Source organism: Pseudonaja textilis, chromosome 16 (assembly GCF_049901715.1).
Source record: "Pseudonaja textilis isolate UNSWEBS1 chromosome 16, rPseTex1.2, whole genome shotgun sequence".
Taxonomy (NCBI): domain Eukaryota; kingdom Metazoa; phylum Chordata; class Lepidosauria; order Squamata; family Elapidae; genus Pseudonaja; species Pseudonaja textilis.
Window position 1 is genome coordinate 7,717,585 of NC_142005.1, and position 118,008 is coordinate 7,835,592.

The 118,008-nt window shown below is 49.4% G+C and overlaps 4 protein-coding genes across 18 annotated transcripts; 2 read left to right on the forward strand and 2 right to left on the reverse strand.

The window, feature by feature from the left end:
• Positions 1-334: 334 nt before the first annotated feature.
• On the forward strand, positions 335-34,790 carry LOC113453084 (GON-4-like protein). The gene is made up of 32 exons (XM_087914055.1): positions 335-444; positions 1,311-1,443; positions 2,837-2,959; positions 3,216-3,430; positions 3,786-3,860; positions 4,835-4,885; positions 5,398-5,448; positions 6,776-6,871; positions 8,746-8,862; positions 9,605-9,781; positions 10,789-10,981; positions 11,191-11,292; positions 12,584-12,624; positions 12,768-12,871; positions 15,857-16,055; positions 16,202-16,288; positions 17,320-17,491; positions 18,355-18,499; positions 19,383-19,533; positions 20,683-20,799; positions 21,904-23,559; positions 24,361-24,619; positions 25,728-25,909; positions 26,807-27,004; positions 27,923-28,066; positions 29,072-29,215; positions 29,390-29,509; positions 30,885-30,998; positions 31,175-31,403; positions 32,339-33,029; positions 33,629-33,731; positions 34,357-34,790. Exons 2-32 carry the CDS (start codon positions 1,338-1,340, stop codon positions 34,513-34,515), a joined length of 6,321 nt encoding a protein of 2,106 aa, XP_087770181.1. The 5' UTR covers positions 335-444; positions 1,311-1,337; the 3' UTR covers positions 34,516-34,790.
• A 419-nt stretch (positions 34,791-35,209) lies between these two features.
• MSTO1 (misato mitochondrial distribution and morphology regulator 1) lies at positions 35,210-45,106 on the reverse strand. Of its 2 annotated transcripts, XM_087914056.1 has the most exons (14): positions 44,749-45,106; positions 44,011-44,146; positions 43,728-43,797; positions 42,427-42,502; positions 41,624-41,672; positions 40,850-40,973; positions 40,632-40,749; positions 39,778-39,909; positions 38,857-39,012; positions 37,790-37,921; positions 37,188-37,372; positions 36,634-36,738; positions 36,395-36,510; positions 35,210-35,521 (listed from the first exon to the last, which is right to left on the reverse strand). In XM_087914056.1, the coding sequence occupies exons 1-14, from the start codon at positions 44,830-44,832 to the stop codon at positions 35,289-35,291; spliced, it is 1,716 nt and encodes a 571-aa protein (XP_087770182.1). In that variant the 5' UTR covers positions 44,833-45,106; the 3' UTR covers positions 35,210-35,288. The 2 variants fall into 2 exon arrangements, with proteins under 2 accessions (XP_087770182.1, XP_087770183.1); XM_087914057.1 differs by lacking the exon at positions 38,857-39,012.
• Positions 45,107-45,734: 628 nt separating this feature from the next.
• Positions 45,735-57,501, reverse strand: DAP3 (death associated protein 3). 14 transcript variants are annotated; one of them, XM_087914061.1, is made up of 14 exons: positions 57,308-57,501; positions 56,556-56,658; positions 55,341-55,390; positions 54,927-55,043; positions 52,472-52,573; positions 52,220-52,328; positions 51,570-51,662; positions 50,262-50,392; positions 49,739-49,819; positions 48,863-49,018; positions 47,969-48,028; positions 47,746-47,835; positions 46,751-46,868; positions 45,735-45,892 (listed from the first exon to the last, which is right to left on the reverse strand). In XM_087914061.1, exons 3-14 carry the CDS (start codon positions 55,380-55,382, stop codon positions 45,807-45,809), a joined length of 1,185 nt encoding a protein of 394 aa, XP_087770187.1. In that variant the 5' UTR covers positions 55,383-55,390; positions 56,556-56,658; positions 57,308-57,501; the 3' UTR covers positions 45,735-45,806. The 14 variants fall into 14 exon arrangements, with proteins under 14 accessions (XP_087770187.1, XP_087770194.1, XP_087770185.1 ...); XM_087914068.1 differs by having other exon boundaries at positions 45,735-45,888; positions 46,747-46,868; XM_087914059.1 differs by having other exon boundaries at positions 57,055-57,332.
• Positions 57,502-57,546: 45 nt separating this feature from the next.
• Positions 57,547-117,805, forward strand: ASH1L (ASH1 like histone lysine methyltransferase). Its single transcript, XM_087914054.1, is given in 29 exon segments — positions 57,547-57,791; positions 61,498-62,013; positions 74,744-79,562; positions 85,256-85,357; positions 87,978-88,692; positions 89,393-89,480; positions 89,482-89,612; positions 92,607-92,701; positions 97,273-97,346; positions 98,723-98,768; positions 99,044-99,152; positions 100,271-100,477; positions 101,269-101,415; positions 102,129-102,237; positions 102,875-103,036; positions 104,184-104,278; positions 105,403-105,560; positions 107,237-107,389; positions 108,296-108,350; positions 108,479-108,611; positions 109,640-109,888; positions 110,571-110,657; positions 111,094-111,184; positions 111,750-111,888; positions 112,921-113,097; positions 113,278-113,440; positions 114,581-114,621; positions 116,199-116,500; positions 117,617-117,805. Coding segments are annotated over 28 exon segments (9,171 nt in total). The 5' UTR covers positions 57,547-57,791; positions 61,498-61,596; the 3' UTR covers positions 117,724-117,805.
• The last annotated feature ends 203 nt before the right edge of the window (positions 117,806-118,008 follow it).

The following is a 118,008-nucleotide window of genomic DNA, read 5'->3' on the forward strand; positions in this document are numbered from 1 at the left end:
CTTGGGTCACGTGGCCTTTCAAGGTCGGGAAAAACAATCCGCAAAAACCGGCCTTGCCAACAACCAACATGGCGGCCTTCGCTTCCTCCAGAAAGGCCCTTTCCACTTTAAAAAAACAAAAATCTCGCCCTTTTTAAATCCTGAAGGGGATTTCGCAAGACGGCGCCGACCGTTTTTAACTCTTCCCCGCTGCCCAACCCTCCTCGAACCCTCCGACAGCGTGAAATTTCCGCCGACCGCTCAGTTTCCCGCGGCCCGCACAAAACATGGCGGAATCGGAAGGCCCCCCCGCTCGGCGGCGCATGCGCGAGAGCGCCTTGTCGCCTTTGACTGACGTCACTTCTGCTTCTGGACGGATAAACGGAGGATGCCGCTCCGGATTGAGGGGGGAAATGGCTGCAATGAGCCGCTGCAACCGTGGGGGATCCCCGGGGAAGATGCTCGGTTAGTTTTTGTGGGGGGGGTGTCCGGTGGAGGTGGGGCCCGATATGGAAGGTCCAGAAGGCCTCGCCAGGCCCGGAACTCGCCTCCCGCATTTCGGGGTCACCCAACAAGCGATAACCACGACTCCCATCATCCCCAGCTCCAGCTTTGGCTGGGGTTTATGGGGGTCCCTTTCGTCTTTTTGCCAGCCCAGCGTCCTCTAATAGTGCAGGACTACAAAGCCCATCCTTAGGGGTCATGCCTCCCTCCCCGTTAGAGGAAACCTCCCCTAATCTGCTCCCCGTGGAGGGGGGCAAGACCCATAATCCCCAGCCACGCAAATCTGAGGGTGGTCAAGCCCCTCCACCATTTTTTTGTTTTAGGAGTTCAGGGTCACCTATATCCTCTTGCATTGATAAATAGTGTAATACGGGTAGCCCTCAGATTGCAACATTCCATTTAGTGACCGTTGGAAAGAAAGTGATTTATCGGCACATTTCACCCTTACGACGGCAACGACCATTGGGATTTACATTAGGACGCTTGGCAACTGACTTGTGTTTATGACGGCCCTGGGAGGGTCATGTGATTTCCTTTCCCCCCCCTTTTTTGCGACCTATCAAAGCCAACGGGGAAGCCGAATTCACTTAACAACCGTGTTGCCGACGTAACCACATGCCACGATTCACTTAACAACCGAGTCACTTAACTAAACCAGGAAAGGTTGTCAAAGGGGGGCAAAACTCACTTAATGGATAACCACAACGGGGAGCAGAATTTCTGTCGGTATCCAAGGCGGGTGGGAGGTGAGTCGCGACCGATTTTATGACTTTCTTTTTTTCCTGTGGTGGTTGAAATTCTCTGTCTTTTTTGGGTGGTCTTTCCAGCGCTCCGTCGAGAAGCCTTTAGCTGCCATGTCCTTCTCCCCCACCATGTTGCCATGCAAGAAGCGGAAAACCACCCGGATGGATTCCTTCTCCGAAGCCGAGGCGCTTCCGACAGAGGCGTCGTCGCCTTCAGGTGGGATCGACCAGCTTGGTGGTCACAAAGAGATTGACCCTCCTTTGACTGAAAGGGAGGAATCGATCATGTTATATTTGTGGACGGGCCTTTTTCTACCATCCTCGATTCTCTGGCGTCTGTAAGATCAGCCCTTTCCTCCAATGGAGACCACCTCAAATTTATTTACTGGCTAGATACCTTTGCTTCACTACAAAACTATTTGGTCGGGCTTAGTTTTTGTGGAGGAAAATAACGGGGGAATTCTGCCTCTGCCTACCAGCATCCATCGGTATTCATCTAGCGAGTGTCCTGTCGGTGTGTGTGAGAGAGTTGAGGGCTGTTTGGAAACTGAAGCAGTATTTACTGTGTGAGCAAGAAGGAGGCAGCAAGGAGCTTGGGCGTGGCTTAGCTCAACTGTTCTGTACTAAAGCTACTGAAACTGAAACTCCTCTGCTTGTGTTTTGCATTTGGAAGAGATTTCTTTCCAGGTGGGGAGGGGGAGTAGAACTCCTTAGCATTAGAGCGTGTTAATAATAATAGTATAGAAAATATTAATGCTCTGAGGGTCATTTGGAAAAATCCTTTCTTAGTGAGCCCCTAGAAGCCAAGAGGAACCTACGTGTCAAGTTTCTAGGCTTTACGGTTCTGGAGATTTTGTGATAATGTGTGTAGAGTCACTCATCTTGCAAAAAACAACGTTGGACAGCGGGCAGTAAATCGAATAAAACAGCAGCTGTAAAAATCCACCTTAAAAGATTTATTTATCGTGAAATTTCTTTGCCGCCCATTTTGTTTCAACAGCTGTAGAAAACCACATTAAAAGATTGATTGATTTTTCATGAAATTTCTTTGCTCCCTGTCTCATTTCAAAACAAGTCCGGGCAGGCTACAACGTAAAAACATTAAAATAGTCCAATATAAATATACCCAATAAAATCACAATATAAACAGAATAAAATCATTGATCCAAGATGAAGAAATGAGCAACCAGATGTATGAGGCAGGTACGTGGTGTTAGTTGTTAGGTAAGTAATAGAAGTTATAAAATTGTTATAAGGAGATAAATATTAGAAAACCAAATAAGAAACTCAAGGCAGAGAAGATAAGAATGGCCACCTTAGCAATTGAGCCACCTAAACATTTCTCTGGTTTCCCAGGAGTTCCAGGCCTGATAACATAAATAGACCTTGTGTTTATTTAGTATCTTTTTCCAATTTTACTTTTTAAAAATAATCAGATTAACGGGGTAGGAAAGTAGAGAAGCTTGGAAAATAACTTTGCGTTGGCTCAAAAATGCAAATTTCTCCTTCTGAAACACGAGTCAGTTCCTCCTTAGTTTAGGATGCAAAGTTTGACTTGCGACTCTTCTGAATAAAATAAAATAAATGGTATTTTCGCTGTTTTTTCCCAGAGATGGAACAGGAAGAAGGAGAAGTTTCCCCAACTGTGAAATCCCTAGGGGACACGCAAAGGATCGAGCCCCTTCAAGAAGCGAAGGAGGAAGCTGAGGAAACGAGACTTTTTATTTCAGTGGGTGAGTAACAAACAGGCCAAATACCCCAATATTTTTGTAACTGGAGTAGATTTATATATATGGAATGCACTTTCGATTTCCAAGCTGCTGCACTGCTCCTTCCCCCCTCCCTTTCTGTTGGTAACTCTAAAAATACCATAGAAATATTTCCATAGAAATGGAAGGCAGGTTAGCAGCCATTATTTTTCCTGACCACAGTTGTGCTTAACGTTTCTGTTGCTAAATGAGTTTGCCATCTTTTTCCCCTTGTTTTCAGACGAACGAGAAGGAGGGAAGAAGCCCAGGCGGAAGGGAGTTAAAAGGCAGTGGGAAGGGAAGTCACCTGAGGAAGACGAAGGAGGAGAAGGAGGAGGAGGAGGAGGAAGGAAGTTAGCTTGTGACCTCAAATTGGACGAAACCTTGGACCGCACGCTGGAAGACGGGGCGAAGCAGCACAATTTAACAGCCGTCAACGTACGCAACATCCTTCATGTAAGTATGGAACACAGCCGACGGGACGGGTCAGTCCATAAACAGACAGTCCTCGACTTAATGATTCGTTTAGGGACCGAAGTTAGAACAGCCCCGGGGGGCGGTGAAGGAGTTAATACAGGTAGTCCTCAGCTTACAACAGTTCGTTCAAAGTTACAACTGAAAAACGACCGTTGTTTTTTTTCACGCTTCACGGCCGTTGCATCTTGGCGTGATCAAAATTCAGACGCTTGTCAGCTGACTCACATTTACGACGGTCGCAGCGTTCCCCGGGGTGTGTGTGTGTGTGTGCGTGTCACGCGATTCCTTTTTTGTGACCTCCTGACGAGCAAAGAACATTCTTTCCTCCCGCTAGGAAGTCATCACCAACGAGCACGTGGTGGCTATGATGAAAGCAGCCATCAGCGAGACGGAAGACGCCCCGGTCTTTGTGAGTCTGGTGAAGAGAAGGAAGGAGGGAGGGAGGGAGGGGGCAGTTTTTGAGATGGACCCTGCTGTGGATCCGGCAGGGGAAAATAGATCTGGCAGGTTTAATCTTAATTAAATTTTAAACAAAATTCTCCCCATCTCTTTCTGTCTCTCTTCTGCCTTTCTCTTTGTCTCTTTTTCTCTCTTTCCCTCCCTTTTTCTTCTCCGTTTTTCTCTTTCTCTTTTTCTCTCTCATTCTTTCTCTTTTTCTTTCTCTCCCTCTTCTTTCTCTTTTTCTCTCTCTATTTCTCTTTTTTCCCTTGTTCTTTCTCTTTTTCTTTCTCTTTTCTCTCCCTCTGTCTCTTTCGCTCTTTCTCTATTTTTCTCTCTCTCTTACTCTCTTTTTCTCTCTCTCTCTTTCTCCCTTTCTCTTTTTGACCTCCCTCTTTCTCTATTTCTCTCTCTCTCTTACTCTTCCCCTTTCTCTCCCACTTCTCCTTTCTCTCTTTTTTCTCTCTTTCTCTTTTTTCTCTTGTTCTTTCTCTTTTTCTCTTTCTCTTTTCTTTCCCCCGTCTCTTTCGCTCTTTCTCCATTTCTCTCTCTCTCTCTTTGTTATTCTTTCTCCCTCTTTTCTCTCTCTCTCTCACTCCTTTTCTATTTCTCACTGTCTCTCTCTTACTCTCTTTCCCCCTTTCTCTTTCTCTCACACTTCTCCTTTCTCTCTTTTTTCTCTATTTCTCTTTTTTCTCTCGTTCTTTATCTTTTTCTCTTTCTCTTTTCTTTCCCCCGTCTCTTTCGCTCTTTCTCCATTTCTCTCTCTCTCTTTCTGTTATTCTTTCTCTCTCGCTTTCTCCCTCTTTTTTCTCCCCCCCCCCTCTCTCCTCTCTTTCTCTCTGTCTCTCTCTTTCTCCCTTGCTCTTTCTCTCACTCTTTTTCCGTCTTTCTCTCTGTGTCTCTCTCTTTCCTTCCCCCTCTCTCTCTTTTCCCCCAATTCAGGAGCCCAAAATGACACGATCCAAGCTGAAAGAAGTCGTAGAGAAAGGTGTGGTAAGTAAAACTTAATAGTAGTACAGCTCATTCGTTCGTACCTGTCCCTAAATTGTGGGGTTTTAAAATATTGATTTCTAATCCCGCTTGTATTATTTTTATAAACAATTCAAAGTGGTGAACACAAACAATATCCCTTCCTCCTCCTTATTTTCCCTCATGACAGCAACCCTGTGAGTTGTGTTGGGCTGAGAGAGGGGAATTGGCCCAAAGTTACTCAGCCGGCTTTCATGACTAAGGCAGAACTAGAACTCACCGCCTCTCCTTTTCTAGCCTGGTGCCTGCACCAAAGTGGCTTATTTTTATTTTATTTATGGGTATTATTTATTTATGAATATTCCCCCTGTTTGCTGAAACAGCATGGGTCAACGTAGGGCTGTTTTCAGAAAGTTCTAATTATAAACAAATGCAAGCATGCAGGTATGAATGAATGAATGGGTAGAATTCATGTCCTTCCCAATTTTTTTTCTATTTGATGGCAGAGGTGCCAATCTTTCTTGTTTTCTCCTCAGGTAATTCCAACCTGGAACATTTCTCCCATCAAGAAAGCCAATGAACTCAAGGTCAGTCCTCTTGGGATTTTGATAATATGCTCTGGCAAGACTTTCGTTGTTCTTTTATGTTGGGAATTAGAGGCCCATCAAAATCTGAAATATACACACTTTTGCTGCGCTTGGGAGGGATTGGTTAGCAAATTTCTTTATCTGTGGAGTCCTTGGTGCTCTCCGAGCTCGGTGGTTTTCTTGCAGACGTTTCATGACCCAGCTATGTCACATCATCAGTGCCAGAGGAGAGTTGGGTTTGGGGAAGGAGAGAGGAAAAGGTGAGGAGGGCTGTGACGTCCTTGGTGCTCTCTGAGCTCGGTGGTTTTATTCCAGACATTTCACCACCCAGCTAGGTAACCTCATCAGCGCTAGAAGGAAGGGGGTTTTGCAGAGTGGAGGAGAATAACAAGGGGAGGAGTCGAACCACCATCCTTGGTGCCCTCCTGAGCTGGATTGCTTTCCTTGCAGACCTCTCACGACCCAGCTAGGAAACGTCACCAGTGCTAGAAAAAACCACCCAGCTCGGAGATCACCAAGGAGCCCTAAGCTACCAAGAGCCTCTTCCATAAACTCAAAAAGTTTAAGTTTTGCAGGATGGAAAACTTGAAAGATTAAATTAAATTCTCCCTCTGTGATGACCCGGAGTGTAACACAAATGTAACAAAATGGAAAACGTAAATAAATGTCCTTTAATGCCTTCAACTTGGCCCTCGCTGTTCAGTAATTCTCAGTTGGAGATAAAACTTACTTAAAAACAGTCTTCAGAAGAAAGCAATACAGTCTAAACTTAATGAGCAGGTAGAGGTGAAAAAAAAAAAAGAAACTACAATGAAGGAATTTCCACAACGGACGAGGATAGGTAGTTACCAACTTCAAGGAGATAACAAGGAGTAGTCTTTTGGAAGGGCACCAACCAAGATAACCTCGGCCCAAAATAAAACACGCTTTGCTTCTGGCAACGATGTGTTTTAACCGTCTCTCTTATATACTAGTCTCCCCAGCTGCAACCAATGAGGGGGATCATGGCCGCTTCCTCTCCCGTAAGCCAGCTTGCTCCCTTCTCCGTTCCTCCCTGTGTGTCCTAGGATGGAGAGGGGGTGGCCCTGGTTCTTCCTCTTGACTACCCAGCCGGCCTCTGCCCTTCCCCAACCTCCGAAGCCACTGTGGCTCTCAAGAGTCCAACTCTACCAAGGGCATGACGCCCTTTCCGGCTTGCCTTGGTTCAACCAATCCATGGAAGCTCCTTTCCCGCTCATTTTCTCTCTCTCTCTCTCGCTGAAAACTCACTTGTCTGCCCTTGTTCCTTTTCCTTGCCCTCCCACCCCCCACTTTCCCGTCACTGCAGCCACCTCAGTTCGTGGATATCCCTCTTGAAGAGGACGATTCTTCCGATGAGGAGTACCAGCCGGAAGAGGACGAGGAAGACGAAACGGCGGAGGAGGTAACACTTTGCAAGCGGGAAGCAGAAAAAATAAAATAAAAAAAACCTCCTTCCATGCAGATGTCTAGCATGTCAGGGAATAGAACTAGATTTCTGCTGGAGGGGATTGGGTTTTTTTTAAAAAAAAAAATAGTGGGATTTTTTTTTTCTAATCTGTAATCAAAATATACCGTATGTATTGCATGGAGAAGCCCATCGGTTGGATGAGCTAAACCATGCCATCTTTCCATTGAAAGCACCATGAAAAATATGGTCTCCCGCCAGGAAGCTGACGCCCGAGAGTTTTCAGGCTTTTGACTTTTCAGAAACGGGCGAAATCCGCGTGATATTTGGATTAAAATTTTGATGGCCTGTTTATCCAGAGAGGGGTTCCTTTGCACGTATTCCCTGCTGACTGCCGACTGCCTGCAATTTGGCAGTTCGAATCTCACCGGGCTCCAGGTCGACTCAGCCTCCCGTCCTTCCGAGGTCGCTAAAATGAGGACCCAGATTGTTGGGGGCTGGAGGCTGACTCTGTCAACCGCTTTGAGGGGGCTGGAAAGCACTGGAAAGCGGTATATAAGTCTAAGTACTACTGCTTAGATTCCTTCCTTCCTTCCTTCCTTCCTTCCTTCTCCATCACTGGAGGTTTTTAAGAAGAGACTGGACAGCCAGTTCTCTTGAAATAGGATAGGGTTTGCTGCTGGAGCAGAGGGTTGGACTAGAAGACCTCAGATATCCCTTCCAACTGTTATTATGTCTCTCTCTGTCTCTCTCTCTCTTTCTCTCTCTCTCTCTTTTTCTCTCTATGTCTTTGTCTCTCTCTTTCTCTCCCTCTTTTTCTCTCCCTGTGTCTTTCTCTCTCTGTCTCTCTTGTCTCTTTCTCTCTCTTTCTCTTTCTCTCTCTCTCTCTGTGTTCCTTTCTCTTTGTCTCTCTCTCTCTCTCTCTCTTTCTCTGTCTTTCTCTTTTTCTCTCTGTCTCTTTCTCTCTTTTTCTCTCTCTGTCTCTTTCTCTCCCTCTTTTTCTCTCCCTGTGTCTTTCTCTCTCTGTCTCTCTTGTCTCTTTCTCTCTCGTCTCTTTCTCTCTCTTTCTCTTTCTCTCTCTCTCTCTCTGTGTTCCTTTCTCTTTGTCTCTGTCTCTCTCTCTCTCTCTCTCTGTCTTTCTCTTTTTCTCTCTCTCTCTTTCTCTCTCTCTTTTTCTCTCTCTGTCTCTTTCTCTCTCTCTTTTTCTCTCCCTGTGTCTTTCTCTCTCTGTCTCTCTTGTCTCTTTCTCTCTCTCTTTCTCTTTTTCTCTCTGTCTCTTTCTCTCTCTCTTTTTCGCTCTCTGTCTCTTTCTCTCTCTCTTTTTCTCTCTCTGTCTCTTTCTCTCCCTCTTTTTCTCTCCCTGTGTCTTTCTCTCTCTGTCTCTCTTGTCTCTTTCTCTCTCGTCTCTTTCTCTTTCTCTCTCTCTCTCTGTGTTCCTTTCTCTTTGTCTCTGTCTCTGTCTCTCTCTTTCTCTGTCTTTCTCTTTTTCTCTCTGTCTCTTTCTCTCTCTCTCTCTTTTTCTCTCTCTGTCTCTTTCTCTCTCTCTTTTTCTCTCCCTGTGTCTTTCTCTCTCTGTCTCTCTTGTCTCTTTCTCTCTCTCTTTCTCTTTTTCTCTCTGTCTCTCTCTCTTTCTCTCTCTCTCTTTTTCTCTCTGTCTCTCTCTTTCTCTCCCTCTTTTTCTCTCCCTGTGTCTTTCTCTCTCTGTCTCTCTTGTCTCTTTCTCTCTCTCTTTCTCTTTCTCTCTCTCTCTGTGTTCCTTTCTCTTTGTCTCTGTCTCTGTCTCTCTCTGTCTCTGTCTCTCTCTCACACACACACACACACACACACTCCGTGTGATTTCCTTTCCTGGTGCTTCTTCCGCCCCCACCCAGAGTTTATTGGAAAGCGATGTGGAAAGCAACACCTCCTCCCCTTGGGGGACCAAGCGCTCCCTTTCCCGACAGTCGGATATGGTGGAGACGGACGAGGAAGGAGTGGCCCCCTTGGAGGTAAGAGGGGAGGGGGGGGGTATCTCTGCTTCCTCAACCCCCCCCGCTTTCCTCCCAACATGCTTGCTCTGGCGGTTTGGCTAATCCATTCCATCGTTAAGTGAATCAGGCAGTCCTTAAGTGAACGCAAGCTCCCCCCCCTCCTCCAATCGGCTGGAAAAGTCGTAAATGGCGATCACGTGAGCCCCCGGGGATGCGGCCACCGTTGTCAGTGCGAAACGCGGCCGCGAAATCGTTTTTTTTCTCCAGCGCCGTTGTAACCTTGAGCGGTCCGTAAGGGAACCCCTTGTAAGTCGCGGAGTACGTCATAGAATACGCAGCTGGTCCTTGACTTCATTTAGCGACCGTTCAAAGTTACAACGATGGCCCTGGGGACAAAAAGCGACTTAACGGCTGCGTTTCACACACAGACACCGGCGGCCACATCCCAGTGATTCCCCCCCACACACACACACACTTTTTGCGACATTCGGACAAGCCGAGTCAAGGGGACGGAACCAGATTCACTTAACCGCCGTGTTTCTAATTGAAGCGATTCCCTTAACGCAATGGGTCGAGAACAGCCGTAAAATGGGGACAGGCTCCCTTCAACGAACATCTCTTGAATCAACTTAAATTTCACACACACCCCAAATTGCGGTCGTAAGCCAAGGACTCCCCCGTAAGGAATTAGCCGAAACCTTGGAAGGACTCGGGAGGTGGTTCTCGGTGCTGAAGCCGTCCCGGTTTTCCCTCCTCCCAGGCCGAGAAGGGTTCAAGCCCTCCTGCCCCGCGACACGTCCGTGCCGAGGTCATCCCCATGGGCCCGCCACCACCGCCCCCCAAGCTGAAGCAAAACAAGGACAGCGTGTTCATGGAGAAGCTCCACGCTGTGGACGAGGAACTGGCCTCCAGCCCCGTCTGCATGGACGCCTATCAGGTTTGTGGCGGTCGTTAGTTGCGAAGTTGGCGTCCAACCCCATCGCGACCTCACGGGTCACGTTCGTCCGGGCCTTCCTTGACCTCTGCCAAAGGGATAGGTGATGTAATTGGCGGAAAAGCAAAGCGCCAACCCCAGAAGATAATAAAAAAGCCATCTCTACAGCTTAACCTTCTGGTGTGCTCTGCTCTGGTCATGCCCACCTCGGACACCATTTTGTGAGGGTGCCCACAACAGGCGTTGAACATTCCTGGGGGGGCTCCCCAATATTTTTGTGATCCACCTGGCCGTATCCACATTGAGGGCACAAACAATGTGTCATGCCCCTGTTGGAGACTGACTCCGAGGGAGAGGAGGAATAGCCAACGGGGAGTGGAAGTGTGGCTCCGCAGGTTGTGGAGGAGGCTGGGGAAGGGCAGAGGCCGGCTGGGCAGTCAGTGGAAGACCCAGGGCCACCCCCTCTTCCTCCTAGGACACAGAGGAACAGAGGAGGGAACAACCTGGCTTATGGGAGAGGAAGCGGCCATGATCATCCTCATGGGTTGCAGCTGGGGAGACTAGTATATAAAAGAGATGATTACACCACAGCGTTGCTAGAAGCAAAGCGTGTGTTATTTCTGGCTGAGGTTCTTCTTGATTGGCGTTCCTCCAAAGGGCTGTGCCTTCTTGAAATTTGTAATTTAATTATCCTGGTAGGATTAGAACTCCCCATCTCCTGGTGATCGGCCTAAAATTACTCAGCCAGTTTTTACAGCTAAGGTGGGACTAGAACTCCCAGCCTCTTGATGATTGTCCAAAAGGTCAACCGTCTGTCTTCCCTACCTAAAGCGGCTTTAGAACTCCAGATCCTTTGGTGGCTATTCGCTGCGAATGGGAAACGCTTCCGTTGCCAGGAATTCTGGTCACCGCATCTTTTTTTTTCACCGCGATAAATCTCGTTAAAGAAGACCGCGGGATTCTTCTCGCGAGAACCTCTTCCAACGTGAGACCCTCCCTTTCCTTCCCAGCCTTTGGAAGACAGCTTAATTGCCTTACGCACCCGTTCCAAGAGACCCCTGAAGGACGTGCCCCTCGGTCAGCTGGAGGCCGAGCTTCGGGCTCCGGACATCACTCCGGACATGTACGACCCCAACACGGCGGACGACGAAGAGTGGAAGCGATGGCTGAGCGGCCTGATGAACGACGACGTGGAAAACGAAGGCAAGCAACCCGAAAGGGTTGATTTTGGGGGGGGGGTTTACTGATTAGGCTGGCTTGTTTTAACAGGAATGGCTAGTTTTGCATGATTCTGGAAAAAGTAAAAAGTTAAGATTCAACGTCTGTAGAGCTTCTCCGTCATCCAAGCCTCACGGTAGGTCAAAGGTGCTTTTGTTTAGGAGGCAACTGACTTTATTTTCCCCCTCTTCCAGACGAAGCTGATGATGACGATGACCCCGAATATAATTTTTTGGAAGATCTGGATGAACCGGACACGGAAGACTTCAGGAACGACCGTGCCGTGAGAATCACAAGTATGTTCCCCCTGGTCTACGGCTAGTCCTCGAGGTACGACTGCAGCAGACTGGAGTGGCAGTAAGCCATTGCAGTCATATGTCGAGACACCACATGACCAGCAGGCAACAGAATTAATGTGTGCTAGTGTGGCCACATTAAAAGATGACAACATGTCTGTCTATCTCTTCTATTTCTTCTATCTGTTTATCACTTTTGTCTATCTATCTCTTCTATCTATCTGTCTCTCTATCTCTTGTATCTATTTATCTATCTCTTCTATCTGTTAGTCTCTATCTATCTATCTATTTCTACATCATCCATATCTGTATCTATCTTTTTGTCATTCTATATCTCTATTTCTACATCATCCTTATGTATATCATTCTATCAATCATCTATCTATCATCTCTGTCTCTCATTCAATTATATATCTGTCATCTTCCCTCCTTCCCATCTTCCATCTATCTGTCTCTCTGTCTCTCTCTCTCTCTCTCTCTCTCTCTCTCTCTCTCTCCATCATATTCTATCAGTTATCTTCTATCATGTCTATCTGTCTCTATCATCTGTCATTTTCCTCCCTCCCATCTTCCATCTATCTATTTATCTATCTATCCCTTCTGTCTGTCTGTCTATCATCTCTCTCTCTCTCTCTCTCTCTATCTTTCTAATCTATCTATCTAATCAATCTATCTATCTATCTAATCCATCTATATCTATCTATCTGTCTGTCTGTCTGTCTATCATGTCTGTCTATCTATCTATCTATCTATCTATCTATCTATCTATCTATCTATCTATCTATCTATCTATCTATCTGTCTGTCTGTCAGTCTGTCTATCTATCTATCTATCTATCTATCTATCTATCTATCTATCTATCTATCTATCTATCTATCTTTCTAAGCTATCTATCTATCTCTATCTATCTATCTATCTATCTATCTATCTATCTATCTATCTATCTTTCTAATCTATCTATCTATCTATCTATCTATCTATCTTTCCATCTATCTATCTATCTATCTATCTATCTATCTATCTGTCGGTCAGTCTGTCTATCATCTATCTATCTATCTATCTATCTATCTATCTATCTATATCTATCTTTCTAAGCTATCTATCTATCTCTATCTATCTATCTATCTATCTATCTATCTATCTATCTTTCTAATCAATCTATCTATCTATCTATCTATCTATCTATCTATCTATCTATCTATCTATCTATAACTTTTCAGACGTTTTTAAGACATAGAAGCCCGAAGGCTGGGGATTTCCCTGACTCGCCTCTCTCTTTTCTGTCCCACAGAGAAAGAAGTGAACGAACTGATGGAGGAGCTGTTCGAAACGGTAAGTCCTTCCGTATGGAGCGAAATCCAGGGAAGCCCCCGGTCCTCAAGGAGGCCATCCCTTCTTCCCGTCTTGTAGAAAACCTCGGCCTCTTTGAACTCTGCAAGCTGCCTGCTTGTAAACTCAGATTATCCCCAAATCAGTTTCAGGATGAAATCGGCTTCCCCAGCCTGGAGGATGACGGGCTGGAGGACGAAGAGGGCGCTGCTGAGGCCCGGCCGAATTTTAATACCCCTCAGGTGCTCAGGTAAGGACAGCATCACCTGCCCTCTTATATTCATCCTGGTTTTAACAGACAGGTGTCCGTCAAACAGGATAAGGGGGGGGGGCGTTTCTCCTTTCGTTCCTTGCTTCCTTTGCAGGCGGCCCTCGATTTACGTTCCCAAATAGCAGAATTTCTGTCGCTAAGCAAGACCATTGTCAAGTGATTTGCTCTCAGTTTTAGGATTAGGAATATTCCTTATTAGCTGGATATCTGGTGCTTTGCTACGAAAGCATGTGATGGGGCTTAGTTTTTGGGGGGAGGAAAACGAGGAAAGGAAAATTCTGCCTCTGCCTACCAGCATCCAATTCATCTGGCTAGCGTCTAGTCAGCGTGTGAGAGAGTTGAGGGCCGTTTGGAAACTAAAACAGTTTTTGATGGGTGAGCAAGAAGGAGACAGCAAGGAGCCTTGGGCGTGGCTTAGCTTAACTGTTCTGGACTAAAGCTGCTTGGTGCTGTGAAACTGAAACTCCTCTGCATATGTTTTGCATTTGGAAGAAATTTCTTCTCAGGTGGGGAGTGAGAGAGTTGAGGGTTGTTTGGAAACTGAAAGAGTATTTGCTGTGTGAGCAAGGAGGAGACAGCTAGGAGCCTGGGTGTGGCTTAGCTCAACTGTTCTGTACTGAAGCTGGTGGCTGCTATGAAACTAAAACTGAAACTCCTCTGCTTGGGTTTTGCATTTGGAAGAGATTTCTTTCCGGGTGGGGAGGGGGAGTAGAACTCCTTAGCATCAGAGAATAATAATAATAATAATAATAATAATAATAATAATATAGGGGATATTAATGCTCTGAGGGTCATTTGGAAAAATCCTTTCTTAGCGAGCCCCTAGAAGCCAAGAGGAACCTACGCGCCCAATTTCAAGTTTGTAGGCTTTACGGTTCTGGAGATTTTGTGATGATGCGTATATAGCGGTATTTCGCTTTCATAGATATAGATTAGCCCTTGTGTTCGGTCGGTCGGTGGGCAATCCATAGCCTTCCCCCCTTTCACTGAACTTCCAACTCCCAGAATGCCTCGCTGTTCGCAAGGCACGCTGGGAGTTGAAGTTCCACACCGCTTTCCTCCCTCTGTGCTGATAGGATGTGGGGAGGGGCTGAGGTCTCCCTGTCTGTGGGGCAGGGGGCCTAAAAGGAACGGCACCCCTGTTTGGGAAGGGAGACAGAGTAACACCGGCTGGGCCTTGCCACCCCTTCTGAACCGAGCAGTATCAGAAGCGGAGGGCAAGATCACCTCTGCCTAGCTAACAATCGGAGAACCGGGCGCAAAGCAATACACAATTCCTCAGCTTGCGAGCCCTCCCCAATTTCCGCTGCTAAGCGAGACAAGCCGTTCAGAAAGTTTCACCCCGCCGCATGCGCAAGAGAAGCCTTTTGAGGCGCCGTCCTTCCTGACACACAACCCCCCCAATCCTATGTGTTATGTCTCACCTTTCCAAGGAAGATGAGAAGTCCAAACTCTGACCAAATCCAAGCAGGCAAAAAGATTCGGTATTTACAGAGTTAATTCCCTTAAGCAGGCAACGCTCTTGGCAGTATCGCACACGCTGCCAAGTCCAATGAGATAAACAGAAACAATTAATCACGAAAGCTTTCCAGAAACAAGATACACCGAAGCTCGACAGAAAATTCACACTTTTGTCCCGTACGGAGTTCCCAGAGCAAACACACCCACTTTTATTCCCTGTGGGGTTGTGTCAATAACTCAGTCTCTGATTCGTCCACGTCTCCTGCGTTGCAGCTCACACTTTTTCCTGCGACGCTGCCTAGCATCAAACCAGCATTCGTCTACCTTGATTCTCTCTGTCAAAGGCTGCTCCGATATGCCCTCCTCATTAGCCTCAGGGTCTCCCTCTCGGTTATCGGCCGAAACCTGAGGCATAACCAGGGAGGACGGCATTGCCGAAGAGGAAGGTCCTGGGGAGGAAGGCATTCCCAATTCCACCTCCTCCTCAATATCCGAGTCCTCTTCCTCTTAACAACGCAGACTCAGGGCCACAACGCATATGTGTTATGTCTCCCCCTTAATTGCAGGAGGGCAAAACGAAACAGGCTGTTCACAAACCAAAAAGCAAACTTTCCCAAAAGGACCGTGGAAGGGTTTCCAGTCCTCAGCAATAAATCCAAACTCTGTCCGGCAAACCTGACGTGGCTAATAATCCCAAAGCCGCAAAGAGTTCTCTCCGTGTGTTCACTCCCATAAATCACTTTGCTTCTGGCGAAGCTCGCCAGCCAAGCCATTTCCGTATATCCCCTATGAGGGCGTGTTAATCTCCTTAATTAGTCACTGGCTTGACGCCTCCTTCCTAATTGAGATTGACGCCTCAACTTACGTCTATTATGCACATCTAGCCAGGTTCTTTCCAAAGACTCCTCCCCACTAGAAAAGTCTCGCAAGCGTTCCCGGTTAGCTATTCCCGGCTGTTGCTCAGCCAGAGGAGAAGGATCAGAGGAGGTCGAAGGTCCTGACAGCTCTATGAAATCAGGTTTGTCCCTCCTAGTTACATCCATTTCCTCATCCTGACTGCTATCCAAATCACTCGACAGAGCCGGCTCATAATTTACCGCCATTTCCTCTTCGCTTGAGAGCCCATCTGCCAACGGAAGAGATTCCAACTCCGGAGTCACAACGCACATGTATACGATTAATTCGAAATATCTGAAAACGTAGGAACGCAGCTGAGTTTTTCGCACGGTCCAGGAAGGACGGTGAATCGTACACATTTTATTTTTGTGATAGGTCTATTTGTATTTTCACATTTTAAACCTCAATGAAGGTGTTTGTTTTTTTTAATTTGAAAAGAAGAAACAAAAGAAAAAGGAACGATTTACAAGTTGACACCCTGCCCTAAAAGGACCCCGGTTCTCCAAGGAGGGCGACGAACGCCGGGCAGGTGGGAGGGGGGTTCCCCCGAACCTAGTACACCCACCCACCCACACACACACACACATTTTCACCTCCTTGGTGCAGGTTTGAAGAACCCCTGGCCAACCTGCTGAATGAGCAGCATCGGACGGTGAAGGAACAACTGGAGCAGCTGCGGGTGAAGAAGTCCGCCGTCAAGCTGCCCCAGGAGATGGAGAGGTCCAAGCTGCGGACCGAGAAGGCGGCTCAGACCCTGGCGCTGGACGCCGGGCAGAGGAAGAGGCTGGAGCACCAGATGCAACAGGTCAGATGCCCCGCTGCCTTGGGCCTGGCTCTCCTGGGCCTCTCTTAAGCCCTCCAACCCCAGGCGGGTTGGGTGGTTTTTTTGGGGGGGGGAAACGGGACGGGCGGGTTGCTGACCACTGACCTTCTCCGCCCAACCGTTTCCAGCACGTGCAGCTTCTGACCCAGGTTCACCTGCTGTCCAGTTGCAACCCGAGCCTGAGCACCGAGGCCAGCACTTCCCGGCTCTTCCTGGTAATTTCTCTCTCTCTCTTTATCCTTGACTTCGCCATCCCGCTCTCTCTCCTCCACCTTCCCCTTCTCCGCCTCTCCTCCTCTTTCTCCTCCTTTTCCACCTTCTCTTCTTCTCCATCTCCTCCTCCTGTCCTCCTGGTCTCTTTTCCCCTCCATCATCTTCTCATCCTCCTCATGTAGTTCCGTTTCCTCCATCTTCTTATCTTTCATCTCCTCCTTCACCTTCTTCTCCTCTTCTTCTCCTTGTCCTCCATCTTCTCATCCTCCTCATCTAGTTCTGTTTCCTCCATCTTTTCCTTCTCCTCCATCTTTCCCTTCTCCTCCCATCTTTCCCTTCTCCATCTTTCTCCTCCTTCTCTGTCTTCCCCTTCTCCGTCTGCTCCTCTTTCTCCTCCTTTTCCACCTTCTCTTCTTCTCCATCTTCTCCTCCTGTCCTCCTCGTCCGTCTTTCCCTCCATCTTCTCATCCTCCTCATCTAGTTCCATGTCCTCTATCTTCTTATCCTTCATCTCCTCCTTCACCATCTTCTCCTCTTCTCCTTCGTCTTCTCTTCTCCTTGCCCTCCATCTCCTCCTCTTCCTCCTCCTCCTTCATCTTCTCCTTGCCCTCCATCTTCTTACCCTCCTCCTCTATTTCCGTGTCCTCCATCTTCTTATCCTTCTCCATCTTTTTCTCCTTCTCCAACTTTCCCTTCTCCATGTCCCCTTTCTCCTCCTCCTCCATCTCCTCCATCTCCTCCTCCTCTATTTCCATATCCTCCGTCTCCTCCAACCTCCTCATCTTTCTTCTCCTTCCACATCTCCTCCTCCTCCTCTCTTCGTCTTCCCTTCCTCCTTGTCTGTCTCTTCCTTCTGCTCTTCTTCAGTCTTCTCCTCCTCTTTGCCCTTCCCTGTCTTCCTTTTCCGCGTCTATCTCCTCCTTATCTTTCTTCTCCTCCTCCTCCATCTTGTCCTCCGTCCTCAGGCTGGACTGAAGTCCCATCCGCCGTGATTTTTCAGCTGTCTTTTTTCCCCTCTTTCTGTTCCCCGCAGAATGAGTTGGAGAGCTTCGCCCAGAGCTCCCTCGCCCTCAGCCAGCCTTCCAACCCGGCCTTCCAGACCTCTTTCCAGCCTCTCAACCTGAAGGAGTCCCTGCAGCTGATCAGGGACTTCCACGCTCACGTCAAGGTCGAGTGGAGCCCCCGGAAAGTCGTCAAAAAGAACAGTGAGTCCCGTCCTGTCCCGCCCTTCAATGCAAATAAGATTTGGGAGGGTAATTTATTATCTACAGTTCCATTAAAATCTCCCATCATAATTATATTGACATGGTCCGGGCGAGGCTTTTCCGCACGTCGTGCCTTTTTAAAAAACAAAACAAAAAAACCCGGGCCCAAAAATCCACAGAGGGTCCTCGACTTAGGACTCATCGTTTCTGTCGCTAAGCGGGCCGTATCTGTTCGGTGCGTTTGTCCCGGTTTTGAAGACCTTCCTTGCCCCCGTCGTTAAGTGAAATCGACTAGGAAAACGGTTGTTAAATGAATCTGGCTTCCTCCCTGGGTTTGGCTTGTGGGGAGAAATCACGCAATCCCTGGGGGGATGGGATGGGGGGGAAGCACTGCGGCCGTCATAAGTACGAGTCAGTTGCAAGGAAGGAATTAAAAATCGATTTCTTCTACTCCTCTTCCTCCTCCTCCTCCTCCTTCTCCTCCTTCTCTTCCTCCTTGTCGTCTTCTTCTTCTTCTTCTTCTTCTTCTTCTTCTTCCTCCTCCTCTTCCTCTTCTCCTCCTCCTCCTTCCCCCTCCTCCTCCTTCTCCTCCTCTTCTTCTTCTTCCTCCTCCTCCTTCCCCCCTCCTCCTTCTCCTCCTCTTCTTCTTCTCTCTCCTCCTCTTCTCCTCCTCCTCCTCCTCCTCCTCCTCCTCCTCCTCTTCTTCTTCTTCTTCTTCTTCTTCTTCCTCTTCCTCTTCTTCTTCTTCCTCTTCCTCCTCTTCTTCTTCTCCTCCTCCTCCTCCTCCTCTTCTTTTTCTTTTCTTCCTCCTCCTCCTCCTCTTGCTCCTTCTCCTCCTTCTCTCTCTCTCTCTCTTCTTTTAGTGAACGACTTTTCTTGCTTGCCGAAGCAAGTGGCCTGGATCCTGGCCACGCGGAGAGTTTTCCTCTACCCAGAGCTGCTCCCCACCTGCTCCTTCAAAGCCAAAACACCCAGGGACAAGGTGGTCTTCACCAAAGGAGAAGACAAGTAGGTGCATCCGCCTCTTACGGGCCCATCCTGTATCGTTTCCCTTCCCGAGGGCGGGATTCAGGCTGGTTCAGCCCGGTTTAGGCGAACTGTCTGTTTACACCCGGTTCAACCGAACCAGGAGTTGAACCTCACCGGCTTGGCCCCACCCACCCGCCTGACCACTCCCAGGAGTCTCCAGGTGGCCCCGTTTTGGATACAGGTAAGCGCGGGATCTGCGCGGAGGTCTCTGGGAAGGCGGGAAATGGGCCTCCTGTGTCCAGAGTGTTTGGCAGCGTGACTATGAGACAACCCAGGAGCGACACATAGCACCCGGCGATGTCGACATTAACCGTGGTTAATGCACAACAGGCAAGCACAAGACAATATACACGTGGTGGCAAAATACCTTTACAAGCAAGCTTGTCTTCTTCTTAACACACGCGGAGAACTTGGGCACTGAATCCGGGTCACAAGGAAAAAAGAACCGCTCCCCTCTAATGGCTGCCATTTATATACATCCCTCTTAAAGGGAACTTTACTCTCCAGCCTTAAAGGGAAATGCCCCCACTCTGCTGAATCACTCTCGTTAACATCAGCCAGACTTCACATCAGCTTCACAGCATTGTGTAGCTACTCACTGCTGGTCAGTTTCTAAACCTTAATACCTTTAACGTTCCGGAAGTCTGGAAACAGGCCTGTTTCCAGCTTCCGGAGCCCGGGGGAGGCTGTTTTCGCCCTCCCCAGACTCCTGAGGAAAGCCTCCGGACTGTGGGGAAGGCAAAACAAAATGGGCACCCTGGCCGTGCCCACCCACCAACCGGGCAGAGAACCAGTTGCTGGGATTTTGGACTTCCCACCCCCGTCCCTTCCTAACTCTCCTGACCCCCTTCCCTTGTTTCAGCTTGTTGGCCCTGGGTCTCAAGCACTTCGAAGGCACCGACTTCCCCAAGCCCCTCATCAGTAAGTACCTTCTGACCACCAAGACGGCCCACCAGCTGACGGGACGGATCAAGAACCGAAATATGAACCGGGTCCCCGACAACATCATCCGGGTGAGTTTCCACCCAAATCTTCCGTCCCCGGAGAAGCTTCATTAAATTCAACCGTGGTCTCTTGACGGCGGGGGGCTGGCTTTCTGGAGAATCTCCATCTTCCACGTCGTTTGGGTTGTCCCAAAGATGGTTTTTTTGTTGTTGTTCAAGAGGCCATTGGACCTTTCTTGGTTTTTCTTTTGAAGAAGTTTTGCTTCTCATCCAAGGAGCTTCTTCTGCTCTGGCTGGACGGTGGGGAACGGAAGGTTTGATCCTCGTTGTAAGCAGCTGGTCGTTTGCATCCTTTTTAGAGAGGCGTTGAGGCTACTCGGAGGTTTATCTGAGTCCTCAGGGTCACTTGAGCCTTCTCCACACCCGTTTGCACTACTCAAGGTGACCCTGAGAAGACACAGATAAACCCCCAAGTGGCCTCAGGGACTCTCTAAAATGGATGCAAATGACCAAGTTGCCTGCAAGGAGTATAAATCCTTCTCAGTCCTCCAGGTCACAGTTGTCCCAAAGGTGTTTTTTTTTTTTTTTTCAGAAGGCAACCGGACTTCCTTGTTTTTTTTCTTCTTCTGAAGACGTTTCGCTTCTCATCCAAGGAGCTTCTTCCGCTCTGACCGGATGATGGGGAACGGAAGGATTGATCCTCCTTGCGGACAGCTGGTCATTTGTATCGTTTTTAGAGGGTCGTTGAGGCCACTCGGAGGTTTATCTGTGTCCTCAGGGTCACTTGAGCCTTCTCCACACCCATTTGCGCTACTCAAGGTGACCCTGAGAAGACACCGATAAACCTCCAAGTGGCCTCAATGACTCTCTAAAAAGGATGCAAAGGACCAGTCAGAAGCTGAAGAAGCTCCGTGGATGAGAAGCGAAACTTCTTTGAAGCAAAAAAGAAGAATATCGTGAAAAAAAAAGCGCACCTTTGGTGAAATCATGATCTTGGACAACGGAGGATCTCTATAGACTTTTAACCGCAGCGATCCACTTAACAACGGCGGCCAGAAACGTCGTACCCTGAGGCAAAACCTCACTCGACCGATGTCTCGCTTAGCTGCGCAGCCATCCGGGGCTCCGTTGCGGTCGTAATTTGAGGACTTGCCCCTCTGTGGATCATCAGGCAAGGTCAGAAGCCTGAGGGATCGTTTCTTGTTATCTGTTCTTTAGTATTATAAAACCACGAAGCAGCTTCCGGTTTTGCCCCGTCTTTGCGAGGAAATTCAACCCGGCGATTGGAAACCGCCTGCGGAGCAGGAAGAGCAGCGCTTGCCCTTCTGGTTAAAGGTAAACTTTGCGGGGATTGCAGGGGGGGGGGAAGTGTGCGTGGGTCACATGTGAGGCTTTGCTTCACAATTGTGTTGTGTCGCAGTGTATTTTCCTGCTCCACGTACGGTTGTAAGTCAAGGACAGCCTGTTGTTGTCAGACAGGCGTTAAAAATCCTTTAGGGAAATCTCAAATTCTGGCTTTCTTGTGCTCCCTCTCTCTCTCTCTCCATATATGCCTCTCTCTCCCTCTCTCTATCTCTCCATCTTTCTCTCCATCTCTCTTTCTCTCCATCTCTCTTTCCATCTATCCCTCTCTCTCTCCCCATCTCTTATCTCCCTCTCCATCTCTCTCCATCTATCCATCTCTCTCTCCATCTCTCTCTCTCTCTCCATCTCTCTCCATCTATCCATTTCTCTCTCTCCATCTCTTATCTCCCTTTCCATCTCTCTCCATCGATCCATCTCTCTCTCTCCATCTCTCTCTCTCTCCATCTCTCTCTCCATCTCTCTCTCCATCTCTCTCTCCATCTCTCTCTCTCCATCTCTCTCTCCATCTCTCTCTCTCTCCATCTCTCTCTCCATCTCTCTCCATCTATCCATTTCTCTCTCTCCATCTCTTATCTCCCTTTCCATCTCTCTCCATCTATCCATTTCTCTCTCTCCATCTCTATCCCTCTCTCCATCTCTTTCTCCATCTATCCATCTCTCTCTGTCTCTTTCCAGAGAGAAAGGTGATCCAATTAGGAAATAAATTTAACTTTAACTTATAGAATCCATCCCACCTGGACGCTGGGGGGAAAAAACAAGAGGGGGCGGGGAGAAAGAACAGCTTCCCTGGTCTTTTTTTATTTTAACTATATTTTATTTTACCATAAAAAGGTAAAATGCAAAACAAAGCAGCGCTAAGAACAACGACCCCAAAATGAGCGTAAAAACAAAAAAGGAAAATAAATGTATAGCGAATAAATGTAACTTTTAACGTACTTGAAAGTTCACTCTCTCACGCTCAACACAAACCCAAGGTGTTTTTTTTTCAATTCCCCGCTTCTCTTTAACACAACCCACACATAAACACCTATTTCACACACACACCCCGCCTTCTGTTTCTCCTCTTTCTCCCAGGCCAGCTTGCCCTCCATCCAAGAGGCCATAGAGCAGCAGCGTGCTAGAGTGGCCTCCCAGGACCCCGACACGGATACCAAGGCCGGGAGCGAGCCGGCCGATCCCGCCAACCCCGAGTGCCCTCTGCGCATGCCCGAGGGCCTCCAGCTCATCCTGAGACCCCTAAACAGCCGCTTCTGCCGCCGAATGTGGCGGTGGCAGCGTCCGGCCGTCGCCAAACCCTTCCTGGTCCAACCGTGTTTGACCCCGGCCGGGACAGGCAGCTACCTGAAAATGAGCGCCAAGCAACCCTTGTCCGCCGCAGCAGCGGCCCCGGGCAAATTGGCTCATGTCTCCCCCTTGCCGCAACCCTCCTCATTGGTCCAGCCGTTGTCGGCCGTGCCCCACCTGAACCTACCCACCTCCGCCCTGGGCCACGGCCCCCCTTTCACGCTGCGAGGCGTCCTCTCCGCTCGGCCGGCAGGACCCCGTCCGTGTTTGGCCCCCGCGGTGCCCCCCAACGTGGTCTCTTCCCTGCCGGTCGCTTTCCAGCCCAAAATGATCCTCCCGGCTCTCCCCGCCAGCCGCGTCCGGAAGGTTCCTGTCCCCAGGGGGTCCCAGAAAAAGAAGAGCCCCAAAGCGGCTCCGTTGCTGAAGGCCGCCCCAGTGCTTCATCCAGCCCCGGTCATCTTCACCGTTCCCGCTGGGACAGTCAAAGTCTTGGGCCTCGCCAACGGCTGCAACGTGCTCCAGCCGCTTTCGGCCACAGCCCAGGCGGTCTCGGCACCCCAGTCTATCCCCATCACCACCCTGCTGGTAAACCCCACGCCTTTCCCCTGCCCGCTCAACCAGCCAGTGGCAACTTCTCCTCCCTCTGCCCTTCCCTTGGTGGTCACCTCCAGTTCAGGCCCTCCCCCGGCGTCCGCGATGACCAAAGACGCGGAGAGGTGTACTCCGCCGGCCAGCAAAATAGCGCCCGGTGGGGATATTCCAGACCCTGACCAGTCCAGCCCTCAAAAGGTCCCAGGAGAAGCCGGCGGCCCGTGGTCCTCCGAGCTTCCCTCTGGGGTCCAGGCAGAACTTCCTATCCAGGGTTACATGGAGGGGGGAGATGTTTTGGGCCCTTCTCCGTTCTCCCCCATGGCGGAGTTAGGAGACTTGGTCAAGGTGGACTCGGACACCGCGAAGGAAATAATACCCTCTCCGGAAGCCACCCCTATCCCGCCAAATCCATCTTCGGAAGGCTCCCCGATGGAAGGCGAGCTGGTTTTGGGCCTCGGGCAGGGCCTGGAGGTTGAGACGGCCTCAGGAGTCCGGAAGGCGCTGAAGGAAGGGCAGAGCCAAGCGGGCTCCCAGGAGGAGGAGCAGGAGGAGGAAGACGAGGAGCAGGAGGCCACCAACTCAACCGGGCCACAAGCGGCCGAAGGAGGAAGTCGTCATGCTTCCCCTGCCGACGCTGTCGGCAGCGCCGTGGCGGATCCCGTCAGCTCCTCGGGAAAGGGGGAGGAAGTGGGGAACCGCCCCGAAGGGACGGCGTCATCTGGCCAGGAGGGAGGAGGCGAGAAAGACGGTCTGGAGGAAGAGGAAGAGGAGGATTTTGACGATTATATCCAGGATGAGGAAGACGAGATGTCTTCGGCTTCGGAGGAATCAGTGCTCTCGGTGCCAGAACTTCAGGTAAGACCAGGCTAGGATCCCTGAATTATCTTGACCCCAATCTTACGTCTTTTGGAAGAGACTGGACAGCCACTGAAATGGGATAGGGTCTCCTGCTCGAGCAGAGGGCTGGACTAGAAGACCTCTGAGGTCCCTTCCAACTCTGTTATTCTGCTATCCTTCCTTTTCTTTTTCCTTCCTTTTCCCTTTCCCTTCCTTCCTTTTCCTTTTCCTTTCCTTTCCTCCTTTCCTTTCCTTTTTCCTTTCCTTTCCTTTTTCCTTTCCTTTCCTTTTTTGTTTCCTTTCCTTTTCTCTTTCCTTTCCTTTCCCCTTTCCTTTCCTTTCCTTTCCTCTTTCCTTTCCTTCTTTCCTTTCCTTTCCTTTCCTTTCCTTTCCTTTTTCCTTTCCTTCTTTCCTTTCCTTTCCTTTCCTTTCCTTTTTCGTTTCCTTTCCTTTCCTCTTTCCTTTCCTCTTTCCTTTCCTTTCCTTTCCTTTCCTTTCCTTTCCTTTCCTTTCCTTTCCTTTCCTTTCCTCTTTCCTTTCCTTCTTTCCTTTCCTTTCCTTTCCTTTCCTCTTTCCTTTCCTTTCCTTACTTTTCCTTTTCTTTTCCTTTCCTTTCTTTCCTTTCCTTTCTTTTCTCTCCTCTCCTCTCATTTCATCGCAAGATGTTCTCTAGGGAAAAGGCCGAGTTTCACTTGTAATTGTTTTCCTTTGGAGGAACGAGTAAGGGGGGGGTGCAGGGCAAAGTGGGGCGAGGGTCTGTGTCTTGGATCGTCCCCCGACCCCGCAATGATTTGGCTGTGCTCTTGGGGGTGTCTTCAGGAAACCATGGAAAAGCTGACCTGGTTGGCCTCCGAGAGGCGGCTGAGCCAGGAAGGAGATTCGGAGGAGGAGAACTCGCAGGAAGAGAACTCGGAGCCGGAAGAGGAAGAGGAGGAGGAAGAAGAAGGGGAACCTCTGGAGACCCAACAGAAGGAGGACGAAATGGCCAACGAGGTGGCGGGCCCAGGAGACGGGCCAGCCGCCTCTCTCGCCTCAACCTGCACCCCGCCGACCGTGGAGGCCAGCAACAGCCCTCCAGGTGGGCTTCCTTAAAAAAAAATTGTGTTTTTTTTCCCTGTCTCGAAAGGAAGACGAGGCATAAATTACCCCCCCAAAATGAACAAGACTGATATTTGGAAAGGTAGAGATATGGCCCCCATTTACTCACTGATTAGAACAGAGTGGCGCGGTGGCCTAGAGGTAGCAATCTTGCCTCACAGTCAGCAGGCTGTAGGTTCAATCCTAGATAGAAGCAGATATTTCTCTCTCTCCGAGCACCGTGAGAATGTATCCTCTGCTGAACAAAACTCCTCATTGGTGACGGGAAGGGCAGTGGGCCAGTCATTAAGTTGCCCATACTCCACCCATCGTTAAAAGAGGATGATGATAGAAGACCTGATGAGAGAGAGGGAGAGGGAGAGAGAGACAGTGAGTTTGCATTAGATCGATGTTTCTCAACCCGTGGTGTAACTTGAAGATTGTGGACTTCCAACTGGTTTGTGGCCAGCTTTCCTCCGAAGTCCAGTAGGACAACCAACCATGGTTAATAGTTGACCAACTATTTGTAGCTCAGGGTTGAAATGAGGGCTCCTTGGTGCTCTCTGAGTTCGGTGGTTTCCTTGCAAACGTTTCATGACGCAACTAGGTAACGTCGTCAGTGCTAGAACGGAAGTGGGGTTTGTGAAGACGAGGAAGACTGTGGGGTCCATGTGACTCTCTGAATTTGGTGGTTTCCTTGCCGATGTTTCGTGACCCAACTAGGTAACGTCGTCAGTGCTAGAAGGAGGTAGTGTTTGCAAAGAGGAGGAGGAAGAGGAAGATTGTAGGGTCCTGGGTCTCTCTAAGCTTGGTGGTTTTCTTGCAGACATTTTGTCGTGCCCCTGTTCGAATCTGATTCCAAGCGGGAAGTCAAGAAGCAGACGGAATGTGGCTCCGTTGGCTGTGGAGGAAACTGGGGAAGGGCAAAATCCGGATGGGCAGAGCAGGGGAGAGGGAGAACAAGGGAGAAGGAGTTCAGAGGAAGACCCAGGTCCACCCCCTCGTCATCCTAGGGCACGCAGGGAGGAACGGAGAAGGGAGCAACGTGGGTTGCATGGCTTACGGGGAAGGAAAGGGCCCTGATTCCCTCCGGCTTGCCTTGTCCTTAGGAGAGAACCCCAAGGCCACCACCAAGAGCCGGGCCTCCCAGCGAGCCCGGGCCAAGAGGGGGCGGGGCCGCACCAGCAAAGACACCTCCAAGCTCCTCCTCCTTTACGATGACGACATCCTGGAGAGAGACCCGCTGCGCGAGCAGAAGGACTTCGCTTTCGCCCAGGCTTACCTGAACAGGGTAAGGAAAACCATGGCTTAAGCGGTTGGAAGGCTGGGGCAAGGAGGTGAGGAAGACCACGTTTGAGAGCTGCTGCGGGGCAGGGTGGGCCTCTCGTCCTTCGCTCCAGCTCCTGCCGGGCACAGGAAAGGAGCCCTCATGGTGATGTTACTGGCTAATTCTTTCAACCCAGGAGTGCTTCTGTGCTTCTGACATGAATAAAATAGAATAGAATAGAATAGAATAGAATAGAATAGAATAGAATAGAATAGAATAGAATAGAATAGAATAGAATAGAATAGGAATGAATAGAGTAGAGAATGGAATGGGATGGAATAAGAATAGCATAGCATAGAATGAGGAAGAAGAATGGAATGGAATAGAATGGAATATATTTTTTAGAAAATAGAATAGAATATTGGAATAAAGAATAGAATAGAAATAGAATAGAATAGAAGGATAGAATATAGGGGATAGAAATAGAAGAATAGAATATAGGGGATAGAAATAGAATAGAATAAAATTAGGAAAGGATAGGATGGGATAGGATAGAATAGAGAATATAGGATAGAAATAGAATATAGAGGATAGAAATAGAATAGAATAAAATTAGGAAAGGATAGGATGGGATGGGATAGGATAGAATAGAAGAGAATATAGAATAAAATAGAATATAGGGGATAGAAATAGAATATTGAATAGAATATAGAACAGACTGTAGAATAAAATAGAATATAGAATAGAATATAGAATAGAATAGAATATAGAATAAAGTAGAATATAGAACAGAATAGAATTTTTGCTCCTGCTTGCCGTCGTAAGTCAAGGACCTCATGTACCCATTGCTGGAAACCCCAATAGGGATCTTGGCGACTCCACCCGCGCCTACTGGCGCTAATTCTTGGCTTTCCCCCAAAGGTACGCGAAGCCCTGCGCCTCGTTCCAGGCAAATACGAAGAATTTCTCCGCAACATCTACGAGTTTGAGAACAACCTGCAGAAGCAGACGGCCGTCGATCTCTACGCCCGGCTCCGGATCCTCCTCCAGGACTGGCCTCAACTCTTGACCGACTTCGCGGCCTTTCTGCTGCCCGAGCAAGCGCTGGAGTGCGGATTGGTGGGTCAGCTGGAGGAAGCGTGGGCAGCTCAGCTTGGCAAGGCGGGGTGTGTGTGTTGAGGCTGGGGAGGGGAGAGAGAGAGAGAATGTCTGGGATCCACACCCGGGCTCCGTCTACTTCAGGTAGCCCTAGACTTAACAACAGTTCGTTCCAAGTTACAACAGATTTGGGACCGTTTTTCACACTAATGACCGTTGTAGCATCCCCCGTGGTCCTCTGGTCAAAATTCAGACCCTTGGCAACTGTGATGACCCAAAGGGGCGTGGCACAAAGGCAACACGGTCAGATCATCAGTAGGAGTCCCTTTATTAGCGCCAACTTCGCCCCCAATGTCCTGGTTACCTTCTGGGCTGGAGAAAATCTCTCCCAGGAACAGCCTTTGGCTGCAGAGAATCAAGTCCAAAACATGGTCAACAAAAACTGTAACTTAAAAGTCCAAACAAGGCAAAATGAGGTAATGAGTCCCGCAGGGCAGGTGAACGAATTCCAGATGTGAAGGTGCGGCAATAACTCAACCCGGTTGGGAAGACGCCAGGAACGCAGATAAGCAAAGTCAACACAAGATGAACTCACATTTGTTCCCAGCAGCTGCCGCACTCGGCTTGCATCTCTTTTAAACTCTCATTCCCAGGCTGTGGCTAATGAAGGGAATCAGGGCCCTTTCCTCCCCCGTAAGCCATGCAAACCACGTTGCTCCCTTCTCCATTCTTCCCTGCGTGCCCTAGGATGAAGAGGGGGTGGGATCTTCCTCTGAACTCGCTCTCCCTTGTTCTCCCTCTCCCCTGCTCTGCCCATCTGGACTTTGCCCTCCCCCAGTTTCCTCCACAGCCGACGGCGTTGTTCCCAGCAGACGGGCGCACTCTGCTTGCATCTCTTTCTAAACTTTTTTTTTCCCTTCTTCTTTTCCCTTCCACCAGTTTGAGGAACAGCAGGCCTTTGAGAAGAGCCGGACGTTCCTTCGGCGGTTGGAGATCTGCTTCGCTGAGAACCCATCCCACCACCAGAAGATCATCAAGGTGCTGCAGAACTGCACGGACTCCGTACCCCAAGAGATCATGGAAGTGAGCCGCTTTCTGTCCCGTCCTTCGTCCCCTTTTATCCCCTCCGGCACGGATGAGGTTCCCTAGTTTGGCAGGGAAACGCCCACAAGGAAACCACCCAGCTCAGGGAGTGCCAAGGATCTCACAGCCTTCCTCCTCCTCCTCCTCCTCTCTGCAGACCCCTGCTCCCTTCTAGCCCTGATGATGTTCCCTAGTTGGGTCATGAGATGTCTGCAAGGTAACCCCCAAGCTCAGAGGGCACCAAGGACTTTCACAGTCCTCCTCTTCCTCTTTCTCTTCCCCCTCTTCCATCATCATTCATCTTGGTCTTTCTCCTTCTCCTTATTCTTCCTCCTCCTCCTCTCCACAAACCCCACCTCCTCCTAGTACTGACGATGTTCCCTAGTTGGGTCATGAGATGTCTGCAAGGTAACCCCCAAGCTCAGAGGGCACCAAGGACTTTCACAGTCCTCCTCTTCCTCTTTCTTCTCTTCCTCCTCCTCTTCCTCCTCCTCCTCCTCTTCCATCATCATTATCTTCATCTTCATCATCTCTTCTCCTCCTCCTTATTCTTCCTCCTCCTCTCCACACACCCCACCTCCTCCTAGCACTGATGATGTTCCCTAGCTGGGTCATGAAATGTCTGCAAGGTAACCACCAAGCTCAGAGGGCACCAAGGACTTTCACAGTCCTCCTCTTCCTCTTTCTCTTCCTCCTCCTCCTCCTCTTCCATCATCATCTTCATCTTCTTCATCATCTCTTCTCCTCCTCCTTATTCTTCCTCCTCCTCTCCACACACCCCACCTCCTCCCAGCACTGACGATGTTCCCTAGCTGGGTCATGAGACGACTGCAAGAATATGCAGGCAAAACCAATAAAGTCATTTATTTTATTTTTTTTCGCACTTGGTGACTTCCAAGCCATTTTCTCCCCACCCAAGCAAATATCTTCTCCCCCCGTAGTTTGATGCCGTAGTTTGCTTGCTGTTTTTTCGTTTTAACCCCTTTTTTGAACCCCTGGATTTAGCTGAAGACCCAGATGTGGCAGCTGCTGAAAGGGCACGAGCACCTCCAGGACGAATTCTCCATCTTCTTCGATCACCTGCGTCCCTCGGCCAGCCGCCTGGGGGACTTCGAGGAAATCCATTGGACGGAGGAGAAAGACTATGAGGTGGGGGGGTCTCCCCTCCCCTCTTCTGGTTCTCCTTTCCGGGAAGGGGAAGCGATCGGGACAGGTGTGGAGGTCCGGCTCCTCCCCCACACCTGGTGGGAACACACCTGGGCCTACGGGTGGGGGTGGGGGGGGTGTTTAACCTGCCACCTTTGCCCCTCTCTCCCCTTCCAGTTTGATGGGTTCGAGGAAGTCTCGCTGCCCGACATGGAGGAGGAGGAGGAGCCCCCAAAAATCCACGCTGCCTCGAAGAACAAGAGACGGAAGGAGATGGGGAGCCAGAATGCTGAGAAGGTGAAAATCCAGCCCCCCCTTTTTTTTTTTTCAAAGCCCCCACCTAGCCAGGAACGTTGCTTAGATGCCTTCACAGGTGGGAGTCCACATCGCCCTAGCTTTGAACCCTGGGTGTGGTGAAGGTTTTAGGTCTTGAGGGGTCCGTAGGTCTTTGGTGGGCCAGCTGGGCTGGATATGGCCCTGAGCACCTGATCATTTACAGCCACACAGCCTCACTGGCTGCGGAAGGCTGAGGGTAGGGAGAGAGAGAGAGAGAGAGAGAGAAATAGGCAGATAGGTGAGAGAGAGAGAGAGAGATGAGAGATCAATAGATAGAGAGAGAGAGATAGGAGAGAGAGAAAAAGATAGATAGATTAGAGAGATGATAGAGAGTAGAGAGAGTTAAACGGGCAGATAGATGAGAGATGAGAGAGAGAGAGAAACATACACAGACGAGAGAGATGAGAGAGTAGGAGGGAGACAGACAGCTGAGAGAGATAATAGAGGGAGAGGGAGGGAGATAGATAAAGAGATGATATAGGGAGTAGGGAGAGAGATAAAAAGACGGACAGATGAGAGAGATAATAAATAGAGGGAGGGAGGGAGATAAATAGATAGATGAGAGATGATAGAGAATAGAGAGAGAGAAACAGATGGACAGATAGACAGAGAAGATAGATAGATAGATAGATAGATAGATAGATAGATAGATAGATAGATAGATAGATAGATAGATAGATAGATAGAATGAGAATAGAGAGAAACAGATGGACAGATAGACAGATTAGAGAGATGATAGATAGATTAGATAGATGGATGGATGGATGGATGGATGGATGGATACATAGATAAATAGATAGATAGATAGATGATAGATAGATAGATAGATAGATAGATTAGATGGACAGATAGATAGATAGATTAGATGGATGGATGGATGGATGGATAGATGATAGATAGATAGATAGATAGATAGATAGATAGATAGATAGATAGATAGATAGATAGATAGATATTAGAGAGAAACAGATGGACAGATAGACAGATTAGAGAGATGATAGATGGATGGATGGATGGATGGATAGATAGATAGATAGATAGATAGATAGATAGATAGATAGATAGATAGATAGATAGATAGATAGATAGATAGATATTAGAGAGAAACAGATGGACAGATAGACAGATTAGAGAGATGATAGATGGATGGATAGATAGATAGACAGACAGACAGACAGACAGTCCCACTTGGGGTTGTTAAGCGGGGACGACGACGTGTAGACGCTTTTCACTGGAGTGGAGCCAGCTCTTAGGGGTCAAACCCCCCCTTTCCCATCCCCAGATATGGTGGCTTGAGGGACTCATTTTGGACTGGGGTGGGGGGTTCCCATTTCAGGAGTCGGAGTGGCCGGAGGGGCAGAAGGACTGGTGCAGCTCCTGCCATGAGCACAGCGGAGACCTCCGGCTGAAGCGGAGCAAGCGACGGAGCTGCGCCCACTGTAGCAGCAAGGTGAGGAGGGGCTCTGGGGCCTCGGGGAAGGGGGGAGGCAGAAACCCCCAGCCCCTCTGGAGGGTCCCCGAACCGGCCAAGTGAGAGAATTGGGGAAGGGCGTGGCCAGCTGCGCCCCACCCCTCATCCCCAGGAAAAGATTGACGGGTGTCGCTCGGCCTTTCCCCCCACCACAGGTGGGAGACCCCAAAGGCTCCAGGAACAAAGAGCCGGGCGAGTGTTTGGCGGAAGGCCGGGCCCAGCGGGAGCCCAGCCCTCAGCCGGAAGGGAAGGAGACCCCCGAAGGCCCCACGGAGAGGAGAGACGACGGGGAAGCCGTCCCTGGCGGCCGGATCAGAGCCGCCCCCGGCCGGAAGGGCAGCGACTCTGCCGGAGGAGGAGGAGGAGGAGGAGGAGGAGGAGGAGGTGCGTCGGGGAGGGGAGGAGGAAGAAGAAGAGGCGGTGGGATGATGGAAGGGGGTCTGCAGGATGAGAGGCTGGATTGGGTGGGGGAGAGGGGGAAGCTGTCCCACCAGACGCAAAGGGTCCCTTTGGAGGAAGGAAAGTTCCCCTTCCCCTTCCTTCTATCTCCTTTCCCTTCCCTTTCCTTTTTCCTTTCTTTTCCTTCTTTTTCGATCTTCCTTCTTTATCCCGTCCCCCCTCTTCCCCTTCCCTTCCCTTTTTCTTTTTTTCTTTTCTATCCTTCCCTTCTTTTACATTCCTTTCCCCCTGTCCTTTCTCCCTATTTCTTCATTTCTTCCTCCCCGCTCTTCCTCCTTCCTTCCCTCCCTCCCTATTTCTTCCTTCCCACCCTCCCACCTTCTTTCCATCCCAACCCTCCTCTCTCCTTCCCTATTTCTTCCTTCCCTCCCTCCCTCCTCCTTTCCATCTCACTCCTCTCCTCCCTTCCTTCTTCTTTCCCTCCCTCCCTGTTCCTTCTTTCCCAGCCTCCTTCTTTCTTTCCATCTCCTCTTCCTTCCCTCACTGTTTCTTCGTTCCTTCTTTTCCAGCCTCCTTCCTCCCACCCTCCCCTAGCTCAGGAATTAGAAAACAGATTGGGAAAATCACCTCCTGGGCCCAGGTGGATTCACCCTCCTCCCTCTCCCATCTCTCTCTTCTTTCTTTCTTTCTTTCTTTCTTTCTTTTTCTTTCTTTCTTTCTTTCTTTCTTTCTTTCTTTCTTTCTTTTTCTTTCTTTCTTTCTTTCTTTCTTTTTCTTTCTTTCCTTCCTTCCTTCCTTCCTTCCTTCCTTCTTTCTTTCCTTCTTTCCTTCCTTCCTTCTTTCTTTCTTTCTTTCTTTCTTTCTTTCTTTCTTTCTTTCTTTCTTTCTTTTTTCTTTCTTTCTTTCTTTCTTTCACCCAGGTGCTCGTCCGGAAGGGAAGCTGCTTCTGTCCAGAGATCCACCTCCTGAGGGGCTTCCCCCGCCTGCTGGCAAAACCACCGCGGAGCCCTCTCCTCCCCCTGCCCCTCCCTGCCCTCCCAACGGGGCCGATCCTGCCAGGAACCCCGCTGCGGCTCCCCTGCCGCCCTCGAAGGGGGCCCCCCTCCCCAAACCACATCCCCTCAAAAGCAGCCTCTGCCCCGTGGAGAGGAAGAGAGAAGTGGAACTGGGCCCCAGGAGTGGGGGAGACGCCCCTCCTGCCCTCAACCGCAACAGTTCGGGGAGCAAAGCCAGGCCGGATCCTAATTCCCCTCCATCCTTACTTGGGACCTTTCTGGCTTCTCGGCCGAGTCTCCAGGAGCCGGGCGGCCAGTCCCCCTCGGAGACTACAAAACCCAAAGACAGGGAGATGTCGCCCGCGCCCTCCAAAGGCCTCCCTCCTAAGACTTCGGGGGCAAGTCTGCAGGCCGGCCATCCAACAGGAAAAGGAGCCAAGCGAGGGGACGCCTGTTCACCCACGGAAGAAGAGGAGTCGGCCCCCGTCATAGCCGGGGCGGATCGCAGTGGCCCCGTGGCGGGAGAAGACCTGCAGCCCAGGACCATCGAAGCCACGGTCTGCGCCAAGAACATCAAGCTCAGCTCTACGGGGGAGAAGGTTGTCTTATGGACCAGGTGGGTCTCCTCCTCCTTTTCCTGGCGCTTGCCTTCGCAGAGGGTCCTTTGGGGGGAGCAGAGAGAGGGGGCTGGATTCAAACCCCCCACCCCTTGGTTTGCTGTGCCCAGCGTGCGTGTGCGCAGAGCTGCCAGAAGGCAAGAGCAACTCAGGAGTAAGGCTGGGAGGTGATTGTCCCTCCCATAAGGTCTAAAGGACAGGCAAAGGTGAAGAAACCTTTGCAGGAAGCAAGGTCGTTCACTCTCTTCGGATTAATCCTTGAAGCTCGGTGTGGACTTTGTACTTCGGTTGGTTTGTTTTTTTTAATAGTTCATTTGGCACTTTAGTTGTTGGCAGCCATTCAAAGGAGAGAAAGGTGGGTGCTTATCTCGAGGGACTGTTTGAGACTCATTACCGGCTGGGAATGCCCATAATTCCCAGCGTTGAACTAAAACAAGCGTGGTTTTAACTGAGCGTGTGCTTAATGACGGTCTTGGAAACCTGGGTCAGAACATAAAGGTTGTCCGAATTCAGACCGGATGAAGGGAAAGCAACGGGTTTTTTTTGTGGGCGGATGAGATCCGTCTAAATGGCCTCCCTCCGTCCTTCCTCTTCTCAGGGAGGCTGACCGCGTAATCCTGACTTCCTGCCAGGAGCGAGGGGCCGATCCGCAGACCTTCAGCGCTGTCTCCAAACAGCTGGGCAACAAGACCCCAGAGGAGGTGGGCCTTCCTTCTCCCGGGGCTCTCGGGACCTCCACCCTCACGTGGCTCACCTGCGTCTTCTGGGCGGGTCGAAGGGGCTCTCCAAACTTGGCAACATTTAAGACTCGTGGACTTCAGTTCCCAGAAGGCACGGCTCACTCCGTGTGTGTTTAGAGCAGCGTGGAGCATTTCTCCAGAGGGGGCAGAGACTGGCCTGGGGGATTCTGGGAGTTAAGGTCCATACATGCCGTTGGGGATTTCTGGGAGTCCTTAAATTCTTCGCTGAGGCAGATTCTGGGAGTTGAAGTCTTGACAAGCCAAGCCAGGTAATTCTGGCGGGAATGAAGCTCCTGGTGGGGGATTCTGGGAGTTGAAGTTTCCACAAGCTGGCTGGGGGATTCTGGGAGTTAAGGTCCATGCATGCCATTGGGGAATTCTGGGACTCAAAAAACATCCCTACGTGCAATTGGGGAATTCTGGGAGTCGAAGTCCCTATATTGTGGCTGAGGCATTCTGGGAATTGAAGTCTGCACCAGCCAAGCTGGGGAATTCTGGGTAGCCGAAGCCGCCCCCCCCGCAGACCCCCCCCCCATCTTCCCAATGGCGGAGAACCACTCTCATAACGGCTGCTCTCCCCACTCAGGTGGCTCACCGTTTCCGCGAGCTGATGACCCTCTTCCACACGGCCTGCGACGTCAGTTCGGATGACGACGAAGACGGGATGAGCTCCAGCCACGCCGACCAGCTTTCGGACAAAGACCCCATCCTCTCGGAGGACGAGCGGGAAGAAACGGGGTTTTAAAAAGGCTGCCGGGAAAACTTTTGGGGGTTTGGGGTGTATGTTTGACCCCCTCCCCCTGAGACTCCCCCCCTGGCAGGACACCGGAGATTGGGTGGTTTTCTAATTCCCCTGCACTAGGTGGGCGGCTTGGAGCCTGCCGTCTCTCTTGGATCTGTAAATATATCTTTTTTTTTTTTTGGAACTAAGAAATGTATAAATTAATGGCTGGGTGGGGAGCCGAATATTTATTGAGTGATGGTATCTTAAAAAGAATTAAAGCAGGACGTTGAAATGGAGTTGTCAGGGCTCCAATGTGCACCCTCATTCAAATTGTAAGTCTCTAGCCGCATCTCTCAAGAGTAAAAAAGATTGATTTATTAGGAGTGACCATGTCAGCATTAACTGGGTGCAGCCGACTTACGACACATCCTTCATTTCCCCCTTAACCCTGGTCTTCTCCCTCACCCCACCCCCTGGATGTATATCCTCCAATGGGAGACATCCATAGCCAAGAGTCACCAATCATGCTCTCCGGTAATAATCTTGCGCGCCAACAGCTTCGGCTGCCTAGCGATTATCTGAAACATTTAAGGAATGCGCTGCTTTCCCCATCTCTTTCTGCTGGCAACAAAAAGGACCAAAGGAGTATTCCTTCATCCGCCCTTTTAAAACCAAAATCTCCCTCCATCCCTCAAAAAAACACGCCAAGGAGGAGAGGCGTCCTCGGCAAATTTTATTTCTCTGGTTTCAAACGGGCGCCGAGAAGGGTCCGCGGCCTCTCGGAAAAACCCGGCTCAGTCCGTATCGTCGTCCGAGTTTTCGTCCAGGCTGCTTTTCCGGTAGCAAAGGGACAGTGTCCGCAGCTCCTCCAGCGCCTCTCGGAAGTCGTCCATCTCCACCCCAGCGGAGAAGAAACTCGCCCAGCGTCTCAAGTCCGCTCCGCGCAACTCTCGGTAAAAGTCATCCAGGGTCTGGTATAAGCCCGCCGAGGACTGGAAGGCCGCCAAGACGGGGATGCTTTCGACCTCTGTGGAGGAGAGGAAGAAAAAAAAATCGCCGAGTGGTGGGATTTCCAGGTTGAGCTGAATTAGTAAATGACAGGCCGTGGTCGTTGCAGGATGCAGTGCCGCCGATTGACCGTGCCTTTGTTCCCGCAACCTGGTTGATCATCATTGTAAAGGCTTTGTGCTTCTCAAAGTTGGCAGATGCTTGGACTTCGATACCCAGAATTCCCCAACCAGCGAGAGGCCCAACTCCTCTTAAAAAGGAGACTGCCTGGGGAATTTTGGGTATTGAAGTCCAAGTATCTTTAAAGCATTCCGGCTGGGGAATTCTGGGAGTTGAAGCCCATCCATATTAAAAGCATGTTGGCTGGGGATGCTCCGAGTCAAAGCTCACCCCTCTTAAAGCATGCAGTCTGAGGAATTCTGGGACTCGCAATACACCCCTCTTAAAGCATCCTGGCTGGGGGATTCTGGGAGTGGAAGTCCACCCCTCTTAAAGCATCCTGGCTGGGGGATTCTGGGCGTTGAAGCCCACCCCTCTTAAAGCATCCTGGCTGGGGGATTCTGGGAGTTGAAGTCCACCCCTCTTAAAGCATCCTGGCTGGGGGATTCTGGGCGTTGAAGTCCACCCCTCTTAAAGCATCCTGGCTGGGGCATTCTGGGAGTTGAAGTCCAGCTATCTTAAACCAAGCTGGATGGGGGATTCTGGGAGTTGAAGTCCACCCTTCTTAAATTACGCCGGCTGGGGGATTCTGGGAGGTGAAATCCACCTCTTTTTTAAAAAAAATTGCCACGGTTAAAAACATTGCTCCCGGTGAAACCAATTTGGTGCGCAAACAACTGCTCTTAAGCCACACACTGTGTGTTCGTGTGTGTGTGTGTGTGTGTGTCCTTACTTGCTGGGCTGTACAATGGCTTCTCCGACAGAAATCCGTGCTTGTTCAGGAAAGGCGAGAAAAATTGGGGGTACGGAGCCAAAAGCTTGCAGGGTCTTTGCAGCAAAAGAGAAGTGCTGTTGGGGGAAAAAAAAGGACGGTTTTTTTTTTTTTTTAAGGGGAACGTGCCCCCCCCCCATCATCACCCCCTTCCTCCTCCTCCTCCTCTTCCTCTCGCCCAGGCTGCCTGGAGCACCAACCTCAGAGTCCGAGGAGAGACGGTGTGTAAGTAACGGGCCAGCACTTCCTGGCCGGTCTCGCACATGTGAAGGATGGACTTGGGTTCGGTTCCTGGAGGGGCGTTGCTGGAAAGGGAAATCAGGAGGGAGTTACCCTCAATTTATAAGTAAGGGACCGCGGTGGCTCAGGGGCTAAAGACGCTGAGCTTGTCGATCAGAAAAGGTCAGCAGTTTGGCGGTTCGAAACCCCAGCGCTGCGTCACAGAGCGAGCTCCCGTTCCTCGTCCCAGCTTCTGCCAACCGATCGTCTCGCTTAGCGGCAGGAATCCGGGGACTCAATTGTAAGCCGAGTCCTGTCTGTGTTTGTGCATCGGTCCTTGTTAAGATTTTATAAAAAGTAGTAGAAATAAGGCTCAGAAACGGCAGTGAGGAAGCTGTGGTCAACTCACTTACAAATCAAGAGAAATATAAACACAAACACAGAGATGCACAAAAACACACAAACGTCCAAGCAACGCACGTACAGACCCTGTAAGAGCGGGGATGCGAACCACCGAAAGACCCAACAGACTCACCTCACTTGTTGCCGTTTGCCGATCCCTCGCAACACAACCGACTGCGCGAAGCAGCCGGCATCGCTTCGGTTGCCGCAAGACGACAACGGACACCAGGCCGCGCTCGGTTGTTGGTCGTACAACGCGTCGGGAAGGGACTGGTCTTCCATCACGGAGAAGGGCAGGGCGGCCGAGGCCTCTGCGACCTGGGGAAGAGAAATGGGTGTGTGTGTGTGCGTGCGGATGTCTCTTTTCGGGGAGTCCGTTGTGGTTAGTTTGAGACCACGGCGGATCCCTAAAAAACCACGATTTATCTAGGTTACAACCATGGGTGGGATTCAGCCGCTTTGGACTGGTTCAGGCGAACCGGACGGTGAAATTGACATCCCCGCAAACAGACTCGTATTTACGACTGCGTCCCGGGGTCCCTTTTTGCGACTTTCTGGCGCCCGGCAAAGTGAATGAGGGAAGCCCAGATTCAATTAATGACTGGGTGGCTCACTTAACAACTGGAACGGTTCACTTAATGAGGGCGAGAAGGATCGTCAAACGGAGGCGAAACTCACTGAACCCGACGTCGCTCACTTCGCAACGTGAACCTTGGGTTCGAGGACTAACCGTACCTTCCTTCCGGAGAAATTCAGGGTTTCGGTCAGGTTGGTCATGGTGATGTCCGAGTTCTGGAGCCGGTAGGGGACGGTTAGCGTGTCCAGGGCGGTGGCAAGAATGGCGCTCGTGTGATAATCCAGAGACGGCTGGAGGGAATTTGTACAAATTATTACAAGTTTCTGCTCTTTTACAGAGATGTTTTAAAAGCAAAGTTTATTCGGGAATGGTTTTAAGTATAGATGTTAACTCGTAAAATATTTGGAGCTGGCAATAGAAAGGGAAGGAGGAGCAGTGCGGCAGCTTGCAAATCGAAACTGCATTCCATAAATGTTTTCAAAGATAGTAACTAGATGACTGAAGTTTCTGCCTTGCAAATATCTAACTGGAGAGCCTGATTGATGACTCTGGGCTATGGAGGTGTCCCATTGGAGAATATGAATTATGATACACCCAGGGGGCGGGGGGGGAAAACCAGGGTCAAGGGTGACAATGAATGATGTGTCTCAGAGTCGGCTACACCCAGGCAGTGCCGGCATGTTTACTCTCAATAAATCATTTGAAGTTTTGGAAGTTTGGCGATGCCGGCTGCTTCAGTCGGTTATGTTGTGAGGGACCGGCAAACGAAGGGGGAAAGGAAAAGGGAGGAGAGGAGAGAAGGAAAGAGGAAGGAGAGGGAATTGGAGAAGAGGGGAGAGGAGGAAAGGAAAAGGAGGAGAGGGGAGGAGAGGGGAGAAGAAGGAAAGAGGGAGGAGAAGGAATTAGAGAAGAGGGGAGAGGAGGAAAGGAAAAGGAGGAGAGGGGAGGAGAAGGAAAGGGGGAAGGAGAGGGAAGTGGAGAAGAGAGGGGGAGAGGAAAAGGGAAGAGAGGGAAGGAGAGGGGAGAGGAGAAGGAGAGAGGGAAGCGGAGGGGAGAAGGGAAGGGAGGAAAGGAGAAAGAAAAAGACGGAATGTCGATGTAACGTTGAAAACATGATGTGTTAGAAAGGAAAATGCATCATAAAAACATCTTTAAAACTCCCACTCCGCCCTCCTTCGGCAGCTCCAAAGGGGGGGAAGCGGGGTCGCCTTTTTCGAACGCCCACCTCGTACTGGAGGTTCGGCAGGGCCACGGGGCTGCCCGGTCGGAGCCCCAGGCTTCCGTTCAGCGACAGCGGGCAGAAGAGGGAACTCTGGCCGGAAAGACGGACGATGCCCAGCGCCGTGTTCATCAGCCGGTAGAAGTTCCGGTGGGGGGGGAGCTGCCGGGAATGGAGAAAAGGCCCATCAGGTCCCCCAAGGCGCGTTTTGCGGGGGCGCATGAACCTCCAGAGGTGGATTCCGCCCCTGGTGCTTTGCGCCCCCGCAAACACACACACACACAAACACGCACACACAAAAAACCGAGACTCATAAGGGAACAATGGCAGGAGCTGTCCGACCACAGGAGTCCCGCTTCCGGCCTCCTAAACTTTGCGTTCTGTCCTGCGCATGGTGCTAGTCCTCAGTGAGCCCTGGGAAATATGTTTCGTCATCTTCGGGGCCACGGATGAGAAGAGAAGAGGGCCGGTTTGGTGTAGCGGTGCAGGTACAAAACTAGGAGATGTTGAGTTCTAGTTCTGTCTCGGGCCTGAGAGCTCACTGGGTGACTTTGGGCCAATCACCAGGAGACGGGGAGTTCTAGTCCCGCCTCAGGCATGAAAGCCAACCATGTGACTTTGGGCCAATCACCAGGAGACGGGGAGTTCTAGTCCCGCCTCAGATATGAAAGCCAACCATGTGACTTTGGGCCAATCACCAGGAGACTGGGAGTTCTAGTCCCGCCTTAGGCATGAAAGCCAGATGGGGGATTTTGAGCCAGCCAGTCCCTCCCTCTTAGCCCAACCAACCTCACAGGGTTGTTGTCGTGGGCAAACCAGGAGGAGGAAGGCGCATTAGGTACGTCTACCGCCTTGAGTTATTTGTGAAAATAATCAAAGGCAGGAGAAAAGTCTCAAAATGCACGGACGTTCCAGCGTCCCACTCACACTGGACGGAAGCACCGGCGTCAGCCCACAAGTCAGGATGCCTTTTCCCGCGTATTCATCCTGCAGCAGCTCCACTGCCTTGGACCCGACCCCCGAAAAGCCGTTGTGGAGGTCGCACAGCAGCTGAAAGCCCTGGGGGAGAAGACAAGATTGAGAAAATAGGGACAAAAAAGCCAAAATTGGCACCAGGGAGGAAGGAGGAACAGCTGAGGGGGAGGGTGTCTTTTGAGGATTGCTGAACTACAACTCCCAGCATGCCTTGCTGGTAGCACCTGGTGGGAACTGGACTTTAGAAGCCCCAGGAACGTTGCAACGCCTTGTAGGAAGGATCCCCAAACTTGGCGACTTCTGGACTTAAGACTCCCAGAATTCCCCAACCAGCCGCGCCAAAGTCACCCGGTTGGCTTTCCCGCTTAAGGCGGGACTAGAACTCCCAGCCTCCTGGGGATTGGCCCAAAGTCACCCGGTTGGCTTTCCCGCTTAAGGCAGGATTAGAACTCCCAGCCTCCTGGGGATTGGCCCAAAGTCACCCAGCCGGCTTTCGTGCCTAAGTCAGGACTAGAACTCCCAGTCTCCTGGTGATTGGCCCAAAGTCACCCGGTTGGCTTTCCCGCTTAAGGCAGGATTAGAACTCCCAGCCTCCTGGGGATTGGCCCAAAGTCACCCAGCCGGCTTTCGTGCCTAAGTCAGGACTAGAACTCCCAGTCTCCTGGTGGTGATCGGCCTAAAATCACGCCCGCTGGGGAATTCTGGGAGTTGAAGTCCGCAAGTCTTTAAAGTTGCCAAGGTTGGACATCCCTGCTTTGCAGCCACGGGGGGGGGGGACAAGATCCCATGCTGGGTGGATTACTCACCTGCAGGTAATCACACTCCTCCACGTAGAAGTGCAGCCGATCTTCCAGCTCCTCCAGGTACCGGCTGGCCTGCAGGAGTTTTTCTCCTTGTCCGAAGGCCTCCAGCCGGCTGGACTCCCTGCAACGGATAGGAAGCTGAATTTGGGCAGGAGAAATAGGATCCCCACCACCACCAAATTGGGAGAAGAGCCTCCCCCCCTCCCCCCTCTCCCACTCACTCCTCGCGGTTGTATTCATGGATGGTCAGGATGGTACGCGGGTGGAGTTTGGTACGGAGGAAGTCTGACCAAGCGGGCGCCAGGCTCTCCGTCGCAAGCGGCTTGGCAAGCTGCGGCGGCTTTCCTGAGAAAAGACACCACCAGGAGATGTGCGGGGTTAGGTTTCCCCTGGCGGCAAAGGTCTTCGAATCGCGGGCCGAGCCCTCCAAGTTTGGGGGGGCTATTGCTAGCACGCCAGATTTCTCCTCGGCCCAGTCCAAAGCCCCCCTTCTCAAAAAAGAAGCTCCTAAACTCATGCAAAATCTAACGTAGGAGTCTCCAGGCTCGGCCATTTGGAGCCTGTTGGACTTCAACTCCCAGAGTTCTGCTGGCTGGGGAATTCTGGGAGCTGAAGTCCCACCAGCCCCTGATCCAACAGGAGGGAGATGACTATCCAGTCAAACAAGTCACCCTGGTTTGACCTACCATTGTTAGCCAGCCAGAATTAGAGGTAAGATGGCAACCAATAAATTTTAACATAGCATAGCATAACATAAACAACATAAAATAATAAAAGCAAAATTAAACAAAATTTAAATTATTAAACCAAATTAAAATCCATTAAAATTAAAATGCAGTAACAAAACATATAATAATTAAACTAAGTTCAATTCAAATAAAAATGCAGTAAAATTAAAATAAAACTGACATGCTCCATCACAGTTAAACTCTAACTGAGCACTGGACGCACCAAACACACGCACAAAAAACACAAACACAAACACACAGCTTTACCACCAGGGAGGCTCTTTGAGGCACCATCGCCATTGGAAAACCTGTCGTTCTGAAATGAGAGAAAAAAAAAAAATAAGGAAGAGCCGGGATGTGAGAAAAAAAATAAAAATAAACCAGGTCTCTCTGATCCCAGTTCCCAAGGCCAAGGTGACGTCCCTCAGGGGGAAAAAAAAGGAAAATTTGTCCCAGGGCTTGTACGCTTTTGCTCCATATAAATATATGTGTCAGGGTTCCGGCGATTGCCCTCATTAAATCATGAGCCTCCAGCCAAGCTTCAAAAGAATCCAAAAGATTTCTTAGCAGCAACATGCTGGCATTAACCTAAATGAAGCCAACTCTGGCATAGGTAATTGACAGTCCCCTGTGACCCTGTTTTTCCCCTCCCCCCTGGGTGTGTCATAAATCAGATTCTCCAACGAAGCGCCTGGGCTGAGTGTCATCAATCACATTCTCCAATGAAGGATGTTCATGGGCAGAAGATCTGGTAGCCCAGCTACAATCTTTGTAAGATAAGTGTTGGAATGTACTTCTGGTTTTAAACTGTCGTACTGCGCCTTCAGATTTCGTCCCTCGTCCCTTGTTTATGGCAACTCAAAAGCAGGCTTAGGAATGCTTTACGAGTTGTCTGTCTGTCTGTCTCTCTCTCTCTATCATCTATCTATCTATCTATCTATCATCTATCTCTATCTATCTATCTATCTATCTATCTATCTATCTATCTTTCTTTCTTTCTTTCTTTCTTTCTATCTATGAGGGGGGGAACCCAATTTTTAGAAATTAAAGGGAGAAAGAGAGAGTTTCACCTCAGGCTGTTCAAGCCCTTCCAAAACGGGACTGGGAGGCACTGGGTCTTGCTGGTGCGTCGTGAGGTTCCCCTTCCTGGAAGGAGAAGATCCGTTCTTATGAACCGGGACGGGAAATACAGATTGTGCTCGGCTTACAACCACCATCAGGACTAGACTTTCCGTTGCTACAGGAAACGGTCGTTAAATGAGTCAAGCCTGGTTTTAACGCCCTCCTTTGCCTCAAGTTTGGTCAAGCAGACGCAGCAGTCGTCAAATGAATCATGCAGTCTTTGTTAAGCAAATCGGGGTTTTGCATTGGTTTGGCTTGTTGGAAACTGGCCGGGAAATTCACAAAGGATTATATATGACTACGATGGTTATAAAATGAGGACGATTTTGAAAAGGAGCTCTCCTTTCCCACAAAGACTGCCAGGGTACCAGGCCTAGCAAACCCTACTTAACCCAAGAGAGAGTTTTCAAATCGAGAAATGTCAGTGGCTTCTGTTTTTAATTAAGCCTTGCTTAACGACCCACATTCATCTTGGTTCTGCAAGCCACACGCCCTGCGAGACGCAAGCTTGTTTTTATGATTTTCATTTTTTATTTCAAAGTTAAATTCATTTATTTCAAACTTAAAATACACAAAGCAAAGGAAACTAACTTGCAAACATCCAGCAACAATGAGTTCCATGTTTAACAAATAAGAGATAATAATAATATTATACTTCGTTCCATGTTTAATGAATAAGATAATAGTAATACTGAGTTCCATGTTTAATGAATAAGGGATAATAAGATACTTTTCCATGTTTAATGAATAAGATAATACTTCGTTCCATGTTTAATAAATAGGAGATGATAATAGATAATATACTGAGTTTCATATTTAATGAATAAGATAATACGGAGTTTCATGTTTAATGAATAAAATAATAATGATGATGAAAACTGCGCTACTCAGAACATCATACATTTTAAGAAGATACTTCATTTATACCTAGGATGCTGGCAGCAATCCGTATCAACCATCAGTGTTAGTCAATACTAATTACGATACATTTTTATATGTTCAGTTGACATAGTTTCAAGTTTAATGAATAAAAGAGTAATAACAATAATAAAAACAAGCATACGAAAAAACAACAACAAAGAAAAGTAACAAATATAGCCCAGTTCAATTAAACAGCAAAATTCAGTTTTGTGTTCCAAATATTTTTATGATTGTAGAGGTTGGCGGGAAATAAATGTAAGCAATAAATAAATAACAAAGAAAGCAAGTAACTGCCCTTGGTTAAAAAAATATATATATACCCACTCACCAAGCTATGGGGATGTTTTTTTTGGGGTCCTCATACAGGTATCCCTCCTGTTTCAAAGTGGCGAGACTTTCTGCCCAGAAATAAAAACAGGTTTATAATTTTAGAGAGCCCCCTGGGCTGAGAAGACATCGAGAGGCACATGGGCTGCAACTTAACCGCGAGCAAAATTGACGGCATTAAGCGAGAGGTAGTCCTTAAGCGAGCCGATTCGACCACCTTCCCATCTCCCGAAGGGCGGGCGTTGTGTGCTTCTCAAACAGAACTGACAAGGCTGAGCCCTCACCTTTGAGGTCCATCAGGATGAGACGGGGGGTAAACGTCTCGCGTCCCTGCATCGTCCTCCCTGTTCGGAACAGCACATCGTGCTGAATTGCTTCGTCCGCGTCGGAAGCCGGGGAATTGGATGAGAACAGCGCTTCCTGGAAGGCAGAAATGAAAAGGTCATAGATAACAGATCGTCAAGAGTCGGAAGGGACCTTGTAGGTCATCTAGTCCAACCCCCTGCCCAAGCAGGAGACCCTGCTACACCATTTCTGACAGGTGGGAGTTCAATCTCTTCTTGAAAGTCTCAAGTGATGGAGAAGGGAGGAAAGAAGGAAGAATAGCAGAAAAACAGAGTGTAAGGTCATCTAGTCCTGGCCCAGCCCAGGGTGGCCTACCTTGCAGGGCCGTTATGGGGATAAAAGCGTGGTGGGCTGGGGGAAAAAAAAAAAAGCAAAGCCATGCATGCAACTTTAAATGAATTGACAGGAGATAGATTTTCATGCACGTGCGGGTGCAAATATGCACGCGGGCGTGCAAGCACGTGTGAGTGTAAACACCAGTCTCCCACGTGCACGTCTGCTGAGTTTTAACTTGGAAATAGACAAGCCCCGCCCACCCTGCGGGCTCCGGTCCAATCGCGCGTTTCCCCTGGAATGACGTCATCAACCGAGTTTCTCCCGGGGGCCCTGTCGGCGCATGCGCGTTCCGTCCCGCGCTTTCCCTCCGCCACCCCTGCCCCCCCCCCGCTTCGGCCTACCTGAAGGCCCCACCAGTGAGCGCCCACGCTTCCCGCGTAGTGGCCCAGCTGGAGCGTCACCACCTCGCGGACCCCCGACGACATTTCCCTCCGTTCTCGCGTCGGACTCCAGTTACGAAAAGGGCGACATAGGTAAACCGGCCGTTAAAGAAGATTGGGGGGCGGGGAGGAGTGGGGGGAGGAAAGGTGAGGAAGGGTTTTAAAAAATAAAAATAAAATTTCAGTCTGCGCAGGCGCGAGTGCCGTCCGTCGCGCGCGAGTTGAAGGGGACGTGGGGGGAGGGAAGCCAACGCCGTCTTTTCATTGGCGGCCACCAATCAGCAGGGAGCCGCCCACGGTTTCCTTCCTCTAATTCCCCTCAGTATAGACTGCAACCTCATTGGTTAGGTGGATGGGAATGGGGTGGGACCTAAGAGTCACTCACTTCCGGTGAGCGCCCGTCTTGCCTTTTGACCGCTCCCGTTTCTTATCAATGCAGAGCCGCTCTGCCTCCTAGCATCTCTATGATGGATCTCCAGGAACTAATGCGACGTATTGGATGATAACAGATGTGAGCAGGTTTTGTTTTCGTGGAGCGTATTGTAAATTGAACAATGGAAGTTTTATTCCATTATTTACTCAAAAATCCACTCTGTTCAGTGACCAATCAGCAAGCCTGCAATCTAAAACCAAGAAGAAACACCAGGAAAGGAAAACTCAACTCTCCAATATTAAATATTACATATAAATTATATTAAATATTACATAGAACGAGCAGCTAGACTTGAAATTAATTAGTCCAAAGCCTGAGAGAGCCATCATCTTTATACCATCTGCTGTAATAAAGTGGAATTGAATTTTTTTTCACCCAAGTAGACCTTTAGTCAGTACCTCATCTCTATTTTTTATTGGTATCTCTGGGATTTTGCCTGGTTTTAGAAGGTTAATTTCTTTCACTGCCGATAAAATCCAAGGGAAGAGCGTACAAACAGCACATGGCAAAGGGGAAGCTTTTAAAACATTTATTACAAGGGGATTTCTTCAGCCATGATGTGTGTGGGGGTGGTGGAGATCCTTGGCTACAAGAAAGCACTGATTCGTTCAAACAGTCCGGGGTTGCGTCCAGAGAGAAAACGGAGCTCCATTCTCCCCTCCTTGGTGCTGGCTATTTCAGCATGTAAAGAATTTCATATTCATATATAAAAAAGGAAAAAAGGATCAGGTTAGGAACTGGCTCCAGAATCAACACATACAACAATCGTCTTACAAGCAAGTTTCATTCATTTATTTTATTGGTTAACATTTTTTTAAAAAAAATCCTGCCTTTATTATTTAAAATACTGCCTTTATTATTATTCAAGGTGATGAACGTTCCTAATAACGTTGCTTTCCTCCTATTTCTTCCACCACCACCGTCAGGTGGGCTGTTGGCTTGCATGCCCAAGGCGGGACTAGAACTCACCGTCTCCCGGTGACTGGCACAAAACCATCCAATTGGCTTTCATGCCCAAGGTGGACTAGAACTCACCGTCTCCTGGTGACTGGCACAAAAGCATCCAATTGGCTTTCATGCCCAAGGCGGGACTAGAACTCACCGTCTCCTGGTGACTGGCACAAAAGCATCCAATTGGCTTTCATGCCCAAGGTGGACTAGAACTCACCGTCTCCTGGTGACTGGCACAAAAGCATCCAATTGGCTTTCATGCCCAAGGCGGGACTAGAACTCACCGTCTCCTGGTTCATTAGCACCAAGTCAACCAATCAGCTTTCATGCCTAAGGCAGGACTAGAATTCAGAGTCTCCCGGTGACTGGCACAAAACCATCCAACTGGCTTTCATGCCTAAGGCGGGACTAGAATTCAGAATCTCCTTGTTCATTGGCACCAACTCAACCAATCCGCTTTCATGCCTAAGGCAGGACTAGAACTCGCCATCGCCTGGTTTTTAGCCTTGGGGCCTCCAACTTTTACCACTTTGCCCTTTTAAGCCGGCCAGGAAACTGACTGAAAACAGCTAAACTTGCCTTTTTCATGCTGCAGCCACTTGCGTTCCAGGTAATATTGGTAGCAGCGCTCAAACTCCGCATTTGTGTAGTTGCAAACCTCGATGGGAACGAAAGGATCGAGGGCGGCGAAACCGTCCTGGAGTTTGGAAAATAAGGGGAGGTGCAGTGGGGTGGGGTGGGGTGGAAATGGAAAATGAATACAAGGAGATTCTTTCCGCTTGCCCAGGAAGAGGAGAGCAATTAACTTGGAATGTGGACCCTTCCATCCTCCAGGCCTCCATCCTCCTTTCGAATAGAATATTGGCAGCTCTGGGCTGAAACTGTGGATTCCTTGCTGCGGTCAGAGAATGGTGGTTTTCTTGCAGACGTTTCATGACCCAGCTAGGGAACGTTATCAGTCCCAGAAAGAGGATTTATAGCTCCCCTCTAGCACTGATGATGTTCCCTAGTTGGGTCATGAAACGTCTGCAAGAGCCAAGCTCGGAGACCACCAAGGACCCCACAGTCGTCCTCCTCCTTTTCCTTCTCCTCTTCCTCCCCCCTCCTTCTCCCCCTGTCCACAACCCCCCATTTTCTTCTAGCACTGATGATGTTACCTAGTTGGGTCATGAAACGTCTGCAAGAAAACCACCACGCTCAGAGAGCACTAAGGACCCCACAATGCTTTGCCTCCTCCTTCTCCTCTCTCTCTCCCTCTGCAAACCACTCTTTCTTCTAGCACTGATGATGTTACCTAGTGGGGTCATGAAACGTCTGCCAGAAAACAACCGAGGACCCCACGGTCGTCCTCCTCTCAAACCACCCTCCCTTCTAGCACCGATGATGTGAGCTAATTACCTCCGCCTCCGCCTCCTCCTCCTCTCCCTCCTAGCACTGATGACGTTGCTTAGTTTGTGAATGAGAACCAGGAAGGTCAGGCAGCCTATCAAGGTCCTTCTGAACAGGCTAATTGGGGTGACAAGAGTTGGACTCCTACGAAGGGCCGGTTTCCCTCAAACTGGCTCCCCACTCACCCGTCCCAGCAGCTCATGCGGCAAATAAAGCGGTCGAGGCGTGAAGGGCGCTCCTGTCTGGCTGAGCGTGGCCACGATGGCCCCTCCTGCCTGAGAACAGACAAGAAACCACACGGTCAGAGCCGCAACCCGCTATCCGTGGTCGGCCTCCTAGAAGCCGCCGGCCTCTCGCTTGGCTCTGAAGGGGTCTTAAGTTTCCCGGGAGGGAAGGGGCTGTCCTCACCCAGTCGTTGTCCACCATCTTCCTGAGATTGTGTATCAGCGTCAGCTCCTCCACAGAAACCTGGAGAGGAAGAGAGAAAGAAAGAAATCCTACGTTTTTAGCAAGATTGGGAAAAAAAAGACGTTACGTCACCCTCCTTGAGGACGGTTAGAACACTGAATAATAGTGTCAGAAGGGACTTTGGAGGTCTTCTATTCCACCCACTCAAGCAGGAGAGCCTATCTCATTTCAGATTGGTTGTCCGATCTCTTCTTAAAAGCCTCCAGTGATGAAGTGCCCACAACCTCTAGTGGGAAGTAGTTCCACTGGCTTCATTGTCCTCGCTGTCAGGAAGTTTTCTCCTTAGTTCTAAGGTTGCTTCTCCCCTTGGTTAGTTTCCATCCACTACAGGACAAATGGCCTTGAGTCAAGAGCCGCTGTGAGGCGCTAAGCCTCGTGTCGGCGTTCTAAGGAAACTCCCCATTTCATTCAGCACTCGGAAACAAAGTCCATTCAAGTAAGAATTTATTAAATAAGTCCTACTGGCATATCTGGGAAAACTCGAATCGGGGAATTCTTGGGGTTTTCTTTTCCCAATTGAAAATTCAACAACCCCACCCGCTGCACCCACCAAGTCCACCCCATGGCCCAATCAACCACCATCCCAAACTGGACACGTTCCTTTGCAGGTAGAGAGCGACTTGTCCTTGACTTTTAACGAAAAGAATGTTGTTACGTCTATAATCTTCCACCTCTCCATGAAATTCCCCCTTTCCCAAATCCCTAGGTACTAAGATGTGGCAGCTTAGAAGCTGCTGAGTAAAAATACGTCTTCCAAAGCCGACGCACCAAAGCTTAAAACCGAGTGTCGCTTAAGTGTGACCCCCCCAAGGCAGGTCGGACGAGGGAACCTACGTTCTGCTTGTTGTGTTTCAACGCTGTCTTCCCCCAGAGGGAGTTGATCCCGTCCACCGCCACCAGCAGTCGGAAGGACCCCTGGCCAGATTGCTGCTTCAGCTCTTTCAAGATCACCCCGACAGCATCGCTGGCGTACGTCACCCAAGCCAAGCCCTGAGCCAAGGAACGAAGAAGAAAGATGAGCGGGGCGCGTTGCCATCCAGCGCAATAACCGGGCTACAAGCTCCATGCTTTGCAGGGTGGCGATGCAACCCCAAATTTCTTTCCAAGAATTTGAGGTGGCTTCCATAACGTTCCCAACTCTTGTATCCCCCCAAAACCATGACCCTGTTGAGGTGGGTCGGGCTGAGAGGAAGGGACTAGGCCAAAGTTAGCTTTCAGGCCTAAGGCAGGACTAGAACTCTCCACCTCCTGGTGGTTGTCCCAGAATGAACCAGCCCATGCTTAAGATGGTACTAGAATTCACATCCCTTGGTGATTGACCTAAAGTCACCCAGCTGGCTTTCATGCCTAAGTCAGAACTAGAATTCACTGTCTCCAAGTGATTGTCCCTGAATCATCTAGCCAGCTTTCATGCCTAAGGTAGGACTAGAACTCCCCGTTTCCTGGTGATTGGGCCAAAGTCACCCAGCCGGTTTTCATACTTAAGGTGGGACTAGAATTCCCCACCTCCCATTTTCTAATCTAGCCCCTGAACCACCACAACAAACCGGCTCCCGTTTAACATGCTAGGGAAATCCATAAAGCTCCTCAGAGACCTTCATTATTCACGAAACAGCCATGAATAATGATCACCCGAGTTGGCAATAAACTACCCCACGGGCGGTTGGTGTGATTCAACAACCATTCGTCCACTTTTAACACATGCCTCACCTTCTCAGCCAAGTCGCTCAGCGAACAGCCTTCTTCAGTGACGTCTCTCTTGCCCCATATGTACTTCTGTTTGGTTTTGATCTGCAGAGGAGAAGGAGCATTTAAAAAAAAAAAATCCACTAAATGAGAAGTCAAATTGCGACATATTATCACGGTAGAACTGCAAGAAAGCCCAAACATATTGGCAGAAAATTCAGAAATGGATAGAAGAGATGTGGAAAAATTAAAATAGAATTCAGACCCGAAATTTTTTCTATTGGGAACGAATGGGGGAAAATTTGGCTACGGCTGTTAAGCATATCACTGGCGCTTTTTAAGTGAATCACAGGGTTGTTATACTCCCCCATGGATGCTGCAACGGTTGTAAACGGTCGTCAGTCTCTTTTTCTCAGTGCTGTTGTGACTTTGAATGTTCACGAAGCAAACAGTTGTAAATCAAAGATGACCCACAATCAAGTCCATGGTTGTTGTTTTTTTTTTAATTTCTCTCCCTCCCCAAAGCTTAAAGAGAGATTCTGCCAACCTGGGCTAAAAGCTTTCCGTTGGTGGTTCTGAAATTCTTCAGCCAGTTTGCTGCCTCCAAGGGCTGGTCTAACCGCTCGTTATTGTAAGAAGATGGAACCAGTTCTTTGCAGTTCTTCACCCAGAGGTGAGCTGCAAGAGGGAGAGAAAGAATACACCAAATGTCTCATTTTAAACATCAGATGTCCAGCATCTGCCATGCATCGGCCGAAAATGCAGCCATCCTGTCAAACATCACCAAATGAAATGGCCTCCTTCTGCAAAAAAAATATAAATGTATATACATATATACATATATGTTATGACTCACCAACACATATATACATATACATACATACATACATATATATATATATAATATACACACATACACACACACACACACACACACACACACACATTTTCTTGATCTTGTAAGCATTCTGCTGTCAAGAATATTGCCCCCAATTTTTAAAGAACAGGTGTTTGGAATAACCTTTTTTAAAAAACAAATACAGACAAAAGAGTTGACATTAGCTGCCCAAGGATTTTTTTCTATGTTAATGACCAGAAAAAAAAAACCTCAAAAACAGAGAGATTGATAGAAAAAGTTGGAAGGGAATATAAAAATGCGGAATGCTTTTAATGGGTCGTTACATTACGGCTTCTGCGGGGAAACCACGATCTCTGGCCAACATGGATGGCGCATTGTTCAGAAGAGCCCCTGGTGATTAGACTGCTGTATTATTGCAGGCTAACTCTGCCGACAGTCTGGAGGTTTGATCCAGGCTGTGGGCAGAAGGACTAGGGACGACATGATAGCGGGGTTCCAATGTTTGAGGGGCTGCCCCAAAGAAGAGGGGGGGGGGGTGTCAGTCTATTCTCCAAAGCACCCAGAAGGCAGGACAAGAAGCAACAGGTGGAAACTAATCAAGGAGAGAAGCAACTTAGAACGAAGGAGGAATTTCCTGACAGTGGGAACTATTCACCAGTGGAACAACTTGCCTCCAGAAGTTGTGAATGCCCCAACCCTGGAAGTTTTTAAAAAGATGTTGGATAACCATTTGTCTGAAGTGGTGTGTAGGGTTTCCTGCCTAGGCAGGGGGTTGGACTAGAAGACCTCATAGGTCCCTTCCAACTCTGTTATTCTGATCTTGACGGGGTTCGTGGTTGATTCGGCCTTCCATTTTTCCGAGGACAGTAAAACGAAGACCAAGATTGTTGCGGGCAATGTGTAAATAATGCTCCTACGTTGTAAATTGTCCCAAGAGTGCTGTAAAGCACGATGGGGCCGTATACAAGCCTTAAGTGCTATCGCTGTTGTTCTTACCGTCTGGAATGTGAACGATGACCCAATTCTGCCTTGCACAATAATGCACGGCGTGGCAGAGAACCATGGTTTTTCCCGTACTCTTCTCTCCATCTTCAAGACTGTTTAAGGAAGCCACAGCCCATACCCGTCATCTGTACTGTGGAAGAATGTGTGTGTGTGCCTGCATGCAGGGACAGCTACTCCTGGAGTTATGGCTACTTGTTTTATCAGCCATTCCAAGTTACAACGGCACTGAACATCGGGGTCACGTCACTGCAGGATACTCTAAATTTGAGCTGGGTGCCAAGCTTTCAGAATTGCCATCGCGTGACCGGACGTGTGTCACTAAGCAAGGACTACACAGGGGATCCTGCAGATGGCCGAGTGCGGCCCTGTTCTTATTCTGTAACTATTTTAGCACCATCATCATCGTCTTGGAATCTGGCCAGCCGAATGGAGCTGAGTGTTTTACTGGCCGGATGCCCTTCCTGTCGCCAATGCAGAGTTTTTGTTCAGCAGATAATATTCTCATCGTGCCCAGAGAGAGGGAAATACCCGCCTCCATCTAGGATCGAACCCCCAGCCTCCTCTGTTAACTCCATTTAGCGTGAGGACCAGAAACTTGCCCGGTCTCGTTCAGTGGAAAGAACAGCAACCAGAAAGGATACAGAGGAGATATCGGACGGCTGGATGAGACAAGTTGGTGTGTTTTAAGTAGGTGATGAGTTCCACCGCCGGCTGTCGAACCATGACGCAAGCCTCATTGAAGGTTTTCATCTGCCGGGGAAAAGAGAAAAAGGGAGAAAGTCAAGACCTTCAGATCAGTGCGAAGTTTGGGCTCAAGCGAAAGAGCTTTGGTCGCTTTCGAAGGCCCAGCCCTGGGGTTCACCCTGCAACGTTTTGAAAGGCGGACACATCACCTGGAGTTTGAAGCGTGCTGGTAGCCCGTGAGGAAGGGCCTCCTTTACTTCCTCGGGAGAGATGGTGTAATATTGACCTATGTGCTCTTCACTGTGTTTGGCCTGCAAAGATGGAAAGGAGGAGAGAGACGATGGCCGAGTTCAGTTCTTGTTGACCATCACGCCGAATTGTTTTTCTTTTTGGTTGTGGAAATTACGATGAAATATTCCCAAGGAGTTAAAGGGAACCACAGGAAGGAAGGACAAATCACTGGCCTGCATTGCCACAAGGAGCATTCAGGTAGTCCACAACCGAGCCCAAACTTTTAAGCTGCTAAGTGAGACATTTAAGCGAGTTTCACCCCGTTTTACGTGCCTCTCTTGCTACCCTAGTTAAGTGAATCGCTGCAGCTGTTAAATTAATAACGCGGCCGGTAAGTGAAACTTGACTTCTCCGTTGACTTTGCTCGTCAAGAGGTCGCAAAAGGGGATCACGTGACCCTGGGACACTGCAGTCGTCATTAAGTGCGAGTCAGTTGTCAAGCATCGGAGTTCTGATTATGTGACCACGGGGATTTTGCAACGGTCGTGTGAAAAATAGCTATAAGTCACTGAATGTACTGTTTTGTTAAGTCAAAGACTGCCTACATATCTTGCCGTTTATCCACCAGGTTGGGGTATCCAGAGAGCTCTGGATAAAAGCCATTCAGCCTTCGTGCAAACCTTCTTCCTCTCTTTGAGCCCGAAGAGGTGGGAACGAGGACACCTTTAGCCCAGCGGGCGAAGATTCCTTGCTTGATCCGCTGGGGATCTCGAGCTGAGAAAAATAGGTTTAAATCCATCTCCGTCATCAGTTCTGGGTGCCTATACCCACGCTGGGGTTTTATTTTATTTTTTTTGTTCCAAGCAACGGGGAAAGACCAGTTGCCAGGCAACTGAGAGACTCTGGATGGCAGAGAATGGCCCCATACTAGTGCTGGGAGGTGGTGTGTGTGTGTGTGTTACACACACAGGGTCTTGCCTGCCTGTTGCGGTTTCCATGGAGACCCCCCAGAAGATTTTTTTTTCAATGGCAGAAGCAGCTATAAAAACCTCCCGAGGACGGTTTTGCCTGCCACGTTTTGGGTTGCTGCGGTTCTTATTGTAACAGTGAAGATGATTGTGGTATGTTCTCCCTGTCAAATACACACCTAAGGGGAAATTCTTTTTTTTTTTTTAAGATGTGCTTCTTTAAAATGACAGGGCTGTTTGATTATTTCTACAGACATCGTTGGTGAAAGGGCTGCGATGGCACCACCCGGTCTGATTATTTTTTTTAAAAAAAAATTGCAATCAAAAGCTGCACATTGGCCATTTTTAGGGCATCGAGTATGCTTGCACTTTATGTAAAGAAATAACTGTAATTCCAGATTTTTTAGAGAATGGTTGCAGCTTTCTTACAGGTGGAGAGCGGACTTGGGATCCCTCAAACAAATTCCCTTGGAGGCTGTGGGTAAATTGTGGAAGTGGAAATCAACTCTTATAAGGAAAACTAGAATTCACCTTCTTTGTAGGGTATTCTAATAGATATGTACACAGTTAGAGGAGGACCTAATTGAAAAAAGCTGTCATGCAGGGAAAGGTGGAAAGGAAGAGAGGCTGACCAGCAGGCAGCTGGAGGGGGCACCATTGGGCTACTGGAACGAACAGATTAAGGACGGATTGTCATAGACAAAATTTATATTTTTAGTTGCTAGGAATCAAACCCAAATTGGTGGCACATAATAAAAAATCAGTAATAGAATCCTGCAAGTCTTTGTGGTTTACCTCAAAAGGCTGACCTCCCTACCCCATCAATCCAAGTTAAGTAGATGCCGGAGAAAAGGTAACGCAGCGAAGCAGGCGGTTGCTTACTTATAATTTAAAATGATCACCAGATTATAACTAGATCCTACAGTCAAATGCAATTCATGCTGACCAAGGCAACCATTATTTTCCCAAATGAACACACCACAAGCTTGATCCAACAATAAATATTCTACTTTGCTTGGCAGAGTCACGAACCTTTGCCGGAGTCCACAAACAATTGGAAATACTGGTAGTTCTCGACTTACAACAGTTCATTTAGGGACCTTCTGAAGTTACAAAAAGCACTGAAAAAAGGGATTTTTCACACTTTACAATAGTTGCAGCATCCCCATAGTTATGTGATCAACATTCAGATGCTTGGCAACTTGGCTCATATTTATGACGGTTGCAGTGTTCTGTGGTCACTGTTTGATACCTTCTGAAGTCAGTTTCACTTAACAGCTGAGTTACTAACTTAAAAACTGCAGTGATTCACACAACAACTGTGGCAAGAAAGGTTATAAACTGGGGCAAAGCTCTCTCTTAACAACTGTCTCACTTGTCAGCAGAAATTTTGGGCTCAATTGTGGTCACCGGCCGAGAATAGCTGACCCCTTCCAAACTCCCACGCCTCCTAATGTTAACTCACTGGGTCGTTCTGGCTGGTAACAAGGGCCACTCTGAGCATTTCTGGTTGAAGCTGGGCATTTTGAGTTGACGTTGCCCTCTGCCAGGTTCTGGGATAGAGAAAGCCATCCTGTCCCAGCTAAGGGGAGAAAGAGTCTGTGAGTAGGGAGGTATCCTGGTTTTTCAAAACAACGGCTAGAAAAAGGAAAGCTTAAAAATGCCTTAAAACTAAAAATAAAAAAACTTTTTAAAAAAACCCTGAAACAAAGCTTTTTTTAAAAAAGAGAGGCATATTTAGAAACAAGTAGTTGGCTTAACCTTAGCCTGAAGATAAAAAGAGCAGCATGGTTGTGATCCCTTTTCATGATTGTGATCCCTTTTGGTACCTCAAAAACCATTCCTTGTCCCCAAATCACAGGCAGGTGGGTGAACTCACCTGGTATCCCCGAGGGATGAGTTTTCTCAAACTCCTCAGCATTGTTCCTCCTGAAAATAGAATACCTTTATTGTTATTGCATTCCATGAATACAATGAAATTTGAAAGCTACTCCAGCACAGTGCCCCAACACCACATCACAATCACACTATAGAGTTTTAAAAATTTAATAATAATAATAATAATAATAATAGGACTGAATCACAAATGCACTGTTTGATTCAGTACAATTACTGCCTTGGAAAAGAAACTGTTTCTCAATCTATTAGACCTCATTTTAAGACACCTATAACGCCTCCCTGATGGTAACAGATCAAAATATGAATGTCCAGGATGAGAACAGTCTGTGGAGATTTTTAGTGTTCTAGAGAGGAGTCTGGTCTTCGCAATCTCTTCCAAAGAAGAAAGAGAGCAACTGATGATTTTTTTGTGCTGTGTTTACAACACTCTGGAGCATCTTCTTATCCACTGCAGAGCATCCAGCATACCACACTGGTATGCTATAATAATAATACCAGCAGTTGTTTTAAACAAAAGGTAGCAAGATCTGTATTCTAAGCAGGGTTTTCACTTTTTAACTTTTTGAAAGCCAAGCAGTGATATAACTCCCTTGACGGCGTAAAGGAGAAATTGTAAATTTCCAGATCTATTACGGTAGAGAGCCAGCAAACCAACTCTAGAAAATGTGTAAATAAGATGCGAAAGGATCTCTTTCATCGTTCTCTTTCATCGCCACAAAATAGACAATGAGCTTCCCATTCAATCGTGCCTTTTCCAAAAAAGAAACCCCCATTTCTCCATTTTTCAGTATTTTTGCTTTCCAACCTCCAACACAGAACATACGGGTAGTCCTCGACTTATAATTCACTTGGTGGCTGTTCGAAGTTACAACGGCACTGAAAAAGGTGCCTTGCAACCTTTTTTTTCACCCTTAACGACCGTTGCAGCGTCAACAACCATGGTCACGTGATTAAAATTCAGATGCTTGACAACTAACTCATATTTACGACAGTTGCAGTGTCCCGGGGTCACGTGATCCCCTTTTTGCGACCTACAAAGTCAAAGATTCACTTAACGACTGTGTTCCTAACTTAACCACTGAATGATTCGCTTAACAACTGAGGCAAGAAAGGGGGTCAAAAGGGAGAAAATTCACTTAATATGTCTCACTGAGCAACGCTTTGGGCTCAGTGGTGGTTGTAAACCAAGGACTACCTGTACTGGGTTCTTGCTGGATTGTTTAGTGCCGTTTTTTCCTCTTCAGATTTGTTTCTTCTTCTCCTCCTTCCGATGCAAGGAACTTAAGCTCTATTTTCATCTATATTTTAAAGGAATACGTTTTAATTCACAGAAAGCTTTTCCACTTCGTAGCCACTACAGCAAAGCAGCCTGTCCCCCATTTGGAGCCCCCCCTCCATGTCAGGAAAGGCTGCACGACAACCCTGCGAGGTAGGCTCGAAGGAGAGAACAAGCCCCTGGCTGAAGGATGAGGCCGTCTTCGCTCACAAGACCGTCCCCAGAAGTTGTATGAAGAGAAACGACAGGCAGAATGACAGGTGCCTAATTCTGTGTGTCGTTGTCCCCCTCACAAACCTCGCATTAAATAGGAAATAAAAGCAAAACAGCCCCCTCCCCCAAAAGGCTGTCATCCCCACCTTCCGCCAAAACCGAAATATAACTTCCTACGAGAAAAAAAAGGAGAAAGAAAGCCAACCGACGTGCTAGATCGCCGTGAAGGGTTTAAAAAAAATAATCTCCGCCGGTCCCTCAGGAGTTTTCCGTCGTGCTGGGCGCCGCCATCTTAATCTGCCGCGCGCCTCAGCCCGGCGGCGCCTCAGTGTTCGGGCGACGGGTCCTGGCAAGGGACATTCTTCCTTCGTCCGAATCTTTTTTTTTTTTTCCCTTCCCTTCCCTCTTTGACCGCCCCCTCCCCACAGGAGCGCGAGTACGCGCCGCTTCTCCCTCACCCTCCTCTCTCGCCAAGGCGACGTCGATTGGCGGGCGGGCTGAGAGAGGCGGGCCCGCCTGGCAAGCGGCCGGCCTTGATTGGCGGAGGCTCCCCCTCCGTCTCTCTTCTCTTTCTCCTCCCTCCCCCCGCTTCGAGGCATCCAAGCGCTGAAGGGAAGAGTAAGGTTGGTTTCCCCCCACCCCCGAAAAAGGGAGGGAGGGAAGGAGGCGTGGGCGTGGCCAGGGCGCGCTCGAGCGCGAGACAGGAGCGCGCAGGCGCGCGCTGAGGCCAGAGCGCCGCCGCTACTGCTGCTGCCGCCGCCGCCGCCGTCGCCGCCGCCGCTGCCGCCATTTTGGATCCGCGGCCGCCCTCAGGAGCGTGAGGGGGCGAGTGAAGGAGGCAGGCCGAAGGCCGCCGTTTGCCTCCCGGCGTTCCGGTTTCAAAGCATCGGCCGCAGCCGCCATCCGGCCTGCGGGATGAGGCGGCAGCCTGGCCGCGATACGGTGAGTTGCGAGGCGGCGGCGGAGGAGAGGTGAGGCGGCGGCGGCGGCGGCGGGGTGGAGGGTGGAGGGGAAGGAGGAGGAGGAGAAAAAAAAGGAGCGGGGGGTTTCAGTGCCACCGCCCTGACAGCTAGGCCGAGGCGGGCGAGGCTCCGTGACAGGACTTGTTTTCCCGAGGCCGAGAAGGGAAAGAGCCGCTCGCCTAGGCCCTTCTCGGCTTTGTGAGGGGGCAGGAAGGGGGCTCCCCGCGGAAAAGCGGGGGAAACCCCTTTGGGGAAGCGGGGAGGTCTGGTGGGTGTTTTAAAAGCCCTGGTATCCAAACGCGGCCGGTGGGGTTGAGGTGCCATCCCCTGCGAGTGTGTGTGTGTGTGTGTGTTGTGTGTGCACACTTGTATCTGAGCCTGGGAGGTCTGCGTGTGCACACGCTCATAGGCGGGGAGGAGTGCATGGGGTACGGGCGTGTGTATTATGGGAGCACACCTCCTTGGGGTGTGTGTACCAATGCGTGCATGGAGTATTTGGGTGTGTGTGTGTGTGCGCGCGTGCTGAAATTTATCTGAGTGTGTATGGTGTGTGCGTGCACACCTTGGTCTGAATCTGTTAGCTCTGTGTGTGTGTGTGCACCGTTTATGGGGGAGTGTCCTGAGGGTGCGTGCACACCTTTACCTGTGTGTCATGTGTGTGAGTGCACGTTTGTGTGGATCTCTTAGGGCTGTGTGTCCAACCCGTGTATTGGGGAGGGGGGGAAGCTGTTGTATGGCGTTTGTGTATTGTGTGAGCACATCTTTGTGTGTTATGTGTATCAATATGTGTGTTGTGTTTATGGGGGTGGGGGTTTGCAGGCACCTTCATCTGTTAGGTTTGTGTGTTTATGGGGGAAAGGTTGTATGGTGTGTGTGTGTGTGTATTGTTTAAGCACACCTTTATCTGGGTGTGTATTAGGTGTGCCTGCACACCTGAATATTAGGACTGCCTGCGTCCCCATTTATGGGGGAGTGTCATCTGTCAGCATATCTTCAAGTGTCATGTATGTGAGAGCCCGTTTGCGTGAGTGTGTTAAGATGTGTGCACTTGTTTATAGGGGGAGTTGTATAGTGTGTGCGTATTATGTTAGCACACTTTTATTTGAGTGTGTATTAGATGTGCATGCATACCTTTATCTGAGTCTATTAAGTCTGTAGGTGCAACCATCTATGGGGGGAGTATATTATACATGCACACCTTTATCTGAGTGTTATGTGTGAGTCTTAGAACTGTGCACAGTTATAGACATTGTGTCATGGGTGTGTGTATTATGTTATGAATATGCACATGTTTATAGGGGGGGGTGTATTATGCTTGTATGCATAGGTTTATATACACCTGTGTATACTTCCAATGATATATTAGAGTATCTCATAAATGCATAGGTGTACAGTTATACATGTGCATGCAGGATCCACCCCCTAGATACCTAGGTATATGAGAGATGATGGCTTAAGAGAGCTGCTTGATCTCTAGTTGGGTGGGAGTCCTATTTTGGCAAAGGATTTTGAGAAGGGGGAACTTGTTACATGTTGGTGTTTTGGCAAGGCCCCTTATATTGGGGAGTTTGACTGAGTCGGTTGCAGTTTCGTAGCTTAATGTTGTAGGTTTCCCTTTTGGGATTTTTGTTCAGACTCTTACGCTTGGTTTTTTTTGTTTTATACTGTCCAGGGCCAGATGGATAAATTGCAATAAGGGAATTTACACACACAATCCTTGTGGGATTCCCTCCTGTTGAGACTTTGTGTTGTCAGATTTTTGGGTCCTCACTGTTTACACTGGAGGTTGTGGTACAGTTCCAGAATTCTTGATCTTGGTGTCGAAGTCTTCCTCTTCTTAATTGTGATGTGTGTCTCTGCTGGTTGGTTTAACTACGTGTCTATGTGTGTAGACTTCTAGTTCTAGATATCTTTTTATAAAAATACTTTTTTGGTTGTCAATATGATGGAAATTCAGGTGGCTGAACCTTGTAAAATGTGTATGATAAACTCTTGACCATACAGTTCCATAGTTGGAAACTTTTACAGAGGGTTGCTAAATAAACTTGATTTCCAAGAATTATTGCTGGGTGTTCCCAGCATAAACTGTACATACAAGCCGAAGATTGATTCCTTGAAATCACCTCAGTATTGCCATATATTCAGCATAAGACATATTCCATTGGTGAAAAGTAGCAGAGAGTGTGCGATGTGCACACACACTCATGCATAAACACACACGTGTTTTGTTTGATATACAAATGTTGGAAAACTCTTAGCCAATCGCTGTTTCCCAGCGTGTCCATGCACCATAATAGATCATCACACATGACATTACATGTGCTTTGCATGCTAATTTTTTATTTAAATGTAGCCTTTGGCTCCCATATGGCGAAAGAGATTCTTGACAACCCGGTTAACCTGTTTAGAACTGCTCTGGAGAGCAATTCCTCCACAGATCCTGTGCAGATAGTTTTATAAAGTTCATTAATATTTTTTGTTTTTTTGTTTGTATGCCACAATGTGTAAGCTCCCACGAACTATTTAACTGGTCAGTTTGAGTTACATAAAAAAGAGAAGAAAAGGAGTGCTATATAAGATCTAAAATACATCCAACATCACATATCCTACAGCCAGAGGAAAGAGCAGGATTGTTGTGTCATTAGATGACTTGGGAATAAAATATACCTTATCAAGGCTGGTATCCATATGTGATTTTTTTTTTCTCATGTAGTGGAAGCTTTTCTTCTGTCTCTGAAACATTTTTATAGCTAAGAACTTTTGCTTTTGTTCATCAACCTTAGATCTAAATACTTATCACTCACGTTATCCATCACTTCTTGTTAACTTGTTCAAAGTTTGATTGAGGATTTTTTTTTTTTGTAATCTTTTTTAGAGAGAATGAAAACCATTTTGGCCGGTTCAGGGAATTCCAGGGTTATGATTGCCTCTCTTTTCTATGCTATTTTCATCCAATTGGTTTGGGAGTTCCCTCTTTGATACGTTCTTAAAATTTAACCAAGATTATCTCTTGTTGATAGACAATTAGAACAGCCTCAGTCTTATGGATGGTGGCCCTCCTGAGACCAGGAAATGGGCAGCAAGTACATTTGATAAGTAAATTTGGGGTACATTTTCCCAGAATCCCCAGCTATTTCAGCCATTGGGAGCGGAGGAGAAATGGGGAGCCTTTCACCGCTTTTGAATTGCATGTGCAGCTGTGGGGGGCTTGTAGAGACTGGAACACCCCCTCCTCTTCCTCAGGTTGTCACAACTATTCACTTGCTGAGAACCAGCGCTGGAGGAGCAAACCAGTAGCAAGATTTATATCCCCATTGGCGTAATTTATTACAGTTAGAAAAAAAATAAAAGGTCAGTTTGTTTGGATTTATGTGTCACTCATCTCATCCAGAGGTGGCATGCGCAACAGAAAAATTTGTATGAAATCCATTAAAAATAGATTTGTACAAGTCAAATCTTCCCCCTGCTCACAGAGTATTTCAAGAACTGTTTGCCTTGAAGCATTTTTTTTGATGTTTGTGTTTCTCTTTAAGTGTTTCCTTTTTAATTTTCATAAATGAAAAGCTGATACCATTTTGTATTAGTGCACAACTGGAGCGCACGTAAGCCTTGGCTCCAAAGATTCATAATTCTGAACCTCTGCCCTCGGAAAGGAAATCATTCTCTCCCCTTCTGTCTGTTCATAGTGAGAAGATGTTGGCCACGGACATCCGGGAAGAGCGACCTATGGACCGCTGGCCTGCCATCTTTTAAGAGAAGAAGTTTTGCCACAGCACATAACTGTGATGGACCCTCAGCATACTGCTATGTTAGGGTTGGGTTCTGGTTCTGAAGGGTTTTCTGGGAAGAGCCCCTCTGCGGGTGCCACGGGAGTTAGGCGAGAAGTGGAGGTCGATGGTAGCGCAAAGGAGGAAGAGGAGGAGAAGAAGAAGAGTCGTGAGAAGAGTGGCAGCGATGAGGCGGGGAAAGAGGGGAGCCTGTCGGATGCCCAGCACCAGTTTTCTGTGAAGGAGACAAACTTTTCCGAAGGGAATTTAAAACTGAAAATTGGCCTCCAGGCTAAGAGAACTAAGAAACCCCCCAAGAACTTGGAAAACTATGTCTGTCGCCCTGCCATAAAAACCACTATTAAACAGCCCAGGAGGGTGCAGAAAGTTGGAAAAATGGGTGAGGAGAAGAATGACCCAGGATCTGCGAAGCAGGTGAGTCGCACTTGGGTTTAAACCCTAGTGTCCCTATCCAGGGGGTTGGTTTGGTTTGGTTTTTTTCCATTGATACAGGACTAGTTTTGGGTTTCTCTCTTCCCCCTTTTCAGTACAGGTTGTCCTCGACTTAACAGACCTGACCAAGCCCCAATTTTTTTGTTGCAAAGCGAGACATTTTGTGAAGTGACTTTTGCTCCATTTTACAATCTTCCTTGCCTCAGCCGTTTAGCGAATCACCGCAGTGGTTAAATTAGTACCACGGTTGTTAAGTGAATCTGGCTTCCCCGCTGACTTCGCTTGGTCAGAAGGTCGCAAAAGAGGAATCCCCTAACTCCCAGGACGTTACACCAGTCATAAATATGAGTCAGTTCCCAGGGCTCTGAATTTTGATTCCATGATCCTGGGGATACTGCAAACAGTCGTAAGTGGGGAAAAAACAGCCATAAGTCGCTTGTTTCAGGGCCACTGTAACTTTGAACCGTCGTTAAATGAACTGTTCTAAGTCGAGAACTGCCTGTACCACCCTCCCCGTCCTGAGTGTTTCTCGTCCTGAGTGTTTCTCTTTAAAAACCCACTTGATGTTGGTTGTGCTAGTTCTGTGTTCTGATTTAGACTGACTTGCAAAATCCAGTTTCACGATGCCAAGAGTAACCAAGCAAAGGGATTTTGAGGGTTAAGTGTGCTTGCCCCACATTTATCTTGTTGCAGTCCTTACAACACGGTACGGTCGGTTGGTATTCTCCCGGTATTGTGGGATACAGGACCAGCACCTAAGAAAAATGCTGGTTTTCTGCAAAGTTCAGGAGAAAAGTGAGATTTAAATGGACAAACTCTTGTTTTGTAGCTCAGGATTTTAACCGTTATGTTATGCAGCCCCAGATCTGGGCAATTTATCAGGATTTATTGATCAGAAGGGTTCTATTTCTTTTTCTTTTTTTTCAAAAGGCAACTGGACATCTTGGTTTTTTCCTTGAAGACTTTTCCCTTCCCACCCAAGAAGCTTCTTCAGAGCTGAAGAAGCTTCTTGGATGGGAAGCAAAAGGTGTGGGGGACACACTCTGCATGCTGCTCAAAGCCCTCGGATAACCTTTCTCTATTAAATTTATATTCTGCTTTTCTTGCTACAAACTCCGTATGTGCCCCGCTGTCCTCATAATTATTGAGCAATGATGCTTCTCGGGCTGCATGTTTGTTTTCTAAATGCATAAGCTGTATAAGCCTCAGTGGCAAGAAGGTATGTGGATGTAACCAGAGCAGGTAGGAATTGTAAGAGGAGAAACGAAGTGTAAAGAAGACAGGTATGCCAATTCATTCGGGGCGTTGCAAGAGGGAGATTTTTTTGGTAGTTGGCTAGAGATACAGATCATTTCTCTGGGGATAAGAGGACACCGGTGTTTCAATAAACATTGTATTTTGAAGGTCAATGAGAAATTGTCTCGTAGAGACTGAGTATGCGCGCACGCGTGTGTGTGTGTGTGGTGATGTTTAAAACTCAATTCTGTCCTTTCTCCCAGGTGACATAGTTTCACCTTCAGAATTTGACCTGTGTTTATTCCGGCCTCACCGAAATCTTCATGTTTTTGCGAACCTGGATTTGAGATGCATCTCTAAACAAGTGGCTGATCAGATAGAATTTCTCTCTCCTTGCTTTCAGACCTCAGTTTATTCTTGTTAAAGTAATCCCGTCATGGCATTTATCTAACACCTTAATTTTGCGTGCTTAAAATGTTTTTCAAAAGCCCTGCACACAATGCTTTCGAAATTAATGTTCCCATTTGTAAAGATTGAGAATGGAGCCGGAGAGGACTTGATGGCATGCTCTCCTAAATGGTCCAGTTCCTTGGAATTTCGGTCCTGCAAAATAAAGTTAGATTCCAAATATACGTATAGATGCAAAACTAGCTGCAGGAGACAATATTCTTTTTTAAAAAAAAAAAAAATTCAGATATTCGTATTAATTTTCATAACGTGACTTTAACTGTGAGCAGTTTTGAATCCATGCGATTGTGGATGCTTTAAATGTAGCTTGGAAGCCTCTGCTAGGATAGGAGCGTGTCATGCGATTTTCAGTGCGCATAAAAACATCCGAAAGTCCAGGTGTTTTAATTCCAGAACTGAACAACTTGAGAAAACGTGCCCACCATCTTCTTGTGATTTTGATAGTTCCATAACTCATGCCTCTGGCTGATGTTTCGCCATGTAAGCAGGCAGTCTCCAGCCTCTGCTGCAGGACGTAACTTTGCTAAAATTAGCAGAATGATTTATCTTCTGTACCTGTAACCCCGGGGCCATTGTCGGAAGGCAGAAAATAAAAACTTCCTAGTTCTTAAGCTGTCACAATTTCAGCATCTTAAGTGCCCCCAACCAAAAGAACCCGATTCATGCCTTCTTCTTTAAGGATAGTGACACCCGAAATAGAAATTTTGTAGAAAAAAGCTAAATATCCTGCCTCTCTCTCTCTCCCCCCACCTCTCTCCCCCCTTCTCTTTTGCTCTCCCAGTTTTTTTTTCAATTCTTTCACTCTCCATAAATATTTATGTTGCTTGCCTGTTGAGAAAGGGGCCCGTCTTTCTCTCCATTATTTTGTAGAGAGCAGGAGGACGAGATCTATCGTTCCCCAGATGTTCTTGGATAGCCACCACCTGTTATCCCTAGGTATTGTCTGTATTGAGCTATGGCTATGGCTGCTGCACTTTTTTCATTGCTACCTTAGAAGCAGAATTGTGTCTTTCTTTCCCCCCCCCTTTGTTCGGAGGAAAGCCTTTTCTTAAAATTATAACTGTCAGATCAAAACATTAACTGTGGTTTTTTGTTTGTTGTTGTCGGTTGGATGTAAATGTCTCTCCCGTATGATGCTTTGGCATGTAAGTTCATGGGAGAGAGGCAGGTTTAAGGAATGAAAGCCTTCTCAAAGGGAAGTCATAGTGTTTTGCCCAGACATTTTAGGAAAAAGCGCGAAGAGGGACATTTGAAATACAATAGGAGAGACTGTTTGAATTGTGGGGTCCTTGGGTCTCTCTGAGCTTGGTGGTTTTCTTACCGACGTTTTATGATCCAATTAGGTAACACCATCAGTGTTCGAAGGTGCGGGTTTTGCAGAAGAGGATGAGGGGCATGACTGCTATGTCCCTGACGCTCTCTGAACTTGTTCTCTTGCAGACATTTCTTTACCCAGTTAGGTTATACCATCAGTGCTAGAAAGCAGTGAGATTTGCTGATGATCATGATGTTACCTGCCTGGATAATGAAATATCTGCAAGAAAGCAACCAAGTTCGGACAGCACCAAAGACCCCACATTAGAAACACAAACAATTATTACAACTAGCAGGCTGAGATTTTTATTTTTATTTTGAAAAGCTTACTTAATACTCAAAAGAGTAACAAGTAGGAACCAAGCAGGCATTTTAGGAAATAGGTTTGCCAAACAGAAATGCTACAGTTTCTAATGTTGTTGCTGTTTCCTATACACAGCCTACCACTATTTGTACGTCGTCCTCTGGTGAGCAGATTTCCAGGGATGCTTCCCAATAAACAGCGCATCTTATATCACCGTTAGCCGAGGCCTGCTAGGCTCACAGTTGAAATTTCAAGGGAGGAGGAATGTTAAATTTAAAAAAAAAATTTTTTTTTTTTGCAAAGGATGTTCACCGGTAACAGTCTGGTCATCTCACCCTTCATTGCTACTTTCAGGATGTTTATTTTCTGTGTGCCCTTTTTCCTCTCCTAGCTATTTGTTTTAGAAGCGCTTTATAAGTGAATAAAAGGCATAATAAGGAATGTTGACACTCAAGTTGGAGATACTGGTGTTTTGGAGGGGTTCTTGTTACTAAAAGTGAAATTATCTTTTGAGTGTAACGCCCAGAATGCTTTTGAATCTTTATCTTTCGACATAAGTCATCTTCTCAGGGGTTCTCCAAATACATAGCGGGTTATAGGGCTCAGAAACCCCCCACCAGCACGATGAAGATTGTAATCCCAGCCCAGCTGCAAGGCTGACCCATGCACCACACCAACTGCAAGGTCCATGCATAAATTGCAAAATGCAACGATCCGCAGCCTAAATTGCAACGGGTTGGAAATGCCAAAGGAGAAAAGGGGAGGGGGAGAAGCTACCCTGGGGTCAAGGAATTTGTCTGACATAATAGGGCAGTAAATTGTTCAATAATTTTGGCAGAATTATTAAATTTATCCCCGGGGCTCCCTTTTGAATCTCTTTTGTGTGTTTGTTTTGCTTGAAGTGAGATGTGCTAATGATGAGCAAGCCTGTAATTGAGATAAAAGCAGAATCTGGAGTACGTATGATGCAACAGGAGCTTGATGGATTTGCATAGTTTTCTCTGTGTGTTTGTGTGTGTGTTTTGAACTGTGGGAAGGAAGTCTCAGCCTCAGAAACCATCAAGGGTGGGCATCAAAGAAGTTGGGTGGGGTGGGTGGGGGGGAGAGGAAACAGGGCGTGCAGAATCCTTACAGAATAGCAGAGTTGGAAGGGACCTTGGAGATCTTCTAGTCCAACCCCTGCCCAACTAGGAGACCCTATACCATTCCAGACAAGCGGCTGCCCCGTCTCTTCCCGAAAGCCTTCAGCGATGGAGCCCCCACAACTTCTAAAGGCGCTGGTTGATTATTCTTAATGCCAGGAAGTTTCTCCTTCATTCCACGTTGCTTCTCGCCTTGATTAGTTTCCACCCATTGCCTCTTGTCCTGCCCTCAGGGGCTTTGGAGAATAAGCTGACCCCCAAATCTTCTTTGGGGCAGCCCCTCAAATATTAGAAGACCGCTGCCATGTCACTCCTGGTCCTTCTTCCAGGCTTTATATACAAGCCTACTGAGAGCAGCTTTTCAAATGCTGCAGGATTATTTGTTTGGAGCGGCTGATCAGAGACATGCCGAACAACCAGAACAGGAATGGGTCCAATTATTATGACTAAGTCTTACGCTCTTTTCAAGGTGGCCTAGTTAGCTCTTTCCCTAACGATCCCCAGGAAGCAGTCCTTGCAAGATGTGTCTGCATACTGATCGGTCAGCCAGGAAGCTGCCCTGGCTGAGGTGGGGCCTAAACCTGACCTTTCATGGTCTCAGCCAGCTTCTCCAGCCACGCTAGCCAGCCACAAAATGACAACCCTGTTTTTTACTTCCTCTCCTTCCTGTTTTTTACTACTGGAGGTGGCAGCAAACGGCCATAAAACCTGTAATCCCCAAAGCCAGAGGCATTTTTTTTCACCTACTACAAATTATCCTAATTTTCCTAATGGTTCTCAACCAAACTCACTCCCTTCCTTCCTTCCTTCCTTCCTTCCTTCCGTCCGTCCTTCCTTCCTTCCTTCCTTCCTTCCGTCCTTCTCTTTCTTACTCTCGCTCGCCTTCTTTTTACTTTCTCTTTTCCTTCCTTCCTCTTTCCTCCTCTCTTTTTTTTTCTTTCCCTCCCTTTCTCCCTCCCTTCCCTCCCTCTCCTTCCAACTCCCCCCACCCCCCCTTATGTTTCTAAATTGGAAGCTCCCCTGGTTAAGCTGGATTGTATCTCTACCTTCTCTCTAGAAGTGCTTCACTCTGATCACGGGTATGATGTTGGCTGCTTTGATTTCCTCCCGAGGGAGAGAATTTTATACGTCCTCAGGAGAGCTCTCCTCTCGGTGAAAGAGGCACTCCAGGGCCGGGCCTTGTTTCTCTTTAAACCAGGGCCCTGGAGTAGAAGAAGTTGGAAAGGAGAGCCAGGGCAACACCTGGTTCAAACCGCAGAAGCTCCAAAGTTTGCCCTCGGGGGAAACCAGAACAAACCCAAAATGGCTGGAAATTTATCTCCCATCTGACTCTCGCACATAATTGCTCACCTCTCACCCTGGCTGGGTTTTTATGACAGCCCAGATCCCACTGCCTGCTGTCTGCATACCAACGCATCCAACCAAGGCCTCAACCGTGATTATTATTATTATTATTATTTTAAATCCTCCTTTGTCTCCGTTAGTAAATGTGCTCAGCCGCCCTGGGCGGCATCGCTTCCTTGGGAAATCACGACTCAGGCACCCAACAACAGAGCAGCGGCCCAGATGAGCAAGCGCAGAGCCCCTGGAATCTTCCACCTATTTATAGCCCAACCCTGCCGAGACTGTTGCAGGCTCGGCAACGAGGTGGAGGGGACAGCCTACCCGCGGCACGCTACACAGCTTGTGATTCCGTCAAAGCAGCCAAACAAGATGGAATCTCTCTCCTCTCTCTCTCCTCCCTCTCCCTGCCTCGCTTCCCCGAGAAACTGCTGAATGCAGGTGTCTTTCCAGTCCCCGCAACGTCCTTGGATACTGCAGGTGAACTCTGCAGAATGCCTTCTTCCCCCCCACCTCCCCTCCTTCCTCCTCCTCCTCCTCCTCCTCCCCACCGCCGTCCTTCAGCCTTCCTCGCTCTTGAGAAAAACGCCCGGCGAGGATTTCCTTTCAAGCCCCACATTTTGTGGGATCGGCTAACAAAGATCCAGCGCGTTCCGCCGGGCGTGTCCACCTGCCTGCCTTTCATCGCCACGCATTCCTAGCCAGTTATGGAAGGATGGGAAGCTAATCTCTCACCCCACCCCCGTTTTTTTTCCCCTTGCAATGTTCTGCATTGGGGTTTCTCAACCTTTCAGCTGGACGGACTTCCGCTTCCAGAATTCCCCAGCGCCGGTTAGCCCTCTCACTCTGGATTCTGAGGCTGCCTCAGTTTCCCAAGGAGCAGCTGCTACACAGAGACATTTCAAGGTTAAAATGAGCAGAGGGTGGAACGCCCTTCAGCGGAAAGTAGCCTGGAAGGCAGGATAAAAATTGAATAAACAAACGCAGGTTACCGCTGTTCGTTTACTGACCATTCGAAGTGACAGCTGTGACTGAAAAGAGCCGTTTTTCACACCGAACGACCGTTGCAGCATCCCAGTAGTCATGTGATCGGATGCTGGGCAGCTGACCCATATTTATGACAGTCGCAGTGCCCCGAGGGCAGCCTTCCCTTAACGACTTGTGTTCCTAACTTAGCTGCAGTGATTCATTTAACACCTGCGGCCGGAAAAACGAGGCCCCCCCCAAAAAAATTCACTTATCCGATGTCTCGCTTAGCGATAGAAATGTTGGGCTTAATTGCGGTCGTACGTTTGAGGACTCCCTGTGCACATAAATAAAGCAGGTGTGAAGCTAGGTGGAAAAAGAAACTGAACCTGTTGTTAATCCCGTCTGCCTGTATGACAGCTGTCATCTCTTCTGTGGCAGCTTTTAAGATAGGTTTGTTAATCCCCAGTTGCTCCTTTGGATCGAGAAGGAGATGATTTATAGAGATCATATACAATTCCCCCCCCCCAAGTAATCTTCCTGCTTCCGCCCAACTTCAGCGTCAGGAACAGACAGGGCAGGGACGATCTGTCCAGCTGCTATTTGTGAGCTGGCCAGTCTTTAAGAAAGAGCCGAGGTGTTGGGGCCTGCCCTCTTCGATTTTCACAGAACTAGCTGGAACCCAGAACGACTTTTTTTGTGTGTGTGTGGAAGATTTGCTTGTTTGCCTGTCAATCACCAAGAGATCTTTTCCCCATTATCTTCTCTAATCTGTATTTTGAAAGGTGACTGAATCGTTACCGCAGTAGCCGGCATGGAGAAGAGGTTCTGTAAGGTTGAACCCCAGCAAGGTTTAGGTTTTGGAACTGGGATATGGGATGGGCCCGTTCTAAACTGGGTCGTGAGGCCTCACCAGAACTCAAGCTGGAATTAAAAGAATCCGAAAAAGAACAAGTTTTCCAGCATAGCCATCCAGAAGAAAAACTGGCTTTTAAGCTTTGGGAGAAGTTGCAATGGAGTGTGGCTAAGCTCGCTTCAAGCTTAGTGGGTTAGGATCTTGGGTGTTGAGGGGGCAGTTGACAAGTTGAGACTGCATCCTAAGTGGTTTGCTGATGAGAAAGAGAATTTGAGAAGAGACTTAAATCTGCCCTGAGTCTGAAAGCAGGACAAGAAGAAACTAATCGAAGAGAGAAGCAAGCAGGAACTAATGAGGTTTCCATCCATTAGTTTCCACCCATTTCCTGACAGTGAGAACAATTAATTAATCAGCGGAATGCCTCCAGAAGTCGCGGGTCCTCGAACACGGAGGATTTTGAGTTTGAAATGGGACCAGTTTCCTGCTTGAGCAAGGGGTTGGACTAGAAGACCTCCAAGGTCCCTTCCAACTCTTATTATTCCGTCATATTAACTTTAAAAGGAGGGGATCTATTAAAATGTATTCCTAACTACTGTGAAGAAGATTGGAAGTCTTTTTTTTTTTTTTCCCGTTACCTGCACTGTCTTTTTCACTTCTTTTATTTCTTTTCCTTAAGTGGCATCCTAAATGCTTAAGAGACTTTAATAATAGTAAGAATAATAACCCAAGAAAATGGTGCGTGCAGGTCCCACCCTCCTCACGCACAACTCCAACCCCTCACCCACCCCCGTTTCTACCTGCTGAGTTTCTGACAGGGGTCCTCCAGTGAGTTGCTGGTGACTTTCAGGAAGGCCGTGTTCTGATTTCGAGAGAGGTTGCCATGCCAATGATGGGGACGGCCGCCTTCCTCTTCTCCACCCAACCGCAACAAGAGGAAGTAAAATAGAATACCTTTTCTGCCCGTGACTCCCTCTGAAGTTTGGAAGGAGGAAATGAAAGCCGCAGGTGGAACGAATGCAGCTGGTGGCTGGTTAGAAGAAATAATAATAACAATAATTATTATTATTTTTTTAAAAACCACCAAACCAGCTCTGTAGCACCACCAGAGTCCTGTTTTGACCCCGGAGAGCGTGCCTTGCTGGACCAGGCCGAGCAGTCCAGCTTGCAACTTGTTTCCTCGGCCATGTAAGGGAGCCCCGGAGCACGCCAGGTGCCTATTTTAGGAAAATGCGCACGGGTTTGTCATTTCTGCTCCGGTGCCACGGCCTGCGGCTGCCACTTCAGCTGCTGGCTTCTTCTCTTTGAGCAAAGAAAGAAGCATCACAGCCCCTGTAGGTTTCTGACAAAAATTTGTGTTGGGGAGCAGCTGCCACCATGCCAAGCTCGGCTGGATGCCAGTCTCACCCCTTTCTCTCTCTCTCTCTCTCTCTCTCTCTCTCTCTCTCTCTCTCTCTCTCTCTCTCTCTCTTTCTCCCTCCCCCCCCCTCTTCCCTTCTCCCCTGCTACAAAACCTGGCCGGTGCCAAAAGCTTTCAAAGTAAACAACCAAGCAAGGCATCTTATACCTTTTGTCTGTCACAGCGGGCCTAGAGTTTGCAACGGAGCCTCCCGGGGGCTGCAGGGGAGGTTTGAGTGAGGCGAGAAAGGAAGGTTTGGAAGAGGCCAGAACGTTCCACTCCTTTTTGGGGGCGGGGGCGGGAATGGTGTGATGTGATGAAGCTACGGGAGCCTTTTGGCAGACCACCCACCCACCCAGCCCCTTCCCAAACCCTTGTTTGAAGGGCACCTCTTGGAAAAGCTGGTGCTTTCTCAGGTTTGCCCTCTGGAAAAAAAAAAAACCCAGGTGTTTCCAGAAAAGGCTTATCATCTCTGTGGGCCGGTTGTAATGCCAAGATTGCAATGCAGTTGAAAGCTCTTGGGAAGGTTGGGGCAAGTAGGTCACCCTTGGCTGTTGAACAAGGTGTGGGGGCTTGAAGCATTGATCCAGACCTAGAGATCTAGAGCTAGAGATCTAGAGCCTTTCCTGCTCTAAATAGTAGCTACCGTTCTCCTTACGTGCTGGAACTCAAACGGGGCCTGTCCTGCTTGCAGGTAAATGATTTCTGATTTGGAAAGGGACCTTGGAGGTCTTCTAGTCCAGTTACACACACACACACACACACACACACACACACACACACACACACACACACACACACACACCAGTGGCAGGATTTCTTGTTCAGGTAGTCCTCCACTTAAAGCACTTCATTCAGTGACCTCTGGAAGTGACGATGCTACTGAAAAAAGTGACTTAGGACGATCGATCAAACTCACGACCGTTGCAGCATCCTCCATTGTCACATGATAAAAAATTCAGACATTTGGCCACTGATTCATATTTACGACAGTTCAGGGCGCCGGGGCACATGACCCCCTGACCAGCCAAGTCAACGGGGAAGCCAGATTCACTTAACAACTGCAGTGATTCTGCTGTGACAGAAGGTTGTAAATTGGGGCAAAACGTACTTAACAACCCTCCCGCTTAGCCCAGAAATTTGGGGCTCTGGTCGTAAACCGAGGACTAACCAGTATCATCGCAGATAAATGGATGTGCACTTTTTTCTTGGAAACCTCCAGGGTTGGAGCACCCACAACTTCTAGTGGCCAGCTGTTCCACTGGTTAGTTCTCACTTTCAGGAAGTTTCTCCTTAGTTGCTTCTCTCCTTGATTGGTTTCCACCCACTGTTTCTTGTCCTGCCTTTGGGTGCTTTGGGGAATAGGTTGACCCCCTCCCCTCTTCTTTGGGGTAGTCCCCCCCAAAATATTAGAACCCTGCTATGTCACCCCTTAATCCTTCTCTTCGTTAGGCTACCTCGGGGATTCCCCAGGTGACTCTCCCTGTGAGAAATTGGACTCCCCCAATAATTCATCTTTTAAAACATTAACACATTTGAAACCCCACAAACATCAATAGATCCACCTAAAACCCAAATGAGTGTTTTGTTATGGCTTTTTTTTTTTCATTTTTTAAAAAAACTTTCCTTCCAACCACTTCTTGTTGTGGGTTCGGTTCCCACATCAGTGTTCGTTAACCTAAGCAGGCCAGTCACGTTCTCACGGCGTGACCGGGGTTTTTTTTTTCGGTTTGTTTTATTTCCTGTTTGCTTATTGCTTGGTTTTCTTCCTTTGAAACATTTGCTGAAGTGTCGGTATGATTGTTTGGATTATCCGTTGAGGTCTCATTTTGTAGACAATATGTGTGTGGTTTAAAAGTTGTTTTTGGGGTTGTTGTTTTTTTTAAAGTCAGATCTTGCATTTGGCATTTTCAGCCGAGAGTCTGTCCTTTCTCCTATCCTTTACTTTTTCTAGAAAATCAGAATAAAGCGAAATCGCGATGGCCATCATCACACTGTTGTATCTTGTATCTATTCCAGAGCTGCTTACCTTTTTAGAAGTGAGGTGTGTTGCTAAACACAAGAAAGTCCTTTTCTGGGATAAAGTCTTCAGGTTCAGAACCTTCCAAAGAACAGCTAGGCCTCGACTTACGACCATAGTTGAGCCCAAAACTTCTGTTGTTAAGCGAGAGGTTTGTTAAGTGAGTTTTCCCCCATTTTACGATCTTCGTTGCCGCAGTTGTTAAGGGAAATCACGGCAGTTGCTAAGTTAATACGCTGGTTGTTAAGCGAGCCTGGCTTCCCCGTTGACTTTGCTTGTCAGAAGGTCGCAAAAGGGGTTCACGCGACCACCGTGATACCGTGGCCGCCGCAAGTCTGAGTCAGTTGCCAAGCGTCTGAATTCTGATCACATGATCGTGGGGATGCTGCAAAAGGCCATCATTGTGAGGAAACAGCCATAAGTCCCTTTTTCCAGTGCTGTTGCAACTTTGAACGGTCACTAAACAAACCATTGTTTAAGTCCAGGGCTACCTGTGCCTCAGATCTTTAGGTGCCTTCCCATTTGATAGGCATCTATTGAAAATGTGTTTCTTTCCCCAAGACGTTATTTTGGTTTCTGCGCTGATTGTTTGCTTCTGTTTTCTCTCTGCAGTTGGACCTGATTGCTTTATCATTTGTTGTAAGGGCTTTTGAGAGGCTTTTGAGAAATAAATACTTTGAGTATAGAAAAAACAAACTTCCCCTGCTAGCCACTTGTTTTGATTCCGAAGGCCATATATATCTGTCTCTATTTTTTGTCAGTCAGTTGGTCTGTCTATCATCTATCCATCTGCTCTCTCTCATCTCTCTCTCTCTGTCTCTCTCTCTGTCTCTCTCTCTATCTATCTCTATCTATCTATCTATCTATCTATCTATCTATCTATCTATCTATCTATCTATCTAGTTTCTGATTCTTTAGTCAGTTTACTTGCTCCATTTCACTTCATCTTCCTACCAGTATGTAAGATTAAGCCTGGTGGCTCATTGTAGAGCATTTATGGCACAGCTCCAGTAAGCGTGTGTGTGTGTGTTCAGCTTCCTTTCCTCCCCTAATTATGCCTCCTTGCCTACATTAAATTATGTCTCCAGTTAAATAGTCAGGTCTTTCTTTTTTTTCTTCTGTTCTGGAAATCCCCCAGCATGCTTGAGGACCTACGAATGAAATATTAATTAGCGATGTGGATAAATGAGGGAATTCCTTTTCAGTCAGTAATTGGACCTATAGGTGTTTTTTTTAAATAGGAAGAGATCTTGGGAAAGAGGAGAAAACCTAAGAGCGGTGGTGGGGTGGTGTCGAGTATCTCCTTTTTCCAAATTCCTTATAGCCCACCCAGCAACTAGTTTTGCAGATTGAGGGTTTAGGGCGTACGCCCTCTTCCTTGTTTTTCCTACAAAGTAGTAAGGAATCACTAGGTTCCCAATCTGTAACACCTTAGCCATAGTTGAATGCTATGTGGAATGGGAGGCCTCCAGTATCCAGCTACTGCTGACATATCACAAGTACTGAGAATTGTCAATAACACAGTTTGCAAAAAATAAAAATTCTAATCCCGGCAGCGGGATAGACATATTTTCCAGTCTGCCGTACTATTTATTCGGTCTTCATAACAAGTCTATTTTTCTCCACCATGCGGATGCTTTAAACTATTTTGTTTTGTTTCATTTCATAGGACCCCTCGAAGCTGTACAAGAAGAGCGGAGAGGCTGGCCCAGCTACGGTGGAAAGCTTGCTTGCCGAGAGTAGAAACAGAGCCAGCAGCCCAGCTTTGAAGAAGCTTTCCCCGCTGCATTCGGACAGGCTGGAGTATGTGAAGTCGGCCTTCTCTACTCCCCTTGGCAGCCGCGATCCCGACTTGAAAGAGCGAGCCCAGGCCAACGGACCCCCGACGGTAACGGAGAATCTGGCCCAGCTGATCTCAACCTGCCCTCCAGCAAAGTCTTCCAAACCAAAGCAGAAGAAGCCACCCATGACGGTCGTGTCCGGATTTGCTAAGGATTCCGGCAAGAAGCTGCTGACGGCTGGGGCCGCGGCGGCTACGGTGACCAAGGACTTCCTGAAGAAACCGATTTCAAGTGGCGTCCTCGGCCTCGACTTGGGCAACAAGGAGTTTGCCAAGAAAACCCCAGGAACTGGTGGCGGTTCCGGGGGTTTGATTAGTAAGGAAAATGGGAGCAAAAAAAATCCAGGGCCCTGTCCAAGCGTGGCCGGGCTCACAAACAAGGACTATGAGAAAAGGCCACCCATCCTTAGCTGTCCGGTGGGACCGGTCAGCAAGGAAGGAGGAAAGAAACCCTTGCTTGTGACGAGCATGGCGCCGTCTGGAATGGCCAGCAAAGACTGTGGGAAAAGGCTTCTGGGGACCAGCAGTCCCATCGGATTGGTCAGCAGGGATCCCGGGAAAAAATCTCTCGGCATGGTCAGCCCGCCTGGATTGATTCACAAAGACTCACTCAAGAAGCTTCCGTTACCTGGAAGCGCGGTTGGATTATTTAACAAGGATGTTGCAAAGAGACACCTGGGGTCCGACGGCCCAGTCGGATCGGTCAGCAAGGACTCGGCGAAGAAGCCGACGAGTTTTGGGAGCTCGAGCGGATTGATTCACAAAGACTCCGGAAAGAAGCCATCAGCAGCCGGGCCCCCAATTGGGTTGATGGCGAAAGAGTCTGTCAAGAAACACATGGGGGTGGGCATTATGGCCTCTCTGACGCCGAAGGACTCTGGGAAGAAATCGATGGGGAGCACCAATTTGGTGGGCTTAGCCAGCAAGGACTTAGGGGCGCTGAAAGCCGACGCCGCCAACCTTCCAACGGAGCCCTACAAGCGGTGCGGTGGCAGCGGCTCGGTCCCTCTAGAAAGCCACATGCCTGCCGGGCTTCTGAAGGATGGGGCCGGGGGCAGTAAACCATTTGAAAAGCACCTGGCGAGGCAGAGCAAAGACAGCCTCCCCGAAAAGTTGCCGTCCCAAGTTCCCAGTGGAGGCAAAGACGGGGCCTGTGGTCAGCAGGAGATCTCGCCCAGCGAACAGGGCCCGTCAGAGTCCTCAAAGCAAGAGAAACATCTCCCGGTATATTGCACTTCCCCTGAATTCAGGACCGCCGGAGGCGCTTCGGAGATCTCCACCGCCAAGTCTCCATTTAGCGCCGTAGGGGAGGGGGGCCTCCCTTCCCCTTCCCCAACCGCCTCGGTCGCTACTTTAACCCACAACCCCCCAGCGGTTCTGTCTCCGGTCCCTTCCAACCCGTTGCATTCAAGCCACATGCCGGATCTCTTAGACAGCCTGTCTGAGCAGAGCAACAAGACGCCGTCCGCCTCTGATGGCGCCCGCTCCGGTATGAACAGGCTGGGGAATCCCGGCTCGTACGCGAGCAGCAAAGGGGTCGTTCGGGAGCCGAGCAACCCCAACTCGGCCTCCACGGAGGAATCGAAACTGGGTCCTGCGCCAGGCAAGAAAGCCGCCCTGGTCAGTGAAAGCAACCTCCATGCTTCCATCGCCCCCTCAGTGGTCAGCTTCTCCAGCTTGTTCAACAACAAGCCCTTTCTAAAGATGGGGGCCGTGAGCTCCTTAGGGAAACCGAGGCAAGGCCTGGAGATCCTGAGGGGGAGCAGTGGCGCCGACTCCCAGGGCAAGCCCTTCAAGAAACGGAAAGGGAGGAAACCCCGTTGGACAAAAAGCTGCCAGTCTCCCAAAGAGCTCGAGTCAGAGAGGCCCGAGCTTTTAAAAAACGTCTCTTGCGGCCCGCTGTCCGGAAGCGGCCTGGAGCAGGCCAAGCTCTTTGAAAGCACGGGGGCCCCGCCCACCTTCGCCAAACACGACTTCCTGAAGCGCCATCTGCCCAAACTCAGCAAAAGCGGCAGCCTGCAGTCGCTCTCCCTGCTGGGCGGCATGGAGAAGGAATCGGGGAAGTTCTACGGCGCCCACGTGCCGACGTCCGTGGGCTGCCTGTCCGACGACTTGTTCCCCAACATGTACAAACCCAAACGGAACCAGTCCAAATCCAAGGAGATGCCCCAGTTGGAAGGGCCACCCAAACGGGCCTTGAAAATCCCCGCTTCCAAAATCTTCTTGGCACAGTCCAAGGAAGAGCAGGAACCACCCATCCTGCACCCGGAAGTGGAGATCCCTTCCCTCCGCCAGAGCCTGGCGGGGGAAGCTTTCCCGAAGAAGCGAGGCCGCCCCAAACGTCAGATCCGCTCGGGCCTCAAGATGAAGCCGCCCGTCCTCTCTGCCGCCCCTTTCATCACTTCCGAAAAGGCCGACAAGACAGAGGACGCCGTGGACCACCAGCTGCCGCCGCCGCCGAGCGGGGACTTTTTCGACAGCGGCAGCCAGCTTAGCAACGCCGAAGAAAACGGAGACTCGAGCGCCGGGAGCGCCAGCGAGCAGGAAGGCGAACCTGAGCACAAGGAAGTCAAGCGTAGCAACGGTCAGCTGGTGAAAACCATCATCCGGAAAATCAACAAGATGAAGACGCCCAAGAGGAAGAAGATCCTCAACCAAATCCTCTCCTCCTCGGCTGAGCCCAGTAAGGGGAAAGTCCAGTCCAAAGCCCACGGCAGCGTCTCCAGCTTGGCGGCCACCTTCAGCACCAGACTGGGCCAGCAGATCAACGTGAGCAAGAAAGGAACCATCTACATAGGAAAAAGGCGAGGCAGGAAGCCCAAAGCTAACTTGAACAGCCTCCTGGCGGCCGGTTCTAATTTCGCCGTCCTGGAGACATCAAGCCAACCAACCAGCGGAGGGATGCTGGGACAAACCAGCCCCCCTTTGCTCCCGTCCGGCCCCAGTAGCAACCCCGAGGTTCTTCCGTCTCCCGTTTGCTCCCAGTCGTCGGGCGCCAGTGGAGGGCAGAGCCCAATCAGCAGCGACATGAGCTTCGTGGAGCCCAACTCGGTGCCCTGTTTCCACCTGCACAGCCGGCAAGGGAGCGTGGTGCAGACCTTGGCGATGCGCAAGGCCTCGCGGGCCAGGCGGAGGCTCTCCCCGCCTACCCTGCTCCCCAACTCCCCCTCCCACATGAGCGAGCTGGGCTCCCTGAAGGAAGCCACCCCGTCACCCATCAGCGAGTCCCACAGCGATGAGACCGTGCCCAGCGATAGCGGCATCGGCACCGACAACAACAGCACGTCGGACCGGGCGGAGAAATTCTGCGGGCCCAAGAAGCGGCGGCACTCTTTCGAGCACGTCTCCCTGGTGGCCCCCGAGGCCTCGGCCGTCCTGAGCGGCCTGAAGGAGAAGCACAAGCACAAGTGCAAGCGCCGCGGCCACGACTACCTGGCCTACGACAAGCTGAAGCGGCCGAAGCGCAAGCGGAAGAAGAAATTCCCGCAGCTGCGGGGCAGGCAGGACCCCGATTTCCTAGCCGAGCTGGAGGAGCTGATCAGCCGGCTGAGCGAGATCCGCATCACGCACCGCAGCCACCATTTCATCCCCCGGGACCTGCTGCCCACCATCTTTCGTATCAACTTCAACAGCATCTACAGCCACCCCAGCTTCTCCCTGGACCCCCTACACTATATCCGCAAGCCGGACTTGAAGAAGAAGCGGGGCCGCCCCCCCAAAATGCGGGAAGCCATGGCCGAGATGCCCTTCATGCATGGCCTCAGTTTCCCCCTTTCCGGTACGGGATTCTACCCTTCCTACGGCATGCCTTATTCCCCTTCGCCCCTGGCGGCCCCCATCGGCCTGGGGTATTACGGACGCTACCCCGCTACCCTTTACCCTCCTCCCCCTTCTCCTTCCTTCACCCCGCCGCTTCCTCCCCCGTCTTACATGCATGCCGGCCACCTGCTCCTCAACCCGGCCAAGTACCACAAGAAGAAACACAAGCTCCTCCGCCAGGAGGCTTTCCTGACCGCCAGCCGGGCGCCCCTTCTCTCCATGAGCACCTACCACCCCAGCGTCCCGCCCGAAATGGCCTACAGCTGGATGCTAGAGCACAAACACCGTCACCGTCACAAGCACCGGGAGCACCGCTCCTCGGAGCAGTCTCCGGTCTCCCTCGAGGCCCTGGCGCCCGCCGGCTCTTCCCGGACCGTCTTGGAGTCCCTGAAGCGCTACCGCTTCGGCAAGGAGGCCGTGGGCGAGAGGTATAAGCATAAGGAGAAGCACCGCTGCCACCTGACTTGCCCGCACCTCTCGCCCGCCAAGGGGTTGCTGGGACGAGAGGAGCAGTGGGCCCGGCGGGAGACCGCCGAGAGCGGCGCCCGGACTTTGGGATTACAGACCCCTCTGCAGATAGACTGCTCCGATTCTCCTCCCAACCTCCCGCTGGGGAGGTTCACTCCCAGTTCCGAGCCGGCCAGTAGCGACGAACACACCAATCTTTTTACCAGTGCAATAGGCAGCTGCCGCTCCACAAGCTCGGCCGGCGGGCGCAAGAAACTGTCCGAGGGCTCTGGACTTTTCAGCCCGCAAGAAGGATCGCTCGGCCGGCCCCTCCGGAAGGAGACCTTGTCCCCGATTGAGAAGGCCGTGCAAGGCCTCTCAGGTAAGCCGCTCCTTGTCGCATCCGTTGCCCTGAAGAAGTTAAAATAAAACCCACCCTCGAAATGGATTTCTCGGAGTTAGGTGGCTTTTCCCAGAATGGTTGGGAGGTCAGGATTGAGCTGCGGGGTCCTGGGTGCTCTCTGCGCTGGGCGGTTTTCCTTGCGGACGTTTCATGACCAAACTAGGTAACCTCATCAGTGCTGGAAGGGACTGGAGTGTGCGGAGAGGAAGGAAGGAAGAAGGGAAGGAAAGAAAGGGAAGGAAGGAAGAAGGGAAGGAAAGAAAGGGAAGGAAGGAGAAGGGAAGGAAGGAGCAGGAAAGGGAAGGAGAAGGAAAGGGAAGGAAGGGAAGAAAAGGAAAGAAGGAGAAGGGAAGGAAAGAAAGGGAAGGAAGGGGAAGAAAAGGGAAGGAAAGAAAGGGAAGGGGAAGGAAAGGAAGGGAAGGAAGGGGAAGGAAGGAGAAGGGAAGAGAAGGAAAGAAAGGGAAGGAAAGAAAGGGAAGGAAGGGGAAGAAAAGGGAAGGAAAGAAAGAAAGGGAAGGAAGGAGAAGGGAAGGGAAGGAGAAAGGAAGGGAAGGAAGGAGAAGGGAAGAGAAGGAGAAGGAAGGAAAGGAAAGGAAGGAAGGAAGTAGAAGGGAAGGGAAGGAAGGAGAAGGAAAGGAAAGGGAAGGAAGAAGAAGGGAAGGAAAGGGAAAGAGGAAAGGAAAGAAAGGGAAGGAAGGAGAAGGAAGCAAAGGAAAGGAAGGAAGGGAAGGAAGGAGAAGGGAAGGGAAGGAAGGAGAAGGGAAGGGAAGGAAGGAGAAGGGAAGGGAAGGAAGGAGAAGAAAGGCCCTGGTCAAGCAGTAGATTCCACCACATTCCAGACAAATGGTTGTCCAATTCCTTCTTCAAAACCTCCAGTGTTGGAGCACCCACAACTTCTGGAAGCCAGTCGTCCTCACCAAAATTTCCTTTAATTCAACCTTCCCTCCTTGATTAGTTTCTTTGTCCTGCCTTTGGGTGCTTTGGTGAACAGATTGACACACACACACACACACACACACACACCCTCTTTGGGGCAGCCCCTCAGATATTGGAGCACGGCTATCATGTCCCCCCCCTCAGTCCTCTTCCCCAATTCCTGCAGCCATTTTTGATAGGTTTTAGCGTCCCCTAATCATCTGCGTTCCTCTTTGCCCTAGCGTACAAGATCGGTGGTCGGTCATCTAGCCCCTTCTTTGGTGGGCCTGTCCCACAAAGGCTCAGTGCCGGCACACTCACTGTGCTGGCCTGTTTGGTTGAAGGAGGAGGGGAACTTCCTGTCTGGGCTGTTAAGGGGGATCTAATCGTGACGGCTGAGCGTTTTAATGGCACCTTAACAAAAAAAAAATTTTTTGACTCAGTTTCCTTGGCAGTTGATTCATTCAGCTTTGCAATCTATCATTCCTCCTTTGCTGGTTCTTTTCCAGAGAACTTTCTGGTTTGGCAGGCTGAGCAACTTTAGTTAACAGTATTATTATTATTGTTGTTGTTGTTATTATTCATTAAGTATGAAACTCACTCAACTGAACATTTAAAAACGTATCACAAATACCATTGACTGAGGCTGATGGTTGATACTGTTTGCTGTCAGCATCCCAAGTATCGACCAAGCGTCTTCTTAAAATGTACGCTGTTCCGAACAGCGCAGTTTTTCGCAGCTCCGCTGGCGCTACAGCAGGAAAGCTGCAGCTTCTTGATGCATTTTTGTAAAATTCTTGGACGTGGTACCAAGGGACCCGGTGACAGTGGGTATCCCTGTCACGTGTTTCATCCATGATCGCGTAATTTCGATAGCCAGGTCGTGATATTATTTTTTGCCTAGTTCTTTTTTCTTGGCGTCTTCTGGCACAGCCATATCAAAAAAATTGCACGTTTCGGTTTTCGAAGACGATGATTCAAAAGTCAGACCGGATCATCATTTAGAACACAGCATGCCAGATATCGCAGTTGTTGTTATTGTTATTATTATTATTGTTGCTATTTTAAATGCGGGCCATTTGGCCGCTGGAGTTGTGCCTCGTTGGATCTGATAATCAGTCCCAGGGGTCTCTTTCTGACCCCTTTTGCTCAGGCTTCCATTAGGAAAAGGCCAACCAGATTTATCGGGGCACATAACTTTTCACAGCGATGCCTGGATGTTGTCATAAATCTCTGCATTCCCGCTTAAGCTGCTAGCTCTTTCCTTTCCCTTGTTTTGTCCTTGGTGGAGCAGCCTGGAGTTAGCCACCTCCGTGGAATTAGCCAGATGATGCCTTTGGGGGAAACTTAAAAAAAAAAAATGGAAACCCAGCCAGCCTCACTTGCTTGCAGCCTTCGTTTACCCTCCTCGTGCCTATCTCCAGGCTCGTGCACGGAGGACGGCTGTGCAAATAAATTAAATACCTCCCACGCTCACACACATCCGCGCACCCCCTGTGCTGGCGTTTGCGGAGGGTGAATATCCCCAATGGGTTAAATGAAAAAGGGAAAAAAAAGGAAAGGGGCGCAGGGAGAGACAGCGAAAACAGGTTGCCTTGGTTAGTTGGAGTCCTGGGAATTTCCTGCGGAATTCCATTAGCGTGAGTGAGCGGATCTTATGAGAAACAGCCCTAATTAGAAAGAAAACAGAGACATGTGTGCGCTCCAGGCCTCCTCCGGCCCATAGAGTGCCATCTCTGAATCACCACCTCTCTTACTGGCGCATTTAAGGGGTGAGTCAGAGGAAAATGGATCGCCTTTCGGTAAAGCTGTCCTCTCTTGCCTTCCTCCTCCTCCCCCCGCCCTCCCCAAAGCAATTGGAACCATCTGTTCTTTCGCCCTGCCATTTTATTCCTTCCCTTCCCTTCCCGTGCCACTTCTCCAGGCCAGTTAAAAGCCTCCCCTCCGGAGCTGCCAACTCATTCTTTCTGTTCGTGAGGTTATTTATCCCGCTTTATTAAGTCTACTCAGGGCAGCGGACATCAGCTAGCGCCGTCTTCCTCCTCCTGTTTTCCCCACGACAAGGTGTGAGGTGGGTTGGGCTGACAGTGGGAAGGACGGGCTCAAAATCGCCCAACGAGCTTTCGTGCCTTAAGGCAGGACTAGAACTCACCGTCTCCTGGTGACGGCCCCCAAAATCACCCAGGTGGCTTTAATGTCTAAGATGACACTAGAACTCACCGTCTCCTGGTGATGGGCCCCAAAATCACCTAGGTGGCTTTAATGTCTAAGATGAGACTAGAACTCACCGTCTCCTGGTGATGGGCCCCAAAATCACCCAGGTGGCTTTAATGTCTAAGATGAGACTAGAACTCACCGTCTCCTAGTGATTGGCCCACAGTCACCTAGCCGGCTTTCATGGCTAAGCCGGGACTAGAACTCACTCCCCCCCTGGTGATTGACCCAAAGTCACCCAGTCAACTTTCACACCGAGGCAGGACTAGAACTCCCGGTCGCCTGATTTCTAGGCCAGCACCTTCACCACTAACCAACCTGGCTCAACGTCTATAATTCCTTGCCACTGGCAACCTCAGTTTGGGATGTTTCAAGTCAAGAATTCAAGAAATGGCCTATTAGGTGGCCAAGCCTGTGTCCCTGGCCAATCTGGGGAACTGGTGGATGGTGACCGGATGTCCCGTCGGCCGTTGATTGTCCATCCCTGGGCAATCAACCCTTTTATCCCAGCAGAACCAAGCCAAATCTCCTGCCTTCTTCCAGATTTCAGGCCTCTTCCTTTCCCCAGTGACAAAGTCGTGATCGATTCTAAAAGGTCTGCAAAGGTGCGCACATTCACATCAAGAAAGAAAGGGGAAACAAAAGAGAAAGGGAGAAAGAAAAGGAAAAAAGAGAAAAAGAAGGGAAGGAAGGAAGAATTAGAAGGAAAGGAGGGAGGGAGGATTAGAGAAGTGGGAGGAAGGAAGGGTTAGAGGGGAGGGAGGGAAAGAAGGATGGAAGGAGAGAGGGAAAGAAGGAAAGGGTTAAAAGGAAGGAAGGAAGGATTGGAGGAAGGAGAGATTAGAGGGGAGGGGAGGAAAAGAAAGGAAAGAAGGATTAGAGGGGAAGGAAGGAAGGACAGAAGGACTTTCTTCATGTTCTGGTCGCAGCCATCTTTTTATTCGTCCATCCAGGGCCTGGGCTGATCTCATATTTCCTAGCCAAAATAAGTCCCCTCACCTCAAGAGAGCCCTTATTCTCCCTTCTTTCCTCTTCGGCACGGTTTGTTCATCCTGGCAGGCCTTTTTTTCTCTCTCTCTCTCTCTCCAGCCCTGCATGACTCATCTCAGATAACAGGACAGGTATGGCACAAACATGCCTGAGAGGGCGGAAAAAAGGGGGCTGCAGCTGTCCCCAAAACCTCACCCACCCACCCCTCCCCTTCGGTGCAGAAACACAATAATTAAAAATAGATTCTCCTCGCCACCAAAGTCCCCCCACCCCAACCAACCCACCCCACCAGCGTCCCAGCGAAGGGGGGCGGAGCGGGGCAGGCGTCCAAGCAGGAACAGCGGCTGCCTCTTCTATTACTGGGTCTCGCCCTCCAGATGTTGAGACTCTCTCCAGGTTGGCAAAACAGGCTGGAGCGAAGGTTCGGATCGCTCAACTCCGCGCACGTCCCCAGATTGTCCTCAAGCGACGGACCCCACCGCTGAGCTCCACATCGGCGCGGCGCCAAGGGAGAAATCCCTGGAGCCAGTCCTGCCCCCCCTTTTGAAGAGCTTTCCTCGCCGCCTCCGTTAAGCGGATCGCCGCAGCCGTTCAATGAGTCACACGGTTGACTTGCTCACAGCGGCCTTGAGGGAGGGAGGGGGAGTGTGTTTGCTGCACTTATTACCTGCCCGTAGAGGTGACATCAGTGCGCAGCCTCCTTTGGCCTGCTGCCAAGCTTTTCACACACACACACACACACACACACACACACACACGACCCTTCAGCGGCCAGCCAGCTGGGTAACGAAGGCACCTGGTCTTTTCATCTTCCCCGAGGGAGGCTTTCCAGCCATCTGGCGCTCCCCGCAGGAACGCTCGGGCCAAGGGTCGGCGCGTTTGAGAAGGACACAAGGGCGCCCTCAGCTCCCTTGGGGGGGATCAATGAAGCCAGGGGTCCCCAACCTTGGAGCTTTGAAGGGCAGCCTGGAAGATCTCTAAGGTCCCTGAAGGGCTTCCCGGCGTGGGTGGGTGTTTGGTGGCACGTTGTGAGGTTCGTTGTTGTTTTAGGGCGACGTCTGTGGAGATGCTCAGCCATCCTGGTTGTCCCAAAGGTTGCTTTTTGTCTGTTTGTTTGTTTGGACTTTCTGTATTTTGTTTTTTTTTTCTTTGAAGGTGTTTTGCTTTTCATCCAAGAAGCTTCTTAAGCTCTTCTCATCCCGAAGGTCGTCTTCGGCTTTAGGGTCGAAGCTTTCCCCACTCCTCGGGCCGTGCTTCGCTCTTGACCCAGCGGCTCGGTCAAGAGGAGCCACCAAGGACGAATGCCCCTCCAAGCTGAAGCTGGCCCTCCTTTAGGTTCCTTTGGTTAACACCCCCCCCCCCAAGCTTTGGCCAGCGACCCATCAGAATCTGGGTAAAATCCAATCCTTGTCTCTGCATTCAGGCGCCGTCTCCCACTGGCCTCTTGTTGAAACCGCAGAGGGTCGGGACGGTGGTTTGGAACCTCGTGTCTCTCTCCCTTCCCCTTCTCTCCCTCCCTTTTTTTTTTGACCTGTCTTGATTTCCTTCGCCAGGTACCCTTCCGGGTCAGGAGAAGCTCTCGCAGAGATCAGGGGAGGGCACCAGTTGCAGTCCTTCCAGGAAGAGGTCTTCCTCCGAGAGCACGTCTTCCACAGGTGGGTCGGGTTGCTTCCCTGAGGTAGGTGTAGGGAGCCCTTCGGGTGTCACAGACCTGGATCTGTAAGCCAGCGTTGTTCAGCCTCAACAATATGACTGGGACTTCCACTCCCAGAATCCCCCAGTCTGCATGCTTATTTAAGATGGGCGGACTTCCACTCCCAGAATCCCCCAGTCTGCATGCTTATTTAAGATGGGCGGACTTCCACTCCCAGAATCCCCAGTCTGCATGCTTATTTAAGATGGGCGGACTTCCACTCCCAGAATCCCCCAGTCTGCATGCTTATTTAAGATGGGCGGACTTCCACTCCCAGAATCCCCCAGTCTGCATGCTTATTTAAGATGGGCGGACTTCCACTCCCAGGATCCCCAGTCTGCATGCTTATTTAAGATGGGCGGACTTCCACTCCCAGAATCCCCCAGTCTGCATGCTTATTTAAGATGGGCGGACTTCCACTCCCAGAATCCCCCAGTCTGCATGCTTATTTAAGATGGGAGGACTTCCACTCCCAGAATCCCCCAGTCTGCATGCTTTAAGATGGGCGGACTTCCACTCCCAGAATCCCCCAGTCTGCATGCTTATTTAAGATGGGCGGACTTCCACTCCCAGAATCCCCCAGTCTGCATGCTTATTTAAGATGGGCGGACTTCCACTCCCAGAATCCCCCAGTCTGCATGCTTATTTAAGATGGGCGGACTTCCACTCCCAGAATCCCCAGTCTGCATGCTTATTTAAGATGGGCGGACTTCCACTCCCAGGATCCCCAGTCTGCATGCTTATTTAAGATGGGCGGACTTCCACTCCCAGAATCCCCCAGTCTGCATGCTTATTTAAGATGGGCGGACTTCCACTCCCAGAATCCCCAGTCTGCATGCTTTAAGATGGGTGGACTTCCACTCCCAGAATCCCCCAGTCTGCATGCTTATTTAAGATGGGCGGACTTCCACTCCCAGAATCCCCCAGTCTGCATGCTTATTTAAGATGGGCGGACTTCCACTCCCAGAATCCCCCAGTCTGCAGGCTTATTTAAGATGGGCGGACTTCCACTCCCAGAATCCCCCAGTCTGCATGCTTATTTAAGATGGGCGGACTTCCACTCCCAGAATCCCCCAGTCTGCATGCTTATTTAAGATGGGCGGACTTCCACTCCCAGAGTTCCCCAGTCTGCATGCTTATTTAAGATGGGCAGACTTCCACTCCCAGGATCCCCCAGTCTGCATGCTTATTTAAGATGGGCCGACTTCCACTCCCAGAATCCCCAGTCTGCATGCTTATTTAAGATGGGCCGACTTCCACTCCCAGAATCCCCCAGTCTGCATGCTTATTTAAGATGGGCCGACTTCCACTCCCAGAATCCCCCAGTCTGCATGCTTATTTAAGATGGGCCGACTTCCACTCCCAGAATCCCCCAGTCTGCATGCTTATTTAAGATGGGCCGACTTCCACTCCCAGAATCCCCCAGTCTGCGTGCTTATTTAAGATGGGCCGACTTCCACTCCCAGAATCCCCCAGTCTGCGTGCTTATTTAAGATGGGCCGACTTCCACTCCCAGAATCCCCCAGTCTGCATGCTTATTTAAGATGGGCGGACTTCCACTCCCAGAATTCCCTAGCCATCTGAGAGTTGAAGCCCGCCCATCTTAAAGCCAACACTGGGTTAGAGATCCAGGTAGTCCTAGAGTTACGACCGTAATGGAACCTACCCCTTACGTGATGATTGTGAAACCGGTTGGTCACGTGACCAACCCAGTTTTATGGCCTCGCCCCCCCCGCCAGTCATTGAGCTAATCACCTCTATTCTGGTGTTGGGTACAAGCCAGCAAGGGTTTTGTTTTTTTTCCCAGTTGCCCTTGTGCAAGGCTTTCTCCAGGTAAGCCCACCTGGTTCCCTGGTGGCTTCTTGTTTGTTACCTGGCTAAGGAGGCTTTGGAAAGGGACAGCTTCCTTCTGGGAATTGCAGGTGTAACATCACTGCACTGAAGAGAATGCACAGCCATTTGCCCGGAATGGTGTACGGTCTCTTGCTTGACCAGGGGTTGAACTAGACGACCTCCAACGCCCCTTCCCACTCTATTATTCTTATTCTGCTATTCTTTTTTACTTCCTTCCTTCCTTCCCTCCCTCCTTTCTTCTGGAAGTTTTTAAGAAGAGACTGGGCAACCATTTGTGCACTATGGTATAGGTCAGGGGTCTTCAAACTGGACAGCTTTAAGACTTGTCGACTTCCACCTCCTCCAGAATTCCTCCTCCTCCTCCAGTCGTGTTAACTCAGGAATTCTGGGAGTTTGAAGTCCACAAGTCTTAAATTTTGCCACGTTTGAAGGCCCTTGCTATAGGGTCTCCTGCCTGACAGTGGGTTGGACTAGAAGACCTCTAAGGTGCCTTCCAACTCTGTTATTATTCTGCAAAGTCATGTAGCCAAAGTTTTGCAGAGGGCATCTTTTTGTTCATTCATTCATTTGACTTGTACGCCACCTGCCTCGCCCGGAGGCCGTTTATACAGTTTGGCTACGAACAGAGAGAGCCACGGCAAAGTTTTCCCCCCTCTCGTGCCCAGGAAAAGCCACGGCTTAAACCCCGAACGAAACCGCCCCTTACCCGAGTCCCTTTCTCTTCCCAGTCGTTGGGATCCCGTCGCGCGGTTCCAGAATCGGCTCCTCCTTGGAAGATCCCTCTGACCACCTCCTGCAGCGCCTGGCTCACCACGAGAGCCAGGGAGACCTAGACAAGGCCCTGGAGTCCGTCCTGTCCAGCGGCCCCACCCTGCCCTCGGACAGCCCCAGTCGGAGCCCCGGCCAGGAGAAACCCTGCGACCACTTACTCCCCGGGAATCCCTCCGGCGGCGACAGCCTCTCCCTCCTCTCGGGCCACCTGTCGAGCGGCTGCTCCCCGCCCCACCGCTTCAAGAGGGGCATGGTGGAAGCCATGCAGAGCCAGACCCGCCGGATGTGCAGTTACGACAAGATCTTGGCCACCAAGAAGAACCTGGACCACGTCAACAAGATCCTCAAGGCCAAGAAGCTCCAAAGACAATCGCGGACCGGCAATAATTTTGTGAAGCGCCGGCCAGGGAGGCCCAGGAAGTACCCTTCCGCGCCGGCCGTGGTCTCCTCCCACGGGATCCAGGCCAGCCGGTTCATCGGCCCCGAGCTCGGCGGGATCAGGGAGCCCGGCTGTCTCCTCCGCCACGGTCCCGACACCGTCACCGACGCCATCGAGTCGGTGGTGCAGGGCGTGAACGAGAAAGGGTCGAAGCGGAAGCGGTGGCTGGAAGAAGAGCAGATTAGGAAGAAGCAGAAGCCGCTCGCCGCCGAGGAGCAAGAGAGCCCCAAAAGGTGAGCCCTTTGGATTTGGAGGAGGAACCACAACCAAGGCCCTAGTCCTCATGACCGCGAGGACGTGGCCACTATCCAGTGGCCGAGGCAATAGACGGGTCCCTTCCCAGTCGAGGTAGCCCTCGCCTTAACGAACCCCGCAAAATCTCTGCTGCTAAGCGAAAGGTTTGCCAGAGGGGATTCAGTCTCGTTTTGCGACCTTTCTTGCCGCTGTCGTTAAGGGAACCACTGCAGGCAGTCAGTCAGATGGTGGTTCAGCGAATTTGGCTCCCACACACACACAATTGACTCGGCTGTGTAAGAAGGTCGCCAGGTTTTTATTCCCGTGACTCTCCGGGAACCGTCACAAATTCGAGTCGGCAGGCAAGCATCCGAATTTCGACACAGACACACACACACACCTGAGCGCAGGGATGGTGCGGCTTTTGTAAGGGTGAAAAACGGGTCGTAAGTCGCTTTCCCCCCCCTCCCCCCGTGGCGTCGTAACTTTGGGTCACTGAATGAACTGTTGTAAGTTCGAGGACGACCCGTGCAACAGCTTAACTCCTGCTGATTGGGCTTCCTTTGTGATGGGCGGGGGCTTTCTCGAGGGGGTGGGTTGTAGACACACACACACACACACACACACACACACACAACGGGTGGGTGCCAGGGGCTCACGTCCAGCCCACGGACTCACCCCCCAAATGTCTCCTTCCAGCTTTTCAGAAGCCGCGCCTGACCCTCTTCCTCCCCCTCCTCCTCCCCCTCCTCCCCCCCCCTCCCTCCCCTCCTCCCCTCGGAGGCTGCTGGGAAGCCCCGGAGAAAGTGGAAGGGCTGCCGGCCCCCGTCGTCATCCAGCGGGAGAAGAAGGCGGCCCGTCCTCCGAAAAAGAAGTACCAGAAGGCCGGCCTCTACTCGGACGTCTACAAGACCAGCGAGTAAGTCGGAGCGACTGGAGCCTCACTTTTTTGGCCAAGGCAGGCAGTCCTCACTTAGCGACCCTTCGCTCCAGCCAGTTTGGAGTTCGCTTGGGGTGTGGTCTGTCTGTTCTTTCTTTCTTTCTTTCTTTCTTTCTTTCTTTCTTTCTTTCTTTCTTTCTTTCTTTCTTTCTTTCTTTCTCTTTCTCTTCATTCTTTTTATCTTTCTCTTTCCTTTTCCTTCCTTCCCTCCTTCCTTACTCTCTTTTCTTTCTTTCTCTTTCCCTCTCTTTCACCTTCTTTCTCTTTCTCTCTTTTTCCTTGCCTCTTTCTTTCACTTTCCCCTTCTTTCTCTACCTTTTTCTTCCTTCTTCTCTATCCTTCCTTCCTTCCACTTCCTTCCTTTCTTCCTTCCTTCTTTCCTTCCTTCCTTTTCTCCCCTATCTTCTTCCTCCCTCTCGATCTTCCTTCCTTCCTTCCTTCCTTCCTTCCTTCCTTCCTTCCTTCCTTCCTTCCTTCTGCTTTATCCTTTCTCTCTTCCTTCTTTTCTTCCCTCCCCTCTTTTCTCTCTCTTCCTCTTTCCCCTCTCTCCTGCCCTCTTCTTTTTTTCTTTCTCTTTTCCTCCCTCTCTCCTCTCTCCTCTCTCTCTCTTTCCCTCTTTCCCAACCCTCTTAGCCCAGGGGGAACCTCAAGTGTAGACACGCTCAGTGCGGTTGGACTCAACTTGCCGTCCTCTCTGGAACCCACACAGACAAAATTCCTGAGTTGCGTCCAAGTTAAAGAATACTCCGCTCACAAGACACATGACTCATCCGTGTTTCCTATTTGATTTTATCGGGCCCTCTCCTCCGCGCCTCTTGGCTTTCGGGGATAGATCCGAAAAAAGTGCCCCAGAAAGCCATATATATTTTCAGGACTGTTTCCTCCACACACACACACACAGACACACATATATATATTTATAAATTCCCCTGAGTGAGGAAGAAGTTTTTATCATGTAGCCTCTCTGCTTGGCAGCGATGCGGTTTTCCATAGAGGGCGGGGCTCCACGTCCCGCAAAGTTAACCAAGTTAAAAGCAGAGTTTCTGGGGTTTTTTTTCCCCTTCCTCCCTGTGAAACAGCACACAAAACCTCCGTGTGGCATTTCTCCCCGGATAGGGTGGCTCTATCACCCAGGCTTGGAGTTTTTTTCTTGGCGGGTCGGGGCAGGGGGACGCACAGCGGTTGTGTGGTTCTGGCCACCGGTAGACTTCTCAAGGTTGCTTCGGTTAAAAGGGCGGCGTTTGGCACGGCCCGTTAAAAGCACGTTTACGATAAGTAGCAAGAGCCAGTTTGGTGCAATCCATCAATAATAGTTCTTTGGTCCGTGAGCAGCAGAGAACAAAACCAGGGTGAAGGAAAGAAATACGATAATATGCTAACAAGGCATAAATCACGTCGCAGGACATGATGGAATAGTTAAGGCATCAGGCTGGAAACTGGGACTGTGTGAGGTCCTCAGTGCTCTCTGAGCTTGGTGGTTTTCCTGCAGACGTTTCATGACCCAACTAGGTAACCTCATCAGTGCTGTGAGGAAGCGGGATTTGCTCTATTTATATATAATGTAACCCCCCACTCCCTTCTAGCCCTGATGAAGTTTACCTAGTTGGGTCATGAAATGTCTGCAAAAAAAATAAAAAAAATAGCCCAGCTCAGGGAGCACCAAGGACCCCACAAGTTAGCTACAAAGACTCTCTTCTGCTGGTAGAAACTAGAAGGCTGTGAGTTCTAGTCTCACTTTAGGCCCAAAGCCATCCTGGTGACTTTGGGCCGATCCCTCTACATCCTAAGAAGGAGGGAAGGTAGCACTTCTCTGGAACGGAGGTCCAGTGGGAATAGAGTTAATGGTTGTAGGCTATGACACTCACACACACACACACACCGCCCCAGTTAAGCGCAGTGCAGTTCTTGGCCCTACCAGCAGTAGCTACTAGTTGTAGTTGTACACAACACACGCAGAGGGGTGTGCGTGCTGATAATTGTTGCTGGGGCAACGTGCCCTCTAGCGACAGTACAATTCATTGCACCGTTCCTTGTGAATGGGCTCTGGGAAGAGAGCAGACCGCAAGGGGTTCTTCTTGCTTTGAAAATACCCTTTACTGTGGATTCAGCCTGCAGACTTGACCCCATCAAAGATGCTGGATTAATGCTGGCGGATGCGATAACGATCTTTTGAGTTGAGCTGGTTGTGTGCCTTGTGGACTCTGCTGCAGGATGTTACATGGGCAAAACCTTAATGCTTGTTCAAAAATTTGAATAGCCTCTGATCAAACATTGTCTGTCTTGCATTCTCAAGAACCTTTTAATGACCAGACACCTCTTTGTTAAGAAGAGACATTCTCCGTAGGGACATCTGGGCTCAGTTTACGGAAGCTCGTGAAATACGGACCGTCAGTCAGATAGATAGATAGATAGATAGATAGATAGATAGATAGATAGATAGATAGATAGATGTGAACTATTTCTCTTTCTCATGTAGGTAGGTAGGTAGGTAGGTAGGTAGATAGATAGATAGATAGATAGATAGATAGATAGATAGATAGATAGATGATAGATAGATAGATAGATAGATAGATAGATAGATAGATAGATAGATAGATAAAAGTGAACTATTTCTCTTTCTCAGGTAGGTAGGTAGGTAGGTAGATAGATGATAGATAGATAGATAGATAGATAGATAGATAGATATCTATCTATCTATCTATCTATCTATCTATCTATCTATCTATCTATCTATCTATCTATCTATCTATCTATCTAATCCATCTTGACTTGCTTAGTGACAGCACCGCTAAGCAACAGAAGTTGCAGTCCCATTTATGGTTGTAGGTTCAAGACTATCCGTAGTTGAATCCTTTCCTAACACCGCTCAAAGAAATGTCCATGCCGGTCTCTTTCGTGGAATTGGACATCATCCTTCGTAGCCTCTTATCCTGTCACACACACTTTCTCTCTCTCTCTCTCTCTCTCCCTTAGCCCCAAAAGCCGCTTGATCCAGTTAAAGAAAGAAAAACTGGAATACACGCCCGGAGAACACGAGTACGGCTTGTTCCCTGCGCCTATCCACGTAGGTGAGTGAAAGACCACCGTCTCTGTCGCTTTTGAGGGAAGATCTCTGACTCGACTCTGGAGGAGCTACGAGACATGTGCGCCTTTCTTTGAAGCAGGGGAACGGGATTTTGTGAAGGACGGGACTCGTGGGTTCAGGATTCAGCCAAGGATTGCGGATCCTCAAGACCAGAGGCCCCAAGGAGACAAAACCCTTCCTTTATTAGAATTAGAGTCCGTTTGATGTAATGTTACGGTGCCAGGCTAGAAACCAGGAGGTTGGGAGTTCTAGTTCAACCGTAGCTTGAAAACCAGCTGGGTAATTTTGGACCAGTCACCAGGAGACAGTGAGTTCTAGTCCCAACTTGGCCATGAAAGCCAGCTGGGTGACTTTGGGCCAATCACCAGGAGGCTGGGAGTTCTAGACCCACCTTAGGTAGAAAAGCCAGCTGGGTGACTTTGGGCCAATCACCGGTAGACTGTGAGTTCTAGTTCTGCCTTAGGAATGAAAACTTATTGAGTGACTTTGGGCCAATCACTGGGAGACTGTGAGTTCTAGTTCTGCCTTAGGAATGAAAACTTACTGAGTGACTTTGGGCCAATCACCGGGAGACTGTGAGTTCTAGTTCTGCCTTAGGAATGAAAACTTACTGAGTGACTTTGGGCCAATCACCGGGAGACTGTGAGTTCTAGTCCCGCCTTAGGCACGAAAACCGCTGGATGATTTTGGGGGGGCCAGTCCCTCCTTCGCAGCTACCTCACCGGGTTGTCGTCGTGGGGGAAAATAGGAGGAGGAAGGACTGTTAGGTATGTTCCCCACCTTGAGTTATTCCCAAACATAATAAAAGCAGGATTAAAAAAAGAAAAGATCTAAATAAATTATTATTTTTTTAAAAAAAAACTACAAATGCCCTTCTGCTGTGTTTCTAAGCACAAAAAAAGACACGCTGCCTACCATCGTTTCCCAAACGTTTGGAACTTTAAAACTGTCGTTCTTCCCAAGCAATTAAAGCAGGCAAGTTTTTGAGTTTAGCAAGATAGCTTTTGTGGGTGGGTGGGGTTTTTTTGGTTTTTTTAAAAAATAAAAAGACCCCCTTCTTCCTGGTTGTCCCCTTGAAAACCTATAGCTGTTCCGTACTTCGTTCCGTTCCATTGTGTGTGTGGTGTTTCCACCCCCCCCCACCCGCCTTAAAGGGTTTGGAAGCCAGTTTGCATTCCCCAAGTGGGTGTCGGCATGACTTTCCCCCACAACGGGAGGAGCGCAGTAGGAGGGAAGGTTCCTTTACACACAGCCTGTTGTCTTCTCCAATTATGGCAAGCACCCTCCACCATATTTGTAGTTACAGGACAGAGGCAGGCTGCCAAGAGGAACAGTAACTTGGAAGGAGGCCTAGCCAGCACGCCAGTCCCCAAGCTGCCTCGTCCCCCCGCCTTGCAGAGTCCCACCGAGCCACCGCTTCTCCCCACCCCAAATTCACAAAGAGAGGAAAACTCTTCTCCCACCCCCCACGATCTTTTGATATCAGATTTCCAGTTATTCTTTTGAAGAAGGCGTTTTGCTTCTCATCCGAGAAACTTCTTCAGCTCTGACCCAGACGGTGGGAAACGGAAGGATTTATTCTCCTTGCAGGCAAGCTGGTCATTTGCCTCCTTTTGGAAGGTGGTTGAGGCCGCTTAGCTAGGCTGGCTGGAGAATTCTGGGAGTTGAAGTCCACAAGTCTTAAGGTTTGGGGACCTCTGACTTATTAGAAGTTTATCTGTGTCCTCTGGGTCACTTGAGCCTTCTCCAGAATCATTTGTACTACTCAAGGTGACTCTGAAGACACCGATAAAACTCCAAGTGGCCTCAGTGACTCTCTAAAATGGATGCAAATGACCAAGTTGCCTGCAAGGAGTCTAAATCCTTCTCTGTCATCCAAAGGCGCCTTTTTTTCCCCAAGAGACAGTCGGACATTTTTCTTTCTTTTCTTCTTTTGAAGATGTTTTGCTTCTCATCCAAAAAGCTTCTTCAGCTCTTCAGGGTTCCTTCCATTCCCCACTATCCTGTCAGGGACTTCCAGCTGAGCTGATACCACTTTGTCTTCGACCAAGGAAGCCCAGCGGGACCGAGAGGCATCGGCAGAACGCAAAATAACAAATCTTGCTTGTCCCCCTCGTGCTTAAGCAGGAGAACCCCTCGAGCTCCCCCCATTGGTGAATTGGGAATTCCAGATGGATTCCCCTCTCCAATCCCAGCCTGCCATTTCCTTGGACCCTCCTGGAAAGATACGGCTGCTTTAATGAGATTCTCACCCCCCGGCTCAAGAGCCTCTCCGAATCCTAGCCTTGTTTCTCTTCCTCGGCCAGCTCAGCCGGGTGGCTCCTTTATTCGAGGGCGAGAGGGAGCGTTCGTTCCCCCGTTCTCCGGGCCAGCTGCCAGGCTCTTGAAAGAGGCTTTTGTTTCCTCCAGTGAGGTCATAGAAGTGAAAACAGATTCCCAGCGTATTCAGTCGCTTCCTGGAACTCGCCTGAGCACAAACTTGAGGCTCTGGAAAAATCCGAACAAACGTTAAAGAACTGAACGTTGTCGGCGGCTCCCTCCTCCTTTGCCTCGCTTGCAAAGAAGTCCCACTCTGGGATTGTTTTCACTCGCCTCTATGGTTCTGATGCCCTCCAGATGTCCGGGCTTCCAATCCCAGAATCCTCAGCCCCAGCCAGGGGGATTCTGGGATCTCTGAAGTGCAAAAAAATAACCCCCTCCCACCCTCAAAACGACGCTATAGAGCCCTGCACACCAGAACAGCTAGGCACAAGGACAGTTTTTCCTCGAACGCCATCGCTCTGCTAAACAAATATTTCCCTCAACGCTGGCCAACTATTTACTAAGTTTGCATTACTATTACTATTAATCTCCTCATTTCTATCACCCCTCCCCTCCCACTAGTGACTGACTGTGTGTAATCTTGTCGCTTGTATCCTTACGATCTTTATTGACTGTTTCCTAGTATGGTTTGATTGCTTATTATACTCTATGACTGTTTTTAAGTGTTGCACCTTACGATTCTTGACTCTTGACGAAGGTATTTTTTCTTTTATGCACGCTGAGAGCATTTGCACCAAAGACAAATTCCTTGTGTGTCCAATCACACTTGGCCAATAAAGAATTCATTCATTTATTCAAATTGTCAGGAGCATCTCCAAATCCAGGTTCTCTGGCTCAAATAAAATAAAAGGACACCCATAGAACAGCTGCCCATGAATTGGAGGCCCCGTCGCAGCCAGATCTTTCTTGGGGATTCTGGCTGAATCTGCAGTCCCTACAGGGGGTTGAAGCACCTAGACCAACTTCAGGATTCAGACACCCTGTTGATTTAAAAAAAAAATCTATTCAATGTTTATTAAATGTATATGGCAGCCATCTCTCCCTCAAACAATTCTGGGCATTTCAGAGCCAGGTGCGGAGCAGAGTAAAATGCCTTTTAATAATTAAACCTCCTCAGTTGTCCAGCCTCGGTGTAAATCAGGAGTAGAACAGCCTTGATCGAACTCTTTAATTCCCCGTTCGCCTTTCGGTGAGGTCTCCCCGGCTGAGCACGTTGTGATTTTAATTCAGCAACAAGCGTGGTGGGATCTTGTTTTCCTTCCTTCCTGAAACGTCGAGCTGGGCGGCCAGGAACAAGGCTTTTTCTTAGCTTTCCTGCAGGGAACGTCGAGGTGATTTAAACAGACCCTAATTGTAGAAGAGTTGTGGGTTTTTGTGGCTATTTCCTGTTCTTTCCCGCAGCGCAATCATTAAATCATGTAAGGAAGGCGATTCTAAGGGCGGATCTTTTCATCTTTTGATGCATTTGGGAAATTTTTTTGTTGCAAATGGTCTGGAGATGCTCCGTCATCCAGGTCCTGGTTGTCCCAAAGGTGTGTGTGTGTGTGTGTGTGTGTGTGTGTGTGTGTGTGTGTGTGTGTGTGTGTGTGTTTTCAAAAGGCAACTGGACTCGGGTTTTTTTCCTCGAAGACGTTTCGCTTCTCATCCAAGAAGCTTCTTCAGTTCTGACTGGAGGATGGGAGGACTCTCAGAGGGAGTGCTGACGACCAGAGGACCGCAAGGAACGACAAATCTTTCCATCCTCCGCCGTTCAGTCAGAACTTGAAGGAGCTCCTTGGGCGAGAAAGCAAAAGGTCTTGGAGGAAAAACAGAGTCCAGTTGCCTTTTGGAAAAGAAAAGGAAAAAAAAACAACCCACCTTTGGGGCCGTTTGCAGAATAATAATAATAATTTTGGATAAGTGGAGAACAAACGTTGCTCAAAAGCACCTTAAGGCAGGGCAAGAAACAATGGATGGAAACTAAGCAAGGAGAGGAAGTGACCTGGAATTGATGGGACACTTCCAAACAGGGAGAACAACTAGCCAGGGGAACGCCTTGCCACCAGAAATTGTGGGTGCGCCATCCCTAGAGGCTGTTAAGAAAAGACTATAGGCAGTTCCTTGTCTCGAATGGTATAGGGTCTCCTGCTTGGGGTTGGGGTTGGGGGGGGTTGGACTAGAAGACCTCCAAGGTGTCCCTTCCAGCTCTATTGTGACCAGGCGTATTTTTTTTTTCCCGCTCCACTCTTGCAGGAAAGTACCTTCGGCAAAAGCGAATCGACTTTCAGTTGCCTTACGACATTCTCTGGCAGTGGAAGCATAACCAGGTAAGGGTAAGACCGGCGGCGTCTGGTGTGAACGTCCCAGGTTCGAATTCTGCACCCTCTTGTTTGCGGAGTCACCTGCTTCCTGCCGCAGCTGCCCTGAACTCAGGCCAGATGTCTGTTGTTAACGGCGATGGTTAAAAAAAAAAGAGAGAAGGAAGGGAGGATGTTGAAGACATCTTTCCTTCCTTCCCTCCCTCCCTCCCTCTCTCCTTCCTTCCTTCCTTCCTAGGTCCGTCCTTCCTTCCTTCCTTCCTTCCTAGGTCCGTCCTTCCCTTCCTTCCTTCCTTCCTTCCTTCCATCCTTCCTTCCTTCCTTCCTTCCTTCCTTCCTTGGTTCTTCCCTCCCTCCTTCCTTCCTTCCTAGGTTCCTCTCTCTCTCCCTCCCTCCCTCTCTCCTTCCTTCCTTCCTTCCTTCCTTCCTTCCTTCCTTCCTTCCTTCCTTCCTTCCTTCCTTCCTATTCCTTCCTTCCTTGGTTCCTTCCTTCCTTCCTTGGTTCCTTCCTTCCTTCCTTCCTTCCTTCCTTCCTTCCTAGGTTCCTCTCTCTCTCTCCCTCCCTCCCTCCTTCCTCCCTCCCTACCTACCTACCTACACAAAACAGTTTCCATCAACCTCTAACCATCCCTCCTTCCCTGCCGTACCCCGAGCAACAGCAGTTGTTCAGCTAGCAAAACATGTTGGGTTCTTAATCCTGCTGGGGACTTTTATTCTGACAGCACCTCTTCAGCCAAGATGTGTTTTGTGTGTGTGTGTGTGTGAGTGTGAGACACCCCTCTGGAGAATTTAGATGTTCTGCCAACAGGCCTGAAAAAATTTCAGGCCTTATTTTTCTTGGATCCCGGCCCGAGAAAAAAAAAATATCTTATTTTTTTTTCCCCTTCTTTTTTTTTTTTTTTGTTCCTCTCTCCACATTTTCTTGATTTTATTTCTCCCGCCTTAAAAGCCGAAGGAGAAGGAGCTCGCGAGGCAGCTCCCTCCATACGGGAAGGGAGAAAAACTCTGTATATCCAAAGTCCCTTCCAATGCTTTTCTTCTGCCTTCTGAGCAAGGGGGTCGGACTAGAAGACCTCCGAGGCCCCTTCCAACTCTGCTCTTCTGCATTCTGAGCAAGGGGGTCGGACTAGAAGACCTCCGAGGCCCCTCTCTATTCTGAGCAAGGGGGTCGGGCTAGAAGACCTCCGAGGCCCCTCTCTATTCTGAGCAAGGGGGTCGGGCTAGAAGACCTCCGAGGCCCCTTCCAACCCTGCCCTTCTGCATTCTGAGAAGGGGGGTTGGACTAGAAGACCTCCCGGGTCCCTCCCAACCCTGTTCTTCCGGTTCCTGGGAGGCCCTCCACGGTGCAACGCGATCAACCCGCTCTTTCTCCCCTTTCCTTCCAGCTGTATAAAAAGCCGGACGTCCCACTTTACAAAAAAATCCGATCAAGTAAGTCCCCCTTTGTGACGGCTCCCTGGGGTGGGTGGGTGGGGTGTGTCCCCAGGCGTCCCTTCCTTCGCGTCCCCTCGACCCCCCCCTCCCTCCACCTGGCGTCGTCTCAGGCAGGTAGCTTGAAAATCTGGGAGGAGGGAGGGAGGGCAGGCGAGCCAAGCCTTTGAAGCTCCAAGCCCCCTCCCCATCCTGAGCCGTATTCAGGATCTCTCTCCCTCACCCTCTGCCTTATTTCACGCCCACCCACCCACCCACCCACATCCCACCTGCAGATGTTTACGTGGACGTGAAACCTTTCTCGGGCTACGAAGCCACCACTTGCAACTGCAAGCAGCCCGAAGACAGCCAGAAAAGCGGGTGCCTGGATGACTGTTTGAACAGGTAAGGGGCTCCCAATTGGCCGGGAGGCCTTCGACTCGGACGACGGTTCACTTAGTGACTCTTTTAAGTTACAGCCGTTGGGAAAAAAAAAGAGAGCGAAGAGGGTTTTTCACACCCACTTACGCCCCCCCCACGATCCGCGTTCAGGCGGTTTGGCAGCCGGTTCGCGTGTTTATGACAGCCGCGGTGTGATCCCCATTGGGGACCTTCTGACGGGCAAAGCCAGTGGGCTCACTTAACAACCCTGTCACTAACTCAGCTGCGGGGCTTCGTTTAAGAAAGCTGTCAAGAAAAGGTCGTCAGAAGGGGGCCAGAACTCACTTAACCGCTGTTTCCCCCCCCCCCAGCGACAGAAATTTGGGGCTCAGATGTGGTCATAAAAGGACTCCCTGTAATTGAGGAAGGGAAGGGTTAGGGTGAGAGGAAAGAGGAGGGGAAGGAAGGAAGGAAGGAAGGAAGGAAGGAAGGAAGGAAGGAAGGAAGGAAAAGAAAGAAAAGGTGGTGAGAATAAGAGAGAAATAAAAGAGGGAAGGAAAGAAGAGAAAGAGGGAGGGAAAAGGGAGGAAGGAAAAAGAAAGGGAGGAAGGAAAGTAGAGAAATAAAGAAGGAGGGGAAAGGGAGGAAGGAGAAAGAAAGGGAGGAAGGAAAGTAGAGAAAGAGGGAGGGGAAAAGGAGGGAGGAAGGAATGAAGGAAAGTAGAGAAATGAAGAGGAGGGGAAAGGGAGGAAAGGAGAAAGAGAAGGAAGGAAGAAAAGTAGAGAAATTAAGAGAGGGAGGGAAAAGGGAGGAAGGAGAAAGAAAAGGAAGGAGAGGGGGAAAGAGAAAGAAAATGAAAACCTGGTGAGAAAGAGAGAAAGAAAAGAGAGAAGAAAGGAAGAGGAAGAAGAGTTATGGGAGTTGAAATCCACACATCTTAAAGTTGCCAAGTTTGGGAACTCTCTTCTCTTCTCTTCTCTTCTCTTCTCTTCTCTTCTCTTCTCTTCTCTTCTCTTCTCTTCTCTTCTCTTCTCTTCTCTTCTCTTCTCTCTCTCTCTCTCTCTCTCTCTCTCTCTCTCTCTCTCTCTCTCTCTCTCTCTCTCTCTTTCTCTTTCTCTCTCTCTCTCTCTCTGCCCCGTCAGGATGATCTTCGCCGAGTGCTCGCCCAACACGTGTCCCTGCGGGGAGCAGTGCTGCAACCAGCGGATCCAGAGGCACGAGTGGGTGCAGTGCCTGGAGCGCTTCCGGGCGGAGGAGAAAGGCTGGGGCATCCGGACCAAGGAGTCCCTGAAAGCCGGGCAGTTCATCATCGAGTACCTGGGGGAGGTGGTCAGCGAGCAGGAATTCAGGTGAAGGCCGGCCGGGAGGCTTGGGGGGAGGCTTGGGGGAGGCTTGGGGGAAGGGGGGAAGGTCCGTTCCGCCCAGAAAAAGGAAATGTGCTGTTACGGAATGGGGACGGAGTTGGAAGGGGCCCCGGAGGCCTTCTAGTCCAGCCCCCTGCTCGGAAGAGAGGATGACAGGCTTGGAACGGACCCCGGAGGTCTTCTAGTCCGACCCCCTGCTCGGAATACAGAATAACAGAATCAGAAGGGATCTCAGAGGTCTTCTAGTCTGACCCCTGCTCAGAAGATAGAATGACAGAGTGGGAAGGGACCCTGGAGGTCTTCTAGTCCAACCCCCTGCTCAGAAGATAGAATGACAGCATCAGAAGGGATCTCAGAGGTCTTCTAGTCCAACCCCCTACGCAGAATACATGAATTACAGAGTCGGGAGGGATCTCAGAGGTCTTCTAGTCTAACCCCTGCTCAGAATACAGAATAGCAAACTTGAAAGGGACCCTGGAGGTCTTCTAGTCCAACCCCCTGCTCAGAATGCAGAGGAAAAGACTTGGAAGGGATCTCAGAGGTCTTCTAGTCTGACACCCCCCGCTCAGAATACAGAATAACAGAGTTGGGAGGGGACCTCGGGGGTCTTCTAGTCTGACCCCCTGCTCAGAATGCAGAAGAGCAGAGATGGAAGGGGCCTCGGGGGGTGGGGAGGGTCTTCTAGTCTGACCCCCCCCTGCTCAGAATACAGAGTAACAGACTCGGGAGGGACCCCGGAGGTCTTCTAGCCTGACCCCCTTCCTCTGGCTTTCCAGGAACCGGATGATTGAGCAATACCACAACCACAGCGATCACTACTGCCTCAACCTGGACAGCGGGATGGTGATTGACAGCTACCGCATGGGAAACGAGGCCCGTTTCATCAACCACAGCTGCAACCCCAACTGCGAGATGCAGAAATGGTAAGCGCCGTCCCCACCCCTCCTCCGGCTGCGGTCGGAAACCGCCTCCGGCCCGAAAGCAAATGGAAGCTCAAACCCAGGGGGTCCTCGACCTACGACAGTCCCTTCGGTGACCAAAGTTACCACGTCGCTGAAATGAAGTGACTTAGGACAGTTTTTCACGCTTCCGACCGTTGCCGCCTCCCCAGGATCAGGCGATCACAAATTCAGAAGCTTGGCAACCGACTCAGACTTACGACGGTGGCAACGTCCCCGGAGGGGGTCACATGATCGATCCCCTTTTGGGACCTTCTGACAGATTCTGGTGAAACCAGATTCACTTAACAACGGTGTCACTAATTTAATAACTACAGGTAGAGGCAGATCTTTTTCTCTCTGGGCACGATGAGAATTATATTTGCTGAACAAAACTCCACATTGGTGACCGGAAGGGCATCCGGCCAATAAAACACTCTGCCAGCTCCATTCAGTTGCCCCGACTGAATGGAGGAAGGGATTATGGGGTCATTAAAAGAAGATGATGATGATGAGGAGGGATTCATTTAACAACTGCGGCAAAGAAGGTCTTAAAATGGAGCAAAGCTCCCTTAACAACCTTTTCTCGCTTAGCAGCCCGATTTTGGGGCTCCATTTTGGTCAGAAGTCTGCCTGCCAGAACGGGATGCAAGAAACGCGTTCAAATCCAGTCATGGTTTTCTTCTCTTTGCCTCCAGGTCGGTCAACGGCGTTTACCGGATCGGGCTCTACGCTTTGAAGGACATGCCGGCCGGCACTGAGCTGACCTACGACTACAATTTCCACTCCTTCAACATGGAAAAGCAGGTGAGACCTTGCCCAGGGGTTTTTTTTTTGGGGGAGAGGGTGGTCTCTGTTCTGGATCGTCCTCGCCCACCTGGGTGACTTTGGGCCAGGCCCTTCCCTCTCCTTGCCTTAACCCACCCCGCAGGGTTGCCGTTGTGTGGGGACATTCGGGAGAGGGATATTCGGTCCGTTTGCCGGCACTTTAAGTTACTTACACCTAAAATACAGGTGGTCCTTGACTTACAGCCCAAAAGTTTCTGTGGCTAAGAGAGAGACGGGCGTTAAAGCGAATTTTGCCCCCTTTCACAACTCCCATAGTTGTTAAGCGAATCCCTAAAGTTCTTTTAAGTCAGCCACACGGTCGTTAAGCAAATCCCACCGACTGTGCTTGCCGGAAGGTCGCCGGGACACTGCGACTGTCGTCAATCTGAATCCGTTTCCAAGCATCCAAATTTCCCCCCCTCCTCCCCCCCCGGGGATGCTGCCGCGGTCGTAAGCGTGAGCCACCGGTCATTGCCATCGTAACGTCGGTCACTGAATGAAACGCTGCGAGTCAAGGACCGCCTGGGGAGGGGAGAGGGAAGTCAAAGGAGGGGTATCGCTCGGGACGCCCCCGACCCCCCGTTTAAACGTGCCCACCCCGTTTTCCTCCCCGTAGCAACTCTGCAAATGCGGCTTTGAAAAATGCCGCGGGATCATCGGCGGGAAGAGCCAGCGGATGAACGGCCTGCTCAGCAAAGCCAGCCAGGTGGTCACAGCCCAGCGGAGGCCCAGCCGGTCCAAAGAGAAGAGGAAGTCCAAGCACAAGCTGAAAAAGAGGGTGCGGTAGTACGCGCCCCAAGTTTCACCTTTGCGGTTTAGCAGCCTCTGGCCCCCACCCCCCCCCAACCTTCGGGGGTCCTCATTTTATCCACCTTGGAAAGGATGGAAGGCTGAGTCAACCTGGAGCCAGTCAGGATCGAATTGCTGGCTGTGGGCAGAATTAGCCTGCAATACTGCATTCTAACCGGGAGGGAGGGAAGGAAGGAAGGAAGGAAGGAAGGAAGGAGAGAGAGTTGGAGGTCTTCTAGTCCAACAGGGAGGGAGGGAGGGAGGAAGGAAGGAAGGAAGGAAGGAGAGTTGGAGGTCTTCTAGTCCAACAGAATTAAAGTCCCCAGCAGGATTAAGAACCCAACATGTTTTGCTAGCTGAACAACTGCTGTTGCTCGGGGTACAGCAGGGAGGGAGGGATGGTTAGAGGTTGATGGAAACTGTTTTGTGTAGGTAGGTAGGTAGGTAGGTAGGTAGGTAGGAAGGAAGGAAGGGGAGAAGGGAAAGAGAAAGGGAGGGAGGGAGGGAGGCAAGGAAGGAAGGAAAGGGAAGGGAAGGGGAAGAGAGAGGAGGGAGGGATGGAGGAAGGAAGGAAGGAAGGAAGGAGGGAGGGAAGAACCTAGAAAGGGAAGGGAAGGAAGGAGGGAGGGAGGGAGGGAGGGAAGAACCTAGAAAGGAAAGGAAGGAAGGAAGGAAAGGAAGGAAGGGATGGAGGAAGGAAGGAAGGAGGGAGGGAAGAACCTAGAAAGGAAAGGAAGGAAGGAAGGAAGGAGGAAGGGATGGAGGAAGGAAGGAAGGAGGGAGGGAGGGAAGAACCTGGAAAGGAAAGGAAAGGAAAGGAAGGAAGGAGGGAAGAACCTAGAAAGGAAAGGAAAGGAAGGAAGGGATGGAGGAAGGAAGGAGGGAGGGAGGGAAGAACCTAGAAAGGAAAGGAAGGAAGGAAGGAGGGAGAGTTGGAGGGGAACTTGGAGGTCCTTTAGTCCAACCGGGAGGGAAGGAAGGAGGGAAGCCCCCATCAACATTTCAGAAGTGGCCCCCAACTTCCGCTTTCTTCATAGCCGGGGTAAAACCGTGGAGTTTGGAACCTGGGTGCCCCCAATTTAGCTCTCCTGAGATACCCCTCCCTCCTTCAACGAAACGCCCCTCTTGTTTTCCAGAAGGGCCATGTTCCCGAAGAGCCCAGCGATAATGCCAACCCCCCCACCCGGCTAACTCCCCAACTCCAGATGAAGCCCATGTCCAACCGGGAAAGGTGAGGAGAGGGAGAGGGCTGCTGGTTCTCGGCCTGGGCCCTTGCGCAGCCTCCACACAAGGGTGGACCCGTCCTTCCTCAGGCCTGTCTAGCCACTTAGTTGCTGGGTCTTGCAAACCTCTATACGGGTTAAGGAACCACGAAGCCCCGACATGGTGCTTCGGAATGGATAACCCCTGGTTTGCCGCAGCTTGGCTACCCAGGAGTGGGAAACTTGGTTGGTGGATGGGTAGTAGATTAGTGGCTGGTTGGGTGGCGATTGTGTAGTGATTTGTTGGTTGAGGATGGACGGGTTGGTTGGTTGGTTGAAGGTTGGCTGATGAATGGTTGTCGCTTGGTAGGGTGATGGTTGGTTATTGGTTGGTTGGTTTATGGTTCTTGCTTGGTTGGTTGATGGTTGGTTGTTTCTTGCTGGTTGGTTGATGGATGATTGGTTGATGAATGGTTGATTGAGGGATGCTTGTTTCTTGCTGGATTGTTGATGGATAATTGGTTGATGAATGGTTGGTTGATGGATGCTTGTTTCTTGCTGGATTGTTGATGGATGATTGGTTGATGAATGGTTGATTGAGGGATGCTTGTTTCTTGCTGGATTGTTGATGGATGATTGGTTGATGAATGGTTGATTGAGGGATGCTTGTTTCTTGCTGGATTGTTGATGGATGATTGGTTGATGAATGGTTGATTGAGGGATGCTTGTTTCTTGCTGGATTGTTGATGGATGATTGGTTGATGAATGGTTGATTGATGGATGGTTGTTTCTTGCTGGATTGTTGATGGATGATTGGTTGATGAATGGTTGATTGATGGATGCTTGTTTCTTGCTGGATTGTTGATGGATGATTGGTTGATGAATGGTTGATTGATGGATGCTTGTTTCTTGCTGGATTGTTGATGGATGATTGGTTGATCGTTGGTTGTTGCTTGGTTGGTTGAAGATGGGTTAGTTGGTTGGTTGGTGGTCGGTTAGTAACAAGTTGCTTGGTTGCTCACTGTTTGATGGACTCCACCCTCATTTTCCTCCCTGTCCAATCCCCCATAAACCCTTCCTACCGCCACTCTCCCTCCTCCCCGAGAAATGTTTCTTCCGCTATCTTGACATCTTTTTTTCTGCCCCCTTCTAGGAATTTCGTCCTGAAACACCACGTTTTCCTGGTGCGCAACTGGGACAAGATCCGTCAGAAGCAGGAAGAGGTCAAACACGACAGCGACAGCCTCCACTCGCCCTCGTTGTACACCCGCTGGAATGGGATGTGTCGGGACGATGGCAACATTAAATCCGGTGAGGGCCGAACCCTCCCCCTTCTCCAAGTGCCTTGAAGTCGCAGCCTGAAAGAAGCTGCTCGTAACTAAACCACAACCTTCTCCCCATCACTGCCCGTTTGCTAAACCCAAGCTGCTTGGAATAACAGAAGAACAGAGTTGGAAGGGACCTTGGAGGCCATGTAGTCCAACCCTCTGCTCAAGCAGGAAATCCTATACCATTGCATACAAATGGTTGTCCAATTTCTTCTTGGAAATCCCCAGTGATAGATAGATAGATAGATTGATTGATAGATAGATAGATAGATAGATAGATAGTAGGATAGAGATAGATAGATAGATAGATAGATAGATAGATAGATTGATTGATTGATTGATTGATTGATTGATTTATAGATAGATAGATAGTAGGATAGAGATAGATAGATAGATAGATTGATTGATAGATAGATAGATAGATAGATAGATAGATAGATAGATAGATAGATAGATAGTAGGATAGAGATAGATAGATAGATAGATAGATAGATAGATAGATAGATAGATAGATAGATTGATAGATAGTAGGATAGAGATAGATAGATAGATAGATTGATTGATAGATAGATAGATAGATAGATAGTAGGATAGAGATAGATAGATAGATAGATAGATAGATTGATAGATAGATAGATAGATAGATAATTGATAGTAGGATAGAGATAGATAGATAGATAGATAGATAGATAGATAGATAGATAGATAGATAGATAGATAGATAGATAGATAATTGATAGTAGGATAGAGATAGATAGATAGATAGATAGATAGATAGATAGATAGATAGTAGGATAGAGATAGATAGATAGATAGATAGATAGATAGATAGATAGATAGATAATTGATAGTAGGATAGAGATAGATAGATAGATAGATAGATAGATAGATAGATAGATAGATAATTGATAGTAGGATAGAGATAGATAGATAGATAGATAGATAGATAGATAGATAGATAGATAGATAGATAGATAGATAGATAGATAGATAGATAATTGATAGTAGGATAGAGATAGATGATAGATAGATAGATAGATAGATAATTGATAGTAGGATATAGATAGATAGTAGATTAGATAGATAGATTGATAGATTGATAGTAGGATAGAGATAGATAGATAGATAGATAGATAGATAGATAGATAGATAGATAATTGATAGTAGGATAGAGATAGATAGATAGGTAGGTAGGTAGATAGATAGATAGATAGATAGATAGATAGATAGATAGATAGATAGATAGATAGATAGATAGATAGATAGATAGATGATAGAAAGAAAGAAAAAGGAAGGAAGGAAGGAAGGAACCTTGGAGGTCTTCTAGTCCAACCCCTGTTCAAGCAGGAACCCCTATACTGTTACACACAAACGGTTGTCCAATCTCTTCTTGAAAACCCCGGGAGAGAGGGAGGGAGGGAGGAAGAAGAGTTGGAAGACACCTTGGAGGTCTTCTAGTCCAACCCCCTTCCAAACATGGTCACCCCTCGCCCTCTTTAACATCACAGTGGTGGCGATCTTAGTCATCAACTTAACATCCTGAAGTGATGCCACTCAAGCAAACAGCGGCTTCGCGTGTCGTCAAACCCCGGACCACCCTAGCGCCGTCAGACGCCTGCGGAGGCTCCCTCCCTCATCTCCTTCCCCTTCTTTTTCCAGACGTCTTCATGACCCAGTTCTCCGCCCTGCAGACCGCACGCTCGGTGAGGACACGACGGTTGGCGGCCGCCGAAGAAAACCTCGAAGTGGCCCGCGCAGCGCGCCTCGCCCAGATCTTCAAGGAGATCTGCGATGGCATCATTGCCTACAAAGGTGATGACGGCAAGCTTCGGGCGGAATCACCTTGAACCCAGGACAGGGTTACTTTTTGGGGGGAGGGGGGCGTCCTCCGGTGCTCTCTGAGCTGGGTGGTTTCCTTGCAGGCATTTCACGACCCAACTAGGTAACATCATCCTTGCTTAACTGATCTGTATTTTCCTCCCGGAGCGGATCAATCCAGATCACTGATTTACAGAATCAGGTTGTCCCCTTGATCTGCTCTTGATTTGTTTTCGGGGGGCGGGGGGGGGGGAATTGCGTGCCATTTGCCCCATCCCGATCTTGAGTTTGACCCTCCTTGGTGACAGTGCAGCATTTGGGAGAGAGTGGCGCGGTGGCCTAGAGGTGAAGCTCTTCGCCTCACAGTCAGGAGGCTGTGCGTTCGATCCTGGGTAGAGGCAGATATTTCTCCCCCCCCCCCTCTCTCGGCGCAATGAGAATATGATCTGCTGAACAAAACGCCGCTCTGGCAACAGGAAGGGCATCTGGCCAGTCAATACTCGGCTCCATTCCGTTGCCCACACTCCACCCCTCAAGGGATTACGGGGCTGTTGAATGATGACGAATGATGAACGCAACATTGGGAGGATGTGGGGCTGGATGATCCTCCCTCCCCCGTGGCCCTTCAAGCCCTCCAGCCGTGTCCCCACCGTCACGGCGTCCGTCCACCATGCCGGCCTTTGCGAAAGGTTTCTCGCTCGCAGCTTCTTAATCAGAGCTGAAGCAATGATTTCCCCCAATCCCACCCGGACATGGTTTCGGGACTACAGTTCCCATCTCCAGTCGTTGGACCTCCAAGCCCAAGGGCGCTCAGAGGAACGCCCTTCCGGTCGCCCTCACGCAAGCTTTGAACCTCTCCGGTGGCCCCCCTCACGGCCTTCTTCTCCTGTTGACTTTCAGATTCCTCCAGCCAAATCTTAGCCACCCCTTTGCTGGTTCTTCCTCCGAAAAAAAAGTAAGTTTCCTTTTTTGCCAACGGGGGGAAAAAGGGGCGCTTGTGTGTAGGAGCGGACTCTCCTCCCCCAATCTGAGTGTCCAAACTGGACCCCCTGGTGACACGTCCGACCTCTTCCCCTGGTCCAGGAACGCCGATTACTACGAGAAGATCTCGGACCCCCTCGATCTCACCACCATCGAGAAGCAGATCCTGACGGGCTACTACAAAACGGTGGAGGCTTTCGACGGGGATATGCTGAAGGTTTTCCGAAACGCGGAGGTGAGTGGGCAGCTGGAACCAAGGAGAGTTTTCTCCACCACCACCCCCAAACTCCCCCTTTCTCCAAAAACCTCCGCTCCCAAAGATTCCCGCCTCCGTTTGGTTCCGCTTCGGCGCTGGGAATAACGTTGCACTCGTGTTTCTTGAGCATTTTTTTTTTAATCATTAAAAGGAACTTTATTTGCAGAAGATTAAAAAGATACAAACCTACAAATATACAGAAATAAAAAATAGTAAATGTACAAATAAAAGAGTAAACATATTTTTTTCTATTACATTTGATATTAGGTTCGATAGTTGATAGTAAGCAATAATAAATAATAATTGGGAAGTATTCCTTGTCTCTTGTAGATTACATATTAATTAATAAATAACACCTATTACTCTACTACCATATTACTATTGGACTATAACTGTATTATTTAATCGATAAACCCTTCATAGTGTTTGTGTAGTAGGAGAGAAGATTGAAACCATTATTTTATACATTCAATATATACAACCTATATATAATATATTTCCTGGGTTCATTTATTCTGTACGTTCTTTTTCTTGCATTCTACCCAGCTGTACCATTTATCCTAAGACCTCAGCCACTTTTAAGATAGTGGGACATCAACTCCCAGAATTCCCCAGTCCGCCTGGCTTAAAGCCTGCTGGCTGGGGAATTCTGGGAAATTGAAGTCTACATATCTCAAAGCGTTGGCTGGGAAATTCTGGGAGTCGAAGTCCAACCCTCTTAAAGGATGCTAGCTGAGGAATTCTGGGAATTGAAGTCTACATGTCTCAAAGCGCTGGCTGGGGAATTCTGGGAGTAGAAGTTCACACATCATCCCCTGCCTGAAATATTAGTCTTAATTTGACACGGATCAACCCTCGAATTTCACGGCCCGTTAAATACGAAAAACTCAATCTCTCTCTCTCTCCCTCCCTCCCTCTCTCTCTCTCTCTCTCCCTTCTTCTCTCTCTCTCTCTCTTTCTTTCCCCCCCTCTCTCTCTCTCGTCCCATCCCCCCGCTTTCCCTGCAGAAATACTACGGCCGCAAATCCCCGATCGGGCGGGATGTCTGCCGGCTGCGGAAAGCCTATTACAACGCCCGCCACGAAGCGGCTGCTCAGATCGACGAGATCGTGGGCGAGACGGCCAGCGAGGCGGACAGCAGCGAGACCTCCCTGTGCGAGAAGGAGAGCGGGCACGAGAAGGACGAAGACGTCATCCGTTGCATCTGCGGCTTGTACAAGGACGAAGGGCTGATGATCCAGTGTGACAAGTGCATGGTGAGGGACACCGGAGGCCCCTGCCCTGCTGGGACCTTCCGGAGGGGGGGCAGGTTCCCCGCTTCAGAAATAGAAAAAATCCCCCACCACCCCCACCCCCACCCCCCGGATTTGATCTAAAACAGGGTTTTTCCTCGAGTCTGGGGAATTCTGGGAGTTGAAGTCCAGGCGTCTTAAAAGTGGCCAGGTTTGATCAGAGAGCAACAGGAGGATCCCCTGTTTTGATATATTAAGTTGATAAGAATTTGGATTGTTATCTAAGAATCTTTTTTCAGGTTATTGTTTTGGGTTTGTTTGGGTTTTTTTGCAAAATGCAGTAGCCTCCTATTGCTATTTCGTTGCTCCGGTTTGCTAACTTTGGCTGAAATTAGCCAGGGATATTCCAAGCTTCTCACTCAGCAGGAAGATTCTGTTCTCTCTCTCTCTCTCTCTCTCTCTCTCTCCCTCTCCTTCTTCTTCTTCTTCTTCTTCTTCTTCTTCCTCCTCCTCCTCCTCCTCCTCCTCCTCCTCCTCCTCCTCCTCTTCTTCTTCTCCTTCTCCTTCTCCTTCTCCTTCTCCTTCTCCTTCTCCTTCTCCTTCTCCTTCTTCTTCTTCTTCTTCTTCTCATAAATATTTTTTTCCCTCCTCTACTGAGGCAAGGTTTCTTTCTCAGCATTTCCTGAGGCCTCCCTTTCTCTCGCAGGTTTGGCAGCACTGCGACTGCATGGGTGTGAACTCGGACGTCGAGCACTATTTGTGTGAACAGTGTGAGCTGCGCACAGTGGATCGGGTAAGTATCTGTAGATAGGGAGAGATAGACGGAAAGGCAAGACTGTCCACCTTTTCACAAATAATAACTCTGGGCTGTGAACACACACAATATGTCCTCATCCTATTTTCCCCACAATAACAACCAAGATGGGGGTTGGGATTGGCCCAAAGTCACCCAGCTGGCTTTCATGCCTAAGGCAGGACTGGAACTCACCGTCTCCTGGTGATTGATCCAAAGTCACCCCCAACTGCCTTTCGTGCCTCAGGCAGGACTAGAACTCCCCATTTTCTCGCCAGCTTCTTTAACCACTAGACCAAACTCTCCCTTTTCCCTGTTCCTTTGAACCATCCTGGAAACCTTTGAAACAATTCCCAAAGCTGAGATTTCTCTATGATGATGATGATGGTAATGATGTTTTTCCCCCCTTCCTCCTATTTCTCTCATCCTCCTTTAGGAGGTACCGATGATCCCCCGGCCTCATTACACCCAACCCGGCTGCGTTTACTTCATCTGTCTGTTGCGAGACGACCTCCTGCTCCGCCAAGGTGGGTGTTCTGTCCCCGGGAGAATGACAGGCAGCCAGGAGAGCTGTTGGGGTAGCTCTCGCCCTTCTCTCCGGGGTCCCCCGTGTTCTGATTTCGCTCACCGGTGAGGGGTGTCCTAGCACGGGTCAAATCGGAAACTGACTCAACCCCCCCCCCCTCCCCCAGGCCTGGCCTTGGCATCGAGAGGGTGCCGGCTACGTTGCCTCCATCACTCCGAATCATCTTTCTCTTTAGTTAATCTATCCATTTCAGCACAATTTTTCCTACTTACAACCTCATCCGGGGGTAGTATTCATATTTTCCCCAGGGTTTACCATATGTAAACCTCGCTCTTCTTTTGACTGTTCCTTTCCGTTACGCTTTGTGCTTTTTCTCCGACGCTTCCTTCTTATTTCCCCTTCTGTTCTGGGAAAGCCGCCCCTTAAAATCTCCACGTTAAGCCCCCACAGGTGCCATGTGGGGAAGGCAGTCACCACCAGAAATAGCTTTGGGGATATTCAAAATTCCATTGGAGTTATGGCCCCTGCTGGCATATTTGAGGCCCTCCTGTGCTTCCCACTTGCAGGAGACTGCGTGTACCTGATGCGAGACAGCCGAAGGACTCCCGACGGCCACCCAGTCCGGCAGTCGTACCGCCTGCTGTCCCACATCAACCGCGAGAGGCTGGATATCTTCCGGATTGAGAAGCTGTGGAAAAACGAGAAGTGAGTTTTCCACCTCTTCCTCCAGTGGGGAAAAAAAATAAGTTCTTTTCACTTCTCAGCCCTGCTGGGAATGGCTGCGGAGGACGCCATGGCAAACATTGGAAGGATTTTCACTGATTCTTTGGGCCGGTAGATCACACGTTTCTGAAGATATAAAATTGTCCCCCACATAGGTAGATGGGAAGGATAATATAGCAATACAGCCCTACTACGTGGGGTAAATATCTTTAGTCCTAACATAGGGCTGTGGGAATCAGATGTTCAGCGGAAAAAAAAAAAGCTATCTCTGTGTCCAGTTGTTTCGCTTCTCATCCAAGAAGCTTCCTTAGAGCAGCGTTTCTCGTGCTTGAAAGTTTTAAGAATGGAATTCCAGGACTTTATCAGAGCGTTTGCAGCATGACTACTATTGTGAGGCAACCCGGGAGCAAAACACAGCACAAAGAGGCTTAGACGGTTAACAGTGGTTTATATACAAGACAGTTATATATAGAAATATACGTGGTAGGCAAATACCTGACAAGCAGTCAATCTTAACTCTGCACAGAGAACTCTACAATGGAGACAGGACCCAATGAGAGAGATTAACACACCCTCTAATAGCTGCCTTTATGTAAAAACACCTCTTAAAGTGGTAAAGGCTTCTGTGGTCCCATACATAGTCTTAAAAGGGCAATACCAATGCTGATTCATCCTCATTGCATCAGCTTTACAGCCGCTGGTCAACTCTTAAATCTCAAGACCTTAACAGACTTGAAGTCCACACTGCTTAAAGTATGATGTCTGAGAAATGAAATCCATCCCTCTTAAAGCAGGCTGGCTGGGGGATTCTGGGAGTTGAAGTCCCCCCACCCCCTTAAAATGGCTAAAACTGAGAAACGCTACCTTAGAGCGGTGATCAGCAGCGAGTTCTGCGTTCAAATTAAATCAGCAACAAGCCAAGTCAGTATCAAAGAGCCTCCTCTTTGAGCCCAGCGGCTTTATGTAGTTGGCGGGGGGGACACACACTCCCTCCCGCTTGTCTCCTTCCCGCAGGGGGGAACGCTTCGCCTTCGGCCACCACTACTTCCGCCCGCACGAAACCCACCACTCGCCCTCCCGCAAGTTCTATCACAACGAGCTCTTCCGGGTGCCGCTGTACGAGATCATCCCTCTGGAGGCGGTGGTAGGGATCTGCTGCGTGCTGGATCTCTACACCTACTGCAAAGGCAAGTCGGCCCGGATCCCAGAAGCGGCTTCCTCCTCCCCGCCTGCCCCCCCTCCGACCACACACACACACACCCCCGGGTCGAAGGAAGGGCTGGTGGCCCTTTGGGGCTGAGAATGACCTTGAGAACTTCTCCCCTCGCCCCTTTTCCTCCCTTCTCACCCCCGTCTTCCCCCGGCAGGAAGACCCAAAGGGGCGAAGGAGCCAGACGTATACATCTGCGACTACCGGCTGGACAAGTCGGCCCACCTCTTTTACAAGATCCACCGTAACCGCTATCCGGTCTGCACCAAATCCTACGCCTTCGACCACTTCCCGAAACGGCTGGCGCCGAAAAGAGATTTCTCGGTAAGGCCACTTGCCGTCCTGCGGTAGCCCCGCGACCGTCTCCCTCAGTTCCATTCAGGCAGATAGCAAGGTCATCAAGAGTGGGAAGGGACCTTGTGGGTCATCTAGTCCCACCCCCTGCCCAAGCGGGAGACCCTACACTGTTTCTGACAGAGGGCAGTCCAGTCTCTTCTTGAAAGCCTCCAGGGATGAAGCTCCCACAACTTCTGAAGGCAACTTCTGTTCCATGGGTTGATTGCTCTCACTGTCAGAAAATTCCTCCTTATTTCCAGGTTGAATCTCTCCTTGTCCAGTTTCCATCCATTATTTCTTTGGGTCCCTTGGAGAATAGCTTGACCCCCTTCCTCCTCCTCTCTGGGGCAGCCCCTCAAATATTGGAAGGCTGCTCTCCTGCCTCCCCTGGTCCTTCTCTTCCCTAGACTAGCCAGGCCCAGTTCCTGCAACCGTCCGTCGTATGTTTGAGCCTCCAGTCCCCTAGGACGAGGCAGGTGCTCCTCTGCTCAACAGCCCCATTTGATAGCCCCAAATGTAGGGCAGCAAAGTGAGTTTGGCACACACACACACACACATGCCCAGTTTTCTATGGCTTTCTTTGCCATGATTCATTCAGCGAATCGACTGCCGTCGTTAAATTAGCCACCCGGTCAGTAAAGTGAATCTGGCTTTTCCCCCTTGGTTGGAAGGTTGCAACAGGGGATCACATGGTATCTCTCTCTCTCTCTCTCTCTCTCTCTCACACACACACACACACACACACACACACACAGATGCTGCGACCATTATAAATCTGACCCAGCTGCTGTAAATCACATGACCCCGGGGGAGGCTACAACGGTCGTTAAGTGTGAAAAGCGGGCACGAGTTGCTTCCCCCCACCCCCAACGCCGTCATAACTTAGAACGGTGGCTCATTGTAAGTCAAGGACCGCCTGCGCCCTATAAATTTCTTCCTTTTTCATCGGGACTTTCAACCTTTGGACATACAGGAGTTGGTAGTTAACGCTGAACAGTCTGCGGCCAGGCCTTTTCCCTGCCTCAGTTTCCCCAGCCTCTCCCTCCGTGGGATGACCTCTCTTTGATGGATGGGCCTCAAGGCACCCTGGACGTTGACTCTAATTGGCTTTTTCTTTCCCCATTTCAGCCTCATTACGTACCAGACAACTACAAGAGGAACGGAGGCAGGTGAGTCCCCCGGAGGGTTGCGTGGAAACATCTTCACCACAGCCCTTTGAGGTAGTCCAGACCAGGAAAGGGAATTCTGACCTGCTTTCCCCACCTTTGCAGCCTGGTTTTTCTTCTCTGGCCCTGGTCTGGGCTGCAGCTCTTCCTCCCATCTCCCAAGGTTATTCTCACAGTTCATAATGGAAGAGTGGAATAGAATAAGAATAGAAATAGAATAGAGTAGAGTAGAGTAGAGTAGAATAGAATAGAATAGAATAGAATAGAATAGAATAGAATAGAATAGAATAGAATAGAATAGAATAGAATAGAATAGAATAGAATTCTTTATTGGCCAAGTGTGGTTGGACACACAAGGAATTTGTCTTTGGTGCAAATGCTCTCAGTGCACATAAAAGAAAAGATACATTCGTCAAGAGTCAAGAGTAATCAGGTACAACACTTAATGATAGTCATAGGGAATAGAATAGAATAGAATAGAATAGAATAGAATAGAATAGAATAGAATAGAATAGAATAGAATAGAATAGAATTCTTTATTGGCCAAGTGTGGTTGGACACACAAGGAATTTGTCTTTGGTGCAAATGCTCTCAGTGCACATAAAAGAAAAGATACATTCGTCAAGAGTCAAGAGTAATCAGGTACAACACTTAATGATAGTCATAGGGAATAGAATAGAATAGAATAGAATAGAATAGAATAGAATAGAATAGAATAGAATAGAATAGAATAGAATTCTTTAATGGCCAAGTGTGATTGGACACACAAGGAATTTGTCTTGGTGCAAATGCTCTCAGTGTACATAAAAGAGACATTAGTCAAGAATCATAAGGTACAACACTTAATAATAGTCATAGGGCACAATAAGAGTGGAATGGAATGGAATAGAATAGAATAACAATAGAATAGAATAAGGAAAGAATGGAATAGAATAGAATAGAGAATAGGATAGAATAGAATAGGAGAGGGTAGAATAAGGGATAGAATAGAATAAGGGATAGGATAGGGAAGAGGAAAGAGAAGAGAATAAGGGATAGGATAGGACAGGACAGAATAGAACAGAATACTTTATTGGCCAAGTGTGATTGGACACAGAAGGAATTTGTCTTTGGTGCACGAGCTCTCCGTGTGCATAAAGAAAAAATAAAATACATTCATCAAGAATCATAAGATGCAACAGTGAGTGATAGTCATAGGTTACTAATAAGCAATCAAATCGTCCTAGGGACCAAGTAAAACAATATTAATTGTAGAGATACAAGCAACAAGGTTATAGTTATAAGTGGGAAGAGATAGATAATAGGAAGGATGAGAAGAAGGATAGTCATGCAGACTTTGTAAATAGTTGGAACAGTGTTGGGGGAATTATTTGTTTAGCAGAGTGATGGCTTTCGGGGAAAAACTCCCCTTGTGTCTAGTTGTTCTGGTGTGCAGTTCCCTATAGCATCGTTACGAGGGGAGGAGTTGAAACAACCCCCCCCCTTTTGGCTCTTGCTTTGTCGGAAGGTCGCAAAAGGGGATCAGGTGACCCCCGGGGGCCCCGTCGTCAATACGAACCCATTTCCCTCTCCCTTCTCAGGTCCTCTTGGAAGTCCGACCGCGCCAAGCCCCAAACGAAGGACCTGCCTCAGGAGGAGGAGCCTGTCCCGCTTCCGGAAGAGGGGATCGCCCACCCCGAGCCCCCGCCGGGAGAGCCGCCGGCCCACCCCGAGGAGCCCGAGAAAGAGGCGCTCCCTGGAGAACGTCGAGCTGGATAAAAAGGCCAAGGAGAGCAGCCCAGAGCCCAGGAGCCCTGCAGCCCGGAAGAACGCCGGCACCTGCAGCGGGAGCGGCTGAACCAAATACTCCTCACCCTCTTGGAGAGGATCCCAGGAAAAAACGGTGAGTTTCCCTGGGACCCTCCCTCCCTCCCTTCCCCTCCCTTCCCTTCCCTTCCTTCCTTCCTTCCTTCCTTCCTTCCATATATTCCTTCCTTACTTTTCCTCCATCCCTCCCCTCCTTCCTTCTTCCAATTACTTCTTTCCTTCCTTTCCATCCATCCATCCTTCCCTCCCTCCCTTCTTTCTTTCCTTCCTTCCTTCCTTCCTTTGTATCTGTATATTCTTTCCTTACTTATTTACTTTCCCTCCATCCCTCCCGTCCTCCCTTCCTCCAACTACTTCTTTCCTTCCTTTCCCTCCCTCCCTCCCTCCCTCCCTTCCTTCCTTCCTTCCTTCCTTCCTTCCTTCCTTCCTTCCTTCCTTCCTTCCTTCCTTCCTTCCTTCCTTCCTTCCTCTCTCTTCCTTCCCCCTTCCTCTGTATCATTCCTCCCTTCCTTTATATCTGTATATTTCTCCCTTCTTTTTCCTCCATCCTTCTCCTCTTTCCCTTCCTTCATTCCTCTCTCCTTCCTCCCTTCCTCTGCATCTGTATATTCCTTCCTCCATTCCTTCCTTTTCCATCTGTTTATTCCTTCCTTCCTCCCTTCCTCTGTATATTCCTCCTTCCTTTCTTTTCCTCCATCCTTCCTTCCTCCAACCCCTTCTTTCCTTCCTTTCCCTCCTTCCTTTTCTTCCATCCCTCCCCTCCTCCCCTTCCTTCTCCCCATCACGGGTTATTTAAGAAGACACTGGACAGCCATTTGTCTAGAATGGGGTAGGGTCTCCTGCTAGGGGGTTGGACTAGACGACCTCCAAGGCCCCTTCCAACTGGGTCATTCTGTCTTCTGAGGAGGGGGTGGGGTTGGACTAGAAGACCTCTTGAGGTCCCCTTCCAACTGGGTCCTTCTGTATTTTGGAAGAGTCCCTGCTCCAAAAATACCTCCCAGAAATGCCCGCTGGGCCCTCCGTCCCCCCACTTCTTCCACCCCTTGGTGTATTTCCACCCGCCAAACAAAGAAAAACGCCTAAACTTTTGTGCTGTTTGTCCCAACCGCCTCGCAAACCTCTCCTTTTAACCTTTCCCCTCTTGTCTCTCTCTCTCTCTCTCTCGACCCCACCCCACCCCCTTTCCGTGCAGCCATCGATGTCACCTACCTGTTGGAGGAAGGCTCCGGAAGAAAGCTGCGACGTCGCACCCTCCTCCTCCCCGAGAGCAGCTGCGGCGGCGGCGGCAGCAGGAAGTGAACCCGCAAGCATCGTCGTGTTTTTCTCTTCCCCCCCCTGCCCCTCCCCCCATTCCCCCACCCACCCAACAACCCTTTCACGCACCCCCACCCCCCTGGCAGCAAGGGTGTGCAAACTTGCGGTTCGCCCGGTCAACCGGGCGTATGTGTGAGACGGACAGCCACGGGGCGGGGGGGGGGGATTTTTGGGACCTGCGTCTCTCGGCCCCCTTCCTGGAGGAAGCAACGGAGACGGCCGAGCGGAAGGAAACTGACGAAGCGGTTCTGTAGCACTTAAAAGCCCCCT

Coding starts and splice junctions, on each gene's coding strand:
- LOC113453084 (XM_087914055.1), top strand. CDS start 1,338: ATGTCCTTCTCCCCCACCATGTTGCCATGCAAGAAGCGGAAAACCACC. Junction 17,492..18,354: donor GAAAGTCGTCAAAAAGAACA/GTGAGTCCCGTC, acceptor CTCTTCTTTTAG/TGAACGACTTTTCTTGCTTG. Junction 25,910..26,806: donor CCCAGGCTTACCTGAACAGG/GTAAGGAAAACC, acceptor TTTCCCCCAAAG/GTACGCGAAGCCCTGCGCCT.
- MSTO1 (XM_087914056.1), bottom strand. CDS start 44,832: ATGTCGTCGGGGGTCCGCGAGGTGGTGACGCTCCAGCTGGGCCACTAC. Junction 40,750..40,849: donor CATGAATACAACCGCGAGGA/GTGAGTGGGAGA, acceptor TATCCGTTGCAG/GGAGTCCAGCCGGCTGGAGG. Junction 39,013..39,777: donor CGCCGGTGCTTCCGTCCAGT/GTGAGTGGGACG, acceptor CATTCCCGGCAG/CTCCCCCCCCACCGGAACTT.
- DAP3 (XM_087914061.1), bottom strand. CDS start 55,382: ATGCTGAGGAGTTTGAGAAAACTCATCCCTCGGGGATACCAG. Junction 50,393..51,569: donor CATCGTTCACATTCCAGACG/GTAAGAACAACA, acceptor TCCCTCTTGCAG/CTCACCTCTGGGTGAAGAAC. Junction 49,019..49,738: donor TGAGCGACTTGGCTGAGAAG/GTGAGGCATGTG, acceptor TCCTTGGCTCAG/GGCTTGGCTTGGGTGACGTA.